Here is a 101,415-nt window from a genome sequence, read left to right on the forward strand (position 1 = left end):
TTCTTTTTTGCATGTGTCATTTTATATCTTGCTATTTTACACACGGTTTTCAACACAAATATTTGCCATGGTGCTTCAGGCTCTTCATAAACATAACTTTTAATGCCTCCCTAGGTTTCTCTGGGTGGGTTATGATTTACTTCCTCAATTCCCTCTTGTTGGACATTTGGTTCATTGCCAAGTTTTCTCTGGGATAATTATGTTTGTGCCCAGCGCTGTTTCTGCATTTTGGATTCCTTCCACCATCACCAGAACTGAATCCCTGACTGGTCAGAGGAAGTAAAGACTTCTCTCTGAAAATGATTTTCTTTCTCTGTGGTTACCAAAAACATCGCATCCATGTTTGTGTAGAAAATTTGGAAACTACAGATAAGCAAAAGATGGAAAAGCAAAACCACTGGTGTTTCTGACCCCATTATTGGCTATGGAGACTTCCAATAATTTAAAATTGAAACGTTTTCTTCCATTCCTTGTTGAGAATACATTACACAGCACTTCCACTTTCTGCTTATTTTGACTTAATATATCACAAAAACATGTTTCCCTTTCACTTAAAATGATTGCATAATATTCCATAACATTGCTATTCCATGATTTACAGAGCCTTTCCTCTAAAGCTTATTATTATAAATATATAAATTTATTATAAATATCTTTTGTACCTATTTTTTTTTACTGATACAAATAATGCAACAGAGAAAATCTTTGTGCACAAACTCTTGTGCAGATCTTACATTATTTCCTTCCCACAGAGTCCCAGAAACGGAATTACTGGGTACGAGTGCCAACTCAGTTTCTAGAAAGATTAAAATAATTTCCAGTTATTTACAATAAGCACAGTAAGGCAGAGTTTGTGTCACCACATCTTCCCTATTGAATGTTATAATTTTATTAGAGCTTGACTATTGGTCAGAGAAAGTTAAGTCTTGCTTTCATTTCTGTACTCATTCATTGAGTCAGTAAATATTTATTGACCACTTGCTACAAGGCTGGCACAGTTCTGGGCATTGGAGAGGCAGCAATGAACAAAACAGACTCATTCTAGTGGATGAAGGGAGGGGAGATGAATGAACAGTAAATAAGTAAATAAGTGGATAGGGCATTTCAGAAAGCAATACGTACCATTAAGACAATTAATACTGAGGGTAAATGCTTTTCCACAGCCTTGTAATCCACTGTATTTCTGCCTTGTGACTTTTCCGTTCATGTCCTTTGACCATTTTTTATTGGCATAGTGGTTCTGCATTTTCCATCTCTTTACCCGTTTATCACAACTATGACAAACACAACAGTGGCATCGTGTCTTCAACATCTGCTCTGTGACAGCTATTCTACTAAATGCTTTCCTCTCTCTATCTCAGGCAATTTTGCCCGAAAGGCATTACCTTCATTTTATAGATATATAAATTAAGGGTCAGAGAGGTTAAGTAACTTACCCAAAGCCACACAGCCTTGGTGGCACAGCAGGGATTCAAAAGCAGACAGCCCAGGCTCTTAACCACCAGGCCCTTCTTTTTTAAAAAAAAAAAAAATCTTTATTGGAGTATTGCCTCACATAACCACCAGGCACTTCTGTTTCTAAAAAGCTTGAGACACTAAAGAGTTATCTTATTTGATAAGTTGCTTCCCTGGCAATAAAGTTTTTTATAATGTTTGGACTACCAAGTACATATGTAACAGAACACATTTCAGAAGTGAACAGTTTCATCAATTAATTCTAAGTACACACACCAATTATCCAGCACCAGATTTAAACAGAACAAAACAAAACCGGGGCCCTTTTGCCCTGCAGCCCCACCCAGCAATGTAATCATGCCCATGAATTCTCCTATGACGAGATGCCTTTGTCAAACCAATGGAGCATTGTAGGCAGGCACTCTTTTCCCTTTATACTAAAGGTACATAAAACCCACACCTTTTTTTTTTTTTTTTTTGTGGTATGCGGGCCTCTCACTGTTGTGGCCTCTTCCGTTGCGGAGCACAGGCTCCGGACGCGCAGGCTCAGCGGCCATGGCTCACGGGCCCAGCTGCTCCGCGGCATGTGGGATCTTCCCGGACCGGGGCACGAACCCGTGTCCCCTGCATCGGCAGGCGGACTCTCAACCACTGTGCCACCAGGGAAGCCCAAAACCCACAACTTTTCATTCTCTGCATTCAGAGGGTAGACTCTGCCTCGTTTAAATTAATAGCAGACGTGAAAACACACAAGCTCAAAGCCAGATGACATGGGGACAGCCAGATGGATGTAGAAAGGGCATCAGGGTCACGGGAAAAGAGCAGGTCCCCCGGGAGTTGTCAGGAGTGTCACTGGCCACTGGGAACATTTCAGCCATAGGTCTGAAAGCTGAGTGTCACAGACAAACAGGGCTGGATAATATTCAGTCATTTGCACCCCATGTGATATTGGTCCCAGATTGCAGCAGGCAGCCTCCAAGACGGCCCCCAAGAATGTTTGCTGTGTTGGGTCTTCGTTTCTGTGCGAGGGCTTTCTCTAGTTGTGGCAAGCGGGGGCCACTCTTCATCGCGGTGCGCGGGCCTCTCACTATCGCGGCCTCTCTTGTTGAGGAGCACAGGCTCCAGACGCGCAGGCTCAGTAGTTGTGGCTCACGGGCCTAGTTGCTCCGCGGCATGTGGGATCTTCCCAGACCAGGGCTCGAACCCATGTCCCCTGCATTAGCAGGCAGATTCTCAACCACTGCGCCATCAGGGAAGCCCACTGAAGCAATTTTCAACAGCTTTATTGAGACAAAATTCACATACCATGCAATTCACCCATTTAAATTGTATAGTTCTTGGACTTCCCTGGAACTGGAACACAGACATGCAACTTCTAACAGTGCTAAATGCAATAAGAAAGAGGATGGGAGGGGTGTAATTTAGGTTGGGGGAGGAGTCAGGGGAGGCTTTCCTTGAAAGGTGACAGTAAAGCCCAGATCTGTGAGGGGAAGGAAAGAGGTAGGAGGAGAGCAAGGCAAAGAGTACTAGGGCAGAGGGAATAGCACTGGGGGTGGCTCTGAGGCTGGACAGCCCTTCGGGCCTCAAGAAATGAATAGGAGGCTGGTGTGTTTGGATCTGCCTCCATCTTAGGAAGGGGCCGGTGAGGGCGGGTGTGCATCAGTGCCTGGCCTGCGATGAGAACAAACTAAATATTTGTGCTCATTCCTCCCCCTCCCCAACAGCCACCTCCTACCTTCCTCTTTGCACTTGCAGTTCCCTCTGCCCAAACACACTCTTCCCTCTCCTTTTCTCTGGCTCATTCCCACGGGCCTCAGCTTCATGTCACTTTCTCTCAGATGGTATTTCAGCTATTATCGTGTACTCTCTTGTTTCTTTTCCTGTGACCCATGGAGGGGCGGGGGGAGGGGGGAGGGAGGAATATATATATATTTCCTCCAGATGTTCTAGATTATTCTATCTGATTTTTCAAAAAACTTTGGTTACAACCCAAAAGCTTGATGCCAGCCCTCGGTAATGGCTTACTGTTCTTAGTTTGAAAAACTCTAGAGGACTTTCTACAAGTCCCTGTGACATGCACCTACCCACACCCAAAGTCAACGCAGGGAAGAGGTTGACTTCTTCCGCGCTGCACCCCCAAATTCTGGCATAGGGTCTGGCTGAGCACAGTGGGTTTAATGAACGTCTGTTGAGTGAATAAATGAACTAACAGCAAACCAGGGACAGAGTTAGGACTTCAACCCCAACTGTGCCGTTCCCTAGGACTCAAGAGCTCTGCCCACGTCATTTCCAAAGACTCAGGCAGCTGTGACCCGCCTCCTGCTACCTTCACCTACCCGCTGCTTCCTCTGGGTGGGGCGCGGGCGGGGGAAGGTGACGTTTAACCCGAGCCTCCCTTCTGGATGAACCAGAACTCCATTTCCCACAAGTCTCAGGGCTGGGACTACATTTCCCGTGAGCCTCTGCTTTCTCCAGGGTCTGTGCCCTTCAGCCACCCTGGCAGATAATTGCATCTTTCCTTATCCCCCAGCCCCCACTTCCGTACTCTCTACCTGCATATGGTCAGTTCACCCTGCAGCCCTGGTCCCGGCACCCCCTCCCTACCACCCCTCCTGGCTTGATGAACCTGCCTCAGTTTCTCCAATGAGCCTCACTGAACCTCTCTCCCTCCCCCTCCCCTCGGGTCGCCTGTTCTGAGCGCGCCGGCTGCGCGTTTTGGACCCGGTGGGTCCTCGACCCCTACTGGGGGGCGGGGGGCGGGGGTGGGCCTTCTGGGGAGGGGGTGTCTGGGTCGCCTCCGCTGTGTGTAGTGAGACTGCGCCTGAGATGCGCAGCTCCCGCCCAGCCTGAGCCGGGAGGGACGCATCGCAGGGGCTCACTGACTACAGAGACGTCCGCGCGCAGGGTGGGCGTCCGTGCTTCCGGTGTGTCTGCAGCTCGGGGTGCTGTGCGGGGGCGGGGGTGGGGGAGGGTGACCCCGAGACGGCGGCGGCCTGGCACGTGATGTGTGCGTCCTTGTCTGTTTTGTCTGTGTCCCTGACGGACCGAGTTCCAGTCCCCAACCTGCCACTTCCCGGCTGCCTTGGGGCAGATGTCTGCTCCTCGCTGTGCCTGTTTCCTCATCTGTACGATGGGAATGATAAAAGAACCTGTCTCGGAGGCAGATGTCAGGATTTAAAAGTAATATGTGTAAAGCGCTGAGAACAATGCCTGGCGCGCAGTAAATGCTCATAAAATAAATAAATAAACTATGATCATGTATCTTTTGTATGAGGCAAGTGCCTATGTTGTGTAATGGCTATGTAACCTCATAGGAAATGTGGGTATTTGTGATGCGTGTGTCTGTGTGTCTTTGTATGTGTTCTGTATGCCTGTGTGTGTGTGATATGTGACCACGGTGGGGTACTGTGTCTTTGTAACCTTGTGTGAAATTTGTGTACATCTGTGATGTGTGTGCCCAGGTATGTTGAGGTACGCAATGTGTGTATGTGTGTGTTCAATGTGTGTGCTTGTGTTGTGTGTGTCTGCGTGTTTCTTGTATGTAAAATGTGTGTCACTGTGTATATGTAATATGTATGTAACAGTGTAATATATTTATGTGTATTTTTGTAGGTGACTTTTGTAGCTTTGTATAGTCTTTTTGAATGCGCCGTGCATCTATATCCATGTGTGAGTTGTGCTTGTACATGTGTATCTGGGTGTGTGACATGTGTCTCTGTGTATTCATGTGAGTGAAATGGGTCTGTGTGAGACGTGTGTGTCTTTGATGTATCTGTATCTATATATGTGTGCGTGTTGTGTGTATGTAGTTGCATATGTGATGTGCGGGTCTCTCCGTGTATCTGCTGTGTGTCTGTGTATATTCGTGCATGGTATACTTGTGTCTGTGTTAGTGTGTGTCACGTGTACGTCTCCGTGCAAGTGATGTCTGCGTATTTGTATGATGTGCATGTGTGTGTTTATCTGTGTATGTGATGCGTGTGTCTATGGGTCTTCTTTGTTGCCCATTTGTCTGTGGAATGTCTGTGTTCGTGACTTTGTACCTTGACATGTCACCGTGGTGTCTGTGTGGATCTTTGTGGCGTGTGTGTCTGTGGATTTGGGGCTTTACTTTGTCTGTGGCATGTGTGGGTCTTTGTGATTCATTTGACGTTCCTGCGTGGCCGGGTGCATCTGTGCAGGGGGCCGGCCTGCCTGTGCGTTCTTAGTGCAGCCTATCATCCCTGCGTCTTTGTGTGTGACGTGTACGTGTCCCCGTCTGCCGATAGCTGTCCACCTTTGTATGTGATGTGCTTGTCTATGAGGGTCTCTGCGACGTGTGTCAGCCGTGTGTGGGCTGTGTGTGCCTGCCTGACATCTGCATCGTGGCGCGGAGCACACGTGTCCCTGTTGGTAGCATGTCACAGCAGTGTCCAGGCCAGGCACTGTGGGCCCTGTGTCCCCCCCCCACAAGGGTCTGCTGGTCCCTGTCTGTCCCTCCCCCTCCCCTCCCTCCTGGCAGCCAATGCTACTGGGGAGCCAGTTGCCATGACGACGCTCCATCCTCCCTCCATCCTCCCTCCTCCCACCCTTCCTCTGACAGGCTCTCTGCTCCCCCAATCCCGGCTGCCCTCGGGGGCGGGGCCCTCATTCTCCCCCCCATCCTACCCTCTCCCCCCCAGCAACCCCGGCTCCCCAGCTCCTCTCCTCTGTCCGCCTCTCCATCCCTTCATCTGTCTGTCCCTTCAAAGAGGGGGAGGGGGGTACCTGAGCCAGTAAGCAGCCCCTCCCTCCCCCTGTCCTGAGTCTCCTGCCCCTCTCCTGGGCTGGGGGGAGGCCAGGGTCGCGCGGGTCCCCATGGCTGGGGGCTGAGGGCCCGCCCCCCCCTCCTCCCCAGCCGCCACCACCTCCACCTCCCTTCCATCCTCGACAAGATGCCTGCCCCCGGCGCCCTCATCCTCCTCGCGGCCGTCTCCATCTCCGGCTGCCTGGCGTCCCCGGCCCACCCAGGTAAGTCTGTCCGGCCTTCCGGCTGTCCAGCGGCCCCCACCCCCACCCCGGCCTGCCCTGGAGGTCTGTCTGCGGGGCTCTGGCTCCATCACCTGTGTGGCGTCTTCCCGCAGCGAGCCAGGGCCTGGGGAGCCGCGGGGACGGTGCCTGTGTTAGCAGGGCCTGTGGGAGGAAGGCTGGGGGCTGGGTGGGGAGGGGGTCCGTTCGGGCAACATGTGTGTGTGCACACGCATGTGTGCAGGTGTGTGCAGGGAGCCGGGGAAGGACAGGGCCTCTGGGAGAATTGGGGACAGAGAGGAGGAATACTGTTTCTAAGAGGGACACAGCATTGGAGGCTGTCTCTAGCTTAGGGGGAGACCCAAGGCTTGCGGAGCTGCCTTCTCAGGGGTTTGGGCTGGGAACAGAGGACATGTGTGTGCTCCAAGCATCCCTAAAAGAAACAAGCCTCAACCCCCGTAACTAGGAGGTTCCAGCATGGGGCAAGAATCTTCTCCCAGCCTGCAGTTGGGGGCTCATCCTCTTCCCCAAACAGGGGGTAAGAAGGCTGTTGTGGGAGCGTATTTTAAATTCTGAGAGCTCCAGGCTCCACTATTACTCCTCCTTCCCTCAATCCTCACTGAAATTCATCCAAGCCTGGGGGTGAGGTGATGGGGGGGAGTCCCAGGTTGGGGCGAGAGGAGGGACCCCACCCCCAACCCAACCACTTGAGAAGGCCCCAAACTACAACTCCCACAATGCCCTGGGCCATCCGGCTCCTCTGCCAAGGGGACCTGGTTGCAGAGCATCATGGGAGTTGTAGTGAAGACTAGCTAGATGAGGAGGGGCAAGGAATCCGGGAACCAGGGCCTTGAAGCCGGGACCTCAGCCCAGTTCTGTGCCCACAGATGGATTCGCCCTGGGCCGGGCCCCTCTGGCTCCTCCCTATGCCGTGGTCCTCATTTCCTGCTCTGGCCTGCTGGCCTTCATCTTCCTCCTCCTCACCTGTCTGTGTTGCAAACGGGGCGATGTCGGCTTCAAGGTGAGGTGCATGAGGGGATTCAAGGTCGGGAGGAAGACGCCAGCAAGTCCTTTCCCCCTCAATCCAGGCGGGAGGAAGGGGAGCGGCGTAGCGAGTCTGAGAGCCTTTCAGGCCTGCAGTTATGGCAAGGTCCAGAGCCTTGGGATGGGAATTGGACTGGGATTGGGGGACAGTCATGAGAAAGATGGGGATAGTATTGATGAGAAGGACCATGGCATGTCTCAGCCCTGTGTTCTCTCCCCCTACCCCCTCCCGGCCCCAGGAGTTTGAGAACCCAGAAGGGGAGGATTGCTCCGGGGAGTACACTCCCCCCGCCGAAGAGACCTCCTCTTCACAGTCGCTGCCTGATGTCTACATTCTCCCTCTGGCCGAGGTCTCCCTGCCGATGCCTGCCCCGCAGCCATCACACTCAGGTACTACACTGCACCCTGACTAGGGCCTCATGGCCCCACGGGACAGGGTGGAAGGCCCTGAGAGTTTTCCCTCAGGGAACAGGGAGCAGAGGCCCAAGGCAGCCAAGGGGAAAGGCAGAGGTGGGAGCCCCGGAATCTTGGAAGCAGCCTGAAGGAAGTCAGAGAACATCTTGGTAGAAGCCATTGCTTCATCCACAACCAGATTTGGGGATTCTTGCGGGGCAATCAATGGTAAGGTCAGCCTAGATCTTAATGTCAGAGGTAGCCGATGGCAGGCTGAAGTCATGTCATAGGATCTTGGGATGCCAAAGGGAAGGACAGATTGGACGTTGGAACCTTGTGGGCAGCCAATGAGGAGTCAGAGATCCCATCGTGGAATGTTGGGGCAGCCAATGAAAACAGATTTGTTGTGTCTGCTTTGACCCCAGTCCCCACTGAATTGAGGGGTGTTGTTGGCACTTGGGAGGGGAGAGAGGCTCAGGTGCCTCTCCCTTTTGCCCCCCACCAGACATGACCACCCCCCTGGGCCTTAGCCGCCAGCACCTCAGCTACCTGCAGGAGATTGGGAGTGGCTGGTTCGGGAAGGTAATTAAGTGGGGCTGGGGGTGGGTGGCGGAGGGCGCATACGATCCAGGGCGATGCTCCTGTTCTGTGTCATCCCCCCTGCTCCCATCTGCCTCCTGCCTCGTCCCCCTGCCCCCCGCAGCCCACCCATTGCCCCCCCCTCTGTTCACCTCTCACCCACTCCCGTCCACTCCATCCCCCCGCCACCTGTCGGTCAGCGCCTCCCTCCTCACTCCATTGACCACTCCGCCTCGCCATCCGGCTCTCCACGCGTCCGTCTGTCCATCCTTCCACCCGTCCCTGCGTCCATCGGACTCTGGGCCTGTGAGTCTCTAACCCCGCGTCTGGTGGGAGTACGAGGGTGGTGGGATTTGAAGGAAGAGGCTGGAAAGAGGGGGAAGATGGGAGCCATACGGTGGGGTGGAGGGTGGTCCCTGGGATGCGGCTGGGGAAACCACAGGCGCTGCCTCCTGGGTCCCCCTTGATCAGGTGATCCTGGGAGAGATTTTCTCGGACTACACCCCAGCCCAGGTGGTGGTAAAGGAGCTCCGAGCCAGCGCAGGGCCCCTGGAGCAGCGCAAGTTCATCTCAGAAGCACAGCCGTACAGGTATGGGGACTTCTCGGTGGATGTGGGGCTCGGAAGGCCCATAGATCTGAGTTTGTGCCTCAGGGAGGTAACGTTTGGAAGTGGGAAGAGTGCAGTGTGGGGTCAGATCTGGATTTGAATCGTCCATCTACCTTTTCCTGGCTGTGCCACTCAGTCCAGAGAGTTTCCCTCCCTGAGCCTCAGGTTCTTCCTTGGGACAGAGCCGGGGAAATGAAGGCAGTGTGATGAAGGTGAGGGGACAGCACAGAAGCTGAGCTGGAGGCCTGCCCCTCTTCACTCTGAACCTCAGTATTTTCATCTGGAAAGTGAGTCCAGAAAGTCTGAGCAGCCTCATGTAGAGGGCAGCTGAGAGGATACGAGATGACCCTGTGTTAGGCACTGGGTACCTCATGGTGGTTCCCTTCCTCAGGCCCCTGCTTGTGCGTGAGGAAGGACAGAATCAGAATCACAGACCAGGGTCCTCCCACCCCTGCCCCCATTGGACTGGGAGGTCTGGGAAGGCAGGACCCTGTCCCTCCCCTGCCTGGTCTCCCCTTCACTCTAAGGGCTTCTAGACAATAAACATTTGTTACATGAATGCCCTGTGGGGTAGTGAGTGCCCTGTCATGGAAAGGGTGCATACACGGGGACCTCTTATCAGAGGGTTGTAAAAGTGAGCTTTGCCCAGAGGTTTTATTAGCCCCTTCCTCTGAAACCTCCCATGGTTTTCTGTGGCCCACAGGACAAAATCCCACTGGTCCCTACAGCCCACAAGCCCTGTTCCCTTCCTGCCACCAGCCCTCTCGCCCCCTGCCACGCAGTCTCCTCACTGACCCTCCCACATGCCAGCTTCTTTCCTGCCGCAGGACCGCCGTCCTGCTGTTCCCTCTGTCTAGAATGTCACTCCTGCCTCACCCAGCCCCAGTTTCAGATGGTGGGAACCCTTGCCCTTCCTGGGTCTCAGAACAGAAAGGCCTTCCCTTACACATACACACTCACACACACACACTCTCTCTCTCCCTCCCCCACCTAAGGAGGACCCTGGAATGCCCCGTCACATCAACTTGTGTATTTTCTGCATAACACGTATCCTAGTTTGTCATTATTTCATCCTTTTACTTGCTTCCTTGCCTGTCTCTCTCTAGGCCCGTGCTGGCAAGCACTAGCCACATATGGCTATTTAAATTCGTCTTAAATAAAATGCAATAAAAAAAAAAATGCAATCAAGTTCAAAATGTCTTTCCTCAGCTACCTCTGTCACATTTCGAGAGCTCAGTTGTCACATATGGCCAGTGGCTCCCGTGTTAGATCAGATCTAGAGGTGAAATGACTTCTGTGAGGTTACACACTTGGGAAAGAAGGAGACAGGATTCAGACCCCCAAGCCTGACTCTTACCCACAATGTGAGGATAAAAGAGGGGTATCCCCCAGTGTTGGAGGGGACAGTGACAATTCTTGAGGAAGTGATGTTGAAACTAAGGGATGAGGAGGACTTTGATGAGAGGAGAGTGTTCTCCACAGAGAGAAGCGTACATGCAAAAGGCTTGGAGCCTAAGCAGGCACCTGTGAGTTTGGAGAGAGGTACACAGGCGTGAAGAATGATACTGGGGAAGGCAGAGGGGCAGGAAAGACCGAGGAGTGAGCCAGGCTCTGTCCCAGGGTACCAGGGAGCCATGGAGGGTCGTAAGCAGGTGGGCATCAGGTCGGGGACAGACTGGAAGGGAGAGACGGGAGGCAGGGAGGCCGGCAGGAGGCTGAGAGTCCAGGAGGTGAGGAGGCTTGAGCTGGGGCTGTAGGGAGGGCAGGGGAGGGGGAAGAGTCAGGGGGCAGGAAGAAAGGCTGAGGGGGTGGTGAGCCAGAAGGAGGGGCAAGGAGGTGCCTGGGGGTCTGGCTCAGGGACTGGGAGACAGTGGGGTGGTCCTGAGGTGGGGTTGTGGGGAAGGAGTAAGGAAACTGAGACCAAAGAGGTTGAAGCAACAGTTTGGTTTTGCTGGGAGGTTGGGGTGGGACAGAGGGCTGGGGTGGGATGGAAGGGGCTGTTGCCTGACCCAGGCAACCCCCTTCCCCTCGCAGGAGCCTGCAGCACCCCAACGTCCTTCAGTGCCTGGGCGTCTGCGTGGAGACACTGCCCTTTCTGCTGATTATGGAGTTCTGTCAACTGGTGAGGGTCTGGGGCAGGGGAGGCAGAGCCGGGAGCTGGGCGGGGTGAGGGCTCAGGGCAGTTCCTAGGGATCTGCAGCAATGACATCATCATCATCGTCATAGCAGCACCTGTGACAAGCACTGCCATCTCTGTAGATGAGTACTCACTCCCCAGGTGGTGCACCCTGAACTAGCACATGAGGTGGGTGGGTGCTGTTCCTGTGCGCTTCTAAGCAGCAGGGGAAACTGAGGCCCAGAGGGCGCTGCCCACTGAGGGCAGAGGTCATCCCATCCTCGCCTCGGATTGCCCGGTGTGGGTGCCTGGGAGGGGGCGGTGGTGCTGACCCCTCCCTGCCCTCTCTCCCAGGGGGACCTGAAGCGTTACCTCCGGGCCCAGCGGCCCCCCGAGGGCCTGTCCCCTGAGCTGCCCCCTCGAGACCTGCGGACACTGCAGAGGATGGGCCTGGAGATCGCTCGCGGGCTGGCACATCTCCACTCCCACAACTACGTGCACAGGTGGCAGCCCGGGAGCCACCGGGAGGAATGCGGGGGGAGGGGACTACTTAGGGGAAAGAGGCCAGGCTACGGGGGTGGGAGGTGAGGCCACAGGGGAGGGGTTTAAGGATGGAAGGAGGCCTGAGTGGGAGACACAAAAAGGGGGGAAAGCCCAGGAGGGTCAGGGGGAAGAGGCGGAGTCAGGAGAGTAGGGGAGGAGTCAGGAAGGGAGGAGGGGTCACAGAAGAGAGGCAGGAGTCAGGGGAGGGGGAGGAGTCAAGGTAGGGGAGGAGGAGGGAGGAAAAGAAGAGGGAAGGGGAGCGGTGCGGGAAAGTGGGCGGGGTCTAGGAAGGGGGGGCGGGCTTCCCCAAGCTACCCCCTTCTTACCTCGCCCCCCTCGCCCGCCTCCAGCGACCTGGCCCTGCGCAACTGCCTGCTGACCTCCGACCTCACCGTGCGCATCGGAGACTACGGCCTGGCGCACAGCAACTACAAGGTGAGGGCTGGCCTCCATCAGAGCTGGGAGGGGGCGGGGGGCGTCCCGGCCTGCTTGACCACGCCCCGTGCCGCCCACACCCAGGAGGACTACTACCTGACCCCCGAGCGCCTGTGGATCCCGCTGCGCTGGGCAGCGCCCGAGCTCCTCGGGGAGCTGCACGGGACCTTCATGGTGGTGGACCAGAGCCGCGAGAGCAACATCTGGTGAGGGGCCCGGGCCGGGGGGCGGCCGAGGAGGGCAAGGAAGGCAGAAGGGTCACAGGTTCTACGGTTGGGGCAACTGAGGCCTGGAGGGGAGGCCCCCTGGCCCGTCAGGGCAGGGCTCTGACCTTCCTCTGACCTCTGCTCCCCGCAGGTCCCTAGGGGTGACCCTATGGGAGCTGTTTGAGTTTGGGGCACAGCCCTACCGCCACCTATCAGACGAGGAGGTCCTCGCCTTCGTCGTCCGTCAGCAGCACGTCAAGCTGGCCAGGCCGAGGCTCAAGCTGCCCTACGGGGACTACTGGTGAGGGCGGGGCCTGACCCCGGACCCCTGACCTTCCACCTCCCACCCCAGGATGATCCCAGAATCCCCCGCCTCATTTCACACTCTTCCCTCCTCCACAATTGCACCACTTGCTACCAGCCCTAGAATGGAGTGGGGACGTCCCCACCCCTTCCACCAGCATCTGCTACTTGGAGCAGGGAAACTGAGGCATGGAGTGACAGCTGGTGTTTGAACCTAGTTTCTCCAACCCTAGAAGACCCCTGCTGCTTGCTTGTCTCTGATTCCAAAACTTGTAACCCAAACGCGAAGGCCACCTTAACCCTCATTTCTGCACATGTGCCTTGCTGTCCTCTCTTCTTCTAGGTCTCTGGCTCCCTCTCTCTGGTTTCTGTTCCCCCCTCTCTCTGGGTCTTGGTCCTCTTCTCCCTGGGTCTCTGCCCCCCACTTTCTCCTGGTCTCTGTCCACCCGCAGCGACCCCCCGCCCCTCCAGGACTCTGCCCTACTCACTCTTGCCTCCTCCCCCCCTCCCCCAGGTACGACATCCTGCAGTCCTGCTGGCGGCCGCCTGCCCAGCGCCCCTCGGCCTCTGATCTGCAACTGCAGCTCACCTACCTGCTCTCCGAGCGGCCCCCAAGGCCCCCGCCGCCGCCACCGCCCCCCCGAGATGGTCCCTTCCCCTGGCCCTGGCCCCCACAGCACAGCGCGCCCCGCCCGGGGACCCTGTCCTCTCCGTTCCCCCTTCTGGATGGCTTCCCTGGGGCTGACCCGGACGACGTGCTCACGGTCACCGAGAGTAGCCGTGGCCTCAACCTTGAGTGCCTGTGGGAGAAGGCGCGGCGGGGGGCCGGTCGGGGCGGGGGGGCACCCACCTGGCAGCCGGCGTCCGCACCCCCGGCCCCCCACGCCAACCCCTCCAACCCCTTCTACGAGGCGCTGTCCACGCCCAGCGTGCTGCCGGTCATCAGCGCCCGCAGCCCCTCCGTGAGCAGCGAATACTACATCCGCCTCGAGGAGCATGGCTCCCCGCCAGAGCCCCTTTTCCCCAATGACTGGGACCCCCTGGACCCAGGAGTGCCTGCCCCCCAGGCCCCCCAGGCCCCCCCCGAGGTCCCCCAGCTGGTGTCCGAGACCTGGGCCTCCCCCCTCTTCCCGGCGGCCCGGCCCTTCCCGGCCCAGTCCTCAGCCTCCGGCAGCTTCCTCCTGAGCGGCTGGGACCCCGAGGGCCGGGGCGCCGGGGAGACCCTGGCAGGAGACCCCGCCGAGGTGCTGGGGGAGCGGGGGGCCACCCCGTGGGCCGAAGAGGAGGAGGAGGAGGAGGAAGGCAGCTCCCCGGGGGAAGACAGCAGCAGCCTTGGGGGGGGCCCCAGCCGCCGGGGCCCCCTACCCTGTCCCCTGTGCAGCCGCGAGGGGGCCTGCTCCTGCCTGCCCCTGGAGCGGGGGGACGCCGTCGCCGGCTGGGGTGGCCACCCTGCTCTTGGCTGCCCCCATCCCCCCGAGGACGACTCGTCCCTGCGGGCGGAGCGGGGCTCCCTGGCCGACCTGCCCCTGAACCCCCCCGCCTCGGCCCCCCCCGAGTTTCTGGACCCCCTCATGGGGGCGGCGGCGCCCCAGTACCCCGGGCGGGGGCCACCTCCCGCCCCCCCCCCGCCGCCGCCACCTCCTCGGGCCCCCGCGGACCCGGCCGTGTCCCCCGACCCCCCCTCGGCCGTGGCCAGTCCCGGCTCAGGCCTGTCGTCTCCGGGCCCCAAACCGGGCGACAGCGGCTACGAGACCGAGACCCCTTTTTCCCCCGAGGGAGCCTTCCCCGGTGGGGGGGCAGCAGAGGAGGAAGGGGTCCCTCGACCACGGGCTCCCCCCGAGCCCCCCGACCCGGGAGCGCCCCGGCCACCCCCAGACCCGGGTCCCCTCCCGCTCCCGGGGGCCCGGGAGAAGCCGACCTTCGTAGTTCAAGTGAGCACCGAGCAGTTGCTGATGTCCTTGCGGGAGGACGTGACAAGGAAGCTCCTGGGGGAGAAGGGGGCAGCCGCCCGCGAGACAGGGCCCAGGAGGGCGGCGAGAGGCCCCGGGAACCGAGAGAAAGCCCCGGGCCCAAGCAGGGGCCCCACAGTCCTGGACAGCGGGAAGCAAGCCCCAAGCCCGCAAGAGGGCCCGAGCCTCCCCGTGAACGGGGTGACAGTGCTGGAGAACGGGGAACAGAGAGCCCTGGGCGTCGAGGAGAAGGTGGCGGAGAATGGGAGCCCGGGGTCCCCAGAGAGAGAAGAGCAAGTGCTGGCGAATGGGGAGCTGCCACCCCCAAGGAGGGAGGAGACAGTACTGGAGAATGGGGGCCTGGGGTCCCCGGCGAGAGAAGAGCAAGTGCTGGTGAATGGGGGACTGACACCCCCAAAGATCGAGGAGGTGTCAGAGAATGGGGGCCTGAGACTCCCCAGGAACCCGGAGAGGCTGCCAGAGACTGGGCCTTGGAGAGCCCCAGGGCCCTGGGAGAAGATGCCCGAGAGTGGGGCTCCAGCCCCCATGAACGGGGAGCCAGCCCCAGAGACCTCGCTGGAGAGAGCCCTGGCACCTGGCGCAGTGGTCTTGGCCCTGAACGGCGGGGAGACAGCCCCTGGCCCCACTGGCCCAGCCCCCAGGAGCGGGGTGCTGGAACCCGGGACCGAGAGGAGAGCCCCCGAGACTGGGGGGGCACCGAGAGCCCCCGGGGCTGGGAGGCTGGACCTCGGGAGTGGGGTCCGAGCCCCAGTGGGCATGGGGATGGCCCCCGGCGGCGGCCTCGGAAGCGGCGTGGACGCAAAGGCCGGATGGGTCGACAGCACGAGGCCACAGCCGCCTCCACCGCCACTGGAAGCACAGCCGACGAGGCCGGAGCCAGCGCCCCAGAGAGCCAGGCCGGAGGCAGCCTCCGAGGGAGAGCCCGGGGTCCCAGACAGCAGAGCCGGCGGAGACACAGCACCCAACGAAGACGGGGACCCCTCCAAGCCCGAGAGGAAGGGCCCCGAGATGCCACGACTGTTCTTGGACTTGGGACCCCCTCAGGGGAACAGCGAGCAGATCAAAGGTGAGCAGGCTGCTGGGAGCACGGGAGCGCGGTTGGGGGCCGAGGCCCAGCTCCTTCCAAGATGTAGGGTGCAGTTGAGAAGCTCAGGCTCCCAGGTACCAGACGGGTCAGCCTGATGGTGATAAGGGCAGACCCTAGAGCCACACTCCCTGGGCTCAAATCCTGGCTTTGCCCCTTCCTAGCTGTGATCTTGGACAGATGACCTTCTCTGTGCCTCAGTTCCCCCATCTGCCAAAAACGGATGACAAGGATAGCGCCTACCTAATAGGATTGTGAGGGTTAAATGAGTTAGGACTTCCAAAGCCTTTGGCCCAACGCCTGGCACTTCTAAGCACCTGCTGTTATATCACAATTCACGTCAACTAGGGGATGCAAACTCAGATGCCCACAGGGGCCAGACAGTATAAGGGAATGAACGACAGGTGGGAATGAATGAATGAATGAGAGCTGGGAGACGTGGGGTAGGAGTTGGGGAGGAAATGCAGCTACTTAGCTCCATTCAGGAATGCCCACCTGGTGTTGCCAAATCTGCTGCTTTCCCCCTTTAAGCCAGAGTTCTGGGTGTATTAATGGTTGAACCCCACTCAAAAGAAGCCTTTCTGTGGGCTGGGCTGCCAGTGCGTGATCTCTGGTTTAAACTTTCCAACAAGCTGAGGCATCTGTTCATTGTGCCAGGCCTCCTGTGCACCAGGCCCTGAGCTGTCCAGGGTGAGACCCAGGGAGCCTCAGACCCTGCCCTGCCCACTGCAGTACTGGTGGCTTGAAAGCCTAGTAGAAAGGCCTTTTCTGGAAACTGAGTTTTGATAGGAACACAGGAAATAGTTTGTCATAGAGAGGGGACAATTTAAGAGAAGATAAATGGAGAGTAAAATAAACAGCTCCTGCTTAGATGTGGACATAGGGACTGTGGTTCCACTGGAATCATCCAGAGGCCTGATTTCCTTAAATACTGGTATGAAAGTTATAAATGACTGGGCCTGTTTTATATTGGCAACCTCACAGCCACACTTGAGGGAAGGGTTATTATCTCTGTTTGCCAGAGGAGCCTCAAGAGGGAAAGGTCAGGAAGGGGACTGAGCACAGAACCTTCCTTGCGCAAACCCATGGCATTAGAACACTACCACTTCCTCAAGGTTGTTGTGGGGAATTTGCAACCAGCTGTGTCAGGAAAGACCCTGGGCAGCATGAAAATGACGGGGGATGAGCAACTAAGATGCCTCAGAGGATCTGAAGCAGCGGTGTGGGGGGGGTCGGTGTTGTTGGGTGCAAAAAGAGACGGGGAATAGCATGCTTTTCTTTTTTTTTTTTTAAATCCAGTGAACTCCCACTCATCCTTCATGACCCCACTCAAATTCCCCCTTCCCTGGGAAGCCTTCCTGATTTTGAAAGACTGTCACCCTGTCCTTCCTCTGGGTATCCACAGCTCTTGATAGCTTCCTCTATAAAGCCCCACTCCACCCCATCACCTTGAGATGGGTGGTCAGGGAAGGCCTCAATGAGGAGGTGACTTCTGAGCAGACATGAAGGAAGTGAGCCAGGTTGACATCTGGGAGAAGGATGTTTCAGGTAGAGGACACTGAGATGGGCATTAACTTGGCATGTTCATGGAAGAGCAAAAGGCTGGTGAAGCTGGAGTTGAGTGAATGAGGGGTGGAGAGTCACTCGGTCCACATCCGTCTTTCTCCTTGCCCTGCCCTGACCCTCTTCTCATCCCCACCATCGCCCCCCACAGGGCCTGGCACACAGCTCACTTATGCAGTAATGGAGGAATGAGTGGCCCCTCCATTTACCAGTGAGGAAACAGAGGCTCAGAGAGGTGGATCTGCTTGCCCAGGGACACACAGCAAGAGAGCAGGGTAGGCTTGGGATTTGAAGTGAGGTTTCCTCCTCCAGGGACCTGAAGTCCTTTCCCCCCAGCAGGCTGAGATCAAGGAGTCTTAGGGCAGGGAAAGGACCTGGAGATGGCTAGACACCCCAATTTTCTGGCGATTGAGGGCCAAAAAGGGAAAGAAAGTACCTTGGTCAACATTGTGTAGCAGGGAACATTTATTCACTAACCCCACAAATATTGACTGAGTACTTCTATGTGCTTGGGGTTTGGGGACGCAGCCAGAATGAGCCCAACTCAGCCTCTGTTCTGTGGCAAGGCAAACATTAATCACACTGCCACAGAATTACAGTTCTATCCTGAGATCAACCGCTAGGAAGGCGAGGTGCTTGATACTATGGGGTGCAGAGCGGGTTGCCTGGCCTGACCTCTTGGTAGATCTCCAAAGGCTTTGAAAGTCCAGACAGAGCTGGACGATGAATAGGACTTGAGTTAGATAAGGAAGTTCCAGGCAGAGGGAACAGCCTATGCAAAGGCTCAGAGGTGGGAGGAATGGAGATGTGGCCCATTTGGTTGGATGGAGGTCAAGCCAGAATGAGGTGGGGACAGAACCAGGAGAGGTCAGCACAGCCAGGGCACTCGGGCCTGGTGGCCCCGGGAGAAACTGGGGCTTTGTGCTGTGGGCACTGGGGAGCCACGGGGAGGGTTAAGCACTGGAGTAGGGGGAAGACCGCTACCCTTCTGCTTGGAGACCCCCAGTGCAGCCTTTTGGTTCACAAGGGTGGAAACAGGCCCAGACTGTGGCTGAGATTACCTGAGGACACAGAGTTAGGCGGGAGGGCATGCCTCAGTTTCCCCAGGAACAGGAGCTCACCGGGTGTCTCCCCTCGCAGCCAAGCTCTCGCGGCTCTCGCTGGCGCTGCCGCCGCTCACGCTCACGCCGTTCCCGGGGCCGGGCCCGCGGCGACCCCCGTGGGAGGGCGTGGACGCCGGGGCGGCTGGCGGGGAGGCCGGCGGGGCGGGGGCGTCGGGGCCGTCGGAGGAGGACGGGGAGGACGAGGACGAGGACGAGGAGGAGGACGAGGAGGCGGCAGCGGCGGACGCGCTGGCGGGGCCGCGGGGCCCCGGGAGAGCGCGGGCAGCCCCGGTGCCCGTCGTGGTGAGCAGCGCCGACACGGACGCGGCCCGCCCGTTGCGGGGGCTGCTCAAGTCTCCACGCGGGGCCGACGAACCCGAGGACAGCGAGCTGGAGAGGAAGCGCAAGATGGTCTCCTTCCACGGGGACGTGACCGTCTACCTCTTCGACCAGGTGGGCTGCCCCCGCGCAGGACCCCGGGGCTGGGTCTAGGGAGGGGCGGGGCCTGGATGAAGACCGCGCCTAGATTGGGGGCGGGGTCTGCAGGGTGAGGGCGGGCCAGGGAATGGGGCGGAACTTGAAGGACCAGATGAGGCCTTGAGTGTGAGGGCGGGGCCAGGGAATGGGGCTGGGCCTGGAGGAAGGCCGCGCCTCAAGTGGGGGCGGGGCCTTCAGGGTGAGGGCGGAGCCTGGGGAGAGACTGGCTAGGGAAATAGGGCAGGATGAGTCCTTGAGTGTGAGGGCGGAGCCTGGAGATGGGGCGGGGCCAGGGGAAGGGCCAAGTCCAGAGCAGAGGTGGGGCCTGGGGTGGGGGAAGGTGCTGGAGGGCTAGGGAGAGGCCTGGAGATGAGAACGGATCCGGAAGGAAAGCGCGGTACCTGGTGGTCAGAGGCTAAGGAGAAAGTGAGAGGATTAGGGCGTGGTCTGTAAGGTGCGGGCAGAGCCTAGCGAAGTTCGGGATGGGGTTTCTGCAACAGCGCTCTAATGTTGTGGAGGGCGAGGGGCCGGCTCAGGATGGAGGGGATCTTATCCACTAGGGGTGGGCCATGGAGAAGCTGCAGGTAGGGCTTAAAGAGATGCTGCTTGTAGTGTTAAGATACTAAGTGCAGTAGTGGGTTCAGGGATGGGACACAGGTAATGAACTGGGGCGGGGCTAAGAGAGATGGGTTGGGGATTGTGTTAAAAGTAACTAGCCTGGGAGGTTAGTGTTGAAGAGAAAAACAGGGCGGTGTAGTGCTTGTGGACTGGGGCCGTGTCTAGATGAACCTGGGGCGGGGCATACTAAGGTTCTGAGATGAGTGAGAACAGGGTCAAGAGCTGAGGCCTAGGGCCCTGAAACAAACTGGAGCGGGGCCTCTTCAGAGGGCGGGGCTTAGGGGCTCGCGGGAGGGTCCGGAGATGCTCAAAATGGGTTAAGGGTTTGGAGGACCATAGGAGCAGGTAGTTGTGGGGCCCGCACTTGGACGCCTGTGGCCGAGATCTTGGACGTGAGTAAGGGTCATGGAGACGGGACGGGACTTACGGAGACAGTCCTGAGTTAGGGGCTTCCGAGGAGGCAGCGCGTTAAGGAGCCGGGAGAGAATTCCTGCAGTGGACTGCTTATCTGTGGGCGGGACTCCGTGGTCGGGGGAGGAGCTTCAGGCCGGGGAAGGTTAAAGCTGGCCTGAGGCTTCGAAGGCAGATTAGGGGATCTCCAGAGAGAGCGATTGTAAATTGGGATGCCTGAAGCCCCAGAAATGTTAGCGGGGTTTGTTGCTTGTTGGGATGTAGTGAGTGCGATATGACGGTTCGCCCCCTCTTGCCTCCCCTAATATGCCTTCATAGGAGACGCCAACCAACGAGCTGAGTGTCCAGGGCCCCCCCGAGGGGGACACGGACCCGTCAACGCCCCCAGCGCCCCCGACGCTTCCCCACTCCGCCACCCCCGGAGATGGGTTTCCCAGCAACGACAGCGGCTTTGGTGAGGGGCGGGGCGGGGTCTATGGGAAGGGCAGCGTCGGGGCGGGGCCTGCTGAGGGACGGGGTCGGAGGGCTGAAGAAGTGACTGAGGGTCTGACCGCGTCCTCTCCTCTCCCTCCTCACCCCCCGCCCCCCGCCCCCAATGCTAGGAGGCAGTTTCGAGTGGGCGGAGGATTTCCCCCTCCTCCCCCCTCCAGGCCCCCCCCTGTGCTTCTCCCGCTTCTCCGTCTCGCCTGCGCTGGAGACCCCGGGGCCCCCCGCCCGGGCCCCCGACGCCCGGCCCGCAGGTATCGTGCTTCAGACCCTTGGCCCTGCCCCACGTCTGCCAATCTCTCCCCATCTGTCTCTCCCACTTTCTTGTCCCCATCTCTCTGAATTTCTTTGCCTCTCTCCCAGTTTCTTCCTTCCCCTCTCTCAGTCTGGCTGCTCACCAGTGAAACCCCACCCACCTCTGGAACCCGCTCAGACCAAGAGGTGTCCATCAGATGGGCTTGGGCAATCACACCCTTCCCTGAGCCTCAGTTTCCCTTCTGTAAGGATCCCCTCTGAGTCTTGCCCATCTTTTTTTTTTTTTTTGGCCACGTCCCTTGGCATGTGGGATCTTAGTTCACCGACCAGGGATGGAACCCACGCCCCCTTAACCACTGGACCACCAAGGAAGCCCCAAATCATTTCTTTTTTCTTTCTTCCTTCCTTTCTTTCTTTCTTTCTTTTTCTGTCTTTCTTTCTCCTGCTCTCTCTCCCTGCCTCCCTGCCTCCCTCCCTCCCTCCCTCTCTCTCTTTCTTTCTTTCTTTTTCTTTCCGATCTTTGCCCCATCTTTGTGCTAAGATTCCTGTCTGGTACTTGGTGGATCTTGATCCCATCTCCTTTGGGGGGCATAGGTTGATCAGAGGCAGACAAGAAGCCAGAGGAAACCAGGGGGCTCAAAGCTGGTTAGTATGAACCAGAGCAGAGAGGACATGGCCAGGGAGCACCATAGCAACAACAGCAAGCACTCTCATAGACCCTAGAATGTGCTTGCAACGTCTTACCCCATTTAATCCTCCCTGTGATTCCATGGGGTGTATTCTAGTCTCATCCCCATTTTACAGAAGAGAAAACTGAGGCACAGAGAGGCATGAGGAGCCGGGGCACAAACCCTGGCTGCCTGGCCTCTGAGTCTGTGTCCACTCCAGCAGTCAGCATTTGTCAGGTACCTTTCTTGCGTTTCACTTACGCCATAATACTAATCCTCACCACCACCTTAGAACATCCCTGCATACAGGGCTTGCACTGGGCCAGGCAGGTGGAGGTGTTCCCAGAGGACAGAACTAAGTAGGGGGAAGGTGCAACTGGCTCTTTTCATGGGGGGGACTCCATAGCTGCTCCCCTACACTGTGCCTGAGTTCAGGTGTTGGCCCTGCCACTTCTTGGCTGGGTGACCTAGGGCAAGTCGCTTTCCCTCTCTGTACCTCAGTTTCTGTAGAACGAGGAGGATAACAGGATCTAACTCCTAAGTTTGTTAAGGGGATTGAATGGCTTAATCGTCCCCTTGCACGCTGCAGTGGTCTTTAACTGGTAGCTGTTACTGTGTTTAATGAAGTAGATGCTTGCATCAGCTGTACTGGGCTCGTGGGATTCTGTGCTGGGCAAGATCAGTGAGCCCCCCTCCGCCCTACCCACAGCACTGCCCCAGAGTCCACAGTTAAGTGAATAAGTGCCAACTCAGGGTTGTTGAGAAAGCAGATGACAAGAGGAAAGGGCTTTGTGTCCTCGGTGATGGAAGGGTCCTTTAACCAGGGACTTGAAGGGTTGGTTGTCGTTAACTAGGTGAAGGGGAAGGGCACAGCGTGCTAGCAGACAGGACAGCTTGCAGAGGGCCTGAGGCAGGAGAGAGCTTGGCTGATTCATGGAACAGAAGGGAAGCGGGTGTGTCTGGAGGTTACTTGCAGAGTTGGGTGGAGGGGGGGTGGGTGTGGGAAGTGAGAGAGAGCAGGACAGACCCTGCAGGGCTTGAGGGTAAGCTGAGGGGCGGGGACTTTGTCCTGGGGGCACTAGGGAGCCAAGGGAGGAGTGTGAGCTGGGGAGGGGCAGCATCAGCCCGGGGTGTAGGAAGACTTCTCCCAGGCCTTGTGGGGGCCTGTGGAGGCAGGGAGGCTGGGGAGGAGGCCAGGCAAGGCTCCAGTGGGGAGAGGAGAGGACATACAGAGTCAAGGGCAGGAGGGATGGGCTGAGGGTTGACCCTTCACTTGTCAACATCCTCAGATTTCACCCCCAAATGTCACTTCCTCTCAGAGGTCTTCTCAGAGGCCCCCAAGAGGACAGGGTGAGGTGGGTTCCAGGGCGTGGGGATACCAGCCAAGTGTTGAGTCAGGGCTGAGGCCCATAGGGCCAGCAATCCAGGATGACTTCACCTTTATTCACCTGGAGAGGAGAGGGAGGGCCCGATCACACAAAATCCCAAATCCCTTTACTCAGTCCTTAGCTATTCCGCAGCTGGGCTGGGAAGCTGCTGAGTCGGTTTCAAGACCACGGCTGGGGGGTGGCTCTGCCCACTTCACACACGTTCCCTGGGTGCTGAGTGATGCCAGGAATCTCAGAGTTTCCCTAGTCCTTTGAAAAGGACACGAGGGTCATGCTCCCCATTTAAAGGGAGGGAAACCGAGGCTCAGGGACTGGAAATGAGGGCAGTGACTTGACCCAGGCCACTCAGGTGAGAAGTGGGAGGTGGAGTGGGAGGGTGCCCGGTGGGTAGCCCTGGTTGAGAGTCTCCACCCCACAGACCTTGGTTTTCTGGATCTGTTGTGTGGGTGGGAGGCTCTCCTCCTGCCGGGAGAGAAGGGATCATGGTGGGAAAGTCTGGTGGGACGGCACTTTGCGCAGGGCCTCTACTGGGTGCTGGGGATGCAGCAGTGACCAAATGCAGTCCCATCCTCTCTGTTCTTCCAGTCTAGAGGGGCAAGCGGACAGGAAGCTAGCTCTTTGACAATGACTGAGATTATCCCAGAGGAGAAATGTGAAAGAAAATAACTATAGTGGAAGGGAATTCCCTGGCAGTCCAGTGGTTAGGACTCAGTGCTTTCACGACCGAGGTGAAATCCCTGGTCGGGGAACTAAGATCCCACAAGCCATGCAGCGCCGCCAAAAAAAACAAACACCCCCCCCCAATATAGTGCAGTGAGATAGAATGATCTTGGGGGGTGAGGGGGACGACTGCTTGACTGAGAATGGCCCGGAGAAGACCCCTGAAGAGGGGGCATGGCGACGGAGGCCTGAGTTCTATGGGAAGGGCTAAGGGCATGCCAGGCAGTTGGAACAGCCAGTGCAAAGGCCCTGGGGTAGGACTGTGCTTGGAGGAACAGCAAGGAAGCAGAGCACTGTGGCTGGAGCAGAGTGAGTCGGGGGCGGGAGTAAATGACAGAAAAAGGACAGAGCAGATCAGGTGGGGCGCTCCCCATGGTGAGGACTTGGTTTTCACTCCGATCGGCAAGCCAGAAGCCATGAGCCTTTCTGCCCAGTAATTCCATTTCTCTCTCCTCTCCCTCCATCCTCAGGCCCCGTGGAGAACTGACTCCCCGAAGACTTGACCCCCCTGCACCCCCAGAAGAGGGGTTGAGAGTAGAATCCTCTGTGGACGATGGAGCCACTGCCACCACCACAGACGCCGCCTCCGGGGAGGCCCCCGAGACTGGGCCCTCCCCCTCCCCCACCATGTGCCAAACAGGAGGCCCTGGCCCTCCGCCCCCCAGCCCCCCGGACGGCTCCCCTGAGCCCCTTGACCCCCTCGGTGCCAAATGAGGCAGGAAGCCCCTCACCCCTCCCTGGAGAGCCGCCTTTCTCGGAACTGAACTGAACTCTTTAGGGCCTGGAGCCCCTCTGCACAGTGGAGGCCCCTCCTCACCCACTCCCAGCCCCAGACAGGGGCCGAAGGCTTCAGGGACCTGGACCCCCCCATCTCGCGTCTCCCCTTTCCCACCCCAGCCTGGCCCCTGGAGGGGCCTCTGGTTCAAACCTTCGCGTGGCATTTTCACATTATTTAAAAAAGACAAAAAACAACTTTTTGGAGGAACGTGGGGCATGTGTGTATTTCGGGAGATGAAGAGGGGAGGCTGCAGGGACCGGGTGCTGTCCAGGAGATATGGCCATCCTCACAGTCCCATCTGACAGGAACATCGAGGCCCAAAAAGGCAGAAATGCCTGTGTGGCAGCGAGACCCCCGGCTTTTCCACTTCGCTGGATCTCAGTCTGGTGTCGGCATCACCAACTTCTGCTGCAGCCTCAACTTACAGTTCAGGAGGTGACGAGGAGCCGGCGAGGGTTCGGGAAGGTGACAGGTTATGGTCAGAGCTGGGTTTCTGCAAGGTGGCCGGAAACTGTCCCAGGGCCAGTGCTGGTGAGGAAAATGCTCAGAAATGACCTGCCAGCACCCACACTGGATCATGGCCACATCCCACACACCTCAGAACGGCACTGCCTGTGCCTCGAGGCACAGACCCTCTGCCTCGAGGGTCAGAATCGATCTCCCTGCCCATGGTAACTGTGCCTTAGTTTACCTGTTTCTCCATGTGACCACCCACCTCTCTGACATTCTCCTGCCTTCCCCCTAATTGAACCTCTCCATTCAAATTTCTATTTTTTGTCCCTTTATCTCCCTATTTCACCCGGTCCCAGTTCTGTCTTTGTTTTCCCATCCCGTGTCTTCAGCCTCTTCTCATCTATTTCTTCGTCTGAGTATCACCCCATCTCTACTTCTTTCTCCTTGTCTGCGTGTCCCCGTCACCTTCCCGTCTCTATTATGTCTTTCTGCCACAGGTTTTTGTCTCGATTTCTTTTTCTCAATTTGTCCTGGTCTCTTGACTGATTCTGTCTCCATCTTTGTCTTTTTTTTCTTCTGACTGGGTCTATCATTGCATCTCTGATCTCCTGGCTTCAACCTGTCTTCCTCCCACCCCCACCTGCCGTCACCTTGGTACCAGATTCATTTGTGTATATGAAGGAAGCAGTTTGGATGAGGGAGGAGGGAAGGGGTCAGGAGTGGGGACCCAGCTGGGATGCTGTGTGGACTCCTGGCTTAGGAATTAAGATGATGAGAGCATTAGGGTCACATGTAAGTTGTGGGCGATGGAGAAAGAGCGAATGAGAGGATTAGGTTTTGCCTCTGTCCCCTACTGCCACTTCTGATAGATCTGGTGGTTCTTGAACTGATCTTGTAACGTGCCTGCCCAGGGTGGGTGCTGCATGGAACCCAGCCAAGTTAGGCAGTGAGAGCCTAGGCTCCTGGGTCTGAGGGAGGAGGGGGCTGGGGGCCTGGACTCCTGGGTCTGAGGGTGAAGGGGTGTATTAGCTCACTAGGGCTGCTGTAACAAAGTTCCACAAATTGAGTGGCTTAAACCAGACTTTATTGTGTCAGTTCTGGAGCCTAGATGTCCAAGATCAAGGTGTCGGCAGAGTTGGTTCCTTCTAAGGGAGAATCTGTTCCAGGCCTGTCTCCTAGCTTCCAGTGGCTGTCTGGCAATCTTTGGTGTTCCTTGGCTTGCAGAAGCATCACCCCGATCTCTGCCTTCGTCATCACATGGCCTTCTCTCCTTGCATGTGTGTCTCTGTGTCCAAAATGTCCCTTTGTATAAGGACACCAGTCAAGTTGGATTAGGGCCCACACTAATGACCTCATCTTAACTAATTGTATCTGCAATGATCCTATTTTGGAATAAGGCCACATTTTGAGGTTTTGGGAGTTAGGACTTCAATATATGGATTTGTGGGGGACACGGTTCAGCCCGTAACAAGGGGGTTGGGAGTATGGGGTCCTGGGAGAGGAGGGAGCTGAAAGCCAGAATTCTCCATCCTCGGAGAGAAGACGGATTGGGGGCAAAACTGAAGGACAATTCTGAGGAGACTGGAGTCTGATTTTAATGTTCCACAGGCATCTCCAGCTTAATTTGGCTAAAACAGAACCACTGATTTCTCCCCCCATAAATCCCCTCTTTAGCCATCTCAGTAAATGACATTGCCATTCACCAGCTGCTCAAGCTAGAATCCCAGAGTTGACCCAGCCCTCAGCATGTCTTGCTGGCTCCTCTTCCAAGAGGACTCATGCGGGTCCGGGTCTCTCCAAGTCTGGCCACACCCTCTTACACCAGAATGACAGCACAGCCTCCTAACTTACCTCCCCGCTACTGCCGCTGCTCACCTCCAAATTACTCTCCTGCAATGTCAACCCAAATACATCACTCTCCTGTGTCATGACCTTGGATGGCTTCCCATCAGCTAAGAGTACATTCAAAGTCCTAACATGGCTGTCCAGGCCCCAAACGATTGGGCCCAGGCATTTCCTCCACTTCCCATCACCCCAGCCCCACTCCACCAACACCACACAGGCGCACCAACATGCTGTCAGCTACTCTAACACGACGTGCCTTTCCCTGCCTCGGCACGTGCTGTTGCCTTTGCCTGGAATGCTCTTCTGGGGCATCTCCACTGAGCCAGCTACTTACCCACAATAGGCACTCGGTACCTATGGGTTCATTCCATGGAGGAGAGCAACACAGGGGGAGACAGTGATGGGACCCTCCATCAACCCAGGACCTCATTTCCCATGACTTTCTTGGGTCAATGGCTCCATTTCCGTGGAATTTTTGAGGAGTTGGGAATTCCATTTCCTCATTTGGGAACTTCATTCCCCATCAGCCCCTGGGGTGGAAGCGGTCAGGCAGGGCCTTGTTTCCCAGCCTGAGGAAGTGGGGAGCAGGGGACCAGCCGCAGGGAAACCCAACATGGGAGTCTTAAGAAACTACATTTCCCAGGAGACCTCCAGAATGGCTCTCCCGACAGTGGGGCGGCCAGCGCCGCATAGCTTGCTGGGAATTGTAGTCTGGCAGTCTCCCGGGAGGGCTGGGTGCACCACCTTGGAGTTGTTACAGCGATTAGGAGCTTTCACACCCGCTGATGTCTGTGGCCAAGGGCGGGGCCGGGTCAACGCCCGAGACCCGGGATCTTCCACACCCCACTGGCAGCACTCAACAATTAGGAGTTAGATCCCTTGGGGACACGGAGGATAACTGCAGTTCAGGCACGCCCTGGGACGACGGGCTTCCCTTCCAGCAGGGGCTTGGTCCTGGGCATGTCTGGAATTGTGGTTTCTCGTACTAAATCCTCCTCAGCTGCAGATCTGGACGTAGGAGAGAGACGGGGTCTCCCGACACCCTTTTCGGGATCCACGTGCTTTTGTTCCTTGGGGACACCACGCACACCCCAAGCTGGAAGGCAAAGGGGGACAAGCCTGGACCTGGGGCTCAAGGGTACCCCACCCCCCAAGGTTTCACCCTCAAAGAATGCGGTCCTTACACTTCTGTAAGCTGTCAGATTCCCGGGAAAGGAGATGTTATAAAAATGCCGGTTCGCAGCACTACCCCGGCGTGGTGTAAAATGTCTTCCAAAGGATGATCCTCTAGTGGCTGAGAAACCCGGTTCAATTGGCCCAGAGTCCCACCCTCTTGGCCCCAAAGCCCCGCCCCACCTACACTGGTCCCAACCTATTCCCGACACCACTGACCTCCAGCCCAGCCGATCAGATATTATCTGTTGCCCCTCAAAGAACACAAGCCCATGAGAGCAAAGGTGGGATGAGTGTCTGCCCGGCGCCTGGCTGTCAAGTAATGTCTAGAATGAATGGCAGACCTCGCCCCGGAAGCTCTGCATACCTGCATTCTCAGCACCCTTCGGTTCTAATGCAACGCTCACTCCAACCCAGTTAAACTTCTTCCTTTACTCCACCCCCGCAGGCTATGGGTGAAACCAGAGCTGAGCCATCCAGGAGATGCCCGGCTCGTTCAGCCGCACGGACAGCACCCTTTCTTCATGCGTTACCAGGCCAGCTCCACCAAGCACCTCAGCTCCACCAACCCCAAGAGATGAGGGGTCCGCAGGCCGCGAATGGTTAAATAATTCATAAGATTACCAACAGCGTATTAATTACAAATAATGAGGGAGGAGCTAGAGGAGACGAGTTTTCCAAACGGGGAACCGGGATCCGCAGCCCCAGGCCCGGGGGTCCGGCCACCCGGGCAGGGCAGCTCCGTAATAAATAACAGAGTCGGGGGCAGGGGGTCAGGGCTGCTCCTGCTTCTTCTTGACAGAAATCCGCTTCTTCCTCGCAGCCAACATCTCATAGAACGGGTCCACGCTCACGGCGGCCCTGCAGAAGGGGCGGGATCCCAGGGTGAGGGCCGAGGGGCCTGGGCCCCCGGCCACCCCCTCCCCAAGGACTCCGGGGCGCAGGCTCACTGGATGGACTTGATCCACTCGTCCTTCTCCTCCTGCGTGGGGGCCGAGATCCGGTACACCATGTGGTTCCCCTCAACCACCCGGCCATCTGCCTCTGTCTTGCAGGCTTTGATGAGCTGCCCCTTGTTGTTGCGGATGTAGAGCTCGAAGCAGTTCTGGGTAGACACGAGACGATGGGCAGCTGGGAAGAGCCAGCCCTGGGGCCAGGGGAGACCCCCCCGACACGGCAGGACGGGGTACAGGGAGGGTCTTACTGGTTTCCGGGGGTCGTCCACCTCGCGGATGCTCAGATTCTCCAGGGGGATGATTCCTCGGGGCTCCTTGTCCTGAGAGAACGAGTTTGACCGGATTCAGACTTCCAGTCTCCCCCCCACCCCCCAGCCCCTGCCTCCCGCAGACTCAGGAGTCCGGCCCCCTGTCCCTCGGCCCCGCCCTCACCGTCGTGTACTCAAAATAGTAGAGGCAGTTGTCCGTGAGGATAAACCAGCGCCGCTTCCACGTCTTCACCCGGCCCCCTGGAAGGGAAGGGGGGTAGGGGGCCTGGGCTCAACAGGGGGACGGGGCCTCTGGGAGGGCGGGGACGGGGGGCGAGAGACAGAGCGAGCACAGGGAAGGTGGGGCTGTCAGGGCCTCGGACAGAGCGATGCATGGGAAGACGGACGAGCAGGACAAGGCGTGGTGTCTGGGCCCCGGGAACCGGTCCACCCCCAGCCTGCGGCTCTACACTCTCTAAGCCTGTCTGTCGACTCTGGGTCAGGGCCCTCAGCCCTCCAGCTATGGGCCCGAGGCCAGGGCAGCCCCCTCCCCTTGTGTCATGTCGGGGAGCAAGGACGGGCCGGCCTTGTACCTACCTCCTGGGGCAGACAGCGAGAAAGCAGGCAGGACCAGGCGAGAAGGGAAGGCGGAAGAATGGGGTGCCCCCGAGAGCCGCAGGGTTGGGGAGGGAAGGGGTGCGCAGGGGGTGGCACAGAGATTGACAGAAACAGCAGAGAAGGAGGGAGGGAGGGAGAGAGAGGGAAGAAAACCAGTTACATCCACATGAGGGAGGAATGGCCTGACCCTCTCCCACCCAGGGAGGCTGAGGACGCCGAGCCGCACTGAGGCGGCCAAGAGCACCTCCCTGCGCCAGTGCCCAGCTCCGGCCCAACCCCTAGGGTGTATCCCAGGCCAGGAGGGCCTTCCACTGCCACGGTGAAGATGTCTCTGTGGGGAAGTCATCCCCACAAGGCAGAAGACAAAACCCCCAGTCGGTGGGCCAAGGTGGGCTTGGGGACTCATGTCAGCACCAGTACAAACTGGCTGTGTGACCTTAGGACAACCGCTTGCCCTCTGTGGACTCCAGTCTAGAGACCCACTCCAGCCCTCACCTTCCTGCTTCAAAGTGACCTGCTTCTGGGCTCCCTGTGATCCCGCAAAGATTAAACTGCAGTAATAATGACTTTTATTAACCATCTTTGTGAATATAACCACCACCGCAGATTCCCTTTCCTGTATTTCAGTGTTTAAGAGGTGCCTTCTTCTAATGACCTTGTGACGTGCTCTGGTCAGAGATCTGGGTCCAAGGCCACCTCTGCCCAGTGGCTGCTGGACAGTGACGAAGCCTCAATCTCCTCATCCAAGAAATGGGAAGGATTCCTACTGCTGGGCGTGGTTTGGAAGAGAACCAGTTCCTCAGGAAGCTGCCCCTCCTGCTTTTCCTTCCCACCCACTCACTGCCAGGGGCACCATTTGGCCTTCCTTGAAGAATCTAAATTCCTCCCAGACTCCGCAGACCCGTCGGCCTCCCTTCGGAGCTGATTCAGGAATCCATCCACCCCAGCAAGTTGTCTGGAAGGAGTGATTCGCATTTTTTATGCACCAGGGACCTGTTACTGTGGCTGGAGAAGCGATTCCTCCATTTAGGAGCAGAATTCCATGCGGCGGGGGAGGCAGTGTGGATCATGAGATGTGAACCGAGCAAAGTCCTGCCCTGACCCTGTGCCAGGCTGGAAGCTTCCTCTGGGCCCTCCCACCGTCTGGGCTGCCTTCAGTCGACACCGGACTATAATTCCTCACCAGATTCTCTGTCTCCCTGGGGCAGTCACTCACTGCTCCTCCATTAAAAAGCCACCGCTGGGGGCTTCCCTGGTGGCGCAGTGGTTGAGAGTCCGCCTGCCGATGCAGGGGACGCGGGTTCGTGCCCCGGTGCGGGAGGATCCCACGTGCCGCGGAGCGGCTGGGCCCGTGAGCCATGGCCGCTGAGCCTGCGCGTCCGGAGCCTGTGCTCCGCAGCGGGAGAGGCCACAACAGTGAGGGCCCGCGTAACGCAAAAAAAAAAAAAAAAAAAAAAAAGCCACCGCTGGGACTTCCCTGGTGGTGCAGTGGATAAGACTCCACGCTCCCAATGCAGGGGGCCCGGGTTCCATCCCTGGTCAGGGAACTAGATCCCACATGCGTGCCGCAACTAAGGAGCTCGCCTGGCGCAGCCAAATTAAAGAAAAAAAAAGCCACCGCTGACCCTCCCAGGGCACCTACCACAACCAGGTCCAGCTCCGAGCCAATGGCTCTCAACCTGGGCCATGCACTGGAACCACCTGGAGAGCTTTCAACATGACTGATGGCCTATCCTGCCCCCAGCGACCCGACTTCATAAGTCTGTGGACTGGCCATTGCGGTTTTCGGGTGAATCTCTGGGCAGCCAGGGTTGAGAACCACTCCAGTCCTCAGCCAGCTGTACCTGTCAGACCTCTGCTAACTAACCCTGAATTTGCCGGTGCCACGTGTTCCAAGGGTCACTGGCCCCTGCCCCATCCATCCCATCGTGGCCAGGGGCTCCCGATTCACCTAAGCCAGCCTGGGTGCGCCCCCGCCTCCCCACCAGGAACCAATCCAACCAGCTGAGAAGTCCACCGGGGTATTCTGAGACCCTTTTCCTCATTTCTGCAGGCTCTTTTCTGACTAAGGGAGATGTTCTGGGGAGGTACGACGCCCCTAGAACAGCCACCACGCTACTGGGCTGACGAGGAGGTAACACACCATGGGGATAAATGCAAGAGTGTCATAGTCGGTCTGCCTCGGACCCCCAAGAGTTCCCTCCAAGTGAGGTAACAGGCTCCCAGGCATCCCAATCCCTTGGGCTATTTTCTGTTCACTACAGCTGAGAGCATCCTGAGTGAACACTCCCCCCCCAGATGGGGACCGGGCGATCTGGGTCTCGGCTGTGTCCTCAGTGCCTAAACCAGGGCCTGGCGCAAAGAAGGGGTTCCGTAAACATGTATGGGTGAACACAAGGGGTTAGGGAACGCTGAATACAAGCCCGGCCCTGGGCTTGGGCCCGGCACACAGGGCTGAACTCATTTTTGGCCCATTTTTCAGATGTGGAAACTGAGGTTCAGAGAGGTGGAATTGCTGGCCTAAGGTCACATAGCGGGTATGTGAGAAAGCTGAGTCCAGAGCCTGGGGCCCACTAACCTCCCCCCTGCAGAGGCAGCCAGCAGAGTCAGCAAGGGACGTACCCAGCTTAAGGAGCCAGCCCTCCCGGTCCGGGTTGAAGAAGGTGTGGGTCAGATCATTCCCATCATCCTCAGGAATCTTGAAGGGCTCATTTCGGATGCTGTCGTAGAGGTTCTGAGGGGCGAAGGCATGGTCAGCAATTCCAGGCTCCTGGGACCCTCCCAGGGCTACCTGGCAGTGGGGAGGGCGCTCCAGCAACCAGGGAGCCAATGAGACCATGGGTGGGACGGCAGATGGGATGGTGCAGGGAGGAAGGAGGCCGGGAGAAAAGGGAAGCAGAAGGCAGAAGAGTGGAGGGAGCCCCAGGGAGGAGGAAGAGGAGGAAAGATTAAAAAAAATATGTGGAAACACAGACATAGGAAGAGCTGCTAGGTTCTGAGAGAGACCGACAGGCAGGTGGAGAATGGGACACACGAAGACCCTGAAAGAGTCACAGAGCCAGAGAGAGACAGAAAAGAGAAAGAGAGAGACAAGACAGGCAGCCAGAGAGAGAGAAAGAGGAAAGAAATGGACATGCTGGCGTGACCACGCTGTCCATGCGTGAGGCGATGATCCCGGGTGGGGAGCTCAGGCACTGGGAGACCCGCAGGGAGGAGGGTCTGCGGCAGGAAGAGGGACAGGGCTGAGGGCGCTGGGGGAGGGGGAGGGGGGGGCCTGACCCTGAGCAGCTCCTCAGGCAGGTCCCCGCCCTCATTGATGCCCCGGTTCATGGCCACGAAGCGCTCCAGGCCTGGCTTGTCCCGGACGTTGGGGTTGTGAAGGCTGGTGTTCAGCATGATCACGGCAAAGGACAGCACGTAGCACGTGTCTGCATTGGACAGTCAGGGGGTGATGACTGGGGCATATGGGCCCCCAGGACCCGAGAGGTCAAGCCCCCAGCTCCCTCCTTCCCCAGGACCCAGGAGCCTGCGCCCCCACCTGTGGACTGGAAAACCCCCGGGTTGCACAGGCAGTAGCGCTGGGCAAAGGCTTCCATCATCCGATCAATCTTCTGAGCTTCTCCAGGGAGGCGGAAGCTCCAGAGGAACTGCCTGCATCAGAGAGGGGCCGGGTGTCGATGCCAGGACTGGAAGGACCGCCTCCCCACTCTCAGTCCCCGTGATAGGAACTGGCCAATGAGAGCTCCACGCTTGTGGCCAATCTGGCCACTGAGCGTCAGCCATGAGACTTTTGGTGGATTTATATGGAAACACCCTCCTTCTTTCTACTAAGGTTGCTGAACGGGTCTGATGGTTGCTAGGGCCTTCTGCTATCATGTGGGAGGAGGGTCTGTGGCGAGCAATGCCCACACCATGGGGAGCACAATCAAAAGAAAGAGAAAGTTGTCCTTCTGACACCATTTGAGCACCTGGATACAGGTATGCCGGGAGGAAGCCCCACCGTGGACTTTGTTGTCACGTGAAGGCAACCCTTCCCTAATGTCTGTTGCTGTTTAGTTCTGGGTAGGGATCATCACTTGGAAAGAACCCTGCCCTTCCAGCCTCGTCCCTCTCACCTGAGGGCCTGCACCAGATTGAGGTCGGTGAACTCATGTAGATCCACGAAGGCGTGGAGCACTGCCAGGTTCAGCTCTTCCCTGGGAGGACAGGGACAAAGTCACGCGCAGGAAGGGGTGTGGGGAGGTGGGCGTGGGAGTGGACAGGAGGCGAAGGAGTGGGGAGGCTGCGCCCCCTCTTCTGCACAGAGGCTACCCCTGCAGCCGGTGAAAGTTTTGGCCAAGCCCCCATCACAGGCCTGGCACCAGGGCAGGGATACTCAGAAGGCTCTTGGGAGGACTGTCTGCCTCGAGAGCACTGGTGTGGCTGGACCTCTATTCAGTGGGGAGAAATGCAGCAAACACGTGCTCTGCTGGCCATCACCTCTCTCCGATGAGACCCAGGTTCCACAGATGCCCTGTGGAGATGGCCCCCCATCCCCCATAGGTCCATGGACAATCCCAGTGCACCACAGATGTCCACAAAACGATCCCCACAATGCCAGACATCCGGACCATCTCCATGCAGTCCAGATGTCCACAGACAATCCCCAGAAATCTAGAGGTGACCCCCAGACTCCCCAAACAGTCCCTATGCACCCCAGATGCCCACAGACGGTCTCTGTACTGCAGACATCCAGAAAGTTCCACACACCCTAGATGTCCACACAATCCCTAAGCAACCCAAACGTCCAGATGGTCCTGTGCACCTCAGCCGTTCAGACAGTCTCTACACACCCCAGACGCTCAGATAGGAGGTCCCCATGCACCCTGGATGTCTAGACGGTCCCCGCACATTCCCAACATCCACAGATGATCTCCATGTACCCCAGATGTCCATAAATCCCTAGGTACCCCCGGATATCCACACTTGGTCCCCATACACTCCCAACATCCAATCTCAGGCACCTTACCCTTCTAGGTGGTCCCGACACACCCTGGACGTCCACAGATGGCCCTCATGCTCTCAGATGTCCATGGGCCCCCTGTGCTCCCTAGATATCCACTGATGACCCCCCCACTTCCTAGCGGTCCACATCATTCCCATGCACACCAGTTGTCTACACACCATTTTCATGCTCCCACGCCACCCACAGATGTTCTCCACTGTCCCCAGACCTAAATGGAAGGTCCCCACATTGCCCAGATGTCCACAAAGGTCCCACACCCCCCAGATGCTCACAGATGGTCCTCAGTTCCCCAGAAGGTCCCAGGCTCCTCCAGACTCCTGTCAGCCCATTTTGTCAAAATCCAGTCATAAGGCTGATCTATCAGGGCCTCTTCTCGGGAGGAGTTGGGTGCATGGGGCCGAGGTGAGAAGCCAAGCAGGAGGTGGTGGGGGGGGCGGGGAGGGGAAGGGGGCAGGTCTCACCTCTCCCCCAGGTAGTCCCCGATGGCCGTCTTGTTCAGGCCTTCGCCCTTGTACAGGAAGCGGGCGATCTCCTCGGGTGTGTTCTGCAGAAGTTCATTCTCCACCAGGAACTGGATCCCCTGGTGGGTGGGAGCTGGGTCTCAGGGCTGGGTACCAGAAAGCCACGCCCCTCCCCCCACATCCTCAGAAACCAGAGCCTCCAAAGCCACCCCCACCCTCAACGGAGTAGGACCGAGTTTTACTTTCAGGCTTTTCCCAGGTCCTTAAATACCATCCGTCCCACGTCTTAGCCTTTGCATCTACTGTTCCCTCTGCCTTTGCCTGGTTAATTCCAGCCCCCCCGGAAGCAGGGTCTGGCAACGAAGAGCAGCTCCATGAATGTTTGCTGAATGACTGAACAAACTACCATTGCTTTGGACAAGAAGAATAAAGTTGGAAACTGTTAGTAGACAGCAGTCCATCAAGGGCTGTGAGGGCCAAGCCTCAGGCTGGACTAAGGCTTTCTCAGGCTCTCCTGATGCCACGAGGACCACCACCGTGGCTATCTCACTCTGGATCATGGTATCCATATCTAGGGGCTCCCTGAGGGCAAGGCAGGGTCAAACTCTTCTCTGGGTCCTCAGCATTGCCTAGCAGAGGGGCAGGCCCGAGGGAGGCCTCAGGAAACGGGTGTAAAATGAATGACTGAATGAACGAACAAACATCTTTCCTCCACCTGGTGAACACTAACTCATCCTTCAAACCTGACCCGAATATATCCTCCTCAGGGAAGCCCTCCTTGATGCCACCAGGCTTGCTGTCCTGAGTGTCCACAGCCCTGGTACCTCTCTCTCTCTCTGTCATGGCACTCGTCAACCCTCTTCTGTACCCATCTCTGTCCATATTCCCTACCAGACTCAATCGAGCTCCACCTGGGGACTCCAGGTGACAACAGAAGTGGGCCCTAGAATGTGAGCAAAAAGGGGAAGAAGACCCCCCCCCCCGGGCAGAAGTTCCAGCCCAGGAACAAATGCAGCCAATATCTGAATCCTGGGATCAGGACCAAGTCCGTGCACCTAAGGTAGACCTTTAACCACCATACTTCTGAACAGAGAGATGCCAGAATCCCCCGTCTGGATGTCTGCCTGGCTGATCCCAGCCCTGTGGCCCCAAGCACCTTTTTGGGGTCCATATTGAACTTCTTCCTGCCCATTGCCATCTTTCGGTTCCGTTGCAAGGTCTTGCTGCAGGGACAGAGAACGGAGGGTGGAGGGTCAATGCCTGGGCATCCCTGGCCCTGGCCTGGCCTCGTGACCCCCAGGTTCCCTGCCCCAGCCCTCACCTGCCCTCATTGGCCTCCAGACCCTCCACCTCGCTCATGGCTTCGCTGAGCTCCTCGCGCAGGCGCTGGATCTCCACCAGCAGCTCCTGCTTCCGCCGCCGGATGTTCTCCAGCTCCATCCGCTCCTCCGGAGTCAGGTCCGGGGGTTCTGGAGGAGGGGATCAGGGGTGGGAGGTCAGTTCTGGGGACTGGGAGCGTGGACTTCTGAAATCTGGGGGAGGACAGGGCTCCTAGGTTCAGGGGCAGGAGGAGAATGAGAGTCCAGCCTCCTGTCTACTGGAAGACGGGGTACAGCCTGGACTCCTCAGTCCAGGGGACGAAGAGCTAGGAACCTAGACTCTTTAGTCCTGGGGGAGAAGGGGACTGGGAGCCTGAACTCTTAGGTCTGTGGGGAAAAAAGGGCTGGAAGCTTGAACTTCGGTCCATTACTTGAAAGGAGGCTTAGGCCTTGGTTTTCTGCCTCCATTCTTGGCGAGGTAGCTGTGGATCTGGGTGTCCGGACTCCTGGGTCCATGAAAAGTAACTATGGCAGGCGAAGCTGATGACAGCTTGCAAGAGTTGAGGAAGGGGGCGGGGCATCGAAGGCCCCCGTCCCCGCCTTAGCGGAATCTGTAGCCCCCAAGATCTCTCCTCACCCCAGCGTCCCCAAAAGCCCCCTCCCCTCTCCCAGCAGGCACTGGGCTCGCCCGGCCCCTCCAGAGGGAATGGTTCCTCCCCGGCCTCGCCTCCGCCGCTCCCACCCCCTCCCGCTGCCACCGGAAACAGGCTCGGCCCAAACAATGGCCTGGAACGCCCCACTCTCCTGCCCCGCCGGAAGCCCGTCCCGTGCCCCACAAAAGAGAAGCGACGACGGAGCCGAACAGCTTCGCAGGGCGCGCGCCGGGAAGAACGCTCGCGGCAGAATGCTGGGGCCGAAACGCTCCATCTGCTCCCAGACGGCCCCGCCCCTCCCCGACTTACCATAGACACCGTCCTCCATGGCGGCTAGGAAGGCCCGCGGGGAGTCCGGGGCGGTCCCGCCGGTCGGGCCTGGATCCGCGTTGGCCCGCGGGCTCGGGTGAGCCCGCTCAAACGCCCCGGGAGCCACCGCCGCCTCCTCAGCGCCAGTCCTCAGCGCTGAAAAGACTCTCCCTTCGCCAGCCAACCGCCCCGCCAGTAGGGACCGCCCCTCGTTTTGACACCGCCAAATCCACGGCGGGCCCTCTCGTCTGCTCCGCCTCCGACACCGAAGAATCGCCCTCCAGGGCCAATAGACGCGCAAGGAGTAGACGTAGCAATGTCCGGCCGGAGGTAGACGGTCTGTGGGGCCAATCGAAGTGCGAGCAGGGGCCGGGCCCCGCCTCCGAAACCAAAGAAGGCTCTTGGCTGGCTTGCTCACCAATGAGAAGCCTCGGAAAGGAGTTGCGTGGAGGTGGGACTAAGCAGAAGCAGAGAGAACTACGCCTGCGCAAGGGCTCTGGGCCCTAGGATACCAGGTCAACCGAGCCCCGCCTCTAGCAATACGTTGCTAGGGGGCGGTCCTCTGTTGGGCTTGTTGCCAGGGGGCGGGGCCACGAGCCTCGGTTATTTCCGTGAGCCACACCTCCTAGCCGGCCCAGCTGGCTTTTGACTGCAGCGGTTGCCACGCAACCGGGAGTAGCTTTGGCTCAGCTTTCTTTTGGCTTCCTACCTCCGGGTACTGGCCCCTCCGATCTCCAGACCCATTTCTTACCCTCTCCCTTGACCTCCCCATCCACCTCAGCCTCTTCAGAGTCAAGGAGTGGTGAAACAAAAGACTTATTTTTTTCTTCCAAATGCTGCGCTTTTTAGTCTCAGTCGTGGAGAATGGGACAACAGAGGAAGGACAAATACAGTGAAATCACAGGCTCCGCCTTCCTGCCTCAGGCTGCCTCTTAGTTTCCTCTCTCTCTCCCCAAAAGTCCTCCCCTTATTTTAGCATCCTTCTCCGCTACAATTCCCCTTTCCTCAGCATCCTCCCACCTCTGATTCCTTCCCTCTTCTCAGAGTCCTTTCTGTCTTCTGTGACTCGCTTCCCCCTCCTCTCATACTCTTGCTCTTAAAATCCTCCCTCCTCTCCAAGTTCTCTCGCATCTGAGGACACTTCCCCTCCCCCACCTTTCATTCCCATTCCTTGCAGGCAAAGCGCGGGCAGGGGTCTGGCTCGGAAGGAGATATTGGGCACCCCCGAGACGGGCAGGTCCCTTATCAGGTCTGAGGTGGTGTCTGGGCCTGGTCCTCACTCGCCTTCCCTGAGCTAGGCAGGTGGGGACACATTCCGGGCCAGGACCTGGTTAAGCTGACAGATTAGCCACGGAGCCTCCTAATCCCCTCAGTGACCTTTACGAGTGGCTCAAGCTCTGCCCTCCCTAGCAGGAACCCAGGTTGCACCAGCCCTGACCCCACTCTCTCTCCTTCCAAACAGAACCCTTTTCCTGTCCCTTCACCCCCAACTTAACACCCTTCTTCATGCTTGGGTTTCCTTTGCCCCCGATACCTACCCCAGCCACCCTGAGTTGGGGTAGCAGCCAGCTAATTAATCCCATCCGGTTATTATGTGGGGATTCTGCAGGATAAAGGGACGTGGGGAAACCAGAAGGGGGGACCTGGGTTGATGCAGCACTGGGGCAGGCTGATGGGTAATGACAGTGCCTGCCCTCTATCCTGGGACACAGGGGTGGGAACGTGTCCTCCCTGGCACTGGCTCCTTCTGCGGCTGGCTTCTAGCCTGCTGGGCACTTAGGTAGATAGCAGCATGGGCAGGGGCCAGATCCAAGGACCTGTATGTACCCCAGAAGCACACTCCCAGACACACCATTCTATCACAGGGCTCCCAATGATCTAATCTGGGGGACAAGTCTCCCCCTAAACACATACATTCCCCTGACATTCAGAGGTACCTCCTCCTTCCCCTGCCCCCAAGCTGGACCAGAGAGGAGGTGATTCTGGCCCTGAGCCACAACCCTCCCTCCCCCTTGCCTGCCCTGTCATTCAGACATCCAGGTTCAGACCTGGCCTCTGAGAGCATCTCCCATCCCTGTTGCCCCCAGAAGACCAGGCATTCCAGCACCAGGGAGAGCTGGGGTATCTCTAGGACCCTCACCCCCGTCCAACGCTCAGTGAAGTGAGGAATCATCCTCGGGGAAAGGCCCTTGGAGAACTTCGAGTTCCAATACCTCGTTTTTACAGATGGGGAAACTGAGATGAGGAGAAGGGCGTGATTTGCTCAAAGTCACACAGTTAGTTGAGGCAGAGCTGGGGTCTAGAGCAAAGCTTCCTGGATCCTTGTAAAGCACTCCATTCCACTAACTCAAGCTCAATTTCTAACCCTACTGTAGGAACACAGGAAAAAATAGATAGATATCTTTATTTATATTATATATATATATAATACACATATGTATAACATCTTTAAGAAATAGACACACATCACTAGGTGGAAGATTCCAGAGCACTGCAGACTCACCAGCCTTGGGCCTCTCCCTTCCCTTGCCCAATAACTAGCCCTGTCACCCACAGGGTCTCATCCGAGCCCTCACCTAATGCTGCCTGTCAAGTCCCGAGTCCACCTCCTCAAACTGCCAAGTTCTAGGAGCTGATTAGAACTTCCGGGTTTTGATAACGGACAACTCTGGATCCCTGGAGCCTTGATTCCTTTTGGCATTACAGAACCACAAAGCAGTCATCTATCCTCATTGAGAGTCTCCACTCCACTGGGCAAACTGCAACCAGCACACCTCAGACATCAGAATTGCCAATCCTTCCCTGACTCTGTGATCAATCTAGAGCCACAGAATCTTGATTCCTTTGGACATTCTAGAATGGCACTTTAACAAGACACAAAGCCTGTGGATCATGTAGAGCGTTGATTCTCCCCCTCGGTTCGATGTTCTAGAGCCAGTGGTCTGGAGTTATCGCCTATCAAGAACTCCCAATCTGTCACTTTAGTCCTTCTAGACCCACAGACTCTCCAATTGTTTTGTGCATTCTAGAAACATAACTCTTTAGTTTCTGGAGTAGTCCAATCTCTGGTCACAGCTGTTCTAGAATCCCCAGTGCTTGCCTCTGTGGTCAATCTGTATTCACAGAATCGCAACACTGGGGTTTTCTGCAACCGCAAAGTCTTTTCCTGACTTGCAGTCAACATTCCTTGTCATTGGTCAATCAATATAGTCTTGAATTCTTGGGGCATTCCATAACTTTCCCTCCTTAGGTCGTCTAGAAAAAATGACTTGCTATGTGGTTGGCTGAGTCGAGAAGAAACAGTGCCTTGAATCTTAGGTCAATTCAGACCAACAAATTCTTCATCTCTGCTGCTGCTTGAGAACAGATGACTTCTTCCCCTGGAGGTGGGCTGTACGATCATTTCATGATCCTGTTTGACAAACCAAACAGCCACCTAGAGGAATCTAGAAATACCAGTCCTTGCCTCTTCGGTGGTCTAGAATTCTGGATCCCTTATCTCTGGGGAGACTCAGGAATTGGGCTGACAAAGGGGTCTCAGGAGGGAGCACAGAATTCAGAGGAATTAAGGTCCAGTATGTTCATTGGTAGGTCCACTAGATGTGGCAGAACATCACCAGCTAATAATTTACCCAGCAGGCCTGTTGGTCTTAGGAAACACCTGCCCTCATCCCAGGAGAGGGCCCAATCTCTCCATCTTGCTACCTCTGGGAAAGGGGTACAAATAGGGGGGTACCAGCTTGTATCATGGGGGCAAGGTCAGCATCAGGGTTGGTGTGAGTACTCGGGGGCTGGCAGCCCTGTCTTCTGCCTCTGCCGCATCCCTCTCCTCTTCCTCCTCTTCCTCCTCTTCCTCGTGGCAGCAACTCAGAGCAAGTTCATTCTCATAGCAAAAGGCTGCCAGAGAGCCGGGGAAGCCAGACTTGGGGCTGTGGGAAGCACGCTCTGCCCGTTCGTCCAGCTCCTTGGCGCTGCAGACGGGTGTCCCTGGGACCTCGTAAGTGCGATGGAAGTGGCGATAGTCAACCTCGTACTGGGAGCCACGCTGGAAGAGGACCGGCTCAAAACGATGTCCCCAGAGCAGCTCACCAGGGAGGTAGGAAGAGCGACACTGTGTGGTCATAGCTGTGGCCTCGACCATGCCCTCGAGAATGACCACCAGCTCAAAGTCAGCCCGGGCCAGCTCGGCGCGCCCTAGTTCATACAGAGGACTGGCGGAGTCGATCTCATGCACGATGGTGATGGGAGACACAAGGAAGATGCGATCGGTGCCACCATCAAAGCCCACGTCCACATCCTGGTGGTCCAGCGGTATGTACTCACCCTCCGGGGTCACACGAGGCTGTAGCAAAAGGCGAGTGGCCAAAGACAGACATTAGGGAGCAGAGAGATAAATGGAGACAGAGACAGCGAGAGGAGGGGAGAGAGATGCAGAGAAAGAGGAGGGCAGAGACCAGTAGGTGTTGGGGTGTGGGGAGAACATGGACCCAGAGAGAGGGGGATGGTAAGCCAGAAAGAGAGAAGGACCCAGAGAGAGGGAGATGGAGGTCCAGGGAGGAGAGGACGGAGGCCCAGAGACTCAGACAGGGATTGAGGAAAGAAATCCGAGAAAGACAGGGGAGAGAAAAAGAGAGGGACAGAATGACATTCACATAGACCCACAGAAATCAGCAAGACAGAAACGGAGTTAAAGAGACAACAGAAGATAAGAATGACATCCAACCAGCAATTGGAGGAGGAGAGGGATAGAAAAATGGCTTTCAATATATGGCCAGAGAAAGATAAACCAGGATGGCAATCTAGGTCCAACAGCCTATGTTTCACCACTGCCTCAGGCTGGCCTCTGGGCTATCTACCCACACCCGCAAACCAACTGCCTCCATCCCCTTGTGTGTCTGTGTATTTGTGTGGGGTGGGGGCCTAAGCCCAGGCCAGGTGGTGGCAGTTTCACCCCATCTACCCATTGGTTCCATACCCACTTCCCAGGCCATGTCAGCACCCCAAAGACTTCTGGGAGAGACAGTGTCCCTCCTGGTCGTGAATCCTGGTGTTTCAGTCAAGCAGGAGACAGAGGTGGGGGTGCTGTGGACTCATTCTCTTGCCACTGTCTCCGAGAGCCCCCAGAGGCTGCTGGGAGTTGTAGTTCCCACCACAACCCCGTCCTCCCTCTCACCCCAGTCCAGCCCCAGACCAGAGTTCTTAAGTGTCTTTACTTGCAAGGCAAGGGCAGCTGCTGCCCCAGAATTTGCTTGGGCAGTTTGACCACAATTCTAGAAACACAATTCTAAGGCACCTTCATCAGGGCGCTGGAAGGAGTCGCTGCCCCAGGGACCAATGGGAATTGTAGTTTTTTGTTTGTTTTGGGTTTTTTTTTGTTTGGTGAGACGCTAAAATTCAAGAGTTTCCCAAACACTGCCCTGTACTTCTCTGAGCAGGAGGCTGGTGGGAGAGTCTGGGCCCCTGAGGTGGGGAATGAAGTCTCTCACAAATGATGCCCAGAGGCCATGGAGAATTGTGTTCCCTGACTCTGCAGGTGTGAGTTGAGTTGCACCCCGTCCTCGGGCCTACATCTCCCACAAGCCCATAGGGGTCTGGCCTCAGTCACAGGTCTCTCTCTGTACCACAATATCTGTACCACAATATCTGTACCACGTAAACCTGAGCCGTGGTTTACACCACCCACAAAACTACAACGCCTCCTCAGACCACCCCAGGTGGGCAATTTCCCTGCCCCCAGAGCTTCTGGGAATTGTAGTTCAGAGCCTTTACCGTCCAGGCGTGGACCTCGCAGGTCTGGATTTCCCACAATTCGATAGAGGGCCCATCCTCAATCCACAGGGAGCTCCATAAGTCTCAAAATCTGTCTGACGTCTAGGCCTCCAGGAAGAAATGATCAGAGACCTTTCCCTTGGGTTTACATCTACAACATCTCGGGGAGCCATCCTCAGCCCACAAGGTGGGGCGGAAGGGGCCCTGCCCCCAGGAGGCTGCTGGGAATTGTAGTCCAGATCCCCTCCAGGCTCCACGCACACCTGTCCCTTAGACCTACAACTCCCACCATCCCCCAGGACACCTACCCCCACCCCCGAACTCGTGAAAGGGCCCGCCCACCAGGGGGCGTGGTCTCCCGCCAGGACTGTCTCGCACCTGCAGCAGCTGGGCCCGCACGTGGGCCTCGACGAGGTGGCTGCGGCGCAGGTTGCCGACGCGCCACATGAGGCAGAGGCGGCGGTCGCGCAGCGCCACGACGGCGTTCTCGCTGAAGATCAGCGTCTCGTTGCGCTTCTTGGGCTTGGCCATCTTGGCCATGACGGCGCCCACGACAAAGGCGTCCAGCACGCAACCGGCGATGCACTGCAGCACCACAGCGGCCACGGCGGCCGGACACTCCTCGGTGACGCTGCGCACGCCGTAGCCAATGGACGTCTGCGTCTCCAGCGCGAAGAGGAAGGCGGCCAAGAAGCTAGCCACCTGCGAGAAGCAGGGGGCGGTTGGCGGTGGGGCAGCCAGGTCGCCGTGCAGAGAGGCGATGAGCCAGAAGGCCAGGCCGAAGAGCAGCCAGGAGGCGAGGAAGGAGCAGGAGAAGAGCAGGCACATCCAGCGCCAGCGCACGTCCACGCACGTGGTGAACAGGTCGCTCAGGTAGCGCGCGCCCTGGCCGCCCAGGTTCACGAAGCGCACGTTGCAGTGCCCGTCCTTCTTGACGAAGCGCCCGCGGCGCCGCCCCACTTGCGACTGCGCTGGCGCCCACCCGTTGCGGCACAACTCGGGCCCGGCCTGCTCCTCATCTCCCGCCCGATTGTTCGCTGACTCCAGGGCGCCGCTCAGGCGGCGCAGGGCCCTGGCCAGGTCCATTGGGCGGGGACACCCCCTCCACTTGGCCTAGCGGGGGGCGGGCGCCTCGAACCTGCGGGGACAAGAAACGGGCAGCCACGTCAGGGCTGCCGGAAATGGGGGAGCTCATTGGCCATCATGCTCCCTGGGCCTTAGTGGCCTCATCTGGCAAATGGGTGGAAAATCAGAACAGTACAGCATCAACACTGGTGGGGGAATTCCCTGGCAGTCCAGTGGTTAGGACCGTGCGCCTTCACTGCCAAGGGCGCAGGTTCCATCCCTGGTCGAGGAACTAAGATCCCGCAGGCCGCACAGCGCGGCCAAAGCAAACAAACAAAAACACTGATGGTAATACTATAGGAGATGGTTGTGTGGCAACAACAGGAACACAACTATAGCCATAGCAGCAGTACTGTGTTACAGCAAGCACTACAGTAACTAGAGCGGACATTTATACAGCACCAGACACTGCTGTGAGCACTTTACATAAATTTAGATATTTGAACCTCAACAATGTAGACGTTATCACCCCCATTTTACAGATGAGGAAACAGAGGTACAGAAATAAGCTGGGATTTGAATGCTAGCAGTCCAGCCCTGGAGTCCATGCTCATAAAATAAAGACTAAGCGGTCACAAAGAAAACAAACTTACGGTTACCAAAGGGGAAAGGGGCGGGTGGGGGTGGTGGATAAAATAGGAGTTTGGGATTAACAGATACACACTACTATATATAAAAGAGATAACCTACTGTATAGCACAGGGAACTATATTCAATATCCTATAAAACCTACAATGGAAAAGAATCTGAAAAACTATACATATATAACTGAATCACGGCTGTACATCTGAAACTAACACAATATTGTAAATCAACTATACTGCAATAAAAATTTTTTAAATTAAAAAAAAAAAGGGCTTCCCTGGTGGTGCAGTGGTTGGGAGTCCGATGGCCGATGCAGGGGATGCGGGTTCGTGCCCCGGTCCAGGAGGATACCACATGCCGCAGAGCGGCTGGGCCGGTGGGCCACGGCCGCTGAGCCTGTGCGTCCGGGGCCTGTGCTCCGCAACGGGAGAGGCCACAGCAGTGAGAGGCCCGCGAACCGCAAAAAAAAAAAAAAAAAAAAAAAGACTAAGTGGTAACTGCTGCTGTGACTCCAGCTTGGAGAGATGAGCCCGGCCGGGCTCTGAGGTCACCTATAGCTCAAAAGCTCAGAAGGCACAAGCAACAGAAGGGAAAAAAAAAAAGATAACTTGAACTTCATCAAAATTAAAAACTCTTGTGCTTCCAAGGACACTAAGATGAAAGTGAAAAGACAACCCACTAATGGGAAAAAATAGTTGCAAATGGTATCTAAGAAATTTGTATCTAAAACATATAAAGAGCCCTTATAACTCAATAAGAAAAAGACAGCCCAATTTTAAAATGGGCAAAGGATCTGAATAGGCATTTTTCCAAAAAGATATACAGTTGACCCTTGAACAACATGGGTTTGAACTGCAAGGGTCCACTTATACACAGATTTTTTTCAATAAATACTACAATAGTACTACATGGTCTGCAGTTTGTTGAATCCTTGGATTCAGAACCAGGGATACAGAGGACCAACTCTAAAGTTATACTCATATTTTCTACTGTGCAGAGGGTCAGCACCCCTAACCTCCATGTTTTTCAAGGGTCAACTGTACAAATAGTCAATAAGTATAGGAAAAGATAATTGACAACATTATGCCATCAGGGAAACGCAAATCAAAACCACAGTGAGATACCCCTTCACACCCACTTAGGATGGCTATAAAAATTAGAAAAAACAAAACCAGAAAAGCATTAACAAAGATGTGGAGAAATTGGCACCTTCCTATGCTACTGGTGGAATGTAAAATTACACAGCTGGTGTGGAAAATAGTCTGGCAGTTCCTTAAATGGTTAAACATAGAGTTACCAATTCCACGCCTAAGTATCTACCCAAGAGAATTAAAAATAAGTGTCCAGGGGACTTCCCTGGTGGTCCAGTGGTTGGGACTGTGCTTCCACTGCAGGGGGCTCAAGTTCGATCCCTGGTCGGGGAACTAGGATCCCGCATGCCATGCAGTGCAGCCAAAAATTAAGAATAAAAACCAAAACACAACAAAGTGTCCACACAAACACTGTTCCCAGATATTCATAGCAGTATTATTCACAATAGCCAAAAGATGGAAACACCCAAACATCCATCAGTTGATGAATAAAACGTGGTCTATCCACACAGTGGAATACTACCCAGTAATTTTTTTAAAAATGGCATGATAGATGCTACAACATGGATGAACCTTGAAAACACCATGAGAAGCGGAAGAAGCCAATCACTAAAGACCATATATTGTGTACTACCATTCATATGAAATATCCAAAATGGGCAAATCTGTAAACTGAGAAATAAGACTGGTGGTGCCCAGGACTGGGGAGATGGGGGGACAGGGGAGCGATAGCCAGAGGAATGGGGTTTCTTAATGGGGTGATGAAAATGTTCTAAAATTGATTGTGGTGATGGTTGCACAACTCTGAATATACCAAAAAAACACTGAATTGTACACTTTAATGTGTGAATTGTATGGTACGTGGGTTATATTTCAATGAAGCTGTTACAAAAAAACAAAAACATACAGTAAAACCCAGGCTTGGCCCTGACTCTCAAATCGTGGGGAAACCTTTCTAAACCTGTTTCCTCAGCTGTAAAATGGGGAAATTGGATTTCATCAAGGTCAGGAACGGTCTTTCAGTCATATAGACCCAGGGCCCAACCTTGACTCAGTTGCTGACCCACTGTGTGCCTTGGGACCACTGGCTTCATTTTCTGGAGCCTCAGTTTGCTCATCTGTGGAATGGGGATTTAAAAAAAAAAAAAAAAACCTTGAAAGGAAGAGGAATCCAGAAGAAAGAACTTGGGCTTTTGAATCGGGCAGTTGTAGGTTGAATCCCAGCTCGCGCACTTACTAGCTATATGACGGGTGGCAAGCCACATCCCTTTTCTGAGCCTCAGTCGCCTCATCTGAGAAATGGAGGGAAGCTTAGCAGCTGAACTAGGAGGAGGGAGAGGAAGAGGGGAGGGGCCAGGCATGGACCTGCAGACCTCACTGCCCTCCAGCAGCTGCAGGGTTAACATCTGGCCCTGTGGTGGAGGGACTTCCGGGACCTGTCTGGGCTAGGGGTTAAATGTTTTGCAGATCAGTTCCATCAATACCTACCAAGCACCTAGGGACTATAAGCCCCCTGTGCCAGGCTCTGGGGATCCTCATGGGCTTCTTAGCAGGGCTGGGGGCACTCACTCCAAGGAAAGCGAGTTGTTAGTTGATGTCAAGTTCAACATCGACAGGTACCCACTCCCCTGCCCAGAGCTCTGCACTTGCTGTCCTTGACCACCCAGACAGCTCCGCCACGTGGGATTTTCTTAGGCCCATACTGCAGAGGCAAAGCTGAGGCTCACGTCAGAGTGGACCGCGCCTGGCTGTGTTCAACGCCCATGATGAGCCCCAACTCTCTTTTTTTCAGCCTCAACTATTCTGGGCATTAGAGATTGTTCTTCCAGAAACGGGAAACCGAGGCTCATCGCTGAAGGGGGCAGGTCTGAGGTCAGAATCCAGGCTCTGACCTCGACATTTGCAGCCCTCTCCTGCCTGGAAGTCCCCACTATGCACCAGTCTCCTCTCAGGGGCCACCTGATGACATGATGGGGGAGGGGCCGCGGGGGACCGGCGGGGCCTCCTCACACGCAGTCACCCATCTCTGACCACAACCCTTGGATGCGGGGACTTTGCTTCTCACAGTAAAGCAAACTGAGGCGCTGAGGTCCATCCCTTGTGCCAGGTCCCTCAGCCAAGGAACAGCAAACCCTGAACTCCCATCCAGCCTTCTTGGTGCCAAAGCCTGAGTGACAGACCGGACCACAGACTACCTGATCGCACGCTCCTATTTCCTGAGCACCGCTGTCCCAGGCCTTGCCAAGCTCACCAGGTATCTGCAGCCCGCCCACTGCACTCCACCGGACCCCGCCGCTCACCTTGGCTGCTCAGGATTCTGGGAGGTCAGGATCATCACTCCGGTTCACAGGCTGGGGAGTGGGCTCAGAGACCTGGCCAGACGCACGAAGTGCCAGGGGTGGGCTGCTGCTTTGGTCCTGAGCCTTTCCAACCCAGGACTCTGCTTTCCTAAATCCTTCTGTGCCACCCTCAGCCCCGTGAGGCAGATGTGATCTTGTCCATTTCATAAAGCAGACAGGAGGGGCCTTCACCTCCGGGGGGGTCCTGTCTGCATCCAACGCGGCCCAGTTCACAGGCAGCACGTGGGACTCGGCCTCAGGGCACACACACCTCCCACCAGCAACGGCAGGACCCCAGAGAAGAGGACCCAGAGCCTGAAGTCCTCCCCCCCACCTCCCCCTGACCTGGGAGAGCAGCTTAATGTTTCCATATAAAGGCGACACGGGGCTTAAGGTGAATCAACTTCACGTCAAAGTCACTGTCTAATCTGGGGCTGAGAAGCCCCGCCCCAGGTGCCACCCCCACTCCACCCAGAAGCACTTTCACACGCTCCCTGAGACCCTGGCTGTCCCCTCACAAGCCCCCCACCCCCCGCTCACTAGTGGGGTCTGGGCAGCAGGTTGGAGGGCAGAGATGGACAGGAGGGGATGTGGTGTGGAGACTGAAGACAGACGAGGGTACAGAGGCTCAGAGATGGGCAGGGAGGGCGAGTGTGGAGGGGCAGCCCTGAGATGGAGGGAAGGACAGAGACCCCCCCCAGGGGGTCACAGGAACCCAGAGGGGACAGAGGCCCGGAGAGAGAGGGGGACAGAAAAGAGCCAGGCAGCCTAGGAGCAACCGAGCAAAGAGAAGTGGAGACACAGGAGCTGTGGTGACAGAGCCAGATGGGGGACAGAGATGGGACTAGATGAGACGCAGGATGGGGGGGACAGGGGAGACAGTGAAAACAGGCAGAAAACGGAGGTGGGCTCAGAGATGGGGGGAGTGAAGCTGGGCGGGGGAGATCGCTCTGGGGCTGGAATGTGTCACTGAGCGGGAACGGTCTGCAGGTGCCGGGGCAGACCCCCGAGCAAGGAAGGTGGGGGCGGGGACGGCTCTCCGAGCCAGGACCCCGGCCCTGGGGCTCTGTGCGGAGACACGTACCTGATGGGGCAGCCCACCCCCATGCCCTCTGCCGGGGGCTCTTCTGTTCGGGCCGACGCGAGGCCTCTGTGGGTGCTGAGGTGCTGCGGCCTGTCCTCGGCCCCAGGGGCCTTGTGCCGGGTGCCGACCTCTGTGTCCACAGGAGGATCAGAGGCCTGGCCCGAGGGGGGGCAGGGGGTGGGGCCAGCTCCCAGCCGCAGAGGGGGAGCCAGGGAGGACGGCCAGGCAGGGCGGCTGGGCCTTGGCCCAAGCAGGCTGGAGAGGAGGCGGTGGCAGAGGAAAGACACAGCGGGAGGGGGCATGGAGACAGAGCTTGGGGGCCAGGAGATGCGGGAAGATGGGGACACAGATGAGGGAACAAAGAGATGGTGAGAAAGCGATCATGAGGGCGGTGGTGGAAAGACAAGAGACACGGGGGGCTCCCCGGTTCCGCCTGAGGTGCAGCCTTAAAAAGTTGGGAGGCACACCTGAGATCCCCCCCAGAGACCTAGAGTGAGTTCCAGACGGAATAAGACATCGGGAAGGCAGGACCGGATAGCGCCCAATGGGCTGGGGGTCGGACCCAGTGGCCTAGGGACAGCCGGGGGCCAGGTCCTCCCTCCCCCTCAGGAGGCATCGGGCAGAAGGACGAGTCTCACACACTCCAGGCCTCATTCTGGTCCTTTATTGCCCCTCAGGAGCCCCCAACTCTTCCCCCCTGCACGGTGCCTGCCTTTGGGAGGAGGGGAGAAGGCCCCACGCGGCCTCTCCCTGGGAAGTCGTGGCCAAACCCAGTTGGCAGGAAGACAAGGGCCAAATTCTGCTGGAGGAACCCACTCCTTGAATTTGGTCCAGCCACTGTAAAGCACCTGAGTTCCCTGGGGGAGGCCAGTGGCAGAGAGGTCAAAGGGTCACGCCAAGTGCTGCAGCTAAGTGTCCACAGCAACACAGGCCACGCCAGGCCCGTCAGGAAAAAAGCCAATGGAGTCTTCTGACAGGTCGGGGGGGAGGGGGTCACTGGGCTAAACCAAGGTTTGGGGCAAGAGGGGTCACCAGAGTCAAACCCACTGGTCTTATAGGGCCATGGGTCAAACCCAGTCCTCTGGTTGGAGGAATCGTGGGAGCAAGCCAAGCCCTAGTTTTAGAGCCACGGATCAAACCATATCCTTTGGCAAGGGGGGCACCGGACCAAACCGAGTCCTTTCAAAGAACAATTAGTCAAACAGAATCCATCACGGCAGCCGACGGGCCAAACTAAGTCCTGCTGGAGAAGCGCTGGCCAACGCATCTGAACGAGTCCCTTCCAGGGGAATGAACTTCAACTTCAGTTCCCAAGTGGAGGGCCAGACAGACGCGGCCCGGTTGGCCTCAGACACTGATGGTGCGGAAGACGGTGAAGCCTGACAGGGCGGTGCTGACCAGGAGCCCAGGGCACTGCGGGTGCCAGTGAAGCTCCTTCAGAGCCGTCTCGCCCTGGTGCACGAACAACAGCTGCTGGGGAAGGTCTGCCAGCGCAGGGTCAGTCTCCGCGTCGCCGGCCTCGGGGTCCCGCTCCACCGCCAGGTCCCACTGTGTGATCTGGTCGTCTGCACCCGAGGCCGCAAAGACCCCACTGTCCTGGGGGTGCCACTCGACGGAGGTCACGGGGGCCACATGCTGCTTGAAGGTGGCCACCGGGGAGCCAGACTACGGGAAGATGGGAGTCAGGGCCTCTGAGCCCCTCAGCCTGACGCCTGGGGTGACCCAGGCAGAGACTCCCACCCCTCTCCAGCCTTAGGGTTCAACCAGGGCTCCACCCCTTGTGCCCCCCACAAACCCAGGTTCTCTGAAAGGGACAGAGCGCAAAGTACATCTGGTAATAAAGCTGTGATGTCCCAGGGGCTGCTGGGAGTTTGGTTTCACCTGCAAAGAAGCCCCTCCCAGCTCCAGGCCACAAAACCCCAACCCTTGCTCCTCCCTGGGCCTGCCTCCGTTTCCTTCCCTATAAAAGGAAGGCTCCTTCCCTATAAAAGGAAGGCGTGGTTCTGCAAGTGCTCTCTGCCCGCTGGTTCTAGAAGGCCTTAAAGTGGGCAGCGGCATGACTCCCAGCCTCCAGAGAGAGCTGAGGCAAAGAACGACACTTTCACGAAAGCGAAGGTGCTCGTGGGGATTGGTGTCTCTCTCATTTGGAGAAGTGGTTCCAATGTTCCAGTGGCCAATCCACTTTGGCCCTGTGACCTGGCCATGCACCTGCCTGGGGGGCTGGAATCCATTTCTAGAAACTTCCCCAGGGCTGATTCTGTAGAACTCATTACACTGGGGGGAGTAAAAAGACAATCCCGGGAAGGCCCAGAGGTGTATGAAGTCACGGCTTTGTCCAGAGGGAGGCCAGGAGCTGCAACTTCTCCTGCCTGGAGACCCTCTCAGCTCTGCAGAGTCAACGCTTAGCTGGGTGGTCACATCCTACCTGCTCCTGTCCCTTCTGGCCCTCAGTTCCCCCTCCCAAAATGAGTGAGCTGGGCTCTGCTCTCAGGTATAAAATCCACGGAAAAATGACCGTCTTCTGAAGCCCTTGAGTCCCTGGGCAGCACGGCTGGCGCATGGCTCCCTGCGGGCAGATGAGAACCGTAGTCTCCGCCACCCAGCCCCTTCCCCGTGTCAGATCTCCAGATGGTAGAGGGAGCGACCCCACAGCAGCCCCAAGCCTTCCTCTCGCTGAACCTGTTTCCTCATGTGGACCCCAATTCAGAGGGCCTTCCCAGTTCTGGTGTATAAACCATCTCAGGAGGGAAAACCCACAAATCCTAGTGGCCTCCGGTAGCAGGAGCTTCTCCCGCCCCAGGTGTCCAGCTGGGACAGTACCTTGAACTGCCGCAGGTCCCAGACCTTGAGGGCTCCGTCATCCCCGCCGCTGAGCAGGAAGGGCTCCCGGCGGCTCCAGCTGATGACGTTGACATCCCCATCGTGGGCGGTGGCGGTGGTGAGCATGCAGGCCTTGCTGGGGGCTGCCCGGATGTCCCAGATGCGGACGGAGGCATCAGCTGAGCAAGAGGCAAATACCTGGACAAGGCAGAGTCGGAGGCAACCTGGTGCACCCCCGCCCCACTCTGGAGACCGGGGTCCAGTGGTGGGCTACCCTCTTTTAGTGACCCCCTCATTAGGACCTGACCCCCTCCCCACGCCAGGAGTCCAGACCCCCAGCCCTCCCTCACCGTGTCCTCGGTTGGAGACCACTGCAGGTCCTCCACGGAGCGTGTGTGGCCCACGAATGGCCGCTGGTCCACATGCCAAGAACCGCCGTCCGCAGGCGTCCAGAGGTGGATGTTCTTCTGACAGTCACCGGTCAGCAGGCGCCCTGCGAAGGGGAGTCAGGACACGACCCTGTCCCGCCTGGCCACAGCTCACTCCCACCTTAGCACCCACCCCTGCAGTAGACCCTGCTCCTACCCAGCCCTCAGGGCTAACTGCACACCCCAGGGACTCACCAGGCACACGAGGGGACCAGTCGAGTGCAAAGCCCTCGCCCATGTGGCCAGAGAAGGCGAAGATGGGCTTCACGCGGGCCTGCTCATCCCGGAGGAAGGTCGCTAGGGCCTGGTGGTCATCCACCACCTGCAGAAGCCGCCGCAGTGCAAACACCTCCACCTGGCCCTTCTCTGACCACACCCCAGCCACTGGCTCCTCACCCAGCCACGACACCTGGAGGGGAGGGAGAAGGGGAGCGGAGGTGAGAGGGACAGGAGGCTCCAGGTGGCAAGCACAGCCCCTAACATCCCCCAGAACCAGAACTGCAGCTCCTCAGACCCGCCCCCCACCCAGGGCTGGGACTACAACTCCCAGAAACCTTTGCGGGAGTGGAATCAGGGCCTGCAAGAGCAGTTTGGTACCCAGGACAACTCCCCACCCTGCGGTAGAGAGGATGGTGCAGGGAGGACAAAACTCCTTCCGGACTCCCAGGAATCGAGGCTGTTATTCCACTAGCCCCCAGAAGTGTGTTCAGGCTCCTGGTCTCTGTAACTGTCTAAATGTAGGCTGCTCACAGGCCTGTCTCCGGATCTCTCTGCCTGTTTACCTTTGCTCACTAGGAGATCCTGTTCAGCCTCAAGGTTTCCAGTAGCCCCTAACCCTTACCTCTCTCCTCAACTCCAGGCTCACATCGAACTGACTGTTTAGACATCACAAGGCCAAAGCCAAGTTCCTAAACGCCCACTGCCACCTACTCCTCCCTGGAGGTCCCACCTTGGGCCCCAAACGGCAGGACTCATTCCCCACTTGTCTCTCCTTCCTCACACCCACCACCTATGCTGGCTCTACCCAAAATGCCACACTTCCAATCCTTTCTCAGTACCTCTGCTGCTGTCACTCGTGTTACTACCGAAGTCACCCTTCCCTGCATTCCTGTACTGGCCTCCTCACAGGACTGTCCTTCTGCCCTTGCCTCCCTGCAGTCTATTCTCAATACAGCAGTAAGAGGGATCCCTTTAAAACACAAGTCAGATCCCTGCCATCCTTCACTCTAAACCCTCCAACGGTTCCCAATTTCTCCCCAAGTAAAAGCCAAGTCCTTACACTGGCCTACAAGGCCCTAAACAATGTCTCCTCTGTGCCCACCTGCCAAACCCTGTCACTCTCCCCCTCATCCATTCGGCACTGTTCTCCCCAGCTTCCCTCAAAACTCCTCAGTACGCCCCAGGGCCTTTGCACTTATTTCCTTGCCCGCAAACCTCTTCCCACAGATATCCTTGCCTCACTCCCTCATTTCCTGCGGGTCTCTGTTCAAATGGCACCTTATCGGTGAATGCTTCCTTGACCACACTATTTAAAGAGGCAACCCCACTCCAGAAGACCCTAACTCCCTTACCTTGTTTCATTTTTCTCCACAACACTTAGCATCTTTGGACATACACACATATGCTTAGTTTCTTCTTGTTCCCTTTCCCACTGGTATGTAAGTTTCAAGGAGCCAGAGACCTTTTGCACCCCGTTAACTCCCCACGGTCTAAAACAGTACCCGAGACACGGTAATACTTTAATGGAAATACTTCTCAAGAACTATGAACCAAGCACTGCTCCAAGTACTAGACACACAGCATCTCATTTAATTCTCACATCAACCTGATTAGAAGGGGTTGTAACTCTGAAGCACAAAAGTAACCCCCAAGCCCACAAGAATCCCTGAGCAATAACAGAAAACATATATCTCAAGTTATAGCCAAGTGCTGTTTCTAGACACCTGAATAACTTTCAGTTATTGAAATAACGCTTTATGTCATTTCAGTTTATCCTCACACCGGCCCCATCACGTAAGCTTTGTGACTCTCACCATTTTATAGAAGAGAAAAGAACATTAAAAAATACTCCTCTGTTAAGAATCCGCCTTCCAACGCAGGGGACACAGGTTCGATCCCTGGTCGGGGAACTAAGATCCCCGTGCCGCGGGGCAACTAAGCCCCCGCGCTTGCTCTACAGAGCCCACGCGCCTCAACTGGAGAGCCTGCCTGCTGCAACTACTGAGCCCGCGTGCTCTACAGCCGCGCCACAACTAGAGAGAGGCCCTCGCGCCACAATGAAGGATCCCGTATGCCGCAACTAAGACCCAACACAGCCAAATAAATAATAATAAATTTAGTACAAGTGATGCTTGCTGAAAAAAAAAAACACCTTATAGCATCTAGCACATAATGACAATTACTATAATATATAAAACTATGTGCCAGGGCTTCCCTGGTGGTGCAGTGGTCGAGAGTCCGCCTGCCGATGCAGGGGACACGGGTTCGTGCCCCGGTCCGGGAGGATCCCACATGCCGCGGAGTGGCTGGGCCCGTGAGCCATGGCCGCTGAGCCTGCGCATCCGGAGCCTGTGCTCCGCAACGGGAGAGGCCACAACAGTGAGAGGCCCGCGTACCGCAAAAAAACAAAAACAAAAAAAACTATGTGCCAGGTGCTTTTCTAAGAGCTGAAGGGCGTGGGTGCACGGGGGTGTGCTCCAGAGAACGCAGGGCAGGCTGCTGGTGCTGTATTTACCCGAACTCTGTTGATGCCGCCATAATGGGGCACCATCGCCAGCTCCAACTGAGGCTTCCGCTCTTCATCGTCCTCCTCCTCCTCCTCGTCACTGCTCTCGGATGGCGGCGGCTTTGTCCCATGCAGATTGTGCATCCGAAGCATCATCAGTCTGGGGGAGGTGTGGCATGAATGCGGCACCGGGTGCCGGGATCCTTAGTAAGGAGGGTGGGAGGAGGCTGGAAACCCCGACTTCTAGGTCCTGAGGAAGAGGGAGCTTGGAGGCTCAGGTCCCTGGTCCTGGGAAAGCGTCAGTTCTTACTCACCTGTTGCTTTGGGCGCTCTCGGCCTGGGTCCCAGCACACAGATAAAGTGTAAGAGGAAGCTCGGTCCGGTTGTCTCCCAGCTGATCCCGGACTATGTCGAAGCTGAGACAGGGGGCGCCTGGGGATGGAAGGAGAAGTTGGAAAATTAGGTTGGGACAGAGGGATCTCAGTCCTCTCGAGTGTGATGTCAACCCTCTTACACCCCAATCTTCTCTTTCAGAGTGCCTCTTAAGTTAAAGGCTCAGGACCAACTGCCCTCTCAGGACCCAGGATTCCAGTCCTCTCCTTCCTCAGGACCCAGGATTCCAGGTGCCCAGGCCTACCAGTCTGTGCTCGGTGATACAGCACGTAGGCCTCCTCGTCCATGACCAGCTCCTCGCCTTCGCGCAGCGGGGGTCCCCGGCCGGGTAGGTAGACCTGGGCCGGGCCCTTGGACCCTGCGTCGAGGGACTCGGCGTCCACAGGCTCCCCGGTTTCACACATGCGCCGCCGACCCTTGCGCGCAGCCATCTTTGGAGCCTCCCGCCGCCGGCGCGAGGTAAGAGCGTCACTTCCGGGTCTCTCTTCCCTTCTTGTGAGGCTCCTCCCTACTGCGCGGTTACCTTGGAAACCTCCTCGTTCACCAATTAGAGAGGACAATGGGGAGCGGGGTGAAGGAGAGCTAAGGTAACGGCGTCCTGGCCTGGATAGCTAGGCCCGCAGATCCGGGGAAACTATACCCTCCCCATGACTTTGGGGCGCTCTGCCGCAGAGCAGCGGCAAGGCCTCCTGGGAGTTGTAGTTCTGCAGGAGGCCTGTTTTCCTCATCAACTAGAGGAGCTCCAAGCCCCGACTCTCTCCTCCACCTTTGACTCCCAGCCCCTTCTTTCCACTTAATTAATTATTCATGTATGCAAATAAGAGCCCTTACTGGCAAGGAGACTAGGTTTCTGCTTCCTGAGGACCCATAAAGCCAGTTTCTTCTCCCCTCCTTGTTATGAAGGCTTTAATTTACTTCAAAATGGTTAAGTGTAGACAGGATGATATGTGTAAATCAGCTGGTTGAATCTACCCTCTAGGGGCAGTCAGTTGCCTCCCCAGGCGTTCACCTTGAAGCTCTGGTCAGCAAGCACTTAATCAGAAAGTCCACCCTCTGGAGGCAGCTATTACAAGTGCTTCCGCTCTTTTTATTGCTCATCAGCACCAGAGGTTTGGCTAATTGGCATAATGAAATGTTAGAAATAGGTTCTCATTGGTGAGATTAACGGAATTCAAGATATGTGGATTGGCTGGGGTATAATAGACACGCTCCTCGCTTGCATGAACAGGATATTAAGAACCTAGCAAGCCTCATTACCTGTTGCCATAGGAATGGGACCCTAGACTTGATCCTAAAAAAGTTTTGATCCCAGATCTTTCTTGAGTTCTCTGTCCCACTTCTCCTTCCACCCCAACCCCTTCTCAGCCCTTCTCTTCTTAGGGTCTTTTCTCACCGCCTCTTTGAGTCTTTACCTCCCACATCCCTCCAGGGTCTCTGTTCTTGCCGGAATTCTCTTTCTGCCCCCTCTTCCTCTGTGGGACTCTTCTGTTTTTATTTCCTCCAGAGAAGCTTGAGGGGGACTAAGAGACAGACACGGAGCTCACATTGGGCTTGAGGAGGCATAAAAACATGGTTTATTCCAAACACTGCAATATGGGACAGGAGAGTGGGAAGGGAGGTTGGTGATGAGTGTGGACTCCCAGACCCCTCTCTTCCACAACCCAGCTCCAGACCCGGCTGGAGATCTGGGAAGAGAAGGCTTTTGAGGGTCTGCTGGGTCTTCACTGAAAGGTCATAAATAAGGGTTGGTTTTGGAGAGCATGTGATTAGTGGCACCTGGGGCTGGTAGTGAGGTGCGACAGGGTGGGGAGTTTTGGCCTGATGGAGGTTGGGATCAACGCTGGGGCAGTGGAGGCGGGGCTTCCGTTGGGGGCGTGTGCTAGGACGAAAGAGGGGAAAGCTACCGCGGGTGGAAAAGGAGGAGGGGGAGTCACGGTTTGACGTCGAGGGACAGAGTCTGGTCGGGGAACGGTCTGGGGCTCGGGTCACAGTTTGGGGTCAGGGGTCACAGTCTGGGGTCGGATGACTATTTTTTGGGGTCGGAAGTCACAGTCTGGGGTCAGGGGTTTCTGTGTGGCGGGGGCCAAGGTCTGGGGTCACAGTTTGGCGAACGCGTCTCACAGTTTTGAGTCCCGATGGATGAAAGGTTAAAAACGGGCTTCCCCGGAGGCGTGGCTGGGGCCGGGGAGCTGCACAGTGATGTGGGGGCCACGGCCCCAGGCGTGGGGGAGTGACGCGGGCGTGGCGTGACCCCACCACCTCCTGCCCCATCTGGTGACGTTAAAAAGCCCTTGTCGGGTTTAAAAAAAAGTCCAGTGGGCTCCAAGACCCCTATCCCCTTGTTCCCAGGCTGGGTGAGATTTGAGGGACCAAATCCCCCCCGGCTCGAGGTGCCCCCATAGCGAGGGGCGCAGGACGCTGCTCCAGGCGGGGTCCGGCCAGTTCCATTTCCTTCCTTCCCAACCCGTGCGGGTCCTGTCCACCCCGCGTGCTCCCTCGGGCTGTGGCCTGCGCTGACCGAGGGGGCGGCGGGGCCCCCCAGGCCGCGTCATACCTCGGACTCGAGGCTGGAAAAGTGCGCCGAGCCCCGGCGGGTACTCAGGTCCCCGCCCCGGTGTCTCCGGTGGGGCGCGGCGGGCAGCGGCGGCCCCCAGTGCGCGGCGTGCGGGCACCTGCGCGCGTGGCGGGAGGGCCCGGTGAGCCTGCGCGCGGGGGCGGCGCGGGGACACGAGCTGAGGTCCTCGAGCGATCGCGAGGTGGGCGCGGGCGGCGGGAGGTCCCAGCCCCCTGCGGCGCGCCGGTGCCGGTGGTGGTGCGGCGCGGCAGCTGCGGGCGCGCGGTGCGAGGCCCGCGGGCGGTGAGGATGCGACCGCGGGCACCCGCAGCGGGCCCGGCGCCGGGGCGGGGGCCCCGCGGCCCAGGGCGGGGGCGGCGGCGCCCACCAGCCGCCGTCCAGGCCGTCGTGTGAGCAGCTGAGATGGCGCGGCGGTGGCAGCAGCTCCAGGCTAGCGCAGTGGCGACAGTGCCAGGCGGCGGGGCCGCTGCGCGGGGGCAGGTAGTCCCAGCTGCCGGCGCGCCAGCCCCCGAGCTTGTCGACCGACCAGTAGCGGCCAGGCGGCGGCCCGAGGCGCTCGGCGTACGGGTAGGGGAAGTCGGCGAACCACCAGGGCTCCAGGCCGCCCAGCGACGCGCCGCCCAGGCTCTCCGAGTCCTCCGAGTCCGACGGCGACGGCTCTAGGTCAAGGTAAGGACAGGGGGGCGGCGCGGCGCGGCACGGGGGTGGCGCGGCCTGGGCTCCGCCGCCCGCGCCCCCCGCACCGCCCGCGCCCCCCGCGCCGGGGCCCAATAGGGGCTGGCTCTCGGGGTCCGAGCGCGGCCAGCGCGTGGGCGCCGGCGGGCTCTCGTCCTCGAAGGCCAGGCGGCAGAGCGGCGGCCCGACGGCTGTGGCCGCGGCGGCCTGGGGCGCGGGCGGCGACGGGAAGCCAGGGAAGGCGCCGGCGGGGGTCTCGGCCGGCTCTTTGTCGCGCACGATGGCGAAGTAGGAGGGCGGCGGCTTCTGCGGGGGCTGCGTAGCCGGCGGAGATAGCGGGCGCCCAGTTGCGCCCCGGGGCGCGGCGCGCGCCTCGCCGACGCCCAGGCCCTGCGGCTCGATGGGGCCGTAGTAGCGGTGGAAGCCGTCGGCCAAGCTCGCGCCCCCCGGCGGCCCTGCACCTTTGGCGCGGCGCCAGCGGTCCACAGTGGCGCGCTCGCGGGGTATGAAGGGCGCGGGACCGGGAGCGGGCCTCGCCGCCGGGTACACCGGGCTGGGCAGCGGCTGCGGCGGCGGCGGGGGCTTGGCGGGCGGCGGGGCAGCCTCCGCGCTGCAGCAGCTGTACATGCCCTGCGGGGGGTCGCGGCATAAGCCCGGTCAGCGCGGGATGCTGCGGACCACCTACCTTCCCTCCGTCCCCTGCAGCACCTCGATTCAGCTCCCTTCCATTTCTAGGCGTCCCAGCCTGTTTCCTCCCATCTCTTTCCCTCCGCCTCCCTCTCTCCCCCATACCCTGGAGAAGGCCAGCAGGAAATCCATGCGATGGGTGGGCCCCAGGCAATGCCGCAGGCGCCAGTACACCAGGTGCTCCCAGGCGAAGACCAGCAGGGAGAGGCCCATGGCCACCAGGAGCATGTAGAAGACGCCCGCCATGTTGTCGATGTCCAGCTTGCTGCTCATCACCTCGATTTTGTCATTGTGGCAGATCCCAGAGAGCCACAGCCGCTCCAGCATCTCGATCTCATCTGGGGACAGGAAGGTGGGAGGTCACCTTCCGTGGGCGCCCTCTGAGGACCCTCCTCTCTGACATAGGAGTCTAGGTCCTCATCCCCTCCTTCCCCAGTACCCAGGGGTCTTTGCCTCCCCTCCCTTCCCCATCCCCTGTGGGCATCTCTGCGTGAAGCCGCACCATCCCCCAGGAACTGCAGCAGTGCCAGGTCGATGGGCCGCTTCCAGCGGGAACCCTTGTGCAGGGCGATGCCGTAGCCTGTGGTGGCAAAGACCTTGCCCGAGCCGATGGTGACGAGCTTGCAGCCCTCATCTTTGCGGGCCATGTAGTTGAGCACAGCCGCGTCGTAGATGAAGGCATCCAGCTTCCTGCCGGCAGGGGCATGAAGGGCAGGGTCAGTTCCATGCAGATGCCCGAATGGGCAACCCAGAATCCCTCGACCTCCTAACCTCCAACTGCTCCAGATTCTAACTAGTGGTGAACTGCACCTGTTTGTGCCTCTGTTTACACATCTGTCAAATGGGGACAGCGGCAATACCTCCCTTCCAACGTTGTTGCCCGGATAGCCCTCGGAGCAAAGGAAGGGCCAGAGAAGTGTTAGCTGTGACTGTTAATGAAATAACTACTGGTTCAATCCTTACTGGAACCTTCCAGAGAAGGTCCCATATACTCCTCCATTTTAAAGAGGAGGACTGAAGCTCAGAAAGGAGAATCATGCAAATAATAATAGTGTTAACGATGACTTCTGTTGTTCCAGGCACTGTTCCATCTACTGTAATAACTCCATTCTCTCAACACTCCGATGAGGTAGAAACTATTATCTCCATTATTCAGAGTGGGGAAGCGCAGGCTCAGACATGCATCTTAATTTGCTTGGGTTCTCTCTCTAGGCCCTAATTTCTACAGTTTGGTGGGAAGATAAGCACGGATACAGAATTAGTAGTTCTCACTGGTGCATACATTGTGGCACTCGCCACAGGTCACTTCCTTCCCAACTGTTGCCACTTTACATTTATCTCTGTGAGGACTTGATTAATCTCAGCCTCTCCTACCGGAATGCAAGCCCCTCTAGGGCACGATCCAACACTGTCACGTTCTAGGCTGTGACCCAGCAGTTCCTGACACATACAAGGTGGTCGTAAATATTTGTGGAGTAAATGAATGAATGGATAAAGGAATCCACACTTCTGTGGATTCCACACTGTGTGACTATCCTATGACATAAGATAAATACTCATGATCTGATCTGTGAAGATGTCCAGGGCGTATTAATGAAAAAAAAACAAAAAAACCCCACTAGTCCTGGAATCCTAGCTAGAATATAGTTCCATAGTTATTTTGTGGGGTGAAGTTTTGGTCATCTTAATTGTAGACACCAGACTAGTTCTTAGAGGGAGGTATCTGTCCTTTCTAGTCCAACATTGTCCCAAAGAACATTCTGGGGTGATGGAAATGTTCCATCTGCACAGCCCAACATGGCAGCCACCAGCCACCCATGGCTCTGGAGCACATGAAATGTGATCAGTACGACAAAGGGATGTAACTTTAAATTGTATTTAATTTTAATTAATTAAATTATTATTATTATTTTTGCCACACCAAGGCATGTGGGATCTTAGTTCTCCGACCAGAAATTGAACCCGTGCCCCCTGCATTGGAAGCACGGAGTCTCAACCACTGGACCTCCAGGGAAGTCCCTAATTTAAATTTAAATAGTTGGACAGCTCAGGTCTGGGGAAAACAAGAGACATCAAGGCATGTGGCTGGATGCTTGGTGAGGAGAAGGCGAAGGGTCATACTGATGTGAATACATCACCTGGAGTCTTGAATTGTTTGCCTATCTGTTGATGTAAATACCTCTGTGTCCCCAAACTTTCAGTGAAGCCCCGTCCACACACTCACATGAGTGCATATAAATGCCTTGTGTGCATGGTTGGTTGCATAGAAATTAAGGAAAAGGACAGACTTAGTCCTTGCACCCCAAAGGGGGAGACAGAGAGAGGATTCCCCAGAATCCAGCTGAAGCAACAACTTGGGGTGGGGCAAGGAATTCAAAGCTCTGGAACGTGGGGAGGGCATTCGCCACCCCGTAGTTGGAGAATGGGGTTTGAATTCATCTTATACAGATCCTAACAGGCAGGGAGAGCCCAGCTGACATCCGGAAACATACACGGTACATAGGCGAGAAAAATACCGCACTACCTGCGGGCACTGCTGCCTTGTAGGCAAACTGTAATTTCTCTCGAGGTGTCTCTTTGTTTAGGAAAATGCCCTTGGGGGCGAAAGGTGAATTGTTTAAGGTGTTTAAGTGGGAAGAACTCGGAGTTTCCTGAGTCAGGCCAAAGAGGAGAGATGGAGGCGCTGGGGACTAGATGGAAGGAGGGTCTTCAGGGGTCCTGGGAGGGGGACATGTACAAGGGAGAGGTGTGGGAGGAAAGAATGGAGTAGTATTTTAGAGTCAACAAGACTTCCAGTGGTGGGAAGGTGAGCAGGGCTTTCAGGAAGAGGGGAGCTGAGAATCTGCTTTGAATTTAATCGTTTGCTCAGTTATTCTGAGATATAATGCCTGCCTCTTTCCCCACCTCCTTATGCCCTACCCCCCCCGCCCCCCGGCATTGATCCTAAACCTCTAGTAAAACTCAGCCATGTCCGCCAGCCTTTTTTTGGGAAAAATAAAAATTCCCACCCTGTTGCCAGAGGGATCTTGACATTTGAGTCAGCTCCCGTCCCTCCTTGACTCCCGTCCGTCCTCAGTTCACTGCGCTTCGCGGTCTCCCCACTTCACTCCCCACCAGGCTCTTTGTCAGCAAACACCCCCACACCCCTCCTTACCCCTCTGCCTTGTCTCCCATGCACGCCTCCCTCGCTAAGTCTGCTCCAGCCACCCTGGGCTTTGTGCAGTTCCTGGATTGCTCCAGTCTGCTCCTGCCTCAGGGCCTTTGCACTGGCCATTCTCTCTGCTGGAATAATATCCTTCTCCCAGAGAGCTGCCTGGCTGGCCCCCTCACCTCCTTCAAGTGTTTGCTCCAAAGGCACCTTCCCTGGTATACTGTTTAATACTGCAACCTGTAGCCTCCTTCCTGGGTCTCCCAAACTCTCTCACCCTGCCGTATTTTTGTCCATAGCACTAACTAAATGTCTTTAGTTATTAGCTTTATCATTCATCTCCCTACCGCCCCCCCCCCCCCCACTGGAATTTAAGTTCCATGAAGGAGCAGACGTTGTTTGCCAGGCTCACTGCTGTATCCACAGGGTCTAGAACAGCACCTGGCATACAACACGTGCTTGATAAAGAGGGGTTGAATGAATGAATTCAGGCTGGTTTGAGACCAGCACTCTGTGTGCCAATCACCGGTGCTGAGAGATAAGATTTCATTAATAGGGAAAAATGCCAAGAGGCTTTCCTCCACGGAAAATGCAAGCGAACAGTGTGTACTTTCAGTGAGGGATGTATAAAGCTGTGTGTGTATATATGGTTGAATTGATCTGAAAAATAATGCTTCCTTTAGGGAAAGGGGACTTGATGTTTCCTTTTCGGCCCTCGTAAGTGAGTGAGAAATTGAACCTCTCTCATGGAATGGGCTTCCAGAACTGGCTGGGAGAAGCTGTGTTTCTTTATTTCTTTTTAAGAGATGCATTTCCTTTCTCTTCCTGTGAGGTTGCTTGCCCTCAGCGGTAGGGTAAGCCCACATTTGGAATGTGAGCTAGCCAAAGCCATGAGGCTGCCAATCCCTGGTACCTCTCTGTAAGGATGGAATTTTCTAGTGTTGTCCAAGGTGGTAGCCGCTAGCCACAGGTGGCTATTTGAATTCCAATTTTAATTGAAATTTAAAATTCAGTTCTGTAGTTACGAACCTCATCTCCAGTGATCGAGAGCTGTTGGCTACCATATTGGACTGCTCAGATCTCAAACATTTCCATCAGCGCAGAAGGGGCTGTAGGAGAGCGCTACTCTAGACACACATGTGTCTGTCTTCCAGACTAGAATGGAAGCGCTAGGAGAACAGAGACTTTGATTTGTTCACTGCTATACCCTCAGTGCCTAACCCAGTGTCTGGTGCAAGAAGACCTTAATAAACATTTATTGGATGCAAGAATGAATGAATGAATGAGTGCCTTTTAACTTGCATATGGTTAGGGGTATCTTGCCAGGGAGATCATGATTCATTATTTGTTTTCTTCTTTGGTCCTCTCTATTTTAAAAACACATATATAGTATGTCTACATATACAAATATATACATCTATATGTATGTGTGTATATATATATATATATATATATATATATATATATGACTAACCCAGGAAAAGAGACCAAAAAATACTGACATTGGGGATTCCCCAACAAAAATGGTCCAGACAGCTCACCCTACAGTGAAGTTCACAGTCAACAACCCTGCTTATGTGCTCACAGGCCCACCACTTCCAGAATTTTGGATGCCCACTCCCAAATATGAACTGACTATTAAGGATTACTAGACATCAGATAAAGCCTCTAACAAGAAAGACAGAAACAAGGAATGGCCCAGGTTCAATTCCTGGTTGGGGAACTAAGATCCTGCAAGCCGTGTGGCATGGCCAAAAAAAAAAGAAAGATAGAAACAAAACAAATAGGAGGGAGGGGGGACTTGGAGGAAACATGCAGACATGCAGAGAGTAGATGTAAAAAAAAAAAAAAGAAAAACCCAACAACTATCATTAATATCATCAGAGAAACAGGACAAGATACTGCATCTCTGAACCATGAATAGGATATTATAAAGTAGGAGACTACAGAATAATGCTATAAAATTTACAAAATACCATAAAAATTCAGAGATCAAAAAAGAGTTCTTAGAAATTAAAAATATACTAGCAAAAGTGAAAAAGCTTAATACAAGAGTGGGAGATAATATTAAGAATATCTCCCAGGGAGGGGCTTCCCTGGTGGCACAGTGGTTGGGAGTCTGCCTGCCGACGCAGGGGACGCGGGTTCGTGCCCCGGTCCGGGAAGATCCCACATGCCGCGGAGCGGCTGGGCCCGTGAGCCATGGCCGCTGAGCCTGCGCGTCCGGAGCCTGTGCTCCGCGGCGGGAGAGGCCACAACAGTGAGAGGCCCGCGTACAGCAAAAAAAAAAAAAAGAATATCTCCCAGGGAGTACGGCAGAAAGAGTTAGAAAAATAAGAGAGAGAATGAAAGAAATGGATAGTCCAAGAAGCCCAATATCAAGTTAATAAGAGTTCTAGAAAGTAAAAACAGAAATGGAAGGAAGAGGCAAACTGTAATTGAAAGAATTCAAGAAAATTTCCCTGAATGACCTCAGGATATGACTGAAAGGTCCAGTGATGAAAATAGATGAAGACACATTGCTGAGAATTGTCAGCACACTGAGGACAGGGAAAAGAAAAACAGGTCACATACAGGGCTTAGGAATCCAAACGACTGGATTTTTCAACAATAACACTGGAAATTAGAAGACAGTGGAGTGATGCCTTCAAAATTCTGGAGGAAAGTGATCTCCAGCCCAGAATTTTATACCAAGCCAGATGGCCCATCGAGAGTAAAGATGTTTTCATGTATGCGATGTCTCCAAAAGGTATCTCCCATGTGCCTTTTGTCAGGAAGCTCAAAAGAACAAGGGAGCAAAACACAGGAAGAGTAAGAAATGGGATACAACAGGATCTGAACCAGGAGGGAGGTGATGGGCTCAAGATGGCAGCTATGTTCCAGACTGGAGCAGGTCAGAAGGCCACGTGAGAAACTTCTTTAATAAGATGCAATTAATGGAGTACCTGATGCATCTGAACACATGAAGAAGAGATTCATATAGTTAGTGGAGAATTCGGATTTGAATTAGTTAAGCACAAGGAAAACTCAGCCACTAGGCAATTGAAAAAAAAAAAGACAATATCAGTGCCAGGAAAAACAGAATTGTGTAGGAGAGGAAAGGAATCATGGTTTACTATGTGTGGCATCTATGGGAGCATTTACACAGTCAACAAGTAAACAATGAATATTCATCTAACCAGAATCACAGTGTGGGAGCTTGAAATAACTTAAATAACAGTATGAGTATGTGTCTTCCATAGTGAGAAGTGAATGCAAAATGCCTAAGATTGAAAAATCAAGAGGTAGCCATAGAGACATGGTATTTTGAGACAGGGAGGTAAGTAGCAAAATAATATAATAAATGAGGTGAAAGCAGATTCATCTAAGGTGGGAGAAATGGAGGGTAAAGAGATGGGGGACCATTGGTGGTTTTCATTTTCTAAAAAAATCTTGTATTTGATTTTTCAAACTATGTGGATGTATAACTCTGATAAAAATTGGATGAAAAATTAGAAAAAAATGTAAAAAGGAATACCAGGGAGAAAAAAAATTCAGCAGAAGCAGGAAATCAGGGCAAGAGGTGACAGTGAGAAACACGGGTATCCTTTGTGAACCTACAAAGCTTCTGGATGAGGGGCACAAGGAGGGTGATTCTGGGTTTCTCGCTGGGCGAGTGAGGTTATGTAGTACAGTGGTTGAGAGGTTGGACTGAGAATTAGATTGCCAGGGTTCAAATCCCAGCTCTGCCCCTCACCAGCTATAGGGTCTTGCTCTGCGTTTGTCTTCTCATCTATAAAATAGGAATAATAATATTCACCTATAAAGAGTTGTGGGTTGAATTGTGTTCCCCAGCATTTATACACTGAAGTCCTATCCCAGTGCCTCTGAATGTGCTCTTAGTCAGAGAAAAGGTCTTCACAGTGGTGATCAAGTTAAAATGAGGTCATTAAAGTGGACCCTGATCCAGTATGAATGGTGTTCTTATAAAAAGGGAGAATTTAGATACAGAGACATGCACAAAGGGAAGATGATCTGAAAAGACACAGGAAGAAGATGGCCATCTATAAAGCCAAGGAGAGAGGCCTGGGACAGATCCTTCCTTCACAGCCCTCAGAGGGAACCAAGGAGGACTTCTAGCCTCCAGAACCGTGAGACAATAAATTTTTGTTATGGTAGGCCTAGCAAACCAATAATGAACTTAAACTGAGAACAGAACTTGATGTATAATAAACACTATGGTAAATTAAAAAGGTATGGGAATGATACCAAGCCTTGGCAAGCATGTGGAACAAATGGAACTTGCCTGCACTGCGATGAGAGTGTAAACTGGTACAACCACTTTGGAAAATGTCTGGCAGTATCTTTTGAAGCTAAGCAGACACCTCCCTATGACCTAGCAGGTCCACCCGTGGGAATTTACCCGAGAAATATGAATGTATACGTCCTTCGAACACTTCTACGAGAATCTTCATAGTAGAATATTCACAATGGCCAAACACCGGAAACAACCCAAATGTTCACCAATCAGGAGAGTGGAAGATTTCTGATATATTCCTCTATTGGTATACTCAGTGGAATACTGCAGTGAACAAACTTGGTAGTCGCGCTGGATGAAGCAAACTAGACACAAAAACTATCATATACACTGTTATATATACACTGTTTGATTCTGTTTATGTAATATTCAATGAACCAGGCAAAACTAATTTACAGTGATAATCTATGGTGACTAGAAGGGCAGAGGGGAACTAGAAATTTTCCATACCTTAACTTGGGTATGGCCACATGAATGTATAGCTGATCAATGACCTCACACTTAAGATCTGTATATGGTGGGATGTAAATTGGTGCAGCCACTATAGAGGACAGTATGGAGTTTCCTTGAAAAGCTAAAAATATGAAAAAAGAGCTACCATATGATCCAGCAATCCCACTCCTGTGCACATATCCGGAAAAGACAAAAATTAGAATTTGAAAAGACACATGCATTCCAGTGTTCACAACAGCACTATTTACAATAGCCAAGACATGGAAGCAACCTAAACGCTCATCGACCGATGAATGGATAAAGAAGCTGTGGTATGTATGTGTGTACACACACACACACACACACACACACACACACACACACAATGGAACATTATTCAGCTATAAAAAAGAATGAAATGATGCCATTTGCAGCAACTTGGGTGGACCTAGAGATTATCATACTAAGTGAAGTAAGTCAGACAGAGAAAGGTAAATATCATATACTTATATGTGGAAACTAAAAAAATACAGGGGACTTCCCTGACGGTCCAGTAGTTAAGACTTCGCCATCCAATGCAGGGGGTGCGGGTTCAATCCCTGGTTGGGAAGCTAAGATCCCACAGGCCTTGAGGCCAAAAAACCAAAACACAAAACAAGCAATATTGTAACAAACTCAATAAAGACTTTAAAAATGGTCCACATCAAAAATACTTTAAAAAAAATACAAATGAACTTATTTACAAAATAGAAATAGACTCACAGACATAGAAAATAAACTTATGGCTACCAAAGGGGAAAGCGGGGGAGGGATAAATTAGGAGTTTGGGATTAGCAGATACCCACTACTATATATAAAAGAGATCGACAAGGACCTACTGTATAGCACAGGAATTATATTCATATCTTGTAATAACCTATAATGGAAAAGAATCTGAAAAAATCATATATATATATATATATGAATCACTTTGCCGTACCCCGGAAACTAACACATTATAAGTCAACTATACTAGTATATATACATATTTATATACATACGTAATACATAGAGAGACCACATCAAATTTCCCTTGGAGGAAATGGTGGCCACTTTTTTTTTTTTTTTTTACAATTCCTGCATCTATGGCTCCTCTGTGCTCAGAATGTGTGTTGGGGACCCCTTGAAACGGCCTCTGCTGTGTTCCAATAAAACTTTATTCACCGACAAAAAATTTAAAAAAAATAAATCGATTATACTCCAATAAAAAAAGAAAAAGATCTGTGTATGTTACAGCTCAATTTTAAAAAAAGATGCAATATAAAAAGACACGGGGTGAAGCCTGAAGCTATTCTTATTAAGGGCTGGGATTGTGGCTGACATTTGGAGGAAAAGAATACAGTTATCCCTCCTTTTAACTCAGGGGTGGGATAGATTTGGATTCATTTTTTTGAGATGGGGCTGGTCTCCCTTGCTGGTCACACTCTCACTGCTCTCCAAAATTCAGGAACCAAGTAGATGTGGGACATGAGGGTCCTACCCTTACCCAGGTCTTGGAATTCTTACTCTCCAAATGTAAGGATGAGATAGACTGGGAATGTGAGGGTTCCCTGTAGAAGTTAAAAAAAAAAAAAAAGAGGAAGGCAATTCCCCTGCCTCCCGAGGAAGGCGTTTGATACTTGTGAAGTGGGGGGGTGGGGATGAGTCAGCTGGCTGGCTGGGGAGGATACTCTGGGGGTGAGTAAGGAAGTGAAAATTCCCAGGGGGGTGGGGAGGTGGCCAGAGTCCTTTTATGTTTCATGTTCATAACCTTCACTATGAAACTTTTGGCATTTAGATGATGTAGACCCGGGCCGCCCAATTTGGTATCTACACACGTCCCTGTGGCTGGTTTAAGCGCTTGAAAGGTGGCAAGTTTGAACTGAGATGTGTGGTGAGTATAAAATGCACACTGGATTTCAAAAGGTGTGTGTGTTGGTGGGGGTGGGGGGGTGGATTATGTAAAAGGTCGCAACCATTTTTATACTGATTATGTGTTGCAATAATATTTTGAATATACTAGGCTAAGTAAAATACATCATTAAAACAAATTTCACCTGTTTCTTTTTTTTTTTTTTTTTTTTTTTTTTGCGGTACACAGGCCTCTCACCGCTGTGGCTTCGCCCGATGCGGAGCACAGGCTCCGGACGCGCAGGCTCAGCGGCCATGGCTCACGGGCCCAGCCACTCCGCGGCACGTGGGATCTTCCCGTACCGGGGCACGAACCCGTGTCCCCTGCATCGGCAGGCGGACTCTCAACCACTGCGCCACCAGGGAAGCCCTCACCTGTTTCTTTTTGTGTCTTTTTACGTGGCTACTAACAATTCAGAATTACACAGTAGCTTGCATTTCCTTTCTGCCGGACAGTGCAGGCAAACTGACGCCCTTCATGTTTCCAATCTTCAATCCAGCACATATAGGCTTGAGGTCTGGGCTTCTGTGGGGATTAAGGGAGAGATGGGCTCCAATTTTAGTTAATAGGCTCCAGAGCTGGAAGACATGGGCCTGTGAGATGGTCCAGAAAGTGAATTCAATCTGGCAAAGGGGAGCTTGAAGCCAGAGTGACCCTGAGAAGCCCAGGAATTTGTACAGTTTTTAGGAAAGGGGTTACGGGGCTAAAGGTATCTAGATGCTAAGGGGGGGGAAACTCCAGATGACATCTGGGGGTCGGGGCAAGTACAGGAAGGGATTAAGAAGTGGAAGAAGGACGAGGAAAGAAGAAGAGGAGGAAAAGAAGAAAAAAGAAAAAGAGAAGAAAGGAAGGAAACAACAAAAGAGGTAAAAAGACAGAGTTCTAGAACTCCATGTGACAGCCACTAGCCAGACTGGACCAAGTGTGAATTGAGATGAACTGTGATTGTAACATTTGAAGTACCCACCCTGCCCCCTGCCAAAACAGTGAAACATCTCATTCATTTTTTTTTTTTTTTTTTTTTTGGCCGTGGCACATGGCTTGTGGGATTTTAGTTCCCTGACCAGGGATTGAACCTGGGCCCTCAGCAGTGAGAGCATGGGGTCCTAACCACTGGACTGCCAGGGAATTCCCCATCATTAATTTTGATATTATATATTGAAATGATAATATATTGGAGCTATTGGGTTAAATACAATGTACCATTCGAATTAATATCACCTGTTTTTTTTAGTGTGGCTCCTTGGATACATTTACATTACATATGTGGACCTACTGTATAGCCCAGGGAACTATATTCAATATCATAACCTATAATGGAAAAGAATCTGAAAAAGTATATATATTTCAGTTATGTGTATACAACTGAATCGCTTTGCTGTACGTCTGAAACATTGCAAATCAACTATACTTCAATTAAAAAAAAATGTTTCATGGGATTGCCCTGGTGGTCCAGTGATTGGGACTCCGCACTTCCACTCTGAGGGCGCACTGGTTCGGTCCCCAGTTGGGGAACTAGGATCCCGTATGCCGCAACAAAAACCCATTCTGTATATGTGCCTGTTTTTAAAAATAAATACAATTTTAAAATGTTTCATAAATGAAAAAAATAAAATCACTCATCCACCCCCCAAAAAAAGAAAAATATTACATATGTGGCTCCCCAGCTCTGCTCTAGAAAAAAGGTGGAGGAAATGCCTGGAAATATGAATAAGGAGGGGGAGAGGAGAGATCTTCACTTTTTACCTTATTATTTTTAACAAGTGTGTTAGGTAAATAAAACCTTTGAAGAGAAGGGGGAAAGAGATTTGGGAAGGGGAAACCTCGTTCATGAAGGTTGGGAACGTGAAGGCAAGGGGTGCCAGGCAGAGAAAGGGGGTGTCCTCAGACAGGGGAGCCCTGGGAAGGGGGCTGAGGGGGTCCATCGGGCTTCACAGCTGAAGGAAAGACAGGAGGAAGGGTGTTCTGGAAACAAGCTTGAGGCTTTGTTCCCCACAGGTTCCCGGGCATCTTTGAGGACCTGCGTGGAGCAGGGAACCACGTGACAAGTCCCAACAGTCTAATTCTAATTAGACTCAGTCCCAATTCTAATCAATCTCTAATTGATTAGAGATTAGATTAGATTAAATCTAATCAATCTCTCAGTCCCAATTCTAATCAAGACTGAGGGGTAAAAAAGATCCAGTTACAACTGGCACCTGCAGGGGTCAGCAGAGAGTGGGCCTGGGGGAAAGGTGTCAGGAGGGCAATACAGCTTCTAACTGGTCCCTCTGATGTCCCCCTCCATTCATTCTCCACATGGAGGCCAGAGGGGGCATTTACAAACAGAAATCTGATCACATCGCTCCCCTACTTAATGTCCCCCTTTCCCATGGCTTCTCACTGCCCTTCAAATAAAACCCAGCGCTGACCTTGGCCTCAGGGGTCACACCCTGTGTTCTACTCTCATCTACCCTCCAAACTGAGCTCTAACTGAGCTCACCACCCTTCAGCCATGATGGCTTCTTGCTATTCCTCTAAGAAGCCAAGACCGCTCGGGGCTCAGACCCTTTGCCTGCAAGACTAGGCAAGTCCACCTAGCTAAGGAGGAGTCCCTTACTTCCTTCTGGGCTCTGTTCCAGTTACCTCCCCCAGAGGCCTGCCCTCAACACCCTGGTGAATACACCCCAGCTCAGTCACACTCTAGCTCACAATCACTTTCTGAAATGATCATGCTGATTTTTCTGTTTGCATGTTTCTTGTTAATTTCCTACCTCTAGGTCTTAAGCTTGCTGTGGGCAGGAATTGTGATCTGGAATTGTGATCTGTTTGTTCACTGCCTGGCATGGAGCTGAGGCTAAGAAAATAAATGCATGCTGAATGACTAAATCAATGAGGGACAGGGAGAGGGAGTCATTGTGCTTAGCTTTGTTGTAACCTTGGACTGCACTTTGGGGCCAGAACTGAACTTTTCCCCATGATTTGGGAAACTGATGTTAAAAAATATATATATATATATATCTCTACAAGTATTGATTCCAGTGAGTTCAGATCTAATGATGATGATGATGGTAGTAATAATAATAATAACAGCAAATACCTACAGTGTGCCAGGCACTGTTCTAAGTGTTTTGCGTGGATTAACTAATAATAACTATAATAATATATATTATTTAATAATAATGACTATAATAATATATTAACTAATAATAATAACTATAACAATTCTTATAAAAAACTTATGAGGTGGGTTCTCTTGTCATCCCCATTTTACAAAGGAGGAAACTGAGGCTCAGAGAGGTTGAGTAACTTGCCCAAGGTCACACAGCCAAGAAGGGACAAAGCCAGGATCTGAACCCTGGTAGTCTGGCTCCATAATTCGTAACCACTGGCTCTCTGAAAATATACTAAGGCTCCTACTCCCAGAAGGAGGAGTTCATTCCCACCCTCAATGACCTCTGCCCTCCAAGCTGGCCCACCCCGGGCTGACCTCTGAGGCTGATGAACAACCCCTGACCCCTTGCCATCTCCAAGCCTCCTCAGGGGCCCCAGCAGCCCCACTCCCTACCCCCCACCTCCCGGCCCCCGGTCTGCGCTGACCCTGCCTTGAGCTGAGTGAGCGCTTCCTCTACGCGGGGCTGGTTGTAGCGCACCATGTAACTGTGCATGTCGGGGTAGTTGCTGCGGATGTTCTTCTCTGTGGACCCGTTGGGCACTGTCCCAAACTTCAGGGGCGGGTACTGCTCCTGGGGCCGCTGGAACTGGGGCAGAATGGGGAGTCATTAGGGCACCCCCCCAGGGGGCATTTGGGTCAAGATGTCCTCAACCAGCTGCTCCATTCTGGGGGACACTGGCAGACACCCCAGTCCAGAAGTGTTTCTTACACTTGCTCGCCATGACCCATGGAAACACTACTCTTCACCCATCACATACACCCGCAGTTATCTGTACGTATGTGTGCAGATATGTAGACATACACATGCGCACACACAGTCAGGAGTAATATTGAAATATTTAATCCCCAGTATGGGCTGATCATGGTCCAATCAGAAAAGACACAGGCAACAAATCTCCAGACAGGTCCCAGAGGCCCTTGATGGGCCAGGCATTAACCCTTAACTTGCTGGATCATGAGAGGTCCCTGGGGCAGGGGCTGGCATGGCACCGGCTGGGGGCAGTTGCTAACAGTTCCCAATCTGTTCAGAAATAGTTCACTATTTTAACAACAGACCCAGCCAGATAGGTGTGTGCTGGTCTAATGTCGGGTGTCTACATGACTAAAACAAAAGTTTCATACAACCATACTCACCCTGATTACCTAAAATGCAGTCAAACATATTTTTTATTCTATTCTAATCCATTCCATTAAAAAAAAATGTCTGTTGTAATCCATTGAATTGGTTCCTCAACCTTCTAATAGGTCATGACACCCAGTTAACCACGTTAGTCTCAAGATGTGCTATGCAGACCACCAGTCCATGAACGAACTGTGATCCATGATGAGGTAAGTACAGAAACCGAGAGAGTCAAGCTATTTGACAGAATAATTTTACGTCTGTTGAACCTAATAAAGATGTGGGTTGGAATTTTGCATGTCTTGGTTTTAAATTTTATTTTACTTTTCCAGTAATTCCTTTCTATCATATTTTATAAAAGCATTGGTCTCCACTGGATTAGAAATGTCAAAAATTAGCCCTTCATCACAGTTTGAGAGAAGCACTGATCTAGAATATTCCATTTGGCACTCCTGCCCCTAGAATATTTGGGGATACTCTCTTCTCCTTGGAATATTTAAATAGTTCATTGTGAAACATAACCATTTTCCTCCGGAGTATTCCATTCTACCATTCTGGGTCTCTTTCGAGGAAGAGACCCCCCACGATTCCCCCCCCTCCCCCGCCATCTGCCACCTACAACCTCAGCCAATTCCCTCCCTCCCCAAACACACATACCTTTCGGTCACTGAGCCCAGACACGGTATCCACATACTCCTCCTGGATCATGAAGGCGGCCAGGTTGGCTGTGTAGCTGGCGAGGAAGATGACGGCGAAGAAAGCCCACACCAGCACCATGATTTTGCTGGTGGTCCCCCGGGGGTTCTCCACGGGCACCGAGTTATTGAACACCAGGGCCCAGAGCAGCCAGATGGATTTCCCAATGGTGAAAGTTGAGCCGCCAGGGCCTGCAGGGGGCCAGGAGGGGGACATGGACCCCAAATCCCTTATGCTCAACGAGGGAGCAGAAAGAACTACAATTCCCAGTGGCCCCTGAGGCCCCTGTTGCCTCAGGAGACCATAACTCTATCCCAGGGGCTGTTGGGAAACGTAGTTCTCTCTCTGTGGTCCAGGCACTCTGAGGTAGGGTGATGGAGGAAGGGGACTCACGTTTGCCCGTGGCCAGGCTGCGGTTGTAGCCGACGGGACTGAGGTACTCAAAGATGAAAACGGTGACGGCGACCACAGTGAGGCACATGACGAACATCATCACCCACACGGCAGGGCTGTATGGCTCTGAGGGCAAGGGGGTGTGTGGCCATGACTCAGCCAAGCCAAGGCTTGGGTGCCCACAGACATGTGAACAAGGTACAGCCCAGATCTGACCCCGTCCTACTCTGCCCCCTTCTTGGGGACAGCCTCATTGCCCACCCAGACCCCTGGCAGGGGTGGCGGGGCAGTCTCTTCCAAAGAAAATCATCTCAATCATTTCTGTGATTTCAACCACCATATAGAAACTATCTCCTAATTATGTTTCCTGAGCCCCAGACCTGATTCTCCACCTCCCCCTGGCAATCCCTCCAGGCCATTCATGTCCCACACGGAGCCCAGCACCGACTCCCAGGCTCCCCACCCTGGGAGTTCCCCGTCCATCCAGTCACCGCCCAGACCCTCCCTCCCACATTTGCCACCCTCACTCCCTTCTTCCCTCCCCCTCACCAGCATCCTGTCAGTCCCCAGCCCTATCCTCCTGTCCTGCCCCCACCCACCCCCACCTCGGCCTTTCCTCTCCATTCTCTCTGCCAACACTGCTCAGGCCACATCCTGTCCCCTGGACCATCTCCCCATCCTCTCCTCTCCAGCCCTTCCCCCCACCACGGCCCTAGAAGCTCTTTCTACACCCAGAGATGACCTGGCCTCTCCCCAGCTCACAGACCTCTGTGGCTCCCCAGTGCCCCCAGGACAAAGTCCCTGCCTCTCAGACTTGTTTCCACTCTCGTCTCTGGACTGATTTTTTCAAGAACCCATTGCTTTAACCACCCAGAACTCACAGTTCCCCAAACAAGCTACATCCTCTCTGCCTCTTTCTCAATAGCTCCCCTACCAGAGGCACCACCCTGACCTGTCCATCAGCCAAACCTGAGTTCCTGCATCCCCTCCTCACACTGCTTCCAGGAGTTCACTGACAACAAACCCAAAGCACTCTTTCTTGAGATCAGTACCCGGGATTTGACCTTCCTGGGCCAAGTGTAAGCGGCCAGGACTGCCCCTGTCACGGTAGGGTCACCAGCCTGGATTGTCACAGCAGTATCTGGGGACATGTCTGTCACCTCCACTGGGCCACGTGATGGGGCATAAACAGGACCTTGTCACTCCCTTGCTGAAAGCAGGGGCCCCACGTGGTGCCTGTCAGGGTGCCCTGCAGAGACCTTGGTGCAAAGAGGAGGCCACAAGAGACACCGTTGGGGAAATAGACAGAAAACAAAACACCAGAGAAGGGTTGTCCCTTCTCCTCTCAGCCCTTCCCCCTCCCAGGAGCTTTGCTCAGACTTTGGAGAGCAGGAGGGAACGGACGTGAACTGCTGCCCTTGGCTTGATGTACGCTTTCCCTTTTGTCTTCTCCAAGCTCAGTAAATGAGATCTCTACCCAATCTACCTCAAAGCCACCAACCCATTGTGTGCCAGCTTTCTATCCGCATCCTAAGCCTGTTTACTCGTCTCACCCTCTTGGCCATCTTCCTATCCTGCACCCCAAACTCACTCTGCACGGACCTCTCCAGTAGCCTCCTCATGGGCCTCCCGCATCCGCAGACCCACTAGTGGGATATCTTAAAAGCCTAAATCTGATCGTATATCCCCACACCACCGCCTGCAGTTAAAAGCCTTGCCATTGCAATAAAAGTAAAACCCAACCTTCCTACCGTAGCAACCAAGACCCTGCTCGATCCACCACCTGATTCCCTCTCAGCCCTCACCTCCTACCTCTCCCATGATCACTCACTGCCCCCTCCCCTGGTCACACAGGCCTCACGATAGTTCACAAATACCCCACGAACATTCCCACCTTGGGGCCTTTGCCCTTAATGTTAATCTGCTTGGGACACTTTTCTAGCCAGATCTATGCAGGACCGGGTCACCTGCTCAGAGGGACCCGCCTGTCCACCCACAGCAACACCGATCCTATTCTTCTCTGTCTCTTCCCCCGGCTTAATTTCTCGTAGTATTCACCACCATATGAAATGATCTTGCCTATCTTGTATATCTTTAAGAGATTGTTTTCCGTCTCCCCGATGAGGCCCTGGGAGAGCTCTTAAAGGGCAAGGTTTCCTGTGCAGCCCAGAGCCTGGCACATAGTAGGTGCTCAGTAAACATTGTTTGATGGGGCCCATGCTCATCTCTTTTCCTCATCTCATACTTATGTACAGGGGAAGATGGTTTTTGTGGGGCCTGCCGCTTATACAATTTGGAGGGTTCTCTTTAAGAAACAAGAAAATAAAATTATGAATACAAGACCAGGTACAGGGCCTTGAAGGGGCTGTGCAGGAGAAGGCTTCTGAAGCTCAGACTTTCTTAGCTTCATTGTAAAATTGCTTCTGGTGGGGGAAATTCTCCCATTTTACAGGTTAGGGAACTGAGGCCCTCAGTTCACCAGAGTCACCCTGCTGGTACAAGCAATAGCAGGATGGGAAATGGACACACAGCTGCCCCCAAACCCCACCCCTTGCCATTCCAGGACCTGGGCTCACCGAGAAAGGCCGAGGGGGACACAGTGCCATTGCTACGCGCCACCATAACGCTGATGCCTGTCTCCACGAAGGGGACGGAGAAATCCACTATCTCGGACCGCTCCTCGTTGATGGTGAGAGAGCCAATGGCCATGTCCGCGCGCTGGTAGAACACCTGGGAGTGAGGACAGGGAGGGAGTGAGGGAACACGGCTGGCTCAGGACAAAGATGGGTCCCAGGAAGAGACCAGTGACAGGATGATAGAAAGGGCTAGGAGGGTGGCGGGGTGGATGAGGGGGACGCAGGCAGAATGGGGCAGGAAAGGTGGAGGTGAGTGTCGAGAACAAGAGTGGGAAGAAGCGGCCTCCTGCTGCATCGTCCTCCCCCAGAAAGCCTCTGAAAGTTTTGGGCTCCATCCTCCAGGCCCCGCCCCCTTTTCCTAATAGTTCCACCCTCCGAGCCCCGCCTCCTCCGCCCCAAGTGTCCTTCCTCCTGTCCCGGCCCCTCCGTCAAGGTGGGTCCTCCTCGTGGCCCCGCCCCTTCAAATCCAGGCTTCTCACCTTCGGCCACGTCCCTTCGGCCTCAGAGTTCTCCCCTCATAGTCCCGCCCCCTCAGAAGCCTGACCCAGCCGCTTCTCCGCCCTGACCTGGTCCCGACTCCGCCCCCCACCTGTCTTGTCCCGCCCCCACCCTGTCCCCGCCCACCTCACCTCCCCGATCATGCCGTTCCAGACACCATCAATCTTTTTGCCGTGCTTGCCGTTGGTGACCAGGTAGAGGTCATAGCTGAAGCCGATGGTGTGCGCCAGCCGCTTCAGAATGTCGATGCAGAAGCCCTTGCAGCACCGCTTTTCTGGGCGGGGGGCGTCCGGCGGAGGGCTGCGGGGAGCAAGCAGGCTTGGGGATGTTGGGGATCCCTGCGCCCCCCCCCCCACCTTATGGAGGGAGGGACGAGCAGCCACTAAAACTATGGTGGGCATCGCTTTCTGGGGAAACTGAGGCTCAAAGGAATTACATGACTTGTCCAAGGTCACCAAGCTGGCCGGCTTTCTGGGTCCCAAGGGAGGAGGGGGCTGGGGCTAGGACTACTAGGCTTCAAGAGAGGATTTTGAAGCTGGAACTTCTGGATCCTGGGCTGTCACCTGTGGGTGCGGTTGAGCTGGCTCCGGCAGGGGACGGAGTCTCGGATGCAAGTGCCACTGATGGGGTCGGCGGGCTCCACAATGACGAAAGGCCTCTCTTCCAGCGTGGCCACGGTGAGGTGCTGCGTGTCATCAACTGGCTGCAGGAAGCGGCCATAGCGGGACCACAGCGGGTACTTGAGGCGGAGCGTCTGCTGCTCCCAGCTGCCCACCTTGGCCAAGAGCAGGGGATTCAGGCTTCCTGAGGGGGACTTTCTAGAATGTTCTGGCCTCCATGGCCTGCCTTCCTCGTAGCCGCGAGCTCCCAGCTCCTTCTCCCTCAGATCCAGGAGTCTGGGCGTCCTCCCCCACCTGTCCCTTGGACCCAGAAACCCTTTCCTCCTTCAGACCCACGAGTCTGGGCTTTCTTCTACCAGAATCCAGGGGTCTGGATTCCCAGTCCTTCCCCTTAGGACCTAGAAGTCCAGGCTCCCAGCCCCTTCCTCCGTCAGAGGCCGGAATGCAGGGCCTCAGCCCCCACCTCTGCCAGGAGTCTAGGTCCTCATTGCTTCTTCCCCAGGACCCAGGAATCCAGGCCCTCTCCCATGCCTGAGGTCAGCGCCAGGACTCACCACCTCCCACGTCCTGTCTCGGGTGAGGGAGATGACCACCAGGGAGGGGTTCACCAGGAAGCCATCCTCATTGAAGGAGTAATCCCGGTTATCCCAGGTAATGTTCATGAAGTACCTGCCCAGCAGGAAGGGAGGGGACACGTGGGGGCCTGAACCGCACCCTGGCAGCTGAAGGCCGAGAAAGTCGCCTGTCTACTGACCAACCCCAGCGCCCAGTTTGAATCTCTCCTCTAAGTTCTGGAAAACCCAACTACGCCTCTCCTCTGCTAGGCATTCTCCCTTGGCAGCTCGGTGCCTCCAGGACCAGGTCCCAGACCCTCAGCCTGGGTTTGAGGCTCTAGGGGACCCACCTGCCTCTGCAGCCCGATCTCTGATCACTGCCCACCGTCAAACTCTCTCCGCCCAAACCCTTTTTCTGCCCCACAAATACTGAATGCAGGGTGTCCCCCAAAATATCAAGTGGTTTTCTACCTCTAGGCTTTTGTAGGTGCTTTTCTCTCTGCCTAGAAAAAAACCCTTGGACTTCCCTGGTGGTCCAGTGGTTAAGACTCTGCGCTTGCACTGCAGTGGGTATGGGTTCGATCCCTGGACAGGGAAGTTCCACATGCCGCGCAGCACGGCCCAAGAAAAAGAAAAAAGAAAAAAACCCTTATTCTCTCCCTCCTCATCCTGACTAGTTCTTAGGTGTTCAAGACTCAGCTCACGTGTCCCTTCTTCTGGACAGAAGCCCCGGGAGGGTCTCTGGACTCCCAGGTATCTCTATTATACAATGGCACCCTGTGCTCTGAATGCCTGTCACATCACCCAGGTCACTGGACCAGACCCTCAGCTGCCATCCTTGCCTCCTCGCTTCCCCCAACCCAGGCCATCAGTCCCCAAGCCCCATCCTTCCTGCCCCTGGGATATCTCTGCCCCATCCCCTCCTCTCTGTCCCCACAGCCCTCCTGGACCCCTACCCCAGCCTCCTACTTGGCCTCCAGCCTCCAATCTTTCTCCTCCAGTCTGTCCCCACCCCATACCGGAGAGGTCTTTCTATACCCTAAACTGACTCCACCTCTCCCCTGCTCATAGCCCACCCATGGCTCCCCAGTGCCCCAGAACAAAGTCCAAGCCTCTCAACCTGGCATTCAAGGCCCTCGTGGCCTGAGCCTCTCCACCTAACCAGCCTCATCATTCCCAACCCCTAATTCTCCACCCTGAGCTATTGTGGTCTCATCAACCTGCCCAGGTTTTTCTCCCCTCTGGTCTTTTGCACAATGCTCTTCCCCCTGCCTGGATTATCTATTTCTGGTGGACTCCCAACTGCCCTTGCAATCAAATCTAAACCCCTAACCTGGCCTAAATGCCCTACCTGAGCTGGGCCCCATGTTACTCCACCATACGCTGCCCACTTGCCCACTGTGCTCCAGGCACACTGGCTTTATTTCAGGCAATTCCAGCCTCAGGGCCTTTGTACCTGCTGTTTCCCCTCCCTCTCTTCACTCAGATCTTCAGATAGTTGGCTCTCTCTCTCTCTCTCTCTCTCTTTTTTTCTGGCTGTGCTGTGCAGCTTGTGGGATTTTAGTTCCCCAACCAGGGATTGGAACCTGGGTCCTCGGCAGTGAGAGCATCAAGTCCTAACCACTGGACCTCCAGGGAATTCCCTTGGATCTTTCTCCTTTTTTTTTTTTTAGCAGTACGCGGGCCTCTCACTGCTGTGGCCTCTCCCGCTGCAGAGCACAGGCTCAGGACGCGCAGGCTCAGCGGCCATGGCTCACGGGCCTAGCCGCTCCGCGGCATGTGGGATCTTCCCGGACCGGGACACGAACCCGCGTCCCCTGCATCGGCAGGCTGACTCTCAACCACTGCGCCACCAGGGAAGCCCCTCCCTTTTTTTTTTTTTAACCTCCAAATTTCACCTACTTGAAAAGGCCTTTCCTGACGACGTCACCTAACCTAGCACCATAGACATTTGTTATACATTCTACCTGCTTTATTTTCATCTCAGAAGTTATTACCTGCTGATGTTTTTTTCCTTTCTTTTCTTGTCTGTGCACTGATTGTCTCACCTATGAGACTGCAAGCTCTGTGAGAGCAGAGGCCTTGTTCAACATTATACCCTGTTCATAAAGCAGGGCTTGGCACACCACAGACTCTTGACAAAGGGCTTTTCAATGAATGAGTAGATGAATGAATAAGCAGTTTATTCTTCAGGTCTCAGCTTAGAAACCACCTCCTCCTGGAAACCTCCCTGACTCCGTAGCCTGACCCATGACTTGTATAGCCTAGTTTGGAAGGTTGACTGGGACCAACACAATCCCGCTCCTGGGAGGAAGTTAGCTGTGAGATTTGGAGGCATGGGTGATGGACAGGATGGGCTGAAGTGATGAGTATCATGAAGGAACAGAAATTCTGGGTAAGCAGAAGAACTGGACGGCCCCTGTGTGGCAAGCCTGAGACAGAGATAGAGATGGAGATGGAGATGAAGATGGAGATGGTGATGGTGATGGAGAGGGGGAGGGAGAAAGATAGATACACACACACACACACACACACACACACACACAGAAGCAGAGAGGATCAGAAAGAGAATCAGAATGAATTGAAAGAGTAGCTGGAATTGAGGAATTGGCCTCAATTCCTGATGTCTGGGTTTCTGTGCATGTTTATCTTTCCAATAAACCCCTCTTTCCCTGAGGAAACTTGAATGAGACTCTGCTTCCTGCAACCAAAAATGTCCTGGCTTTCAGTACTCTCCCCAGTGCTCCCACAAAGTCCGTGCAACCTCCATTATTGCAAATAACATGCTGTGTTGTCATTATCCCATCCCTGTCTGCTACCCCTACAGGACCCTGTGTTCTTTCAAGAGAAGTCCATGGTCTTATTCATCTCTGCGTTCCCAGTGCCCAGCATGAGCCCTAGTTCCTAGCAGGCGCTCAGTAAGTATGAACAAGGGATGCTTTTCTCATCCTCTTGCCCCTGGATCCCGATTCCCAACTCCCCACCTCCCCACTTCTCAATTCTGCTCCCTTAGGCTTTCTTCCCCACCCATCGCCCCTTCCCAAACTCAGCCCATCCTCATTTCAGCATTAAAGTCTTCTCCTTCCACTGTCTGTCACCAAACTCATCAAGTTCTCACTTCTAAAGCTTCCTGGGGTGGAGATGCTGTTTCCCACCAAATCCTGGTCTCCTCTTCTAAAACAGTCATGTGTCAGCTGGGCACACACCTGCCCAGCTAGAATTGACATTTCCCACATTCCCCGAAATTCCTTGCAGCTAGCCCAGGGCATGGGCAGGTGATATTCAAACTCTAACAATCAGTGTAGCACAGGCACTACCCAATCAGAATCGATGTCTAGCCAATCTGCATGGATGTGGCAGTACACAACCAATAAGTCAGTCCTGGCCCAGTGACTACGTTCTCACCGATGGGATGTAAGACTCGTCCCTTCCACCTCACTGGCCATAAAGGAAATGGCTTGTTCACCTCCTCACTTTCCCCCTTTTCATGCGCTAGAATTCAGACATGGCCTACAACCCAGCTTCGATTGTGCGGAAAGGAGATGGCAGAGCAACAAGGTAGGAGAGTCCTGAGTCCCTGAATGACCACATGGAGCGATGGAGTCTCCTTATAACTGAATCGTGCATCTCTGGATTGTTAAGTGAGAGAGGAACAAACTTCTACCTTGTTTGGGACATTGGAATGTCGGGTCTTTTTGTTACTGAAGTTCAACTCCTACTCTAACTAGGGTATTTCACCAAATCTAAGATGCTATCAACTAGAAGATGTGTCACAATTTTCACCTACCACAAAGGAAAAAAATGCACTGCCCATGAAACCTTGGTAGGCTAACAATTGTAAGACATGTCTTGGTTTCAAAGACATTAAACTATGCAAAAACGCGCATCCTAGAATCATGAAATATAGTAATACACTCACTGTATCTCAGGTGCTTTTTTCCAAATCACCTGATTTAACCCCAGAAAGGAGACCCAATTACACTCGTTTTACAGAAAAGGAGACTGAAGTTCTGAGAGGGGACGTGACCCATTTGAGGCCACTCAGGCACAAGTATCCCAGGTACTCAGGCTCAGGAATCTTCCCACAGCCCTCCCAGCCCAGCCCCACTCACCTGTGTAGACTCTCCCCTCGGGGGGTGCGGTTTTGGGCGCGACAGTCATGGCCAAGTTCAGGCAGGAAGCCATAGTCACGCAGCAGGGCCTGGGCACCTCTGGCCACTACGGCCACGCCAGCTGCCACACGCCGGGCCAGATCATCCCTCCAGCCTGCCGAGCGCACTGCAAACAGCCCGGCAGGCAGTGGGGCGCCTCCTGGCAGAAGAAGGGGCTCCCCAGGGGTGCCCGATACCCCGCCTCCAGCCAGCTGGGGCCCCACCATGAACCAGACGTAGCCAGGCCCAGTAAGGCCAGCCTCCTCGGCTGCCCGGAACACAGGCTCAGCCTCCTCACGGGCACAGAAGAGCAGGCGGATCTGCGCACTGACACTACGGAGCTGGGCGCCCAGCACAGCCTCGCCAGCCCCAGGGTCCAGCGTCAATGCCCCGCGGTGCTCCCAGCCCACCAGGCTGCCATCAGTCAGCACCTCAATGTAGGACAGGAAGGCCCGGTGGCCGGGGGCACGCGTGGTCACAGCTACAAAAGATGTCCAGTCGTATTCCTCCAGCACCTCGAAGATGACCTGAAGCTGCTGCTCTGTGGATGAGCCCAGCTGCAGGAAGGTGGAACCCTTCTCCTGCAGGGGAGGAGGAGGAAGATGTCAGGCCACCCCACGTGGAGACCTCAGCTCCCAGCAGTCAATAAGGGACCTTCAGCGACCAGTGAAGGGTTCACAGCTCCCAGGGGTCCAAAGGGGACCTCATCTCCCAGCAACTGATAAGGGCATCACAGCTCCCAAATGGCCAAAGGCAGCTCACAGCTCTCAACATGGCAGGCTGACTAGCCATTCGGCAAACCCATCTCCTTTCCTTGCTGGGGCACAGAGCTAGACCTGGGTTATGTTTAACCACAGGACTGAGTTCTAGGCTCAACCATAAAAACCTCTCCCCCCATGCACCTTACTCTTCCCTGAGGGCAGATGCAGAGGCCCCAGAGGAGAAACCTAGGGGGTTACAGAGCCACAACATGGAGGAACCTAAGTCCCTGAGTCACGGCTTGGAGGCGAGACTCTTTGGAACAAGAACACCTGTTTGGATTTTATACGAGTGAGAAACAACCTTCTATTGGGTTAAGCCACTGAGAAGTTGGGGTTTATCTGTTACAGCAGCTAACATTACTGTAGTGGACACAATCAGCATCCTGGGAGGGAACTACAGTTCCCAGCATCCACTGAGAGGGACTACATCTCCCAGCAGGCCATGAGGGTGCTGAAGGTAGTCTCTTCCAACTGGAGGAAGCTTTGCTGAGTAGACTTGCCCTTCTCTGCTTTTTTTCCTACCTTCCTGTCCCCTCCTTTTCTGTTTCCTTTGCTGGACTCTCTTCCTCAGTCAGAATTCTAAACATAGGGGTGCCCTTGTTTCCTCTTCTGTCCTCTCTCCCTGGTGATCTCATCTAAATCCATGGGTTTAAATACTGTCTCCTGTGCTCTCCAGTATGGTAGCTACTAGCCACCCATGACTATTCACATTAAAATCAATTAAAGTTAAATAAAACTTAGTTCCCTGGTTGCACTAACCACACGTCAAGTGCTCAACAGCTACACATGGCTGTGGCTATCATATGTGACAGAGCAGATGAAGACCACCTTCATCATTGCAGAGAATTCTATTGGACAGCCCTTGGGCCCATATCCAGACCATCTCCACGACTTCTCGGCTCTGTTCAAAACATGACCCCAGCTGTTCAATCCTCATTACGGGCCCTGTCACGGCCCTCATGGTTACCACTCTCTTGCCTAGACGACAACAACTTCCTAACCCATCTCGACTTCCTTTCTCGCACCTTCCATTCTCCAGACAGCAGCCAGAGTGATCTTTTCAAAATAGTAATTGGATTGCCTCCCTTCTTGGTTGAAAACCTTCCAATAATTCTACATCAGAATCAAAGCCAAAGTCCTCGCTGTGGCCCACAAGGCCCTGCATGACCTCGTCCCCATCGCCTCTCTGATCTCATCTCCCATCACCCCAACCTCTTTGCTCTTCCTCAGACACCTCAAGTTCCTTCTGGCCTCAGGGGCTTTGCCCTTCACTGTCACCTTTCTCGGGGACACTTTCCCCCCCAGCTCCTCCCCTCCTCAGTCCTCAGGCCTCCTTGGGGAGGCCTCCCCTGACCACCATCTATTGAGGCCATGTCCTCGGTCATTACCTCTCCTTCAGGACAGATTTCAACTCTCTGTTATTTGTTTTTTCTGTCTCCCCATTAGAAATACAAACTCTGTAAAAGCAGGGACCTTGTCTTTTTTTTTTTTTTTTTTAACCTTTCATAACTGTATTCCCCAGAACCTAAAACAGCCCTGGCACAGAACCAGCCAATAAATCTTCCAGTAATGCGATGAGACAAGCAAGTGTACTTTCTCCCTAGACATGTGCCTGTGGTTAAATGTGTACCGGTTAGGGCTGTTGTCCTGAGGGGATGAGGCCTCCCAGAATGCCGTGAGAGCACTGAAGGGCCCTCACCCTTGGCAGGTGGAGGTGTGCTCAGGGAACCACATTCCCAGTATTCAATGGGGGCACAGATGCAGCTGTGAGGACCACTCTTTCTTCCATTCAGAAACACTAAAGGGACTATATTTCCCAGAAGGCAATGGGTGTGCACCTAGCAGACAGTGAAACAGAGGGGCACACATTTCTAAGCAGCAATGGAGGTACGAGGGACCACGTCTCTCCGTATGCCAAGGAGGTGGCAGCCAGGAAGTAATAAGTTCATCTCTCAGATGATCTGCTTTCAAATCTTTGGATAACCCCATGCCAAAGAGAAGAAAGTTGGACAGAGATCTTTCCCAGAGTGCCCTGGACACGAGAGAACTACGAGTCCCAGCCTCCAATAGTGATCTAGTCACAAAGCCGCCGGCCCCCACAGCAGGGAATTGGTGGAGACTTAGGCTCCACCCACTCAGGTGGCCCCATCCTCAGGCGAGTCCCACTTCTCAGTTACACTGGCTCCACCTCTGAATAGGCCCCGCCCCTTCTCAGGCACCTCCTCTTAGCTGACCACTTCTTAGTCCGCACACAAGACTTGTTCAAATTCTGCCTTTCCCTACCAGAAGTACACTCCAGCTGGCCCCTCCTGTGCCCTCGGGAGGCAGGTCTCTCCAGGCCACAGCCAGCTCCAGCCTCTGCCCCCGCCTTCCCTGTAGGCTCCTGGCTTTGACCTCTCATTGGCTGAGGCTACCTCTTTGGGGGGCCTTCATCTTTCCAGGACCACCCCCTGGATTCTTGCTTTCCAAGACTTACAGTTGGGTGAGCCCACTCCCAGACCGTCTTCCTCTCTAGACTCCGCCCCTTTAGTACAGAGCAGGGGTCCTGTCCTCCCTGGCCTCCCCTCTCACCGGCTAGCCCCGCCCCTTCCCTGACTCACGCCTTCCTTGACTGGCCTCTCCCCACTTCCTAGCTGCAGGGTTCTACTCCTCCCTCGCCCTCTCACTTAGGACACCTCTCTTTCTCATACTCGTCCTTTCACCAGATGGTTCTGTCCTCCTTCGTTGACCTTTAGACGCCATGCCCAGCTGGCCGGGGACCTCCCTTTCCCTCAGTACCTGATACCCCTCTTTCCTGGTCCCTGTTCCTGCCTTCCTGGCTCCCGCCTCCTCTCTAGCCCTCACCCATTTCTGAACCCCATTCCTTTTCAACTGACTCCCCCTCGCTGATCCCAGAGCCCACCCCTCACTCCGACCTTGCCATCTCAGGCGTGTCCCTTCTCGTTCCCAGTCCCCGCCCCTCACTGGCCGGCCCCGCCTCTTCTCCAGATCCCACCCCCTCCCCTGATTCACCTCTCTCTCGCAGCCTCTCAACTCTTCCCATAGCCTGATCACCCCAGACCCTGCTTCTAGATGATTCCCCGGCACACTCCGTTCCGCCTATAGACCACGCCCCTCCAAGTCAGCCCCGCCTCTTACTTAGACCTGATCCTTACAGGTGTCCCCACCGCATCCCCGATGGGGGCCCTCAGGGATGGCCCCGCCCCCTTACAACCCCGCCCACCCACGACGGGCCCCGGCTCCGCCCCTCAGCCTCTGGCCCCCGCCCCGCCCGCGGGTTGCGCGCACCTTGGGCGTGAGCACGAGCGCGGCGCCGCCGTGCACGGCCACGATGGGCAGTGAAGTCTGCGCCGACAGGAAGTCAAGGATGGGCGCGACGGCGGGCGCGCGCGAGTCGTCCTCGAAGACGACGCCGTGCACCCTCAGCCCCGACAGCAGGTCGCAGAGCTGCAGCACGAGGCTGCGTGGGTCCGAGCCGTTGAGCACCAGCGCCACCGGCCGCACGTCCAGGCCCGGGCTGCGCACGGCCGCCGCCACGGCCGGGCCCAGTCGCGCCGCCTCGGTCGCGTACGCAGGCCCCGAGAACACGAGCGCCACGTTGAGAGGTCGCGCCCCGCCGGGGCCCCCGCCAGGCCCGCCGGCCCCGCCCGGCCCCGGCACCTCCTCCGGGAACGGGCTGGCGCAGGCCAGCGCCAGCAGCAGCAGCATCTTAGCGGGGCCCCGAGGGCCGCGGGGGCCACCGGCGCCGCGCATCGCCTGCGGGCCCTGCCGGGCGGCCTCTAAGCACACAGGCACGCGGGGAGGGACACGGAGGAGGGTGGGACGCAGAGACGGGGAGACACGGGGAGCAGAGAGAGATACGAATGAGAGACACAGAGATGGAAAGACAGACAGGGAGACAAGGTATAGGAAGAGATACAGGGAGAAGGAGAGATACAAGGAGACAGGGACTCAGGTAGAAGTGAGAAAGGTTGGGGTGATAGAGGGAGAGACACGGACAGAGAGATATAGAGGCAAAGGGAGAGATACAGAAGCAAAGGAGAGACAGAGACCGAGGGAGAGATACAGAGGCAAAGAGAGTGGAGGTGGGTAATGGGGACAGAGAAGATACAGTGGTAGGGAGAAGAGATAGACAAGGTAGGAAGGGGGAGGACAATGAGACAGGACACATGGGAAACAGACCCACAGAGATGGGATCAGAACAGGAGCAGAGAGAGACCCAGGAAGATAGGAAGAGATGAAAACAGTCACAGAGAGATGGTCAGGGAGAGAGAGTGATGGGGAGAAGGAGGGAGATGGAAGGAGAAACAGACAGGGATAGAGAGGCTCAGAGTAACAGAGGCAGAGAGAGATAAGGCGGAGTGACAGATACAGGGAGGGAATGAGAGGCAGGAGTGATGCAGAGATAGATGAAGGAAGGTGGGAGACATAAGAGGAACGAGAAAGTTGGACAGAGAGAGGAAGATGGAAAGAAACCCAGGAAGACGGAGACAGAGACCCCACAGCCACCAAGAGACACGCACACAAGAGATGGAGAAACAGGCAAAATCAGAGATTGCGCGAGAAGGCAGGCAGAGCAGACAGAAAACACAGGAAGACAGAAATAGCGAGGCAAAGAGCAAGACCCCCGCCAGGGAGGTGCCCAGCACAGACATGAAAGGAAGGCCAGGAAGGCGAGTGGCAGGAGGGATCAAAAATAAAAGGAAGAAAAAGTGAAGAGGAACAAAAAAAGAGAAAGGGAAAAGGGGTCAGGTGTGTGGGGGGAGAGAAAGAGAAAAAGAAATTAGTGGGGCATCCTGCGGAGAGAATATGCCCCCCACGACCTTACCCCTCCATTTGAGCACAACCCCCAACCCATTTTTGGCCCCTTATTCCTGTCCCTGTCCCCCCATTCTCAATGAGAGCTAGAAAGAGTCATGGCCCAGTCTGAGCCGCGGGGTTAGGGGGCACAGCTGGGGGGAGCGGGGGTCCCTGGCTCCCAGCCCAGAGCAATTTAGTAAATGAGAGGCAATACAGCGTCTCTTCCTGTGTCCCTGTTGAATACTAGCTGCCTGGGGTGGTCAGGCTGGGAGCCCAGACTCCTGGCTCCTGGATCTGAGGGAGCAGGGCACTGGGGGCCTGAACTCCTGGTTCTCAGGATTTAGAGCCTATAGAAGGGGCTTCTCGAAGGGGTGAGGGTCCAGACAAGGAAGGGTTCACTCTTTACTGTCAATCAGGCTCCTGTCCGGTTGCCATGGTAGCGCAGGCCTCTATCCACCCCACAGACAGCTAGGGTAGGGGAAAGGCCCACACCCCTTCCGCTGCCTAGAGGCCTCACCCCCCACACCCTTCCAGCCTTCCCAGGGACCCTGGGCCACTGTCTCCCTAGGGATGGGGGCAGGGGCTCTCAGCATGCCCAAATCCTGGCTCCCCCTCGCCCCTCCTCTCCACTGCCCTTCCCCAAGCAGCTGGCTCAATCAGTGCTCAGAATAGACCCCCTCTGCCCCAAAATAACCCACAGCTGTGGCCTGGCGCCCCCACCCCCACCCCAGGATAACACACATTCTCCCCACCCTTCCTGGTGGCTGCTCACCCCTTCAGCCCCTCTGCCTCTCTCAGACTCACCCCTGCCTGGCCTCTGGCCTTGGGGACCCTGGGGTCCTACTTCCTGCTGAAGCCCAAGAAGGCAGCTCCAGCCCCACCCTTCTTAGGAGGCTGGATGCCAAGCTCTCGCCTGTGAGGGATTTGGGAGGGCAGTCTCCCACCCCTCCAGGGACAGATAGAGAAGCAGTATCCCCAGCCACTGAGGGACTCTGGCGTTTCAACCCCCCAAACCTACAACCCCAGGGATCACATTGTCCAGGCCTCCAATCTCCACCTCCTCATGAGTTTCTGTCCCCACTTCCATCCCCAGGGGGCCAAAAAGTCCAGACCACCATCCCCTCCCCATCAGGGGCTCAGGATACTGAGCCCCCAGCCCCCTTCTCCCTCAGACACAGAAGCCCTATCCTCCAACTTCTCCCACAGACTCGGGAGTCCTGGCTGTTGGGCCCCCTCCTTCCCCAGGACCCAGGAGTCCTGGTGCTCAGTTCCATCCTTTCCCAGGATCCAGGAGTCCCGGCTCACTCCTGCCCCCTACTCAGGAATCCAGCTGCCCAGCCTCCTTTATGCCCAGGACCCAGGAATCCAGGCCCATAGCCCTCTCCTCCCTTAAAGGACCCCTTTTGGTCTCAAGCCCCATTCGTCCCATCATCCTGGGCACCCCCCAGCTCCAGTCGCCCCGAGTCACCCCACTCAGGTCCTATGCACAGTACAGCCTGTCCCTCAGCTGAGGAGGAGGGTGCAGAGATTCCTGGTGTGTCCCTGTCTCCATCACTCCCCCCATCCATCACAGAAGAGAGGAGAGGCCACTTCGATCAACAGCCCGCCCCCCCCCACCTTCGCGTCGTGCTGCAGACGGCGTCCCGTTCCCCCCCTCCAGCCCTGTTCTCTCCCCACCCTAATCCTGGTGCTTGGAAGAGGCTAGAAGGGTATTCCAGAACCTTGAGGAAGGGATGGTAGCTTGGGGCGAGGGGTGCCAGGGCCTGGATGCTCTCAAGGTCCTTGGTAGAGGTATTAATAGCAGACTCACAGCTGAGGAGGGAGGGGAGATGGAGAGGAGAGAGGGAGGAGGACAGGCGAGGTGGGGGGGAGACTGATGCGGGCAGGGGGTGGGGTGGGGCAGAGGGAAGGTGAGATGGAGAGATGGGGGATAGAGAGGGAGATAGGGCGTCAGGTGTATGGGGCTGGGGAGAGGGATCAAAGTGTCAGAAATGGGGGGTTAGGAGACCTGAGGTGTAGAGACCTGGGAAAAAGGGCTCAGAGAGGGAGAAGGAGATAGGGGGCAGAGAGGCCCCCAGAGACCCCTGTTCCCCATTCAATCCCCGTCCTTCCCGGAGGCCCCTGGCCAACTTTCCCTGTCCTAGATTTGGGGATCCGCGTTCCCACCCCCACCCCTGCATCCCCTACCCCAGCCTTACCTTTTCATGACCCTGTTCTGTGGGGGGTATTGCGAGGGTGCCAGGAACGGAACCGGAGTCCAGCGACCCGAAGATTCGGCGGAGGGCTCAGGGAGCCGCGGAGGGGGTGGAGGGGCAGGCCCTGGGGCGGCGGCAGTGGCGGGGACCTCCTGCCCGTCCCTGGCTCCAGCTCTCCCTCCTCTTCTTCGGTCCGTCCTGCCCTGTCTGTCCCCCAAGGTTGCGGCCACTCAGACTAGGCGAGGACGCTGCTACACATGTTGCGCTGGAAGTTGGGCCCCGGACATTGCGGAGGCTGTCGGGGTGTCCTTTCGCTGCCCCGACCCCGTGGGGATCCCCCCTCCGCCCACCCGGGGTGCCCCCCTCTGCCGCTTCAGCCCCGGCTCCTCCCCCCCGTCCATGTGTCCGGTCCCGCCTCTCCCTGGCTCATTCGCATCCCCCCCCTTTGTGCCCTTAGCGCTCCCCCCCCTCCCGCTTCTGTGTCTGTCTGTCTGTCTGGGTCACCTCTGAAGCCGGTGGCGTGTGTGTGTGTGTGTGTGTGTGTGTGTATGTGTGTGTGTGTGTGTGTGTGCCTGAGGGGCGGAAGAGTGCCTGTCGGGGGAACTGCTCGCCCCTTCCTCGCTTGGGCACCTCCAGACGACCCCCCTCGTTCCCCCACTCTTAAATACAGGCAGAAACACACACCATACACACACGCACCACCTCACTTCCCTGGGATTCCCCTCAACACCCCCGGAGCTTGAGGAGCGACACACACACACACACACACACACACACACACACACACACACACACACACGGGTCTGATGGGGCCGGGCTGCCACTGCCGTCAGGGGCTGTTCGGACAGACAGGAGGACACAGGCAGCCGGGGACGACAGAAGCCCGGCCGGACGAAGGCAGGAGGCACAGAGCCCAGGTACACACCATCCATCCGGGTTTGGGGGGGGCTCGGAGGGAGGAAACTGGGGGGCCCGCGACACCCAGGCAGGTGGCTCAGGGTCGAGACGGACAGACAGAACCCTCCCTCCCTCCCTCAGCCGCTGCAGCCCTTACAGACACACCCCCCCCCCATCAGCCCAGCCCCAGACACCCGGACACACAGATCCTCACCGGGCAGATGGCAGACGCACGAGAGATCCCTGGGGGCCGGGCGGACCCACCCGGGCCGACACCCCCCCAGCTGGGCACCGGTGGCCGTGGGAGGCTGTGGGCGGAGGGCGGCGGCCACAGCTTGGAGGAGCTGGAGCGGGAGGGATTCGCACACTCGCTCTGTTCTCACACACACACACTCGCTCGGGATGTGATTAACATTCAGTCCCCGTCCGCCCCTGCCGGGAGACCCACAGCCCCCCCTCTTGGCCTCCCTGGGGACCCCTCCTCCTGCCAGGGCTGGGGGAGGGGGCCACCCCCCTCCCCAGCTCCCAGCTTCTGCCTTCCTCCTGGGACAAGAGAGTGAGGGGCTGCAAATAAAACGGGGAGGAAGGGGTGGGGAACAGGCAGGGACTCAGGCCCCGGCACTGAGACATTAGATTGGGACTTGGACTCCAGAGCCCAGGGGCTGCCGCCCTCTGCCCCCTCCCCACTTTGAGGCTTGTGAAGCAGGAGGCCATTCCCAGACTTGGTTCTCCGCCATGCTAGGACCCATCTTTTGGTTTCTATTGCCCCGGAAGGCCAGGCCTGCAAACTAGGTCTCCATCATGAAGCCAGGAGTCCAGGCCCCCAGCCCCCTCCTCCCTCAGACCCAGGAGTCCAAGCCCCTAGCTCCCTTCTCCACTGCTACCCAGTAATCTGGGCCCCCTCCTCCAGGCCTGAGTCCCTTTTAGGCACTCAGACAAACTGACCCCTTAACACAAACCACCCTCAGCGGCCCACAAATCCAAGACTGATGGATGTCACCCTCAGGCACCCAATCCATCCAGCAATCTGAGGAAACTACTACCTCTGTACCCCTTCTTTTACTGACGGACCCTGACATCCATCACCCGTGGGTACTCAGACATCCAGAAGGAAAGCAATGTGTGTCCCCTCCTAGACACAGCCTGTTCCTGGCCCTCAAGGCCAGCTGTCCAGCTCCTGCCCTTCCTGCTATAGAGGCTAAGCCCAGCGCTTCTATAAAGTGCTGTGGTGGAGTGTGGCGCAGGACACCTGGGCTCCTGAGGGTGTGTATGTGTGCCTGTGAGGGGGCAGCTCTGGAGGAGGGGCTGGAGCCAGAGCTGTGGGCTGCTGACTCCAGGGTCTGGGAGAGCAGGAGTGAAGCCTTACATTTCTGAAAAAGAAGAGACTGGGCACCTGAACTTGTGGGTCCCAGAGGGAGGAAGGGATTGTGCATCTAGATTCCTGGGTCTAGGATGCTTGAGACACAAGATTGTTGGGTGGGGCCCTAAGTCCCAAGGAAGGGGGGCTAGACTCTTGGGTCTGAGGGAGGAGGGGCTGGGGTCCTGGACTCCTGGGTCCTGGGGGAGGAGGGGGTTGAGGTCCTGGACTCCTGGCTCCTGGGGGATGAAGGTGCTGGGGACCCAGACTTCTGAGTCTGAGAGGGGGACTGGGGACTGCTCTCTTGTCTTTTGAGTGCATTGGAGCTGGAGGCCCCTGTAAAGCCAGCCTCTGGGTCCCTGTCTAATATTTTTAAATCTCAGAGATCTGCCTCCCGAATCGCTGTCAAGGGCAGAATCTGTGCGGCTGGGCTGCAACCTTTACAGAGAGGCAGACTGCCTGGGGGAACTGGTGCCGGATTTGCGAGTTTCGGATCCCAGCGACCCCGCAAGTTCCTGGGAGGCGGCCTTAGGGGGGTAAATTCGGCGCCAACTCTGCAAGCGGGGGGGGGGGTGCGAGGTAGAGGGCGCTGGAGAGCCGGGACTCCGCCCTCGGGGGCGGAGCCTCCCGCCCGGACTCCTCCCCCTCTCTCCCGCCGGCCTCCCTCTTCCTAGCTCTGGCTTGGCCACCAGCTCCGGCCTCGGCGACCCCGCCCAGAGCCCCCTCCCCGGAGCGGAGCCCACCCGAGGGCACCTCTCCCGCCCCCCAGCCCAGCCGCCCGGCCAGAACAGCAGCCCCGGGGGGCAGCCCCCCTTCAGCCTGACTCCCTCCAGCCCAGCCCCGCCAGATCCCCTCAGCCATGAATCTCTTCCGATTCCTGGGAGACCTCTCCCACCTCCTAGCCATCATCTTGCTGCTGCTCAAAATCTGGAAGTCCCGCTCGTGTGCCGGTGAGACGCCCACCGGGGCCGGAGAAGGGGGGAGAATGCGGGAGACATTCCAGGACTCGGGGAAGGGTTTGGAGGCATAGGGGGACGGGTTCCTCCCCGCCACTGCTTGCTGGGGATCCCCCTTCCAGGTCCGGGGTCACCAGGGGGTCAGCTCCTTTCCCCAAACTGGGGATGCATCCAGTTTGGTGGGGGTGGCTCCAGGAACCCAATTCAGCCTCCCCCGGCCCCTATCTGGGTGGCCTTAGGGTTCCCAGGGCTGGGAATAGGGAGCTGTGGCAGGCAGGGAGGCGGCTGGGAGTTGGTGACGTGGACTGTGGCCGCCAGAAAGGGAGCGGGAGGTAGGCGACCTGTTCCGGAGGGCTGAGGTCAAGTGGGGTCCTCCCAAGGCTCCACCTTGGATCCGGACTGTGGGAGGACCCTGAGGGGGCCGGATGTGGCCACGAGGCCTAGCCTGGGACAGAGCCTGGGGCTGGAGTAGCTTTGGGGCCGGGCTGCCCCCTGGCTGTGGTCCGTGGGAAAAGGCCCTGCTTAGGCCGGCGGAGCTGGGGAGGCCTCCAGGGACAGCTGCACTCCAGAACCCCTCTGGCTCCCCCGGGGCCCTGGGCCTCGGTTTACTGGCCGTGCAGCCCACCTTCAGCCTCCCCCATCCCCATTTCTCTGGACCACAGGGATTTCGGGGAAGAGCCAGGCCCTGTTTGCTGTGGTGTTCACTGCCCGCTACCTGGACCTCTTCACCAACTACATCTCACTCTACAACACGTGCATGAAGGTAAAGGCTTTTCCTAACCTGCCGAGCCCTCCTGAGGGGGGAGCCGGGGAGGGTCCGAGGGAGGAGGGAATGTGGGTCCCAGACTTTTGGGTCTGAGGGAGGATGGGGCTAGGGGTCCAGACTGCTAAGCCTGAGGGAGGAGAGGCTGGGGGCCTGGACTCCTGGGGCTGGGTCTAAGTCTACTGGGGGCTCGGACCCTGTGCTTGGAGCTGAAGCACCCTCCGCATCCTCCCCTCCGACAGGTGGTCTACATCGCCTGTTCTTTCACCACGGTCTGGATGATTTACAGCAAGTTCAAAGCCACTTACGATGGGAACCACGACACGTTCCGAGTGGAGTTCCTCGTTGTTCCCACGGCCATCCTGGCGTTCTTGGTCAACCATGACTTTACCCCTCTAGAGGTAGGACACCTGCACGGTCTGTAGTGGTGGGGTGGGCTGTGGGAGAACAGCAGTTGACAGTGGACCCACTCAGAGGCTTCCTTCTGTAGGGTTTGCTCAGACTTCCTTCTTTTAGGACATAAAGTTCAAAACAGGGGCTCTGGAGTCAGATGATAGTAATGTAACAGCAGTAGCACTCACTATGTGCCAGATGCTGCTCTCAGCATTTCACATACATTAACTCATTACTTTTCATAGCAGCCCCATTTTATAGATGAGAAAACTGAGGCTTAGGGAGTTGAAATGACTCATCCAAAGTCATTGGCCTAATGAATAGTTCAGGAGTTGGGAACGGGGCTCTGGGGGGCCAGGCTACTTGGATTTGGATCTGTTACTTTCTATTAGCATGACCTTGGGCATGGAACTTGACCTTTCTGTGCCTCAGTTTCCCTATTTGTAAAGTCGAGATCAGGTCATTGTGAGGATTTACTGAGATTAGACAGCATCACGTAGTGGTTAGACACAGAGACTCTAGAACCAGAGAACTGGGATTTGAAGCCCACTTAGCAGCTGTGAGACTTTGGGCAAGTCATGTAATTTCTCTGTGCCTCCGTTTTCTTGTCTGTGAAATGGGGATAATCAGTTCCTACTTCATAGGCTTTGATGAGGGGTTAATATTGGTAAAGCACAGTGTCTGGCAGTAGGTAGGAAGTGTGGTCCATGTTTGTTCAGTGCTTGCAGTGTTTAGGACCATGTGGATCCTTTTACTCCTAAACGTTAGCTGTCATGGTTTTTATCGCATGGCATTTTGATGGGACCTGTACAAATTCCTGGGAGGAATTTTGAGAGGGACTTTGCTAAATCTGTGATCTGCCTCCTGGGGCTGGCAGGAATCAAATTCAGAGCAGGCTTTCCTCCCCCAGGACCACCCACTCCTGCCTTGTAAGAAGCTGGCCCTGGGACTTCCCTGGCAGTCCAGTGATTAAGACTACACACTTCCAAGGCAGGGGGCACGGGTTTGATCCCTGGTCGGGGAACTAAGATTCTGCAAGCCGCCACTGAGCAGCCAGATGTGATGATGTTTTCAATACAAGCCACAATTCAGGAGTTTTCCTGAGGGAAGACTTTACAGTTTTGGCTACAGAAGGCAGTGGGGCTTGCTCCAGGTGGAGGAGGCCACACCAGGACCCAGGATTCTTTTTTTTTTTTTTTTTTTTTTTTTTTATTATGCGTTACGCGGGCCTCTCACTGTTGTGGCCTCTCCCGTTGCGGAGGACAGGCTCCGGACGCGCAGGCTCAGCGGCCATGGCTCACGGGCCCAGCCGCTCCGCGGCATGTGGGATCTTCCCAGACCGGGGCACGAACCCGTGTCCCCTGCATCGGCAGGCGGACTCTCAACCACTGCGCCACCAGGGAAGCCCTGGACCCAGGATTCTTGACTCCAGCTTGTGTGGTTCCCTCATTCAGAGGTGGGGAGGTCACTTGTGCAAAGTATTGGCACCAATTATGTGTCCTGCTCTGAGCTGGCCATTCCAAATCCGTCATCATCCCGTCTGATCCGTCGGCCTCTTGGGGAAGTGGGCATACTCATCCCTATTTCTTGGAGGACTGAGGTGAGGCTCAGAGGGGAGACCTCACAGAATTTGAACCCAGGTCTGCCTGCTTTCAAAGCCCATGCTATCAATAGGGGCATGCTGAAAAATTATTTTTTAATCATAGAAGGAAACAATTCTTTAAAAATTCAGACGTCACAAATAGATAAAGTAAAATGCAATAGACCTTCTCTCTCCTCTTACGTCATGATTCTACTCCCCAAGGCTAACAATCGGTATGTATCAATTTAATGGGTATGTTTCCCGAGAGCCTCAACTAACCTGATATCCCATATAATTATGGGAACAAGCCCTGAAGTCTAGCTGCCTGGGTAGGAATCTGTTTCCACCCACATCTTAGCTGTGTGGCCTTGGACGAGTTACTGATCCCGTGGGCCTCAGTGTCCTCATCTGTATAAGGGGGATAACAATAGGACTTACCTCATAGGGTTAAGGCATAAGCCAGTTAATACCCATAAGGTGCATAGAACAGTGCCTTGGATGTAGTAAATGCTATATAAATGTCAGTTCTTAGGAATACATCCTGAAGGTCCCCACTTCCTTCCCACAAACCAAAACAACCCAGGAGGAACCACAACTGCCAGCTGGCTTTGTTGTCTGAGCAGAGGTTTCGGTGGGTCTACAGATCACAACTCACCCCAGGTGGGACTTTCAGGGAGCTGAGGACTGAAAAGGGGCCGACAGCTGCCTGCCGTCTCTTCGTCTCTCCCTCCTGGGATGCCCTGTCCTGCTTACGAATGATGCTTGTCACTGCTCCCTAAATGATGGCCTGTGACAAGCACTTGGGGACCTTGCTTCCAATCGCTCATGCATTCATCCAGGCATCGAATATGTGCCAGGCACTGTGCCAGGTGCTGGGCCCACAGGGTGCCCAAGATGTAGGCTCCTGGACCTCACGGAGCTCACAGTCTGGTCAGAGCTGCCAGGAAGAAGATAAGACAGGGGATGTGACCATCCAGGGGGAAGGATGGTCAGGGAGGTCCTCTCTCAGGAGGTGACTGATGAGCTGAGATTGGAAGGAGGTGGAAGAGGCAGAATGTGACTGTCTGGGGGAAGAGCTGAAGGAACAGCAAGTGCAAAGGCCCTGGGGCAGGAAGGAGCTTGGTGTGTTGGAGGACCAGATGGAAGGCCCAGGTAGTTGTAGCCTGGAGGGCGAGGGGAGGGAGTAGAAGATGAAGCTGGATTGAGGAGGGCCTTGAAGGCCAAGGTTAGGAACTTGGGTTTTATTCTGGATGTGATAAGAAGTAGCTACAAGAGGGTTTTAAGCCAGGGAGTGACACAGTCTGATTTATGTCTCTAAAGATTGCACATTGAATGTCACCCCTACCAAGGCAGGAAAATCATCCCCTTTTTTGTGGGGGGCAGGGCTGTGCCATGTGGTTTGTGGGATCTTAGTTCCCCAAACAGGGATTGAACCTGGGCCCTCAGCAGTGAAAATACGGAGCCCTCACCACTGGACCGCCAAGGAATTCCCAGAATCATCCCCATTTTAGAGGTGAGGAAGCAGAGGCTCCGAGAATCTGGGTCTCTTGCCCAAGATCTCATAGAAGGGACACCTCACAGCCAAGATCCCAACCTGGGCTGCCCTTGGTAATGTAATGTAATGTAAATTCAAAGTGCTCACAAACACCGGCTCAGAACCCTTGGTTCAAATCCCAGCTCTGCCGCTTCCTAGCCACATCCTGGGCAAGCCTCTTACCCTCTCTGGGCCTCAGTTTCCTCATCGGTAGGAGGGGATGCTGGGAATTCCCTGGTGGTCCAGTGGTTAGGACTTGGTGTTTTCACTGCCGGGGTCCAGTTCCCTCCCTGGTCGGGGAACTAAGATCCCTGAAGCCTTGCGGCATAACCAAAAAACAAAACAAAAAAAAAGGAGATGCTGATAATAGTACCTCCCTCATGGGGTCGTCGTGGGGATTAAACGAGAGAATACAGGTGGGGCAGGAAAGCGGTGTCTGGCACACAGTGAGTGCCCGGCAGGCATTGTGGTACCTGTCACCCACTCTCCAACATCACTGCACCTGTAGCCACAATGTCCACCATCCTCACCCTTCTCTTCTGCCCTGTCCCCTCCCGCCTCGTCCTGCCTTCTGCTCCCACGCCCCGGCCTCCCCGCAGATCCTCTGGACCTTCTCCATCTACCTGGAGTCCGTGGCCATCCTGCCGCAGCTGTTCATGGTGAGCAAGACAGGCGAGGCGGAGACCATCACCAGCCACTACTTGTTTGCGCTGGGTGTCTACCGCACGCTCTATCTCTTCAACTGGATCTGGCGCTACCACTTTGAAGGCTTCTTCGACCTTATCGCCATCGTGGCAGGCCTGGTCCAGACGGTCCTCTACTGTGATTTCTTCTACCTCTACATCACCAAAGGTAGCCAGCGTGGGGGGCCGGCTGGTAGGGAGCCTGCTCCTTCCCCAGCTCCCACCCTCCCTGGGGCCCCAGCTTCATCTCCCCAGCCCTGTATCCCTCGAGGGAAGACAGGACAAAGAGAGGGGCAGGCAGGGGTGGCCTCTGACATTTCCTCTCTTGGAATGTGTCCTAAGCCCTCCTCCTGCCCCAAGGTTCCAGATCCAAAGTCTTTCAGTCTCACACCCGTAACAGATCCAGAATTCCCGTCTCCCAGGCCCCAGCAGCGTTCAGAGAAGGGAGGGCCTCCTCTCTGCTCATGGACCTCTGTCCTTACCCTCAGGGACTCAGGCCCACCAAGATTCATTCATTCATTCAACCAACAAATTTATGGAGCACTGTCTATGTCCCTGGCCGGGGCTAGGCTCTGGGGATACAAGCTTAGGAGAAAAGATGGACAAGGCCCTCCCCTCCCTTTGTATTGTAGTCGGGGGAGGTGGTGAATAAACAAGAGAGATGATTGCTGACAGTGAGAAGGGCAGTGACAGAAAGGAACCAGGGATGTGTTGGTGAACAATGGTGGAGGGTGAGGGGGTTACTTTACATGGAGATGGTGTGGTCGGTGGTGGGGGGAGGCCTTTTAGAGACGATGATTAAAGCAAAGACCTTGGAAGTTCAGTCAATCAGTGTGAAGGGAAGAGGAGACAGGAGGACAGAGGCCTGAAGGCAGCCACGCCCCCTGAGGATTAAGGCTGGGAGGGCAGAAGCCGGTGGTCTCGCCCAGCCAGCCCTGCCAGGCCCTCCCCAGCGCCCCCCGAGAGCCAAGGCCTCCAGCCCTTCTAGGATGGAAGGGGAGCAGCCAGCATTAGAGGAAATGGGGCCTCCTCCGGGGCTCCATGGCTCAGCCCCTAGGCCGGAAGCCTGGTCCCTGGCCCCACCCCCAGCTGATAATCTGGAGTCCTGGGGCTGCCCCTCCTGCATCTCTGCCCAGCCCAGCATCCAAGCCCCTGCTGTGGGCGTGGGAGGCTGTCCCCTCCATGAGGGACCCCTTGGTCATGCCCGCCCCCCTTTCTCTCCCCCCAGTCCTCAAGGGGAAGAAGCTGAGTTTGCCGGCGTAGCCCTGGTCCTCGCCATCCCTCTCCGGGGCAGCTGCGAGAGGCAGAGGAAGGCGACGAAAGACGAAGAGCCTTCCCATCCAGGGGAACTTTTTTAAGAACCCACCTCTCGGTACTCCCCAGCCCTGCTCCTGCCAGGTTTCAGGGGGCAGTGGAGGACCCAAGTCTTGGGGCAGCTCAGGACCTGGGCTGTTTGTAGTTTTTTTGCCTTTTAGAGAAGAAAAAAAAAAAAAAATCTTTCCACTATTTAGGTTTTGATTCTGATGACTCCTTTCTTTTCTACTCTCTGGCCCCAATTTTTATAAACTGTTTTCGAGTGTCCTGTGGGGCACGGCAGGGTTGGAGATCTTTTCCCTCCCCCGAGCCCCCTGGCTTCCTTCTGGATCCTAACCCCTCAGCCCCACTGGTTGCCAAACACTAAATCTGCCGACACCCGCCTGCCAGACCTCCCACCGTTGTCATGGACACAACCTCCCCCCCCCCCCCCCGACAAACTTCTGCATTGGGGAGAGAGAAGAGGGGAGGGAAGTTCTCCCCTGATTTTTCATAATAATTTTTTCCAGAGTTTGGGTTTTTTGGTCATGTCCTTGTTTTTTGGCAGTTTAGGGGCGCATGGGAAGGGGGTTGGCCCAAGGGTCACTGTGGCTCTATGGCCATGTTTTTGTACAGAATTGATGGTTGATTCTTTGTTCTCTTGAAATAAACTGAGGAAAACGATGCCTCTCTTTGGCTACTCCTTGCCCTCTCTCTGGCATTTGTGGGGTCCGCCCGGCACCCCAGCCCCTCTCTCTGCCTCTGCTTTACCCCGTCTGCCGTCCGCAGGCGATCCAGGCCTGAGAGGAGCAGGGAGACGAGAGACTGGGCTTCCTGAGACTCAGTTGCACCCTGACTCCTCATGACCCCACCGGGGAAGAGGTTGTGGAGGAAAAAAATCTCGAAGATTCTTCGTATCTTGGCACAGAACTTCCCTGACAATTCTCCCTAGAGAGCCTTTAAAAACCAGATTTTCACATTAAAATCGGGATTTCTGGCTTCTCTTGAAAAAAACCCCATCAGTCTGACAATGCCAGGTCCTCGTGT

At 55.4% G+C, this 101,415-nt stretch overlaps 6 protein-coding genes across 7 annotated transcripts; 2 read left to right on the plus strand and 4 right to left on the minus strand.

The window, feature by feature from the left end:
* The first annotated feature begins 6,368 nt into the window (after positions 1–6,368).
* Positions 6,369–28,241, plus strand: LMTK3 (lemur tyrosine kinase 3). Its single transcript, XM_065898275.1, has 18 exons — positions 6,369–6,444; positions 7,329–7,462; positions 7,725–7,875; positions 8,384–8,460; positions 8,929–9,047; positions 11,100–11,187; positions 11,536–11,684; positions 12,075–12,159; positions 12,244–12,365; positions 12,517–12,666; positions 13,183–15,704; positions 18,426–18,841; positions 20,213–20,348; positions 20,497–20,634; positions 22,593–22,653; positions 23,882–24,114; positions 24,495–24,624; positions 28,109–28,241. The coding sequence occupies exons 1-18, from the start codon at positions 6,369–6,371 to the stop codon at positions 28,239–28,241; spliced, it is 4,920 nt and encodes a 1,639-aa protein (XP_065754347.1).
* Positions 28,242–28,255: 14 nt separating this feature from the next.
* Positions 28,256–37,367, minus strand: CYTH2 (cytohesin 2). Of its 2 annotated transcripts, XM_065899519.1 has the most exons (13): positions 37,230–37,248; positions 36,270–36,417; positions 36,105–36,171; positions 34,949–35,067; positions 33,598–33,678; positions 33,021–33,133; positions 32,762–32,910; positions 32,105–32,216; positions 31,181–31,183; positions 29,049–29,125; positions 28,865–28,936; positions 28,611–28,765; positions 28,434–28,521 (listed from the first exon to the last, which is right to left on the minus strand). In XM_065899519.1, exons 1-13 carry the CDS (start codon positions 37,246–37,248, stop codon positions 28,434–28,436), a joined length of 1,203 nt encoding a protein of 400 aa, XP_065755591.1. The 2 variants fall into 2 exon arrangements, with proteins under 2 accessions (XP_065755592.1, XP_065755591.1); XM_065899520.1 differs by lacking the exon at positions 31,181–31,183 and having other exon boundaries at positions 28,256–28,521; positions 37,230–37,367.
* A 3,607-nt stretch (positions 37,368–40,974) lies between these two features.
* Positions 40,975–44,084, minus strand: KCNJ14 (potassium inwardly rectifying channel subfamily J member 14). The gene is made up of 2 exons (XM_065898947.1): positions 43,377–44,084; positions 40,975–41,571 (listed from the first exon to the last, which is right to left on the minus strand). Exons 1-2 carry the CDS (start codon positions 44,082–44,084, stop codon positions 40,975–40,977), a joined length of 1,305 nt encoding a protein of 434 aa, XP_065755019.1.
* Positions 44,085–49,874: 5,790 nt separating this feature from the next.
* On the minus strand, positions 49,875–56,022 carry GRWD1 (glutamate rich WD repeat containing 1). The gene is made up of 7 exons (XM_065899138.1): positions 55,833–56,022; positions 55,510–55,627; positions 55,205–55,355; positions 52,666–52,879; positions 52,393–52,535; positions 52,043–52,240; positions 49,875–50,887 (listed from the first exon to the last, which is right to left on the minus strand). Exons 1-7 carry the CDS (start codon positions 56,017–56,019, stop codon positions 50,570–50,572), a joined length of 1,329 nt encoding a protein of 442 aa, XP_065755210.1. The 5' UTR covers positions 56,020–56,022; the 3' UTR covers positions 49,875–50,569.
* Positions 56,023–58,136: 2,114 nt separating this feature from the next.
* GRIN2D (glutamate ionotropic receptor NMDA type subunit 2D) lies at positions 58,137–87,668 on the minus strand. Its single transcript, XM_065898497.1, has 12 exons — positions 87,204–87,668; positions 83,116–83,735; positions 79,004–79,118; positions 78,393–78,604; positions 77,961–78,129; positions 77,272–77,425; positions 74,696–74,821; positions 74,264–74,493; positions 72,912–73,072; positions 60,028–60,215; positions 59,631–59,863; positions 58,137–59,468 (listed from the first exon to the last, which is right to left on the minus strand). Exons 1-12 carry the CDS (start codon positions 87,666–87,668, stop codon positions 58,137–58,139), a joined length of 4,005 nt encoding a protein of 1,334 aa, XP_065754569.1.
* Positions 87,669–93,813: 6,145 nt separating this feature from the next.
* Positions 93,814–101,068, plus strand: KDELR1 (KDEL endoplasmic reticulum protein retention receptor 1). Its single transcript, XM_065898749.1, has 5 exons — positions 93,814–94,114; positions 94,783–94,883; positions 95,126–95,284; positions 98,992–99,244; positions 100,304–101,068. Exons 1-5 carry the CDS (start codon positions 94,024–94,026, stop codon positions 100,336–100,338), a joined length of 639 nt encoding a protein of 212 aa, XP_065754821.1. The 5' UTR covers positions 93,814–94,023; the 3' UTR covers positions 100,339–101,068.
* The last annotated feature ends 347 nt before the right edge of the window (positions 101,069–101,415 follow it).

The sequence above is a fragment of the Phocoena phocoena genome, chromosome 20 (assembly GCF_963924675.1).
Source record: "Phocoena phocoena chromosome 20, mPhoPho1.1, whole genome shotgun sequence".
In the NCBI taxonomy this organism is placed as follows: domain Eukaryota; kingdom Metazoa; phylum Chordata; class Mammalia; order Artiodactyla; family Phocoenidae; genus Phocoena; species Phocoena phocoena.

Coding starts and splice junctions, on each gene's coding strand:
- KCNJ14 (XM_065898947.1), bottom strand. CDS start 44,084: ATGGACCTGGCCAGGGCCCTGCGCCGCCTGAGCGGCGCCCTGGAGTCA. Junction 41,572..43,376: donor TGCGGGCCCAGCTGCTGCAG/GTGCGAGACAGT, acceptor CTTTTGCTACAG/CCTCGTGTGACCCCGGAGGG.
- CYTH2 (XM_065899519.1), bottom strand. Junction 33,679..34,948: donor GGGGACTACCTGGGGGAGAG/GTGAGACCTGCC, acceptor CTGTCCTCCCAG/GGAAGAGCTGAACCTGGCAG. Junction 28,937..29,048: donor ACTATTTTGAGTACACGACG/GTGAGGGCGGGG, acceptor TCGTTCTCTCAG/GACAAGGAGCCCCGAGGAAT.
- GRIN2D (XM_065898497.1), bottom strand. CDS start 87,668: ATGCGCGGCGCCGGTGGCCCCCGCGGCCCTCGGGGCCCCGCTAAGATG. Junction 83,736..87,203: donor CGCTCGTGCTCACGCCCAAG/GTGCGCGCAACC, acceptor CCTCCCCTGCAG/GAGAAGGGTTCCACCTTCCT. Junction 59,864..60,027: donor GCTGCAGTTCCTGGGGGATG/GTGCGGCTTCAC, acceptor TCCTGTCCCCAG/ATGAGATCGAGATGCTGGAG.
- KDELR1 (XM_065898749.1), top strand. CDS start 94,024: ATGAATCTCTTCCGATTCCTGGGAGACCTCTCCCACCTCCTAGCCATC. Junction 94,884..95,125: donor TCTACAACACGTGCATGAAG/GTAAAGGCTTTT, acceptor CCCCTCCGACAG/GTGGTCTACATCGCCTGTTC. Junction 99,245..100,303: donor CTACCTCTACATCACCAAAG/GTAGCCAGCGTG, acceptor CTCTCCCCCCAG/TCCTCAAGGGGAAGAAGCTG.
- GRWD1 (XM_065899138.1), bottom strand. CDS start 56,019: ATGGCTGCGCGCAAGGGTCGGCGGCGCATGTGTGAAACCGGGGAGCCT. Junction 55,628..55,832: donor GTATCACCGAGCACAGACTG/GTAGGCCTGGGC, acceptor TTCCATCCCCAG/GCGCCCCCTGTCTCAGCTTC. Junction 52,241..52,392: donor GGTCTCCAACCGAGGACACG/GTGAGGGAGGGC, acceptor TGCCTTGTCCAG/GTATTTGCCTCTTGCTCAGC.
- LMTK3 (XM_065898275.1), top strand. CDS start 6,369: ATGCCTGCCCCCGGCGCCCTCATCCTCCTCGCGGCCGTCTCCATCTCC. Junction 11,685..12,074: donor TCCCACAACTACGTGCACAG/GTGGCAGCCCGG, acceptor GCCCGCCTCCAG/CGACCTGGCCCTGCGCAACT. Junction 18,842..20,212: donor CCGTCTACCTCTTCGACCAG/GTGGGCTGCCCC, acceptor ATGCCTTCATAG/GAGACGCCAACCAACGAGCT.